Source organism: Pinus tabuliformis, chromosome 4_1, assembly GCF_031772625.1.
Source record: "Pinus tabuliformis cultivar Carrire ecotype Pingquan chromosome 4_1, CPIR1, whole genome shotgun sequence".
Taxonomy (NCBI): Eukaryota; Viridiplantae; Streptophyta; class Pinopsida; order Pinales; family Pinaceae; genus Pinus; species Pinus tabuliformis.
Genome location: NC_142303.1, coordinates 616,013,245 through 616,157,423, shown reverse-complemented (window position 1 = coordinate 616,157,423; position 144,179 = coordinate 616,013,245).

The window sequence follows — 144,179 nt, the reverse complement described above, 5'->3', positions numbered from 1 at the left end:
CTAGGTGTGTCTCTCATTGAAAAGGAAGAATTTCTCTATTGATAAAGGTTTCTAGGTTCCCTTAGTGGGTTTTCACAAGGTAAATCTCGTCTCTCTTTTGTGCATTGTCATCTCTACTGGTATACTGTTCTTTTTTGTTGAATTTAGAAAGTATAATTTCTAAATGATATATTGGAATAAGTTAAAATAAGATCTACATCGAAAGTAATTATCATAATTTCAGAAATATTGGGCTAACCCTAATTACACTATAAAATCAACACACGGGACACAAACCTTACTTCTTTGTACTTGCAGTCATTTTCTATTCTGAGAAAAAGAGCACAATAACCTCACCTTCTAGCCAGGTTATCTAACGAAAGGGTTTCCCAGGACATATATTGTTTCAATCATGGTTTGTGAGTTTTTACTTCACTATTCTCTATTTTATGCATAATTATAATTTATATGCATACACCTTAAACAATAATTTATAGATCCAAAAATATAAAGATAAATAAACCCTCATAGTGTAGATTTTTGACTTTTAAGTATAATTTATTAGATCTATTTTGACAAACTATTTAGTGGAATATATATGGTAGTTAATGGATCATATTGGTATCAAAGAAGGTTTATTTGTGTATATTATGGATATTTGTAGGGGATCTAGATCGGCTACGACAAAAGTCATAAAACCATAGTCATGGTTGACTAATCTCTGAATAACCCTTGTGATCCTGTAGAGGAGAGGCTTTTGCAGTTGGAAGCATAAGTTGCAAATATAAACTGTAACACTAATATTTGTTGCACATAGTGTTGTCATTGATGACAATAAGGTGTCATTGATGTTAAAGGGGATTCCTAAGGAAGCAATAGTGTCATTAATGAATAAAAGGAAGTAGTATGATGGATTGATCTCTTGCATGCCCTCATCAAGTAAAGTCAAATAGGTATTAAGGTTTTTTTTTTTTTTTAAATGAATTTATGATATCCTAGTGAATTTGTAGATGGTAGAGTTATATAGTCCTCTCTGAGACCTTTCCAATTGTATGTCACACTTTGGAAATCTCCTCCTAGATGAGAAGTTATGATCGTTTGAAGTTGACAATTGTAATAAGGACCAAAAACACCAAATTGGTTAAACATCAACAATCTTCCGGCAATATCTATGGTTTTGTGGTGAAACCTACTACAAATATCACATGAATCTGCACACTAATTAACACATTAAAGCTCAAGCATCTCTTACAGAATCAGACCATTGAATTTTGAATATATGATGGATGATATGTCAACATGCTTATAGGTTAATGAAGGGCTTACCCTTCCATATGGCCCACTCACGTCATGACATGTGGAAAGAATCAATTGTCCTCTCTATTGGGTTCCATGTGGATCCCTTTATCATTGGTGACATCACAATGAAAAATCATAGACATGAAATTGGTAGTAGTGACATGTGGCCTCTATTGGGATGAGATGATGACATGGAAAGTACTTGTTGATGTGGATGGTGAGGATGATGTGGCACATGACATGGCATCTTGTCATGAAGCTTCATGGCACGTCAATATGATTTTTTTGGTTGGGAAATAAACATGAATTTTTATGATGCATGGCACACTTAAAATGAGCCAAGTGGTGGTCATGATGTCGTAGTGATGTTAACATATGATTGACTAATTACCCTTAGCCCTGGGTCTTATGCTATGGTTGCATGAAAGAAGGGAAGGGACAAGACCTATTTGTTTTATATCTATGAAGGTCATGGGAGGTCATATGTCAACCCGATAAGTCGGCTTTCATACCCCAGGTCTGCATACAACATGTACATATATTCGACCGAGAGTTATGATTCATGGAAAGTCTTCAAGCATATATGATACGATAAAGAGAAAAGTGAGGGCACAACCTTCATGGTTAGTGTGAGGCAATATATTTTGGAAGGTAACAAGGTCAAAACCTTATGGATTGTTTTATGTTTGGCTCTAACATGGAAGCATTGATGCGCTCTGTGTTGGGTATGTGTTATATTATTTCCACAATTTGGTGCAGGTGTTGTTACATTGCACCGCGTGTAGCGGGGGTGTCGGAGGGGGGTTTGCAAGGGGGAGGTAGCCCCCTACATGGGGTTCGAGGAAACACACCAATACTATTTTTTTATTCAGACCCAAGGATGGTGGGTTAACATACCCATTATTTTTTGTGCATGATGGTTTTTTCCCATGGTATTTTGTAGATCGGGTCAAGGGAACTATGATTATGTTCTAATCCAGGGTTAACGAATTGTGGTTTATGAATGCTTCAATATGTATATAATGTATTGTCAAATTGAAAGGAATATAATGAAAAATCAATATGGGTTTCCCGGTTTGGGTTCCAAGAGAAAATTTCTGTGTATATTTTATGCACTCGCCATTGTATAATTTTTTGTTTTAAGAATTTGTTTGTAGGTAATTTTTGTATAGGGTTAAAACCTACAACACTCTGATTGGTTACATTTTGGCTGTGACATGGAAGCATTGATGCACTATGATTGGTTATATGTTGGCAACATATTGGCTCTGACATGGAAGCATTGATGCACTCTGATTGGTTGTATGTTAGTTACTTTTTGGCTCTGACATGGAAGCATTGATGTGCTCTATGTCAACATAGTTTTGACTCTAATGTGGAAGAATTTATACACTTTGATTGGTTGTATGTTGGTAATGTTTTGGATCTGACGTGGAAGCATTGATACACTTTGATTGGTAGTATGTTGGAAATGTTTTGACTCTGACATGGAAGCATTTATGCAATATGATTGGTTGTATGTTTGTAATGTTTTGGCTCTGACATGGAAGCATTGATGCACTCTGATTGGTTACATTTTGGATATGACATAGAAGCATTGATGTGATATGATTGGTTGTATGTTGGCGACATTTTGGCTTTGATGTGGAAGAATTGATGTGCTTTGATTGGTTGTATGTTGGAAATGTTTTGTCTATGATGTGGAAGCAATGCTGCACTCTGATTTGTTGTATCATGACAATGTTTGGGGTCTGATGTGGAAGCATTGAAGTGCTCTTATTGGCTAAGCACCCATGACATGGAGCAAGGGTTACTGTGGTGATGTAAAATAGTTACAACATCCCAATTCCTAACAAAGAACTTGGTAGCGTAGTTGGTTTTGGTGACAAAGATAGCTCCCTTGAGGTCGAGGGTCTGAGCTTGGTGGTAGGATTATGTTTTATTTATTTTTATTTGTGCTACAAGAAAGCCAAAATGTCGAATAGTTAATCAATTGGAAATGGTCATTTCGTAGAATGCATGACAAAATCTAGATAATTTGTAGAACACATGCCGATTTGTGCTATTCTGTCAAGCATTTAATTTAGTTTTTGATATTATATAGTTTTTATGGTCATTATGAAGTCAAATTTGATTCTAGAAGAAGCATGATGATTAGGATTCAATTATGAACATTTTTGAAGGAATGAAAATCCTTGATGGTATATTTTGATGTCCAAATTCAATGTTACATGTTTTGAGCGCTTATGAGCAAGTTGCAACATGTGTTGTGTATATGACTAGAATAGGTTTTAGGAATTGTATTATGTGACCAAATTGACAAATAGGTTGCAACAAGATATGAATAGGATATGACAGGTTGATGAAAGCATTATGACAACAAAAACTTGATCTATATTGTTTGAAGAGTAGGTGGATCTAGTTTGAAATATTGTGAAAAGTGATCCACATGAAATCTAAGAAGGAGGTGGGTGCCTCAATTAGGTTGAAGCCTATATCAAGTCGAAGGTTGCACATTTTTGAGGTTGGTGCCTCAATCAAGTTGTAGCATATTGCAAGTGGCTACTTGCACATTTTCAAGGTTGGTTCCTTAATTAGGTTGTAGCCTATTGAAAGTAGTGGCTTGCAAATTTTGGGGGTGGCTGCCTCTAGTAGGTTGATGCTTGCAAATATATGTAAATGAATTGAAGAAGAATAAGAAAATTATTTTTTGTTTTCTCCCACAAGGGTTTCCACTTAAAAACTTGTTTCCTCTTTTGTTTATGTGTTGATAGTTGTTTGATGCATGGTTTCATTTATTGTTACGATCTAAATTTTTATGGTACACGACTGCATGGTTATTTATTGATGAAATGTTTTGAAATGATAATATTGTTATTACACTAATTCACTCCCCCTTCTTAGTGTGATGTTTAGTCTGACAAGTGGACTTAGAGTAGGTTCCTTTAGGAATGTGTGATGGACCCAACCCAAGTTTCTTCATGAAAAGGAAATGTAAATGTTTTAAAAAATATATTAGAGCGGGCTAAGTCAAAGGGACATGGATTCCAATTTTGGGGAGGTTGCTTTCTTGGGATGTGTAAGGTTTCCTTATGCAGAAAATCTAGGTCTATTTTATAGATCCATTAAAGGCTGATTGGTGTATGTTTTTAAGGGATTGGTCCCTGAATTAAAATGGGCTACAAAGAGAAGCACATAGGCCCATGTTACTTAAAATCCACAACAAGGCAAAGGAAAATAAATTTATGAAGACTATACCTTGCAAGGTAGCAAGGAAAAAGATGTCAATTCCAGGGCACAAGAGAAAGAAGCAGAGGAAAAGAATGGGTTTGACCTCATGGGAGGAACAAATTCCCTCATTCACTCATTTAGACAAAGAATCCATTTGGGCAACATTTAGATGGGAGCACATAGAAGAGAAGAGAAGAGAAGCGAAGGGGATTGGTTCTCATGTCCCTTGGAGGTTGTGGGTTGATATGATACTCTCTAGAGCCCTGTAACATCTTGGGTTCCCTGGAGGTTGTGGGTTGAGATAAAATCCCTGGAGCCTTGTAGCAACTTGGGTTCCGTGGAGGCTGCGGGTTGAGATAGAAATATTTGGAGCCCTGTAACAACTTGGGTCTCCTGTAGTCTGTGGGTTGGGATAGAATCTCTTGAGCTCTGTAATAGCTTGGGTTCCTTGGAGACTGTGGGTTGAGATATAAATCTTTATACCCCTTTAACAACTTGGGTTCCCTAGTGTTGAAAAATGTGTAACTAGGTTCGGTCTTCATAAGTATGAAATGTATCTTTTGTAAATTATAAAATGGAAAGAAATTATTATTATTGGAGCATGGGTTTCATGCTCAAGTTCTTTTATTTTATAGGTCAAGCACCCATTGAGTGATTCTAGGGTTTGTCCTAGGTCTAGATGTCAAAAGAGTCATTGCCATATATTGAAGACCCTAATGGGCAAATTGTAACTTGTAAATAAAAAAATATTTTTGTCTTTAAAGTGTCGAATACCATCCAAGATCAAGTCGGCCTAGAAGATGTCAAGTCAACCTAATTGGAGAGCCACGTTTACCCCTTGAAGAAGCCTACATAAGGAGAGGAACTTGTCCTCCAAGGCACACTCACTCATCTCTCATTCTATGTGAAGAAGAGGAAGAAAAAGAGGACAAAGGGAAGGATGAAGAAGAGGTTGAAGAAGGACAAAGTGTTTTGGGATAATTCTCTCTCTCTCATGTGCTAGAGAAATCTAGGGTTTATGTGCAAGGGTCTCATCTAGTTTGATCTTGGTAAGAAGGAAGGAAAGAAGGAAAACTAAGGCTACTAAGGGTATGTATCAAGCCCTAAGTCACAAGGAAAGGTAAGTGAAGGACAAAATAAGGCTCTAGGAAGAAGATCAAAGTTCCCACGTGTGGCATTAGGAGTTGCAGGGAAGTCAAAATTTTAGATTTGCAGTAGGAGGTCAAAGTTCTTGTAACAGGAGGCTGAGTTGGTGAAATTGGAAGAGATTTATTTGGGTTTCACAAGTACAAGGTTTGAAAATTATCTCAAGAGGTTGATCTTGATCTTGGAGGGTATTGGTCTAAGTCATAAGGTCATGGTATTCATCAATTGAAATATCTATAAAAGGAGAAGAGATTTAAGGGTTTTCCCCTCAAGAGGAGGTGTTTTGGCCCTAGCTTGCAGCCTATATACTGTGCCACTGTTCTTATTGTTTGGTAGCTATTTGATGTTTCTCACATTATAATAATAAGGATAAAATCTAATAAGTAAACATATAACACAAACAATTATCAAGTTGAAGAGAATTAACATATTCATTTCCATATTGAATTGTCAACATGGTTTCAGAGCCAAGGTTAGCTAAGGGCATCATGAAGATCTACTATACATTGAATAAGTTCATTAATAAGTGTTCCAAGATAGCAAGCCATCTCAAGAAAGGCATCAAGAAAGCATGGAGTCTCTTATTTTCTTCAAAGAAGGTATCAATCAAGGAAAAGGATGAAGGTCTCTTCTCGGCTCTCTCTAGCACATTCCAAGATGAAAACATTTCTGTAATTGATAGCGGTGCATCAAGGCACATGACTGGACATCCTAAATAATTGAATATCTTATCAAAATGTAAATCCACTTATTCAATGGAATTTGGAGATAACAAGAGCTATCCCGTAAGAGGTATTGGATTGACCTGTATAAAGCTGGAGAATGGAAGCAACATCCAACTCAACAACATTCTATTTGTTCTAGGTTTGCATAAGAACTTACTTTCCATTTCAGGATTAGAAGATAAGGGTGATAGAGTAAATTTCATTGATGGAAAGGTTGTTGTATGGAGTAAAGACTCATGTATAGAGAAATCTAAATTCATTGGCATTCGAGAAGGAAGACTTTATAGACTGATATCTCCTTTATCCCAAGCCCTAGTTCACGTTGAAATTAGCCCATGTGAACTCTAGCATAGAAGATTTGGTCATCTACATTTCAAAATCCTTCCAGCTCTAAGTTCCATAGTAGATGGAATATCTGAATTGAAAGAAGATCATGAAGGAGTATGTCAGGGATGTGCATTGGGTAAGAATACCAAGAGACCATTTGGAAGTAGTGCTTCACGGTCAAAAGAAATCTTGGATCTCATTCACTCCGATGTATGTGGCCCTATGAATTGTAAATCACTTGGAGGTAATCTATATTATGTCACATTTATAGATGATCATTCAAGAAAGACATGGGTTTACTTAATGAAAACCAAGGAAGAAGTATTTACAAAATTTCAAGAATTTAAAGATGAAGTGGAGAACCTTATAAAAAGAAGAATCAAGATACTAAGATATGATAATGGAGGATAATATACATCCAAGGAGATTATAACATTCTGTAAGGAGTCTAGGATTAAGAGGGAGCTGATAGTCCAATATAATCTCGAACAAAATGGAGTTGCAGAATGGAAGAATAGATCCATTGAATAAAGTTTAAAAGCAATGTTACACGATTAGGATCTACTAAATTTTTTATGGGGAGAAGCCACGAAGACGGCTGTTTACATTCAAAATTGAAGTCCCCACAGGTCCCTAGACAAAAAAACTCCAGAGCAAGTGTTCACTAGAAATAATCCATCTGTAGATCATCTTCAGATCTTTGGGTATCCTGTATATATCCATATACCAAAAGAGAAAAGAAAGAAACTATACCATTAGGCGTGAAGGGAATGTTTGTTGGGTACAACAACTCATCGAAGGCCTATAAGATCTACATAAAAGAAGGACATCACATAGAAGTCAGTAGAGATGTCATATTTGATGAAAGTATAACATTCAATAAATCAAAGGAACTTCCCATAGGCTCTAATGATGAAGAACTTTCGGTATTTGAGGAAGAAGTTGACAAGGAAGAAGAAGTATCTCACCATGAAGAATAAGGTCCTAGTGAACATATTCAACCTGTGGTCATCCTAGAAACAAGGAAAAGACATGTGGTTTAAATCTACACTACTTGATGTAGAAGGTCATGAGGCTGCGAAAGGCTCATTTAGAGAAAGCAAGAAGCCCAAGAAATATTCTAGGTATGCTGCATACATGAAAAAACTAATAGAAGCAGAACCATCCACTTTTGAAGAGGCTGTCAATAATTAGGAATGGAAATATTACATGAATGAAGAGTATCAATCTATAATGAAGAATGGATTTTGGGATATCGTACCTAGGCTTGAAGACAAATACGTGGTAACTTCAAAGTGGATCTATAAGATCAAACATGTGGAAGATGGAAGTATAGATAAGTATAAGGCAATACTTGTGGCTAGGGGCTTCTCTCAACTAGAAGGAATCGAATACAAAGAGACATTTTATCCAACAAAAAGATATATGACGATTCGTGTATTAGTCTCTCTAGCAGCATCGATGGGATGGAACATCCATCAAATGGATGTCAAAACTAAATTTTTGAATGGCACAATAAATGAAGAAGTCTATATAGAGCAACCCGTGGGATTTGAATTTAAGGACAAGAAGGCATATGTTTTCAGATTGAAGAAAGCATTATATGGCCTCAAGCAAGCACCAAGGGCATGGTATGCTAGAATGTATGCATACCTACAGAGAACAGGTTTCATAAAGGTTCTACTGATCTGAACCTTTTTATCAAGGTTGTAGATGGAGAACCTGTAATCATTCTTATGTATGTAGATGATCTTCTCTTTATAGGTGTATAAGGTCGAATTTAAGACTTTAAGAAGCAACTAATAGCAAAATTTGACACGAAGGATCTAGGGCTAATGCATTACTATTTGGGACTAGAAGTCTGGCAAGGACTTGATGAAGTTTATTTGGGTCAAGGAAAGTACGTGATTAAGATGTTGAAGAGGTTTGACATGATGGACTACAATCCTATGACCACTCTGATGGTCACAAACTTGAAGAGACTAAGGAGTTCCAAATCAAGCCCTGTGGATCCTTCCAAGTATAGACAACTAATTGGCTCACTAATATACTTGGTGAATACTCGACTATACATATATTTTGCAGTAAATATTCTCAGTCAATTTGAATTGGAGCCAAGGCATGATCATTGGATAGAAACAAAGCATATTCTGAGATATCCACGGGGAATCATTCATTACTTCCTGAATTATGACATAAGAAATAATGTCCACTTGATAAGATATATAGATTCTGATTGGGGAGGTAGTGAACAAGATGGAAGGGCACTACTGGAGGATGTTTCAGTTTAGGATCCTCCATGATCTCATGGATGAGCAGGAAACAAGACACAGTTGCACTGAGTAGTGCTGAGGCTAAATATGTTGCAACCTATGAAGTAAGCAGAGAAGCGGTCTGGTTAAGGAAGTTGCTATCCGACCTGTTTGAAGGAACGATTGACCCTAAAGTGATACTTTGTGATAACACCAGTTGTATACATTTGTTTGAAGACCCAATATTTCATGGAAATACAAAGTATATAAACAACAAGTATCACTACATTCGAGAGCTAGTACAAAATGATATGTTGCAGCTACAATTTATCTCCACTGATTAGCAGGTAGCTGACATATTGACAAAATCTCTTTCGAACAAGAAGCTTGTGTACTTGAGAGACAAGCTTGGCTTGGTTGATGTATCCTCCCTAATTGAGAGGGAGATATAAACACTACACTCTTGTCTTCACTTGGGAAGAAAGAATGGAGGATTGGATAACCATATGGCATTCGATATTATTTGAGGATTTGGTAGGGAATCCAAGAAAAGAGTAGTCATGGACCAATATTATTGAGGACTGGCTATCCAAGAAAATAATAGTCCAAAGAAGGTCATACTTAGTGAAAAACTGAGTGGAGCATGTACCTTGAGAGACAATGATGATGGTGTCTATAAATCGTTATGATCTTGTGGAGAGATAGAGCTGTTAGTTAAGGCCTTGCTATGTGACAATGATGGTTAACATGATGCTAGACAACTGGGTTACCAATCCGACTCTTTTTATGAGATCTCTTGAGATTGAGAATCAACATGTACCTCTTATGAATACCTCCCCTAGTTAAGAGGGACTGTTGAAAAATGTGTAACTAGGTTCAGTCTTCATAAGTATGAAATGTATCTTTTGTAAATTATAAAATGAAAGAAAATTATTATTAATGGAGCATGGGTTTGATGCTCAAGTTCTTTTATTTTATAGGTCAAGCACCCATTGAGTTCTTCTAGGGTTTGTCCTAGGTATATAAGTCAAAAGAGTCATTGTCATATATTGAAGACCCCAATGGGAACATTGTAACTTGTAAAGAAAAAATATTTGTCTTTAAAGTGTCGGAATAGCCTCCAAGATTAAGTCGGCCTAGAAGCTGTCAAGTTGGCCTAACTGGAGAGCCATGCATACCCCTTGAAGAAGCATATATAAGGAGAGGAACTTCTCCTCCAAAGGCACACTCACTCATCTCTCATTCTATGCAAAGAAGAGAACGAAAAGAAGGATGAAGAAGAGGTCAAAGAAGGAAAAAGTGTTTTGGGTTAATTCTCTCTCTCTCTCTCACATGCTAGATAAATATAGGGTTTCTACGCACGGGTCTCATCTTGTTTGATCTTGGTAAGAAGGAAGGAAATAAGGGAAGCAAAGGCTACTAAGGGTATCTCTCAAGCCCTAAGTCATAAGGAAAGGAAAGTGAAGTACAAAAGAAGGTTCTAGGAAGAATATAGAAGTTCTCATGTGTGGAAAAAATAGTTGCAGGGAAGTCAAAATTTCAGCTCCGCAGTAGGAGGTCAAAGTTCTTGCAGTAGGAGGCCAAGTTAGTGCAATTGGAAGAGATTTACCTGGGTTTGGAAAGTACAAGGTTTGCACATTATCTCAAGATGTTGGTCTTGATATTTGAGGGTATTTTTTTGAGGCATAAGTTCATGGTATTCGTTAATTGAAAGATCTATAAGTAGAGAAAATATTTAAGGCTTTTCCCCTCAAGAGGAGGGATTTTGGCCCTGGCTTGCAACCTATATACCGTGTCACTATTCTTATTGTTTTGGTGGTTGTTTGATGTTTATCACATAATAATAATAAGGATAAAATCTAATAAGTAAAAAGATAACACAAACAATTATCAAGTTGAAGAGAATTAACATATTCATTGCCCTATTGAATTCTCAACACCTAGAAGTTGTGGATTTAAATAATAGTCTCTGGAGCCCTAGATAGTTTTTGAAGGGACCAATATTTGATTTAACAATCGTGAAATTTTTTCATAAATATTTTCTCATTGATATCTTTGGTTTTAGCAGTGGATTTTGGACTTCCTGGGAAGGAGGTGAATCCCTGACACTACTCTTGAGGGTGGAGGTAGTAAAACATTGGATTCCCTGTATATGATTGGACTATTGAGTGGCTGGTGGGTGGAGGAAGGAGGTCCTCTAGATTCCCTATTTTAGTTGGAAGTTGGTGTTTCAATCCTTTGAGAAAGACACTAAGTCTCTGGAATATGGATCGGGGGTGACAACTACAAGTGAGCTTAGATGAAACTATCAATGGTTGGGTGGAGATTTCTTGTTCCAAACTCAGTTTTCATACAAAACATAAGATAAGTACTCTCTTGCATTTTCCTAAATAATATTGCATATATGTGTTTCATTTTTGGACTGAAATGGTGCTTATAAATGCGATGAACAAAAGTATAATACATCTATGGTTTGATCTAATATATCTTATTAAATACATGAATGTGTTACTGATATACATAATGAGTAAATTGATGTGTAAAACATAAGGGAAATGTAAGGATCCATGAGGATATGAACTAAATCTTGACAACAATGGAAATAATAACTCCTTTCATTACATTTATAATGGTCACACAAGAGAATGCATGTTTCACAGGGTATGTGTATACACATTTGCATATATCTACACTGGTTACAAGCTTAAGAACCCATTCGGGTGGCGTTGTGCAAACACTAAGGGAACTATTTCCTATTTTAAGTATATTAATAACCCGTAACCTTTACATGGAGGCCTTGCCAACCTTACGTTTTCAACAATGAGTGTGTTGGACCTAAGGCATGGGTGCTAATGGAAACACATCCATGCCAATAAATAAACTCCCTCGATACCCTTGATAGGTGCCATAAAGATGCTTACATGCTTTCTTTGAAGCATGGAGCCCTTGGCATGTGGTAGGAGTGGTGACGAATCTTTAGGAGTTCACTACGGGTCTTTAGTAGAGGATGGCCAAAAGATCATCAACGCGAGCATACCTAAAATTCCTTGTCCCAATATGAGGAATGTTTAAAGGGTAGGAACCTATTGGAGTGGATTTAGCTTAAACTCAAGAGGGTTAGCGCCAGTGTGTTCTTTAGTGAGACACTATAATTGTTATCGAACGTTGGTGTGGATCCTAATGTCTGTAGAACCATCGTGGCCTAGCTATGGATAAGTAGACTAGTGGAGGGCTATAGGCACAAAAATGAGATGAAATCTAATGATTATCACTAGGACCAAGATCCAAGCGGGTCACTCACTGTCTGGTAAGTTCTCTTTGGTCGGGCCATGGAAGAGATCAAATGCAAGCAGTGTTGAAGTGAGAGAGGGAGAATACTTAGCCTTATAATGAGGTCGAATGATGTAGGAAATTTTTGTGAGTGATTTCAAACAAAAATCACCATCATTCAAGACCTTTTACTGACAATTACATTTTCTTGTGGAATCGTGAGTAATGTGAACACTTTAGAAAACCATCAACATGAAAAAAAGAACACATAAGAAGCAGTCATAGACACATAATATGATAACAAAGTTTGCGTGGACTACGTCTTTGGGCTCGGTGTCAAGAGTACAAGGGTAGCTTCATTAGTATTTGCAAGAAAATGAATACATAATGCAAGTGTCTCTGTCAACACAAGGATGAAACCCCTTTATCTAGAGTGGCATGTCTCTCCCAAGAGACATTCTTCTATCAAGAAATATCACTCACAAGAAGCTATCCTTTAGCATGAAAAAGGGATAATCTCTCACATAAAGTGGCATACAATAGCCCTCTCACACAAGGTGGCATAAATGGACCTCTCCCATAAAATTTCATAGAAATTGACCTCTTGAATCTGCTGATCAGATTCACATCACAATCTCAACAAAAATCAAATGATTACATGGGAAAAACACACCTTATACCTACAAGTATGGGGATGGTCTAAAAATAAACTACTTGGATGAAGAAATAGGCTACACCATCATGTTCCTTGTAAAAAATTGTGAAATATGAGTATAAACACGACCCCTTTCTACCACTGTCAAATCTGGGCTCCTCGAGAATCTTTTAGATTCCTCACAAGATTTTCTTCTGGATATGGGTGAAAAATCCGGTTCTCTGAAGAAGAAATGGACTGCACCATTAGACTCCCAGTGAACATCTAGTTCAAATGAGTATAAACTTGACATGTTTTTGACACCGTAAAAAATTCAGCCCCCAGGGAATCTTTTAGATTCCTCAAGATTATGCTACAAAAATATTCCTCTAGAATCTGGAATATTCTACAGAATTTTTTACCTCAAAAATTGTTCTTGGGTGGGACCTCCTCGACCTTTGTGCTCTCGGTTCCTCTCTCGATGTTTTGTCTCCTCCGTTGGCTTGGGCGACTGAAAATGTTGGGTTTATATAAGATTTCATTGGCGAATGTTTCAATGTAAGGCTCGTTGGGCCATTGGAAAATAGAGATATTATTGGAGGTGTGACCCCAGGTCAAACCCCGCGGGATCCATTTCTTTAGCACATTGGTTATTTTAAATTAGAGTTCGTTTCACTGGGGGATAAATTTTTGCATGTTCACATTTGGGCGCCGCCCGTTGGGCGGGCCGACCATTTTGGCAAGGCGGGTTCGATCCCTGTCGACCTCATTTAATTATGGTGTGGCCATTCACCATTATAAAATATATAATATATATATGGTGGTGGAGGGGTGGGTCTGCCGGGCTCGCCCATATATATATATATATATATATATATATATTTATATTTATATACACCGAGTTGTCCAGTCACCCGCTTGATTTTAAGGGTCATTGGAAAAAAAAAGGAGGCAACAATTTGGTCAGTTCTGGCCATTGTGCAGTGTCAAATTATCACTCCGTTAGTGGCTGTCAATTTTAGTGGATTTTTCCAAATTTATCTAGACCTCTGAATTTAGTTGTGCTTCCAAATTTAGATGGTGATGAAAGTACTGGTATTTTGACCTTAACTTTGATTGCGAATAACTTGCACATACAAAGTCACATTTGAGTGCCGTATGCATCATTGGAATCAGGATGATGAGCCCTACGTTCTAGTTCTGTTTCAACAAAATCCAAAAATATTTTTTTGAGCCTTTTCAAAGCCACCTGCATCATTCCTCCCCACTGTGGAGCTTTTGGTCCTCCAAAAGCATGAACACAATTTGCAATCTGTTGTACTCCCTCATCTACACAACAAGTTCCCTAACAGGCCACACTTCCTTTTCCTTCACCTTTGTACTTTGGAGCCATAAGTGATGAACCAACACTTGTATTTTATGCAAAACTGTAGTATAAATTGCAAAATACATGTTCTTTTATAAGACCAATCATGACCCAAGAAAACCCAATACTTTCTAAGGGTTTATAACACACTCATTCGTCAAGTTTACATTAAATCGTAATAGAAACCAATACCCCAACTATCAACTAAAAGGCCAAAAAGATCACTGTGTTGCATTCATAAGTGATGGAAAACACTTCATCATTTTTACATCATTTCACAACATGTGATTTACAAAATACGACCATAACAAGATACTATCTCTAATACCACCATCTCTCACTCAAAAAAGTGAATGGGTTATCTTCCTGTAGTTGATTCAATTGTTGAACAACTTCACGAACCAATTCCTTCACAGGTGCTTTCTGGTCATGGAGTACCTGACATGTGGCTTTTTGATGTCTATCCTCATTGCAATGACTGCAATGGTTCTTCCTCCTCCAAAATTTCCTAACCTTCTTCCTTTCTTGATGCGGAGAAGGGTATTCATGTCTTGTCCTCTTCTTTGCTTCCATTCTTTTCCAACATTGGGAAACAACATGGTTATACAAGCCATAAAAAGTACATGGTTTTCTATGCCACAATGTTTGCTCATCATTATCAATCTACTTGTAATCAAAAGGAACATTAGAATATCAAGATCTTTTATCCCTTACATGGTTGTATTTGGTGAAAATATGGAAAGAAGAACTTTCCTTGGCTCTTCTTCTGTAATGCTCACTATCACAGGGAGATGGTGATGTGCTTTCAACATCCTCTTTCCATGATTCCTTCGACAATGGATTTGAAGCTTCTACTGCCTTCGAACGTTCTCCTTCAATGTACCCCATCTTGGTGAGGAGTCTCATGCCAGTTCTTGAAAGAGGTATCTCCATGCTCCCAATAGAAATAGAATCGTGTGAAAATGAAACTGAAGAACTACCAACATTGTTTACCTCAACTATTGATTCTGAAGCAAGTGATGATGGCTTCACTAAGCCTTTGTTGCACTTCAACTTTTCCAAGGCCTCTTTCGTGGCTCATCATTGAAACTGTAATATGTGCTTCTCATATTCTACTTCTTGTAGAAGTCTCCTCAATGCAACATTCTCATTGATATCTTCATTTGAATGATGAGAAGAAGATGCAGAAGAAGAATATTCACCTGAAGATGGATATGGATCCTCGTCCTTTGCTCTGTCTTTCTCCTATTCCTCTTTTGCTACTTTCTCCTCACAATATGCAAATAATATATCTACCATGTTTTCCATCTTGTATAAGGCCTTGTAGAGATCTTGGTTCTTCTCCATTTCTCTTCTTATTTCGCACTCAATTCACAATCCCTGACAAAAAGGTCAAACCACTCTGATACCACTTGATCTGGGAAAGTTTCGTGAGTGCTTTCAAACAAAAATCCCGATCATATAGGAACTTTTACTGATACTTACATGTTCTTGTGAAATCATGAGCAATGTGAACACTTTAGCTAACCATCAACATGAAACAAGGAACACATGAGAAGTAATGATAAACACACAATATGATAGCGAAGTTCGTCTAGTGTGGACTATGTCTCTGGGCCTAGTGTCAAGAGTGGGGAGGTTGCTTCATTAATCCATGTAAGAACATAAGTATATAATGAAATCATCTCTGTCAACAAAAGGATGAAATCCATTTATCTAGAGTGGCATGTCTCTCCCAAGAGACATTCTTCTATCAAGAACTCTCACTCACAAGAAGCTATCCTTGAACATGACAAAGGAACAATCTCTCACATAAAGTGGCATACAATGACCCTCTCACACAAGGTGGCATAAATGGACCTCTCCCACACAATGGCATAAAAATGGACATCTTGAATCTACTGATCAGATTCACATCACAATCTCAACAAACATCAAATGATTACATGGAAAAACCACACCTTATACCTCCAAGTCTAGGGATGGTCTAAAAATTGGCTACTCGGATGAAGAAACAACCTGTTCCATCACGTTCCTTGTGAAAAATTGTGAAATGTGAATATAAACATGACCCCTTTCTACCATGGTCAAATCTGAGCTCCCCGGTAATATTTTAGATTCCTCAGAAGATTCTCTTCTAGACACGAGCGAAAAAATATGCTGCTTAGATGAAGAAATGGACTGTAGCATCAGAATCCTAGTGAAGAACTAGTACATATGAGTATAATCTTGATATGTTTCTCACACTGTCAAAAATTAAGTCCCTAAGGAATCTTTCATATTTCTCAATATTCTACTACAGGAAAATTCCTTTAGAATATGGAATATTCTCTTGAAGTATTATACAAAATATTTTGTGGAATATTTTGCCTCAAAAATTGTGCCTGGGCAAGATCTTCTTGACCTATGTTCTCTCATTTCCACTCCCGCTTTTTCGTCTTCTCTGTTGTCTTGTGCAACTGAAAAGGCCAGGTTTATATAAGGTTTCATTGGCGGATGTTTCAATGTAAGGCCTGTTGGGCCATTGGAAAAATTGAAATATTATTGGAGGGGTGACCCTAGGTCAAACCTCGCGAGATCCCTCTCTTCAACGCATTGGTTATTTTTAATTGGAGTTCTTTTTGCGGGCGAATAAATTTTTGCGTGTTCACATTTGGGGGCCACCTATTGAGCAGGCCAACCATTTTGGCTCGAGGGGTTTGATCTGAGCCGACCCCATTTGATTATGGTGTGGCCGTTGGAAATTATAACATATATAATATATATATGGTGGTGGAGGGAATGGGTCCACTAGGCGCGCCCTTATTATTTATATATATAATTTTTTAATACACCAAGTTTCCCAGTCACCGGCCAAATTTTAGGGGTAACTGGAAAAATTAAAGAGGTCTCAATTTGGTTAGTTTTGACCACCATGTAGTGTCAAATTTTCACTCCATTAATGGCCGCCAATCTTAGCGGATTCTGCCAAATTTAGGTAGACCTCCAGATTTAGCTGTGATTCCAAATTTAGCTGGAAATGAAAGTACTAGTCCTTTTACCTGAACTTTGAATAAGAATAGGCTTGCACATATGAAGCCAAATTTGACTGCCACTTGTGTCGTTAGAATCAAGATGGCGAGCTCTACGTTCTGGTTTTGGTTTCGAAGAAATCCAAAGATATATATATATATATTTTGAGCCTTTGCGGAGCCACTTGGATCACCAAATAACCTCATCCTTCACCCTGGATGAACCCTAGCCATGGACTCTTGGTATTGGCTTGCCCATGATTTCCCTAACATGATAGGATGAAGGAAAATGATGTGCCTCGAAGAATATATCCGAAAAGATTTATCTTGCATTGCAAAAAGGATTGGTGGGATGACGTCAGTCGGTATGCGTGACACTTGAGCTCGAAGACTATACTATTGGAAGAGAGGTGGTCCAATTAACACGCTAGCCTGAAGAATATACTATTTTTTGTTGATAGAACCACTTAACAGGTCATGTTGACATTATGACCCTAGAAGAGTAAAGAGGTGCAACAAGGGAGGGTGCAAGGATAAATGGAATCAGGGTGATGTGGCAGAGGCTGTGGTGGTAAACTAGGGTTGGAGTGGTGGACCAATTCGAGAAGAAGGTTGTGTAGCCCCAATATCCATGTAATCTTGGTAGTAAGACCCTGAAAGATAAAAAGGGTGCATGCTAAGGAGCTCCGAGATGGGGAAAACAGGATGATGTGTCTCGAAGGTACACAACCCAGAGGATTAAAGTAGGTAAATGATTGAAAGCAAGTGGAGGAAAACATCGGGATGATCTTGTAGGGCTATCACATGAACGAATGACAGAGACCCTTAGAGATCGGATGATGGATATTTTTTTGTGATACCCCCTCCCCGTGGTGTCAACATGGAGGATGGAGGGGTGGTGCAATTTCTGTGGGTCATCGGTTATGGCACGACTGCTGTGGGTTGTTTGATGAACGCCATGGAACCACGAGTTGGAACTCTTATTATGACAACCATTTGAAAACTTAACCGAAAAACTTGTTACCCTGGCACAAATCATGGATTGGGAGCGCTGTTGGATGAGGGTTGTTGGATTTATGGAGTGTTAGACATGACAATGGAAGGTAATGTTGTGGGGCCGTTGGATATATATATATATATATATATATGGTAATTAATGTGTATATATGCATATATATGATTGAACAAAGAAAATATAATGTTAATTATCCCACTCTTCTGATGACACAAGAAGGTTTGGATTAACATTAGTAGCCACCCCATGGGGTAAGATGGATGTGGGTTGTTATAGGTGGTATCTGAGAATCCATGTTCAACACTTGGACTGGATTGGCTCTATCATGAACAAGTGATGATTTTTAGAAAATTAATTGTATAACTATTTAGGTGTTAAAATCCAATCTAATTAATTAACTACATGCCTAATTGGCATAACCACTTTGCAATCTAACTAAAACAAAATTAAACTAAACAGTTAAGCATGGCTAAAAAAATTAGTAGCTATGAAAATATTTGAATTTTGTGGGTCTGTATGTTACAATTAATGATTTTCTATTTTGTTAATAACTATGTACTAATTTGTATTGTTGTTGCAGATGGCCCATTACAACAACTCTATAAAGAGAAGGAGCATGGCATGATTTTAATAATTCGATTATTATGCATCAACAATGGAATTGCTTGATATATGATTGATGCATATGATTTATTATATGATTGGCATGCTAACATGGCTATTTTGTTACAACAGAGATAGTCATGGCAATTCCATGAATGCAAGATCACGATCATAATTGTCCTTATTTGATTATCATATGAAATTTCTAACAATGTATGGGATTGACAACACATCAAAAGAAATCTAAGACAAAGATAACTCAGGAATGAGGACCGGTATAGTACAATACAACTATGATCAATCACAACATGGAATTGATGAGGTTAGGGTCAATGAAGAAGAAATATTAGTTGACCAAGGGGGAGGGAATCACTCTCCAGATTGGTTGGACACTCGGAGAAGCCTAAGGGTTGAAGTTAGAAGATTCATTAAGGAAGATAGTGAAAGAATGGTAAGAGCTCAAGAGAGACAATTTGAGATAAATGTAGTTATCTTGAGTCTCTCAAGTTTGCAGAGGCAAAAGAAATCTGATATGAGGACTAGTCATAAATATAGAAAAAGCTTTCACAAATCAGAGGAAAATACAAATGGGGCAGATGGTAGTAGGTACAGGAAGAGGCACAGGCCCGAAAGTGAGGAAATTATGAAGGGAGATGCACCATTGAGTACCCCAAGAGGAGGAGCCAACAAACATGTGCATCATTCTAGTAGGGCATTTAGTTCTTCTACCAAGAGGCACCACCATCACTCTTATCATAATCATTAAGAAAGAAAGGAAAATAATTACATTCCTGAGGAATTTAAGAAGGCTAAGCCACCCACATTTGACGAGGAAATGAAGAAATCAGAGGATGTAGAAGCATGGTTGTTGGGCATGACAATTTGTTTCTTCAGAATCCATGATTATTCTAAAAATATGAAAGCTAGAATTTTCACCTTCAGCCTAAAAGGAAAATCAAACATATGGTGGGATGATTTGAATAATGCTAGAAGCATTCTTGAGAAGGAATTTACTTGGGAAAAATTTGAAAATCTCTTTAGGGAGAAATATTTGTCTGAGCATTATTATGATGGTAAGGCAAAAGAGTTATATGAACTCAATATGGGGCAAATAATAAATGATGATATATCACCAAGTTCCTAGAACTATTGAGGTATGTTCCATATCTCAAGGACGAGAAATAAAAAATTCCAGAGATTTATTAGTGGACTACCCATGGAATTCAGAGATAAAATTGAGTTGTTGGAACCCTAGACTTTAAAAGATGACATCATGAAGATAAAGCATTACTATGAGCAAGAAAAATGTAGGCCAAAAATTAAAAGAAACTAGTAGGCAAAGAAAAGTGTTGGACATAAGAAAAACTTGCCTAAGAAAAGTTTAGAAAAGAAGGAAGGTAAACATCTAGCCCCTGCAAAGAAATTTCACCAGAAGGCTAGTATTGTTGTTAAAAGAAATGTGCAACAACCCACAAAGGGAAGTTTAAACTTGAAGGATGAGAGCCACTAAGGTGCTGGACATGTGGTGAAAACCACAGGAGAAGAGATTTCGCACATCAGCAAAAAACTTGACCAAAGATTTATAGTGCATGTGAAGCTTGCATAGTGGATGAGGTAGCTTGTAGTATGCCTAAAATTTATGCAATAGTGGATAACTGCCAGGAAAGCCACTAGGAATCCATCATTTAGAAGGAAGGTAAGCTGCATGACCAAATTGTTTCTATTTTAATTGATCTAGGCTCTAACTATAGCTATACCAACCCAGAGTTGGTTGAAAAAAATATTTTGGTCAAGGATATGCATGAGGAACCATGTTTGGTTCAACTAGAAACTAGGACCAAAAGAAGAGTTAATCACTGGGTGAAATCATGTGCGTTTGAGCTTAGTGGCATGCCTACAAAACCTCATATTAATATATTTCCATTGGGTGAAAATAGTATGTTGTTGGGAATGGGCTAGTTTTACTTGCACAAAACTAAAGTGGATTGTTACAAGAAGGAAATCAAATGCTTAGATGAGAAAAGAGAGAGTAGATTTCTGCAAGGCAGTAAAAATCCCACTTCAGTGAGGCTAATCATGACCATGCAATCCAAGCATAACGGAAAAAAGGGATGCACACTGGTTGCAGTGAAAATCCTAAGCAATGAGAAGGCTGGAAACAATGATGACAAAGAGGAAATAGAGCTATTAAAAAGATACTCAGTTTTGCAATAGTATGTAGATGTATTCCCAGAGGAGGTTCCTGGATGACCTCCTCACAGGGAGGTATGTTTCTCTATCTAGTTGATACCTGGTGTAGCACCAACATCTAAGGCACCATACAATATGAGTACCCCTGAGTTGGTGGAGATAAAATTGTAGCTAAAAGAGATGTTGGACAAAGGATACATAATGCTGAGCATGTCTCCATGGGGAGCACCTGTATTGTTTGAAAATAAGAAAGATGGAACCCTGAGACTATGCATTGATTACCAAAAATTAAACGAGGTTACCATAAAGAACATATACCCATTACCAAGGATCCGTGATCTCTTTGATCAACTGAGAGAAGAAGAAGTGTTCTCAAATATTGAATTGAGGTCAGGATATCATCAAGTAAGGATCAAGGAGGAGGACATTCACAAGTCTGCTTTCAGGACAATATGTGGGCACTATGAGTTTGAGTGGTACCCTTTGGGCTTACTAATGCCCCTGACACATTCATTTTCTTAATGAAAAATGTGTTGCATCCTTATTTAGACAAGTTTGTCACCATGTTTTTTGATGACATATTGGTGTACTAAAAAACAAAGGAAGAGCATGAAAAGCATTTGGCTGCAGCTAACATTTTTGTGGGAGCACAAAGTCTATGCAAAGATCAGCAAATGTGAATTTTTCCAGCCACAAATACATTATTTGGGGCATATTGTCTCCAACGAAGGGATATCAGTTGATCTTGACAAGATCAAGGCTATAATGGAATGTCCAACACCAATGAATGTTAATGAGGTCAAATCATTCATGAGATTGGTAGGTTATTACAAGAGATTTATTAAAAATTTCTCCAAGATAGGCCATCCTATCACATCCTAGTATAGAAAAGGAAATTTTTTTAAGTGGACAAGTCAATGTGCAATAAACTTTGAGCAGTTGAAATAATTTCTCAACAATGCACTAGTGCTAAGGATTGCAAATCCTGATAAGGATCTTGTGGTGTGCATAGATGCTTGCAAAGAAGGAATCGATGGAGTCTTGATGCAAGAAGGACATGTAATATGTTGTGAATCAAGGAATTTAAATGAGCATGAGGTAAATTATGTGACTCATGATCTAGAGCTAGTTTCCATCATTCATGCTTTGAAAATATAGAGACATTACCTCCTTGGAAAGAAATTTACACTTATGACAGATTATAGCAGGCTCAATTATTTGTTCGAGCAACCTAAGCTAAAAGAAAGAAAATATAGATGGTTGGCCATACTCAGTGAGTTTGACTTTAAAATCAAGTACATCAAATGAAAGGAAAACAAAGTTGATGATGCTCTTAGTAGGAGGATTCAAGTGAATCACCTAGCAGCTATAAACTGCTACAAAACAAACTTGGTAGAAAGGGTCAAGAATGCAGGACAACATGGTGAGAAATATTAGAAAATGAAAGAAAAGTTGTTACAAGGTGGTGAGGATGAGGAATATCACCTCATTGATGACAACCTAATTAGGTTCAAAAATAGAATTTATGTGCAAAACAATGATGAATTAAAGAATATCATAATGAAGGAGTTCATGTCAAGCCTTATTCAGGTCATCTAGGGTACCAAAATACCCTCATGACCATTAAAAGGTTCTACTATTGGCCAAAATTGAGGAAATAGGTGGCTGATTTCATGGCTAAATTCATAGAATGCCAACAAGTGAAGGAAAAATGTAAGCATCCAGCAGGGCTATTGCAACCCATTCACATTCTAGAATGGAAGTGGGAGGTAATTTCTATGGATTTCATTACATGTTTTCCTTGGATCTCTAGGAAGCGTGATGCAATAATGGTAGTTATTGGAAGATTGAGCAAGGTATCTCACTTTATGGTTGTCAAATCCACTAATTTTTCTAGTGATGTGGCAAAAATATTCATAAAAGAGATTGTAAGACTATATGGTATCCCCAAGAAAACTATCTTAGGTTGCGATGCTAAATTCACTTCAAGGTTTTGGATAAATTGTTTGTAGGCTTAGGAACCGAGTTGTCATTTAGTACAACATATCATCCACAAACAAATGAGAAGATAGAAAGGACAAATAGAATCGTCAAGGACATGTTGAGGATGTATGTAATGCATCAACCCAAGAAGTGGGAGGATTACCTGCCACTTGTAGAGTTTGCATATAATAATGGATACCAAGAATCCATAAAGATGAGTCCATTTGAGACAATATATTGGAGGAGTTGTAATACTCCTATCAGCTGGAGTGACCTAGTGAATAGGGTCCTTTTTGGGCTTGACATGCTCAAGGAAATGGAGTAGTAAATTTAGATCATCGAGTAGAATTTGAAAGTGGCACATGATAGGCAGAAAATCTATGCATACCAACATAGGGTGCATAAATAGTTCCAAGTTGGGGAACATGTTTATTTGAGAATCAAACCCAAGAAGAGTTCCTTAAATATTGGGTCATGTGCCAAGTTGGCACCATGGTATTGTGGGCCTTTTGAGATCCTAGAGAGGATTGGGCCAATGGATTATAGGCTAACTTTACCTCCATAAGTTAAAGTTCATGATGTTTTCCATGTTTATTTTCTTAAAAGATATGTGCAAGATTCTAATCATGTGATTGATTGGTATATTCTATAGGTGGAACCAGAGGGAGAGTTCCAACCTGAGCCATTGTGCATTATAGATTGTAGGAGTTTCATGCTCCGGAATCGAGCCATAGAGCAAGTCAAAGTGTAGTGAAGGCACTTTGGGCCAGAGGAATCCACTTGGAAAATGATTGACTCCATGAGAGAAACATATCCATTTTTGTTTGCTGGATGAAGCAAATGTGTGCATATATTTATAAAAACTATATAGAGTTGTACATATAAAGCTCCATAAATCATTATGTGTTTTTATTGTGTTCCTTGTGTTTCATATGAGTAGAAGAACACTGAGGGAAATGTTCCCTCAAGGGGGAGGGGTCTGTGACAACCCCAACCCAAGTTTCCTCATCAAAAGATAATATAAATGTTTTACAAAATATATTAAAATGTGCCTAGTCCAAGGGACACTAATTCAAGAGCCGAGGAAGTTGCTTGCTTGGGATGTGTAAGGTTTCCTTATGCAGGAAATCTAGATTATTTTGGACAACCACTAAAGGTTGGTCGGCGTTTGTTTTTAAGGGATTGGTTCTTGAATTAATGGGCTGCAAAGAGAAGTACACATTCCCATATTCTAGTTACCTGGGATACCAAAAGACTCTCATGGCCATTAAGAAGTTTTATTATTGGCCTAGTTTGAAAAAGGAAGTAGCTGATTTTGTTGCTAAATGCATAGAGTTCTAGTAGGTGAAGGCCGAATGAAAGTATCCAGCCAGTTTATTGCAACCCATTCCCATTCTAGAACGGATGTGGGAGGTGATCTCTATGAATTTTCATCATAGGTTTTCATAGAACCTCCAGGCAACATGATGAATTTATGGTGGTTATTGAAAAGTTGAGTAAGGTGGCTCATTTTGTAGTAGTCAAGTCCACTAACTCAGCCAATGAGGTGGCATGAAATGCTTCATAAAGGAGACTATGACGTTATATGGAGTTACCAAGAATATTATTTCTAATAAGCATGCCAAGTTCACTTCCAAGTTTTGGAAGGGACTATTTGCAAGATTGGGGACTGAATTGGCCTTTAGTACAATATATCATCCACAGACATATGAGAAAATTGAGATGGAAAATTGAATCCTCGAGGACATGTTGAGGATGTATGTAATGCACCAACAAAATAAGTGAGAAGAGTGTCATCCACTTATATATTTTGCATATAATAATGGGTACCAATAGTATTTTAATGTGAACCCATTTGAGGTATTGTATGGAACCAGTTGTAGCACTCCTATCAAATGGAGTGATCTAGTGAATAAGGTCCTCATTGGACCTGACATGTTAAAGGAAATGGAGTCACAAATTCAAGTCATTAGGAAAAATTTAAAGGTAGCACAAGACAAGAAAAAGAGTCATGTGGATCAACATAGGGTGCATAAAGAGTTCCAGGTTAGGGAACATGTTTACTTGAGATTTAAATTGAAGAAAGCTCCTTAAAGTTTGGGTCATGTGCCAAGTTGGCACCACAGTTTTATTGGATTTTCGAGATCCTTGAGAGGATTGGACCATTAGCCTATAGGTTGGACTTACCTCCTTCAATTAAAATCCATGATGTTTTCCATGCTTCTTTACTTAAAAGATATGTACAAGATTCTAATCATGTCATTGATTAGTTTGTGCTACAGGTGGAACTAGAAGAGAATTCTAGTCAGATCCTCTATTCATTCTATATTGGAAGAGTCTCACACTTAAAAATCAAGCCATAGAGCAATTCAAAGTGTAGTGGAGGCACTTTGGGCCCGAGGAATCCACTTGGGAGATGGCTAATGCCATGAAGACAACCTATCCATTTTTTTGCTAGTTGAGGTAAATGTACGTATGTATATGTAAATACTGTAAAGAGTTGTAAATATAAAGCTCCATGGATAGTACATTATTTTGTTTTCCTTTTAGCATGTTTTCTCTATTGTATATGGATAGAGAACAATGAGGATGGTGTTCCCCCAAGGGGGAGGGATCAGTAACATCCTAGTTTGTAGTTGGCTTGTGCATGGCATGTAAATATCTTTTGAATTTTCAATTAAAAAAAAAAAATATTAAAATGGGATCAGTAAGGGACACAAATACCAAGGGACTAAGGGAAGTCAATTACTTAGGAATTTTAGCTTACTTGATGAAGGAAGAAACTTGATTGTTGGGATAGTCAATAAAGGTTGGATGTTGAGTTTTAAATGGACTAGAATGGTGTTTTAAATGAGAATGGTGTTGTAAATTTATTGGCCGCAAGCAAAGGACATAGATCATGCTGGCATGGGAACTACACAAGACCATAAAAGGAAGAAATAATTTAATTCACAACAACTACGTGTGCAGTTGGAAAACAGGTAGGAAGAAAAAACCTGGAAGACATTGTGTAGAGAAGACGGTTGAAGAAGAATAGACAATGTGAGGAAAGAAGAGCACACACACAATGGTCGGCGAAGATTAATTTTGAACAAAAATCAAACTCGGAAGGAAGGAGTGTAGGCAAGGAGTAAAATGGTATTATTACAATCAGGAAAATTACTTATTAAGTTTTGTTCCTATCAGCTCATGAGTTGTATAATTTGGCGCACAAGAGGACACCAGGGAGGCTCACTAGTGAGAAAGTTATAGCCTTACAACTGTGCATCGGATTAATACTAGCTACAATAGTGAAGAGAAGTGACTGTCACTGCGAAAGGAAGATTAAAGGAGTGTGTCAGGGCTTAATAAGTAGACAATAGAATCTACATGCAGTGTGGAGGATATTGGTTTCCTTCACCACTCTTAGAAGACTATCATACCCTCGGTTGAGCAATAATCATTTCTGATGAATTTTCCTCCAAGTGAGGGTAAATATCAGGTCACCTAAGGGGGATGGAGGGTGGAGATTGTGCTATCTAGGGCCCCTTGACATACTATGGTAGAGGTTTAGCACTCATAATCGTGGTAAGGGAATTTTGTAGTCTCCTTTGCTTCTTTATCTAGTTTTGGAAGTGGGTTCTTGATTACCTTCATTGGGTGGAACCACTATGTTGCATGTTGTCAAGGTCGAGGTTAAGCCTCTTGATTCTGTGGAGCGTGTGTGTAACTATTGGATAAATGGAGGGTGGAGGCAACATGCCTATAAATTCCCTATGCATTGGCTGAATTTTGAGTGGATGGTGGGTGGAGGTAGGAGGACATCTAGATCCCTTGTTTTAGCTGGAAGTTGGTGATTATTCCCTTGAGAAAGACCATCTCAGTCCCTGAAATTTGGCTCAAGGTGACAACTGCAAGTAGCTTAGATGCAGTTGTCTATGGTTGGGTGGATAGTTGTAGTCCTGAACTCAGTTTCCCATCTTCAATCTTGTATGGATACCATGCTAAAGTGTGAATGAATGATATGCTAATTGTTTGCATGACAAGTGTTGGTGTCCAGGTATGAACAAATTATTCACTCCTTTTCCTACATTAATGTATCAATCTGGGTGCGTATTATTTTCAAGGAAACATGTAAGGTATATGTAGGGGCAAGGTTACTATCTACCCTCAACCAAGGGTTCGTGATTGGCAATCAAAAGATTGCTGAAACAGAAGTAAAACTCAACTGCAGAACGTAAAAAGGTATTCACAGTTATCTAAGAGATCTGTAACAGTGACAAGAAATAAACACAACAATATAAAATACACACAACACAAGGAAACACGCAGCACCTGATCAGAAGAGCAAGCTCAACTCTTTGCTCAGAGTTGCGTTACTCACAACAAGCGATAGATCAACAAAAGGGTTTATATCTTATTAATTTGAATAATGTTGTTACAATACCATACAAGGGTCTCCCATTGATACAGGAATGACCCATCTTTTATAAAATACAAAGGAGAATAATTCTCCACAAAACCTGGCAACTATATGTGATCCAAGGATACTTCCACTTATAGATGTATGAAAAGAATCACATGTAAAAATTGCAGCTTAACACAGAATTATAAGGTGCACACAAGAAAAGAAGAAGAAATGCATAAAAAGCATGAAGGAAGACGTAAAGACTTGATAATAGAGTTCGTCCAACTTGGACTACGTCTCTAGGCCCTGCTCTGTCAATGGGGAGGCCTTTATATTAAATGTCATAAAAAGAAGAGAATGCAATCATCTGATACATCAAGAGAGGTTTACACCTCCATTATGAAAGATGGCTGAGAACAGAAGAATTCAGATGGAAAAGTGGGCAACACCAATGTGTCTGTGGCATTGGGAGGGGCTGAAAAAAATCTAAAACTTGTCCAAAACAGACAAAATTCACTATCGGCCACCTGAAAGCTCTCCTGCCTTGAACAATGTGTTGAAGTTCCTCTCCCTTGCGCTTTTTTTTTCCAATCATCGGACTTTAAGTGCCTTTGTTAGGATAAATCCCTCTTAAATTAGGGTTGTTTGGCATAAAATATAGGCCATTTGAATGGCAGGGTCGGCAGGTGCAACGAAACCTTCAAAATAGTATTTTTATCATTAAAGCGATAATACACTAAAAACTCCATAAAACACTAAAATCGGAGCAAAAACTGTTTACCCGGATTTGAAAAAATATTAAATCGGGCATATATACTTATTGGGTCCAAGCCCGATATCGCAATCACAAGTCGCTGAGGTCCAAGGCTCTGTTTATCGGGGAACTTTGCCGACTGCCGATCGCCGATATCGGCGTCGCCGATCGCCGATATTGGCGTCGGTCGATCGCACCCTTGATCGCCGATGTTGATTACCTGATATCGCCGACATTGCTTCCACTAATCGGATTCCCCTTCGATCGCCGATCTGATCTAATCGAAGATCGCTGATCAGGGGGTTCCACTACGCTCCTTAAGTCCGCCCCTTTGGATGTGCCAATTGTGATTTTTCCTTTTAAAGTTTAAAAGTCCATTTTTAAAGGAAAATGCCTCATTTTCCTAAGGAACAAAGCAACATTCTTTTCGCGATAACTTCATCATCTGGACTCGGATTGAAGTGTAATTCATGCCATTGGAATTAGGACAACGAGATCTACGCTCTGGTCCTAGGTCAACTTCATTCTAAGCACTTTGATTTTGGTGCTTTTCCATGCCATTGTATCTAAAGATTCACCTAGATCAATCCTCCCCATTGAGGAGCTTTTGGACTGCCAAAAGCTTTCATTAGTCAATTGGAAAGTGAGGGAATTGTTCCCTTACCTTTCCTTCTCCAGCCATTTGGCCTTGCTGGGGTGCATTCCCTTAAAACCCACTCGAAGGTATTCTATGTCTCCTCGCTATGAAGTCCTGGTCCTTCTGTCAAGGATGATGTCCTTTGGTAACTCATCGAGATCTTTTGATGCAAAATCATCGACTATAGGAATTGTGCCCACCTCATTTGTGTCCATGATCAATGGTGGTTCATACAACTTTAGGTTCTCTACATTCACTACTGAGTACATTTGCATATATACCGGCAAATCAAGACGAAAGGCATTGTTTCCAATCTTCTCCAATATGGTGAATGGACCATACCAGATGGGTTGCAACTTCTTCCCTTCTCCCTTCATCCTGTCCTTGCTGATGTGGAACAACACTTTGTCGCCCACTTGGAATTAGTGGTTGACTCGATGCTTGTCATGTCAAGCCTTGTAACGGGCTCGACTTTTCTCCAACTGCTCTTGTACTACTTGGTGAATCAATTGGATTTGCTGAATGAATTGCAGAGCTTTGTCCCTATCATTACGTCCACTGGAGCCATCTTCCCTTCCAAAGACCATATAAAAAGGGTCCTTTGGCATGTAACCAAAGCATGTTTCAAATGGTGAACGCTGCGTATATGAATGCACTACTCAGTTGTAGGAATGTTGTACATAGGGGAGATGTTCATCCCACAATAGCCTCGTAACAAGTGTACCATGGTACAGTTTACAACCTTTGTCTTTTCGTTAGTTTGGGGATGAAATGCCGTGCTTATTTTCAATTTTGTGTCCATCCTCTTCCACAAACTGGTCCAAAACTCTCTGAGAAAGTGAGAGTCCCAATGTGACACAATATATGTGGGTAATCCAAAATGGACCCAAACATGCTGAAAGAAAAGAGAAGCAATCTGCTCTGCAGTAATCTGCTTTTTACAAGGCATAAGAATACACATCTTGCTAAAACGGTCAATGAGAACATACAAATAGTCGTGACTCTTTTTAGACAAAGGTAAACCTCCTACAAAGTCCATTGACACACTTTCCCATGGATGACTCGGAGTAGGGAGTGGTGTGTAGAGCCCGAGTTTTCCATTAGAGGGCTTTGAAACAGAACACATCAAACACCCCTTTACATAGTGAGTCACATTTTTTTTCATATGAGGCCAAAACCAAAATATTTGTACATGACATAAAGTATTTTTGACACCAAAGTGCCTAGACACAAGAGAGGTGTGGGCCTCTTGAATTACATGTACTTTTTTCCCTGTGGGAATACACAATTTACCAAGGTGATACAATAGTTTCCCCTACAAGTGATAGTTGTCCACCTGTGAACCATGGGTTAGTTTTGCATAAACCTCCTTAAAGTCATCATCGTTAGCATATTGTTCGGCATAACTTTCAAAAGATAATGAAGCATTACGCAAAATAATAGAAGCAGAAATAGGAGGGTGAGATAGCATATCAGCCACTTTATTGCTAGTGCCCTTCTTATATTTTATTACCAGATGAAACTGTTGAAGAAAACCCATCCACCTGAAATGACGATATTGCTATAACTTGGTTTGTGACTGAAGGTACTGGAAGGACTGAAGATCCGTATGGATGATGGTCTCCTCGCCGATCAGGTAGTGTTTCCACTTTTTCACATTCTGCACCAAGGCATAAAGCTCCTTGTCATAAGTGGGATAGTTTATGACAGCTTGAGAAAACTTCTTAGAATGGTAACAAATCGGCTTCTTTTGCTGCATCAGTACAACTCCCATGGCATAACCACTGGCATCAGTTTTGATCTCGAATGGCTGTTGGAGATCAAGTAAGGCTAAGACTGGTGCAGTGCTGATCTTTTCCTTCAATGTTTCGAATGACTTCTACTGTCTTCCTCCCCATTGGAAGACATGTTTCACACTTGTCAATGTGTGCAAAGGTGCTGCAAGAATAGAGAAATTAGCAATAAATCTCCTTCAATACTGGACTGCACCTAAAAAGCTACGGACCTCGGTTACACTAGTAGGCTTAGGCCAATTTACAATTGCTTCAACTTTAGAGGGATCAATTTTAACTGACCATTACCAACAATATGACCTAGATAACCCAAAGAGGTTTTCCCTAACTCACACTTTGACAATTTTACAAAGAGTTTTTTTTTTTTAGTACATCAAGCACTTTCTTTACATGACACACATGCTCAACCCAACTCTTATTAAAGACAAGTATATCATCTAAATATACAAGAACAAATTCATCAATGTAAGGCCGAAAGAGATCATTCATGACCCTCATAAAAGTGGCTGGAGCGTTGCAAAGTCTGAATGGCATCACCATCCATTCAAACAACCCCTGTTTGGTCTTGAAGGTGGTTTTCCATACGTCCTGCTTTGCGATTCGGACTTGGTGATAACCACTGTGCAAATCCAACTTGGTGAAATAAACAACATTCTTTAATTGATCTAATAAATCATCTATGCGTGGAAGGGGGTAGCGATTTTTCACCGTAATTTTATTTAACGCGCGGTAATCCACACACATCCTCCATGTGTCATCTTTCTTTGGCACTAATACAATCGGTGAGCCACATGGAGAGGTGCTTGACCTGATGACCCCTTGGTCCAGCAATTCCTGCACTTGTTTCTTGATTTCCTCCATCTCAATAGTCGACATCCTATACATTCCAATATTTGGCAAAGGAGCATCATGCTGCAAATGGATTTCATGTTGGATTTCCCTCTTCAGAGGTAATCCATTCGGTTCCTGAAATAGCTCAGCATAGTCAGAAATTAATTCAGATAATTCCTGTTTATGTTCTTGATCGCAACCCTGGAAAGCATCAACAAATTTTGCCTCTTTTTCCCTTACGACCATAAGCATGCAACCCTTCCTGGAATTCACCAGTCTTTTCATTTGTCTAGCACTTACAAGGCTTGCATTGATTTTAGATTGATGAGCCCTTACTATATATTCTACCCCATCTTTTGTGATATGGTATTTGTTTTCATGACAGAAAAAGACTGCCTTTCTATCATATAGATATGGGCTCCCTAACACCATGCCACATATATCCAATGGTATTACATCTAGTTCTACTTCGTCTACTAGCTTAGAAGGAATTACAAATTTGACCTTACACTGTTTGGCTACATTCAGTTTTGCTTTATCATGTATCCATCCAAGCGGGTAAGGTTTCGGGTGTGGTTTTGTTTCTAAGCCAAATTTCTTTACCAGGGATTTTGCAATTAAGTTTGATTGGGATCCAGTATCAAACAGAGTTTCAACTTTAGTATGATTTACAACAACTCTGATATGAAACAGTTCAATTCTCTTTCGGTCACTAGGAAGGGACTCATTTACAGAACTGGTGCCTTCATGCGATTTAGAATTGACATGAGGTGTAAGAGTACCTTTTGTTCCTGCTGCTGTGATCAATGCTTCATCTCCTGAATTTGATCCAAGGTCTTGCTGCGCTGTTGCCACTGTCTTCTGCTTCCCTTTTCCTCCATACTTCTTTGGATGCTTTTCTGGGTGCTGCTTCCAATAGTGATCGTCATCGTGGCCTTCCTTTTTGCAGTGATTGCAATACGACCATTCTCCTTCTTTGGCTACTACTGTTTTCTTCTCCTTTCCCTTCCATTTTGCTTTAGATTTGTCATTGGGAGGTTTGAACAGTGGTTTTCTGGAATGATCGTCTCTTTCATTTTTTCCCCTGTTCTCAATATGAATTGCCTTTACACTGGCTGAGTCAATAGTGGTTGGTTCAAACAACAACAATGAATGCCTAATATAACTGTGCAATGAGCCAATATACTTAGTTACAACTTCAGGTGTATCAAGTGCAATACCCAAATTCAGTGCTTGCTTTCTAAATTCTTCTGTAAAACTCTGAACATCCTGACCTTTGCCTTGCCTTAAATACTGCCAATTCATTAAAGCTTTTTTCTTGTATCCTAAGGGATACAACTATTCCTTTAACGCAGAAATAAAATTAGGCCATGAGGAAAAGAGGTCACCCACATTCTTACTACGTTGCAATTTGCTCTCCCACCAAAAGAGAGCGGTGTTGCTTAGCCGTAGAGAGGCCAACTGAATATTTGCCTTATCCTCCACGATTTGCTGAATCCTACAATTGACCTCAATCTGCCTAATCCAATTATTAAGATTTTCTACATTTCTTTCACCATTAAACATGGGAAGATCAAATTTAACATCTAATTTAAAGAAAGGCTTCTTAGATGCATCCTTTGAATTTCTACGATTATGATGGTGAGAGGAAGGAGAACCTTCACTCCCGGAAGGAGAAGGAGGGGGTTCTTCTCCACCATTCCCATGTGCTGAAGCTTGTCCTTCTAGGTTTCTTTCCTCTTCTTTCTCCAACCTTAAAACTAGTTGACTGATATTATCTTCCATTGAATAGAAAGTCTTGTGGAAATTGCACTCCTTTTCAAGATGAGCTTCATCTTTTGCCATGTTTCTCCTTCAATGTGCACGCCCCGCTCCGAGATCGAAAGGCTCTAATTCCCCTTCGCCTCTTCGGAGTCTGTCTCTTATTAGCATACAAACATGCAATTCACATCTAAAAATACTTGCTCTGATACCACTTGATCCAAGGATACTTCCACTTATAGATGTATGAAAAGAATCACATGTAAAAATTGCAGCTTAACACAAAATTATAAGGTGCACACAAGAAAAGAAGAAGAAATGCATAAAAAGCATGAAGGAAGACACAAAGACTTGATAATGGAGTTCGTCCAACTCGGACTACGTCTTCGGGCCCTGCTCTGTCAATGGGGAGGCCTTTATATTAAATGGCATAAAAAGAAGAGAATGCAATCATCTGATACATCAAAAGAGGTTTACACCTCCATTCTGAAAGATGGCTGAGAACAGAAGAATTCAGATGGAGAAGTGGGCAGCACCAATGTGTCCATGGCGTTGAGAGGGGCTGAAAACATCTAAAACTTGTCCAAAACAGGCAAAATGCACTATCATCCACTTGAAAGCTCTCCTGCCTCAAACAGCGTGCTGAAGTTCCTCTCCCTTGCTTTTTTTTTTTCTTCCAATCATCGGACTTTATAGTGCCTTTGTTAGGATAAAACCCTCTTAAATCGGGGTTATTTGGCATAAAATAGAGGCCGTTTGAATGGAAGGGTCGGCGGGTGCAACAAAACCTTCAAAATAGTCTTTTTATCGTTAAAGTGATAATATAGTAAAAACCTCGTAAAACACTAAAATCGGACCAAAAACTGTTTACCCGGATTTAAAAAAATATTAAATCAGGCATATATACTTATTGGGTCTGAGCCTAATATTGCAATTGCAAGTCGTTGAGGTCCAAGGCCCTGTTTATTGGGGAACTTTTCTGACTGCGGATCGCACCCCTGATCGCTGATGCTGATTACCCCGATATCGCCGACACTGCTTCCACTGATCCGATCGCCCTCCGATCACTGATCTGATCTAGTCAGAGATCGCTGATTAGGGGGTTCTGCTATGCTCCTTAAGTCCGCCCCTTTGGATGTGCCGATTGAGATTTTTCCTTTTAAAGCTTAAAGTCCATTTTTAAAGGAAAATGCCTTATTTTCCTAAGGAACAAAGCAACCTTCTTTTCGCGATAACTTCATCATCCGGACTCGGATTGACTTCATTCTAAGCACTTTGATTTTGGAGCTTGTCCATGCCATTGTATCTGAAGATCCACCTGGATCAATATGCCCAAAGATATACATCAGTTGTATTGCAGCACTAGCGCCGAAAGAGCAAGAATAGGAATGGTCAAAAATGGGTTGAGCAGCTGCAATCAGTTACACTGCTTTTTCGTGGTTGATCAACTGCTGTGAATCGCGGAACTGCTGCGATATGCTGCGCGGTCAACACCTGTGCTCCATAATCTGCGGTCATCACAAGTTTTAATGGTTTGTGTAGGTAGAAACCTTCATGACTCTATTTCATTAATTAAATATCCCAAGAGATGATAAAGGGGAATTACCTCATAATGTTACACAGTAAATATATGCGAATGAATGCAAAAAGGATGAAAAGAGGAGTGGAAATGTAGGGAAACGATAGGCCAATTTGGTGCCCAACATCTCCCCCAAACTATTCTTCTGCATGCCCTTGTGCAATGCGCCATCTCCACAGGTCTGGGTTGGATAGGTTGTGTGCTTCCTGAAGCTGGGTGAGATCATATTCCTTGGCCATTTCTGTTCCTGGAACCTTGAACCCTTCCGAGAGGAGAACTTCCTTCCACCACTCATTTGGTACATTATAGGCTGTGGTGTAGTGTTTTGTTGGCAACCATTGAATAGGGTACTGGAATCAAATTCCCATCCATTGGACCCCACATGTTTGGATGCACGCCACATATCTTGGCACCCTACTAAGTGCCCATGCAAAATTTAGTGCTCCAAATGGTTCTCTGTTCCGGACAGATTGGGTGACATCATCCACCTCTTCTCACAACTATTTAGGGCCTCAGCCTGAAACATGACCAATTGTTTGACGCAGAGATCGATGCACTACTTTTGTGTCCTCAGCATTCGTTCCTTGTTTCCCATATTTTCCAAAAATGTAGTGTGCTTATTATACATAGTCACTGATCTCGTGGGTTCTTCTCTTACCATAAAAGGGTTTGTGGCCTGATTTGACTTGAATGTGTCAGAAGCCTTCTGCCAACTTATCTGATTAAAAGTGTAAGAGGTGAAGGCCCTTAAATGAATGTCCCCCACAAATGGAACTGAATTAAATTCTCTCTCAACATGCAAGAGATACCCATGCATATAAAGCTCGCACATCAAGTGTTGAATTGGCACATCATGGGCTCCCAATATCCGGAGGAACTATACACCGTCCTCAATCTTGTGACTAATTTCTTCCTGGATGATTTTCAAACAAAAGAAAAGAAAGCAGTCATGCAAAAATAAAGAGTAACAGGAAGCAGGAGGGCGACATGCCATCACTTCCTGTGCTAAATGGAGCATATGCTCTTTATCAGTTTTTAACTCTGCTACTTGTCTTTCCAGCTGCTCCACCTTGAATTGCTGCTTTGCATGCCTTAGTCGCATTATATCAATGTGCTCTACATATTCAAAGATAGTCGTGGATGCTCGCTCTTAGGCTTTCTTAACTTCATTCCGATATCATGTCGCGGTGGATTTCCAGGCCTGTACCTCAGCCGACAAAGAAAACTCACTGCCTTCAAACAAATATTCTATCGAGTCTGTCTGAGTGGCAACAGAAGTCCCTGCTTCGGTCATCATGGTTTTGGGCTTCTTAGCCTGCTGCTTATATTTCTTCACTTAATTCTTCAACCGGTGCATCTGTTTCCTCAATCTCTTAACCTCTGTTTTGAGTTGCATCATTTCTTTAAACTGAAGCTGATTTTTCTGCTTCATAGGCAGCCTTCGTTGTTTGCACAACTCCACCCATTCCTTTTTAACCACCACCTCATTTGGTACTGTAGTTGGTTCGACAGGTGGTGATTTACCCGAGGGAGTATCCACAGGGTTACTCAACGGGGCTTCTTTGCTTGGTTTCTCTTCTTGGGGAGCAACCATTTCCTTACTATCTCCTACCTCGCCTTGTTGTGAAGCTATCTTGATAGGTGGCAGGCTCACTCAGTGAATGTCCATCGGTGGTTCAACCAAATTTTCCCTTCCAGGTTCCCTCGTTTCAAAAACATCTGCCTCTTCCTCTGTTCTGGGTTCTTGAGAGAGGTCTCTGTGGGGATCTGTGGCCAACAAGTCTGTGGCAGCTGGTCCCTTCTTCGACCCATCATATTTCAAAATCGGTGGACTAGAAACCTCCTCTTCTGTACATCGGGCAAAGCGAGACACCCTCGCCCCTTTAGGAATGGAGAAGTAAGAGGAAAATTGAAAGAATTCTCCTACTTGATCTATCTCGGCCCCAGTTGTGGTCTCAGGCTCTTTCCCTTTGTCTGCAGCATCTTTGCTCTAGGTTAAAACCCCTGCCTATGTTGGGTGTGGAGCCTGATTATCTTCTATATTCAAAGGTCTCAGCGGGATGTATACCCCAGGAAGACTGTACACCCCTCCACGCGGGGGGGGGGGGGTGGGGGGGGTAAATCCCCCCTGACTGGGGGGTCCGAGGGCCAGTGGTCGCTTGACGGGGGGTCGGGGGTAGCGCCCCCGAAGCTAAAAATAGATGTAAAATTGCCTTGTAAAAGTCTAGTAATTTCTAGTCAATCTGGGCCGTTCATTAGGCGGATGATCTGACGGTAGAAGTTATGCTTAATTTAGGGTTTTTTTTCCCTAGAAGGCAACCCCTCACTATATATGAGGGAATTGTATTGCGTCTATGTACATCTGTATTCTGAGTGAGGAAGAGAGAGGAGATTGAGAGTGAAGAGAGTGTTACAGTGGATCTGCTATAGGTTGTATCTCTTCAGTTTGTTGAATAATATAATAAAATAAGTACAGGCTGTTTCTCTGTGGACGTAGCCCAAACTGGGTGAACCATATATATCCGTGTCTCTCTTGTTTTATGCGTTTTCTGTGTTTATATTTCTGCAATATTTTATGTGTTCCATTGCTCCATAATATATAATTTTCTAACAACTGGTATCAGAGCTGAAGGTCTATTTGGCTGATAAACTCACAGGAGAGAAGGGTTCCCGGTTCAAGTGGGAGCAATGGTAGAAGATGGTAGGTTTAGGGTCGAAAAATTCAATGGCCAAAACTACCAGCTGTGGAAGATGTAGATGGAAGATTATCTGTATCAGAGAGATCTGTACCTACCATTGAGCGGAAATACAAAGAAGCCGATGAGTATGACAGACACAGAATGGAATTTTCTCGACAGAAAGGCACTTGGAACAATACAGCTGTGCCTAGTGGTGTTGGTAGCGTTTAATATTTCAAAGGAAACAACAACAGAGGGTTTAATGTCGGCATTGGCCAAACTATATGAAAAACCCTCCGCCTCAAATAAGGTATATCTTATGAAGCGTTTATTTAATATGAAGATGTCAGAAGGTGCATCTGTTGCAGACCATTTAAATGATTTTAATACAGTTACAAGTCAGTTAAGTTCTGTAAGGGTAAATTTTGATGATGAAGTTAGGGCTCTGTTATTTCTGTGCTCATTGCCAGAAAGTTGGAATGGCTTAGTTATGGCCATTAGTAACTTTGTCTCTGGATCTAGTACTTTAAAGTTTGATGATGTTGTTGGTGCAATCCTTAGCGAGGAAATGCAACGGAAAAGCTCCGGTGAGGCATTAGGTAATGCTTTGACTGCAGAGACTAGGGGAAGAAAAATGGAAAGAGGAAAGAGCCCATGATATCGCAGTAAGTCAAGAAAAGGCAGATCCAAGTCCAGATCGGGAATAGCGTGCTGGAAATACGGGAAGAAAGGACACTTGAAGAAATACTGCAAGTCTCGGAAGGGAAAAGAAGGAGACGCGCATCAAGAAAACAATCATGAAGCGAATGTAACAGGTGATGTGTTGCAAGATGCTTTGATTCTTTCATTAGAAAATATTATTGATGCCTGGGTGGTAGATTCAGGGGCCTCATTCCATGCCACACCTGATAAGAAACATTTTCATGATTATGTTCAAGGAGATTTTGGACAGGTTCGATTGGGTGATGATAAACCCTGTAAAATCGTTGGAATGGGTACAGTTTTCATAAAACAACAAAATGGAAATCAATGGCTATTAAAGGAGGTAAGGCATGTTCCAGATTTGAAGAAAAATCTGATTTCAATAGGGCAGTTGGGAGGTGAAGGTTGTGTAACTACTTTCACAGATAAAACCTGGAAGGTCACTAAAGGATCCCTGGTAATAGCGAAAGGAGAAAATGTTGGTACATTGTATTTATGTAATGGTATTTCTAATTTTGTTAATGCTTTAACCTCTACAGGAGAAGATACGGCATTGTGGCATCATAGGCTCAGGCACATGAGTGAGAAGGGGATGCAAATTCTTCACTCAAGAAATTTGTTGCCAGGTTTGAAGCATGTTGATTTTAAATTCTGTGAAAATTGTGTTTATGGAAAACAGAAGAGAGTCATATTCCTTAGAGTTGGGAAAGAAAATAAGAGCAAAAAATTAGAGCTTGTGCATACAGATGTATGGGGACCTGCTCAGATATCATCTCTTGGTGGCTCTCGTTATTATGTTACTTTTATTGATGATGCAACCATAAAAACCTGGATTAATTGTATTCGAAATAAATCTGTTGTATTTGATACTTTCAAGAAATGGAAAGCTTTGGTTGAAAATGAGACAGGGAAAAGGTTGAAGTGTCTCAGACCAGATAATGGAGGTGAATATTGCAGTAAAGAGTTTGATAGGTACTGTTCAGAGAATGGAATTCGCAGAGAGAAGACAGTTCTAGAAACACCACAAGAAAATGGTGTGTCAGAAAGGATGAACATGACAATCATGGAGTGTGCAAGGTGCATGAGATTGCATGCAGGATTGCCTTTACAATTTTGGGAAGATGCTGTAGATACTACTGTTTATCTAATAAACAGAGGGCCTTCGAGTTCCTTGGATGGTGGTATTCCAGAGGAGGCATGGACAGGTAAAAAGGTAAACTACTATTTTTTAAAGACTTTTGGTTGTGAGGCCTTTGTCCACATTAATAAAGAAAATAGAACAAAGCTTGAGGCAAAATCAAAGAAATGTACCTTTATTGGATATGGTGTTAATAATTTTGGTTATCGCTTATATGATTATGAAAATAAAAAAATCATTAGGAGCAGAGATGTAATATTCAATGAAAAGTTCTTGTATAAGAATCAGTTGCAGGAAAAGCAACATGAAAAAGAAAATAGAGAATACACAGTGCTTGACGATATCAAAGGAAAAGTGATGGTGCCTGAAAATCATAATGATCAACAGCTAGAACAACAACCACAAAAGCAACAAGCACCTCAAACACCTGAAAGTGGTGTTAGAAGATCTACCAGGATAAGTAGACCCCTTGAACGATACTCTCCTTCATTATATTATGTATTGTTGACTGATTCTGGTGAACGAGAATGTTATGGAGAAGCAGTGCAGGTAGAAACCAAGAAGAAGTGGGAGCAAGCCATGAAAGAAGAGATGGACTCCTTAGCACATAACCAAACTTGGGACTTAGTCAGGTTGCTTGCAGGTAAAATAGCATTGCAGAATAAATGGGTTTATAGGCTGAAGTAAGAAGATGGAGGTAGAAAAAGGTACAAAACTAGACTTGTGGTGAAGGGGTTTGCATAGAAGAAAGGTATTTATTTTGATGAAATATTTTCTCCTCTTGTTAAAATGACTTCAATCAGAACTATTCTAAGTCTAGTAGCGGCTGAAGATTTGCATCTTGAGCAGTTAGATGTAAAGACAACCTTTCTCCATGGGGATTTGGAGGAAGAGATATATATGCAGCAACCACAAGGATATGAGGTAAAAGGGAAGGAGAAACTAGTGTGCAGGTTGAAGAAGAGCTTGTATGGCTTAAAACAGGCTCCAAGGCAGTGGTATCTAAAATTTGACAGGTTTATGTCTGAACAAGGTTATACTAGGTGTCACTCTAATCATTGTGTTTATCTCAAAAGGCAAAATGATGGCAGTTATATTATATTGTTATTGTATGTAGATGGCATGCTTGTTACAAGTTCTAACATGCAGGATTTGGGTGCTGCAAAACAAATCCTTGGTATGAGAATAAATAGAGACAGGAAGAATCACAAATTAACATTGTATCAAAGTGAGTACATAGAAAAGGTGTTGAAAAGGTTTAATATGCAGAATGCAAAACCAGTTAGTATACCTTTCGCTAGCCATTTCAAATTAAGTAAGGAGGCGTGTCCCAAGACTCAAGAAGAAATGGCTCATATGTCTAAAGTTCCATGATATGCATCAGTAGTTGGAAGCTTAATGTATGCAATGGTCTACACAAGGCCTGATATTGCACATGCAGTGGGAGTTGTAAGCAGGTACATGAACAATCTAGGAAAAGAACATTGGATGGCAGTAAAGTGGATTCTCAGGTATTTGAGAGGTACCATAAATCAAGCATTATGCTTTGGTGGTTCAAACATTGCTCTACAGGGATATGCTGATGCAGATATGGCAGGTGACAGAGATAATAGGAGGAGCACTACAGGATATGTATTTACTGTAGGTGGAACAGCTGTCAGTTGGGTTTCAAAAATACAAAGTGTTGTTGCACTTTCAACAACAGAAGCAGAGTATGTTGCTACTACAGAGGCTAGTAAAGAAATGATTTGGTTACAAAGGTTTCTGGATGAATTGGGTAAGAAGCAGGAGTTGGGAAGGTTATACAGTGACAGCCAGAGTGCCATACATCTTGCAAAGAACTCTACATTTCATTCCAAGACTAAACATATACAGCTCAAGTACCGTTTCATACGGTTAACATTGGAAGATGGACAGTTGAAGCTGGAAAAGATACACACTAGCCAGAATCCTGCAGATATGCTAACAAAAGTTGTAACCAGGGGGAAACTGAGAATCTACTTAGTTTCAATTGGTATTCAATTATGATTAAGAAGATGAGAAACAACCAGGTCCAAAGTGGAGTCACTGTCTAGCAAATGAAGCAGCGGTGGAGTTGCTATAATCAGTCTCCAAGTGGGAGATTGTTGGGTGTGGAGCTTGATTATCTTCTGTATTCAAAGGTCTCAGCTGGATGTATACCCTAGGAAGACTATACACCCCTCCATGCAGGGGGGACTTGTCCACCCTTGCGGGGGTTCGGGGGCAGCGCCCCCGAAGCCAAAAATAGATGTAAAATTGCCTTGTAAAAGTCTAGTAATTTCTAGTCAATCTGGGCCGTTCATTAGGCGGATGATCTGACGGTAGAAGTTATGTTTAATTTAGGGTTTTCTGCCCTAGAAGGCAACCCCTCACTATATATGAGGGAATTGTATTGAGTCTATGTACATCTGTATTCTGAGTGAGGAAGAGAGAGGAGATTGAGAGCGAAGAGAGTGTTACAACGGATCTGCTGTAGGTTGTATCTCTTCAGTTTGTTGGATAATATAATAAAATAAGGACCGGCTGTTTCTCCGTGGACGTAACCCAAATTGGGTGAACCACGTATATCCGTGTCTCTCTTGTTTTATGCTTTTTTTGTGTTTATATTTCTGCAATATTTTATGTGTTCCATTGCTCTGTAATATATAATTTTCTAAAAGCCTGTACAGTCCCTTGTTCTGAGGTTGACACTGGTTCCTGTGGAACAACGTCAATCCCAACATTTAATTCCTCTATGGTCTCCAAAGCCGGACAGGTTGATGCTGGTTCTTGTGGGATACCACCTTCCATGTCCAACATTTGTTGAATAGATGATGCTGGCACTGTTTCTTCCAGCACGACATTGATCCAGATGGATTATTTCATAATCACATCGATTCCATCCATTTAACCCCTATCTTCTTCTTTTGTTGGCCCCACAGTTCTTTTAGCTTCAGGCCCTTCTCATTCTGGTTCTTCCTCCATTGGTTCTACGGTCAAGGGTGGTTCTTGTGGGACACCCCCGGCCACAATATTAATGAATTCCTCCACCTCAGCCTGATGTGGTCCCTCTTCGCTTATTATAGTGCTGCTGATTTTCTCTACTGGCTCTATAGTCGAGGTTGATTCTTGAAGGACAACCTAGGTCGTGGTGCTAGTGGCCCTTTCTATATTGGCCCCTTGCTGTAGCACTTCTTCTTCCATTGGTTCCAAGGTCGAGGCTGGTTCTTGTGGAGTAGCCTCGACTATCCTCCTTGGTTCACGCTCCTGATTCTGTTCCTGCTCTTCAAGTTCCATCTCCATTTCCTCTGGTTCCTCTTGATCTATGTATTCATCCTCTGCTTCGGTTCCTTCCTCTCTAGCAGCAGTTATTTCTTCCTCTGTAGAATCCCAGAATGTTTCCTATGGGACTTGAAATCAACCAATTGCATGCATGACTAGCACCTGGGCTAGGCCATGGTTGGTAATGACTGTTGCCACTTGTCGCAAACACTGAGCAGAGTGTGCCATCACCTGGAGACTTCTTAACAAGAAGAAAGGCATATTCAATGAGAAGGCTTCCACCTGTGGGAATCGGAGGTGAGCCAATATCCTGAAATGGTATTTAAACATGGTGGTATACCTCTCCTTGCAGGTTATGTATCTCATTACAAAACCTACTACCTCACCCCATGGGTGTGGTAATCAGTTTCGGTTGTACCCCCGGCCCTTCTGAATAACATTTTCTCCAACCTGTAAGAATGCTTCAGGGAACTCCGAAAGGGTGGTTCTTCGTGAAAACCATTTCTGCCCCTACTGGGGTAGCCTGCTAACCTTTGCAATGGTTTATTCTGTAACAAGGATTTCTATCCCTCGGACCCGAGAGCTCTCTTCTTTTAAATTGAGTGCGAATTCAATTGCAATTGCCTCGTTAAATCCTTGCAACCTGTCAAAATAAATGTTCCACCTTGCATTTTCGAAGACCTGCCATACCTCTGGATTTTTTCTGACCATTGTCATGCCCTCTGGCTCATGGCGCATAGCCAGCCCACCCATCACTGTAAGAACTGGATCAACACGATGGGTACAGTCGGCTGGTAGGGGGAGAGTAACAACAACCCAACTGATGATGACAATATTATTAGCATGGTGGCTGCAGGGTGAAAGGATGATAATAATGACTGGTACGCCTCGAAAAACACAACAATTAATGGCAGGGTGTGGCAGTACAGGTGAATGATTATGGAAATTGAATACAACGTACTGGGGAAATGACCGATAAAGTTCTTGGTGTATGATTTCAAATTCCAATGCGTGGGAATCATGATTACAAAATCACACAATTTTTGGTTTCCGTTTTCATTGGATTTGGTAATGATGTGATATGATTACAATTTTAGGTATGCCATTGTTTCTTTATGACGGGACCCCCCCAACTTAAATGCGGCTGTCCGCGGCACGTACTAGTCTCTTTTTGGAATATTTTAATTAAATCTGTAAGAGTCAATGAAGGTGTACCTGGTGACCTACCTAGTGGTGGAGTAGCAGCAAAGATAACCGACAGAGTAACGACAATAGTGGAGTAAGAACGTTGATGGAGTAACAACATGACGGAGTAACAACAACCACGGAGTAACAGCATCGACGGAGTAACAGCACTGATGGAGTAACAACAATAGTGGAGTAACAACACTGACGGAGTAACAACACCGACGGAGTAACAACAACAGTGGAGTAACAACACCGATGGAGTAACAACAACTAGTGGAGTAACAACAACAGTGGAGTAACAACACCAGCAGAGTAACAACAACCAGTGGAGTAACAACAATAGTGGAGTAACAGCACCAGCGGAGTAACAACAACAATGGAGTAACAACAACAGTGGAGTAACAACACCGGCGGAGTAACAACAACCAGTGGAGTAACAACAATGATTGTTACTTGAAAAATTTCTCTGTTTCTCCTTGTCATAATTCAGTTGTTATTCCTGCAAAAAGACAAACAAGTAAGTAGTAACAACATATTATTTATTTTATTTTATTTTTTTTAAAGGGCAGAGGGAGCATTCTCTGCACCAACAACCATCAAACCAGATGTATTAGAAAGATGTTTTATGAAGGCATCTTTAGACGTTGGATGGTTGTATAATGTTATGAAACCAGCTCAAGAAAAGATAGAAAAGATAGATCAACGCCTTAGAATTCAGCCTCTTCGAGGGGGCAACCTCCTTTACATTACATAAATGAACAATTCTTGGATGATACAAATGACAAAATCTCCTTTCTATATATAGGAGTCTAAGGAGTCACAATATAATCCAGCCGACCTAACAATAATAATATAAAGCCACAAAAATAACAATAGAGGGATTCTATGGGGCACAGAAATAACAATATGGGGGTAATAGGGGCACAACAACATAAATAAGGGGTATAACTACAATAGTAATGGGGTAATCACTAGTATTATAGGGACCCAACATGCCCCTCTCCTTCAAAAAAGTGTTGTCCTCAACGCTTGAGTAGTTCTGGATACTTCTGCATAAAATTCTCATCCTCCCATGTGGAATCTTCAGCGGATAAGTTCTTCCACTTGATAAGATACTCTGAAATTGATCGATTTCGTAGCTGTCGAGTTCTTGTTTCTGTGACTGCTTCCGGTTCCAATATAATTTTTCCTTCCTCGTCAAGTTCTGGCAATATTGTTTGAATTGGGAGCTTTTCACCTATAACCTTCTTTAAACATGAAACATGGAAAACTGGGTGCAATCGAGAAGCTGCAGGAAGCTCCAATTTGTATGCCATAGTACCAATCTTTTGCAACACCTTGTACGGACCATAATACTTTGGTGATAATTTATTATCCTTCTTAGCTTGCTTTAGGGACATTTGCTTATATGGTTGTAGCCGTAGGAATACCCAATCACCTACATCAAAACTTCTTTCACTGCGATGTTGATCTGCCTGTTGTTTCATTCTATTTTGTGCCAACACAAGGTTATCCTTTAAGAGTTGGAGGACTTGTTGTTGATGTTCGATGTGATGTTCCACTGCCTGAACCTTAGAATTTTCTCTTAAATATGATGTGATGGATGGTGGTTGATACCCATAAAGTGCCATAAATGGGGTCATTTTTGTTGCTGTATGGAAGGAAGTGTTATACCACCATTCAGCCAGAGGCAACCATTTGACCCATTGTGTCTGTTTATCAGATACAAAGCAACGAAGATATCCTTCCAAACATTTGTTTACTATCTCAGTTTGCCCATCAGATTGAGGATGATAAGATGAGCTATGAGCTAACTGAGTACCAAGACAAGAAAATAATTCTGTCCAAAAATTTCCAGTGAAAATGGGATCTCTGTCACTTACAATAATCTTTGGGTTTCCATGTAGCTTTTGAACTGTTTCCATAAATGCAGTAGAAACTGTACTGGCTTTAAATGGATGTGATAATGCACAAAAGTGTGCATACTTGGTAAGTCTGTCAACTACCACCATGATGACACTCTTTCCCTCAGACTTGGGTAAACCTGTGATAAAATCCATTGAAACCTCCTCCCAACGTTGGCTTGGAATGGATAAAGGTTGTAATAGACCCGGTGTCTTAATTGTTTCAACTTTATTTTGCTGGCAAACCAAACATTCCGCCACAAACTTTTGAATATCTGATTTAAGGCCATCCCAAAAAAATTCCTTCTTAACCCTGTGGTAAGTTTTTAAAAATCCTGAGTGCCCTCCTAAGGGAGAAGTGTGCAATTCCATAAGAATCTTTTGTTTTAGCTGGGAATTCTTACAGAGGTATAAGCGATCTTTGTACCATAACGAATCATTTTGCCAGCTAAATGTATCAGAAGTACTGGAATCTTGTTGTAGCTTTCGAATAAGTGCCCACACTTCTTCGTCATTCTTCCATTCCTCCCTTGCTTCGTTTATCCAATCTGGTTGGATAATAGAAATGGCACACAACAATGCTTCCACATCCTCATCCTTTCTTGAGAGTGCATCTGCCACCACATTTTGCTTCCCTTTTTTGTAGATGATTTCAAAGTCATAACCCAACATCTTTGTGACCCACTTTTGTTGCTCTTCAGAGGATAATCTTTGTTCTAAAAAGTATTTAAGGCTATCATGATCCGTTTTTACCTTGAAGTGTCTTCCCATTAGGTAGGGTCGCCATTTCTTAAGTGCATGGAGTATTGCCAACATTTCCTTCTCATAAATAGCTTTGCTTAAAAACTTTCCCTTGATTGGACGACTTTCAAAAGCAATGGGTCTTTCATCTTGCATTAGAACAGCACCAATTCCATTTCCTGAAGCATCACATTCCACAATAAAGGTTTTTGTGAAGTCCGGTGTAGCTAAGACCGGTGCTTGGCACATTGCCTCTTTAAGATGTTCAAAGGCCTTTGTTGCTTCCGGAGTCCATGAAAATGAATCTTTCTTCAATAATGTTGTTAGAGGTGCTGCTATTCTCCCATAATTCTTAACAAACTTGCGATAATACCCTGTCAACCCAAGAAATCCTCGCAGATGCTTTATGGATGTGGGGATTTTCCATTCCTTAATGGCTTTAATTTTGCTAGGGTCTACCTTAACTCCTTCATGAGATACAATATGACCCAAATATTCCACCTCCTGGACTCCAAAGAAACATTTGGATCTTTTTGCATATAATTGTTTCTCCTCCAATAGTTGTAGCACCCTGTCAACATGTTCAACATGATCCTTCCAAGACTTGCTGTAGATTAGTATATCATCAAAAAATACTAACACAAATTTTCTAAGGAATGGTTTGAAAATTGAATTCATCAAACCTTGAAATGTTGAAGGTGCATTGGTAAGGCCAAAAGGCATGACCAAAAATTCATAATGACCCTCATGAGTTCTAAATGCCGTTTTCGGAATGTCTTCAATCTTCATTCTGATTTGATGATATCCCGAACGAAGATCCAACTTGGTGAAGTAAATTGATCCATGCAATTCATCCAGTAATTCATCAATAACAGGAATGGGGAACTTATCTTTAATAGTGAGCTTGTTGAGCTCCCTATAATCCGGACACATGCGCCATGATCCATCCTTCTTGTGCACCAATACTACTGGAGCTGAGAAAGAACTTTGACTCGGTTGAATTATACCAGCCTCTAGCATTTCTGCAACCATACGTTCAATTTCACTTTTTTGGACATAGGGATATCTGTACGGCCTGATGTTTGGAGGAACACTTCCTGGAATCAGATGAATAGCATGATCATGATCACGCATAGGTGGGAGACCCTTGGGAGTCTCAAATACCTTGGAATGATTGTCCAGGACTTTTTGGAGATCTGGAGAAATAGATGATTCCAATGTGGAAACATCTAGCGAACATAATTGTGCAATTACACCTCTTTGCTCCTTTTTTAGAAGCTTTGTCATACCATTAGAGCTGATTATCTTTCCTGGTTTCCCTGCAATACCCCTTAATTCAACTTCCTTTCCTTCCGTAGAAAATTTGATGAAAAGTTCTTGAAAATTAAAAGCTATTGTACCCAAGGATTGTAGCCATTGGACTCCTAGTACAACATCAGCACCTCCCATTGGAATGGAAAGCATTGGGCTAGTCAATACATATTCTCCCATGGATAGCTTGATATTATGGCACTTTCCAGAGCAATTTATTGTTCCTCCATTTGCAATCATCACTTGACACTCTGGTGCTGGATATAAGAAGCAATTCAATTCTTTTGCTACCCTACAATGAATAAAATTGTGGGTGCTTCCTGAATCAATCAACACTATTACCTTTTTCTTCTTGATTTGTCCTTCTATCTTGATGGTTTGAGGAGTGGTAATTCCTGCCAATGCATTACAAGATATGGTCGGATTTATTTGTTCTTCATCTAGGCTTTGTTCCTGGATTATATCTTCTTCTTTTGACCTTTCTTGCTCCTTTTCTTCTTCCTCTTCACAATCTATGTAGAATAATTTCTTCTCAGCACACTTATGACCTTTAGTGTATTTGCTATCACAACTGTAACAAAGCCCTTTTGCTCTTTTTTCTTCCAATTGTTGTGGTGTCAACCTTATAGGTTGTGGAAGACTAGGGGCAACAACACTTCCGTCTTTATAGTTGTGAGTGGTATGCTTCCTGGTTGCCATAATTTTGCTTTCCATTTTTCTTGCTAACCTGAATGCCTTCTCTAATGAATCAGGTTCCCAAAGGCGAACATCATGTTGGATATTATCCTTTAAAGACCCTATGAACACATCAATCCTATGCTCCTCTGGAATATCTTTTACCCTTATGTTCAATTTTTGGAACTCCTCAATGTGCTCCATTACTGAACCCTTTTGTTTGAGACTTATCAATTGGCTAAAAAAAGTGTTGCTTTTTGTATCTTCATAATGTGCTATCAATTCTTCCGTAAAAATTGCCCAAGTAATAAATTGTTTACGAGAACAAAGCCATTGATACCATACAAACTGATTTGGTTCCAAATATACAGTTGCCATACGTACCTTTTGTGCGTTTTGCACATTATTGAGATCGAAGAATTGCTCCATTTGTAATATCCATGTGGCGGGATCCTTGCCATCAAACTTCCTCATATCGATTTTTGGAATATGGTGATTCTTCGATCCAACATTAGAATCTATGGAATCATGATTAACATTTCTTTTGTTCTCATCATGAGTTTCCTTTACTACCTTTTCACCATTAGTGACCCTTTCTTGTAGCAACTTCTTCAATTCTTCCATGTCTGTCTTCAAATCTATCTTCAAATCTGCCATGTCTCTCTTCAAATCTGTCTTCGAATCATCCATCTTAGCTTCCATGCCCTTTATCTTAGATTCCATGCCATTTACCTTAGATTCCACGCCACTTATCTTAGCTTCCACGCCATTTATCTTAGCATCTGTTAACTTTTGTGAGCGTGACATTTGTTGCACTTGTTCTTGTAATTTTGATATATCATGTAGCATTTCTTCCTCTTCTTCATGAGTCATGCTAGAGCTTTCAGGTTCCTTACTAGGTGTTTGCATTTTCTTTCCTCGGGGCATCAGTTACCGATAATAATGCTTTACTATGCCCTTTGAATTCCGTTAAACCAAGCTTACAAAAAAAAAAAAAACTACACACCTTTTTTCACTTTATAGAAGCCTGATATTGAATCTGATGTGTCTTTGTAATTTCGAATCATCTAGTTCTGAAATTGCTACCTGTAGTAGCCTTCTGCATCCTCTTTCCAATGCCACAAGTCTGAGCCAAATTGGATTCTCCAAGGAAGAGTTATGTGAAATCTCCCACAGTGACTTGCTTTTAGACTAGTTCAGTAGAGCGAACTTGTACGACGTGCCACGAGTCACTGTTTCAACCTTTGAATCTAAAACACACACACAAGAAATTACAGTCTGTCCTCTTTCTGTACCTTCTTACGAAATTTCAATCCGATCCCCAGAGAGAAAGTTATGACGATTTTCCCCAGGTCACCTGTTTTGAATGTAATTCAGGAGTCTGCAAAAAGACCAACTTCCTCAGATCATATCTCCGCAAATATTGCGCGAAAAGCTCTGAAATTCGGACCCAAGGTTCAGCGCGATTTCTTCTCAAATGGGTTTTTTTTGCGACTTCTGAAACGTCACAGAAAAAAATTTATAGCGAAAATGCCACGATGACCTGTTTGGAGCAGCGAAACCCTAGAATCCAAAGCTCTGATACCAAATGTTATGAAACCAGCTCAAGAAAAGATAGAAAAGATAGATCAACGCCTTAGAATTCAGCCTCTTCGAGGGGGCAACCTCCTTTACATTACATAAATGAACAATTCTTGGATGATACAAATGACAAAACCTCCTTTCTATATATAGGAGTCTAAGGAGTCACAATATAATCCAGCCGACCTAACAATAATAATATAAAGCCACAAAAATAACAATAGAGGGATTCTATGGGGCACAGAAATAACAATATGGGGGTAATAGGGGCACAACAATATAAATAAGGGGTATAACTACAATAGTAATGGGGTAATCACTAGTATTAAGACAAACAAGTAAGTAGTAACAGCATATTATTTATTTTATTTTATTTTTTTTAAAGGGCAGAGGGAGCATTCTCTGCACCAACAACCATCAAACCAGATGTATTAGAAAGATGTTTTATGAAGGCATCTTTAGACGTTGGATGGTGGTATAACTTCAGACGGTGTCCGTTCACTAGGAAGGAAGTACGATTTTCATCTACTGTAACCAATCTGACTGTGCCATTGGTGAATACAACGTCCACTTCATAGGGTCCCATCCAACGAGTGTGAAGCTTTCCTTTAAAATCTTTGAACCGGGAGTCATATAACAATGCCCAGTCCCCTGTATGAAACACCTTATTCTTGATAAATTTATCGTGCCATTTCGTTCTCTGCTGTTGGACAACAGTAGTTCTCTGGACAGCTTCTGAACGAATCTCGTCTAACTCATTGAGTTGTTCCAGCCAGTGTTTTTGGGCCTCTGATAAGTTCAATCCCACTTCCAAAGCTATTTTGAGCGTACTGATCTTGAATTCAACCAGAAACAAGGGAGATTTCTCGTAGACTAGCTCAAATGGTGAAAACCCGGTTGTATTTCACCATGTCGTCCTATACACCCAAAGAGCTTCTGGGAGTTTCTGTGACCAATCCCAGTGATGACTTGCTACAATTTTTGTCAAGATATTCTCCAACACCTTGTTTGTACTTTCTACTTGTCCATTCGCTTGGGGATGGTAAGGAGTTGTCACTCTGTGTTTGACCCCATATTTCTGCATAAGCCTCTCTATCATGTGGGATGTGAACTGTGCTCCTCCATCTGAAACAATTTCTCTCGGGGTACCATATCGGGAAAAAATATCTTCAAAAAGGAAGTCTGCCACCACCTGTTCTGTTGCTTTCGCAACCACTCTGGCTTCCACCCACTTAGTCACATAATCAATACAGACTAGGATGTGAACCTTCTGATGGGAAGGTGGGTTGATGGGTCCAACAAAATCGATGGCCCATTTCTCAAAAGGTTCTAGGACTATCTGGGGCTGTAATGGAATTTCATCTGATTTCCTAGGTTGTCCCATACGTTGACAACTGTCACATCTTTGAACATAATCTCTAACATCTCGAAAGATAGAAGGCCAGTAGTATCCCATTTGCAGCACCTTGTGGCCTATTCTTTTATCTGCAAAATGTCCTCCACAAGGCCCACTATGGGCGGCCTTCAATATCTCATAGATATCATCCTCTGATACATAGCACAGAATTTGTTGATCCACCCCCGTATGAAAGAGGTATACTGCCATCCATGAATATCGGGTACTATGATGAATAATTTTCTGTTGGTACTTGTATGACAAATGACGAGGTACCTTTCCTGTAGCAAGATAGTTAGCAATATTTGCATACATGGAGTGGTAGTGGAAATTGAAAAAAGATATTCATCTGGAAAGCAATCTTTGATAGGTGTACCTTTGGTATTGTTTTCTAATCTAGATAGAAAATCAGCAACCACGTTGTCTTTTCCTGGTTTATCTACTATGGTAATATCAAATTCTTGAAGTAGCAAAATCCATCTTGTAATATGACCAGGAGTAACGGGTTTATTCATCAAATACCGGATGGCTGCATGATCCGTGTGTACAAAGGTGGAGTAACTAGTGATATAGTGCTGGAACTTGTTGATGGCGTAGATGACAGCAAGGAATTCTTTTCCAGTCACTGTGTAGTTTAACTTGGTAGAGGCCAAGTTCTTGCTAACATAGTAAACTGTATATGGTACCTTATCCACCTGCTACCCCAAAATTGCCCCAACTGCTATTTGGAAAGCATCAACATGAATATGGAATGGTAATGCCCAGTCTGGTCCTCTAAGGATCGGAGCACTACAGACCAGTTCCTTGATCTTCACAAAGGCTGCATCACAGTCATTTGTCCACACAAAGTCTGCATATTTTGTTAGTAATTGAAAAAGCGGATGTGCTATCATAGCAAAATTTTCTATAAAGTGCCTATAATAACCAGCACAACCAATAAAGCTACGTACCTAAGTGGGTGTTCTGGGTATTGGAAAATGCTGTATTACCTTTATCTTGGCTAGATCCATTCAGATTCCTGCAGCCAAAAGCAAGTGTCCCAGGACTATTCCTTCATTCATCATCATATGGCATTTTTCCATACTTAAGGAGACATGCACCTGCTTGCATCTTTCAAGAACTTTTTCTAGCTTCCCCAATGCTTCTTCAAATGAATCTCCATATGCCGTGAAATCATCCATGTATATTTCAACACTATCATCCATCAGATCAGAGAAAATCCCCAAAATTTCCCTCTGAAATGTTGCAGGTGCATTACAGAGACCAAATGGGAGGACTCTGTATGCAAATGTTCCCTAGGGGCATGTAAATGTGGTCTTATCCTGATCTTCAGGAGCTATTTGGATCTGGTTGTACCCACTAAATCCATCTAGGAAGGAAAAAAACTTCTTCCCCACTAATGTATCCAAGACTTGGTCAATGAATGGTAACAGAAAATGGTCTTTCTGAGTTGCCTTGTTTAATTCTCTGTAGTCCACACATATTTGCCATTTACCATTTTTCTTAGGGACCATTACCAATGGGGAAACCCATTGGCTGTCTAAAATGGGGTAGATAAATCCCACGTCCAGCAGCTTTTGGAGTTCTTCCTTAACAATGTTTTTCAAGGTAGGGTTCATTCTTCTCTGGGGTTGCCTTACAGGACGACAGTCCTCCTTAATGTATATGTGATGAGTGCACAGATTAGCAGGAATTCCCTTCATATCTGAGTAGTCCTAGGCGAAGGCTTCTTTGTGTTTCTGAAGAACATGCAGGAGTTGTTTTTCTGGGAATCTGACAGCTCTGGATTGATATTCAGGGTTTTTCCTGGTTCTATTTCCATGGAAACACTATCATGGGGCATAGCTGTAGGTAGCTCCTCGAATCCATCCGCTGCTCCAATACTTTCCTGAGTCTCACAGTTTAAGATGGACTCCAGGATTTGTTGATTCAAATATGAGGAAAAACAAGGATCACTGATAAAGGTAGTAATTGCGTCATCTTCTGTTTCATCTTTCAATTGGAGGGCCTACCCAATAGTGAGAACTGGTCTTAACTCCTCATTTTTTGATTCAAACTCTTTCTTGTGTACATATTTCTTGTGGCCTGCTGATTTTGCTAATGGGTTAGGTTCTACGGGAGGATATAATACTAGATTCTTAGTGTTTTGTCCATTTGAGATGATCATATGCCCAGACCAACACCTAATACAAGCGTCTGCAGTTGCCAAATATGGTCTTCCCAGAATCAAGGGATGGCCTCCAGCTGGTGATTACGTTTGGAGTACTAGGAAGTCCATAGGGTAGTGCCATGAATCCACTGAAATCGTGATATCTTCTAATTTACCTACTGGTTTTATTGTAGATCGATCTGCCAATTCGAACACTGTAGGTGTATGTTTCAAGTTACAAAGTCATAATGCATGCATGGTTTCAGTAGTGATGACATTTATGGCAGCGCCCAAATCTACCAGTACATTTGGAATTTCTACCCCATTAAGGTGCACGGTCAAAATTGGGTTCCTAGGATCCCCATACTTTACAGGCATGGACCTTCCCATCACAAAATCTGATAGTTTCCCCATTACGTGAATGGTGAGCAGATCTCTTGATTTCTTTTTAGGCTTCTTAGCACAATATTCCCTAAGGGTATTCAAATATATGGGCATGTCCTTCATGGCTTGTAGCAGGGGAATCCTGAAAAATAAATTATGTAGCTCCCCTAACAAGTCAAACTTAGTTTGAGGGGTTGGTTTACTCATAGCCAACCTTTTCGGATAAGGCGGTTCAGCTTGGTGTTTCTGAGTAGCTAACAGTTGAGGAGGTGTATGATTTTTGTTAACTCGGTTTGGTTCCTCTCCAACCATTTTTGGTTCCTTCTCCTCACTGTCAATATGCTCAATGATAACTGGTGAGGGCTGAGCGCCTACGGGCTGCCCAGATTGTAAATGCATCTCATAGGATTTTGCAGTGGAGATGCTATATGAAGGCAGGTTGAGGGTGTCAGCTTGCTGAGCCCCTTTATTGTTAGGATTCAGATTGGGTTGGATAGGGAGTTGAGGACGAATAGGCTGATTACCAGGGGGCACATTAGAGGGCAACTGAAGTTGCTGTTGTGGCATTGACTGGGAAAATTGACCAGGAGGGGAAGGTCCCCGCCAGTTCGGAGCCCACGAGGAGCTTGAACTAGCTTGAGGAGCCCACTGCTGCCAAGGTGGAAACTGGTATTGGGGCCATACGGGCGGATAAGGCATAGTATGGGGACCCATATTGAAATTGCTAAAATATTGAGATGGATCTGGAAACATACCTTGATTTCCCATTGACGGTCGAGGTTGCCATGGCTTTTTAGGTCCCATAAAGTATAACTGCTCCATATCTTCTCCTGTCCCTTGAAAAACTGCTTTTAGCCCTGGCAAAGATGTGTGGGTTTTAACCCCGTACAGAAATTACCTGCATATGAATTCTAAAACACAGAAAATAAACAATGCGAGAGCATAACACATAAAACACATATACACAGAGATTTTCCCCTGGATCCCAAAACCGGGACTACTAGCTTGATTTTTCATTATGTTCCTTTCAATGTTATAATACATATTTATACATGCCGAAGCATCCAATACCATGGACCAAAAACCATCGCATCCAAAAAGCATGTGTGAAAATCATGAACAAAACCATTGGTGGGTTCGCCCAACCTAACATAGGGTCCAAAACCAAAATTTTCTGGGGTTTTGCCCCGAACCCCATAAAGTGGGGTTATGGGTATGCCTCAAACCCCCTGTGACTTCCCACCCACTACACAATCGACGCAACGAAGGGGGTCTTCCCCCCTCCCCCCCTCCCTCTAACCCCCATTTTAATTACGTGGGCTAGACATGGAAAGAATATAACACAACCCAACATTCTCCCACTTGTTGTTTTCTTTCCATAGGGGGCCACAAGAGAGCTTGGTCATTTTTCTAGCCCTGAAACACCCATTGTTTCTCTACACCAAGAGAACTTCTAAGAGCTCACAGATTTTTTCAATGCATCTGCAATATTCTTCAAAGTGTCCACCTTTACTAGCAACACCTTTTTGTCTTCTATCATATCCCTCACAAAGTGATACTGAACATCAATGTGCTTTGTCTTTGAATGATATGCGGGGTTCTTTGCCAAGAAAATTGCACTTTGGCTGTCAAAATCTATCCTTATAGCTCCTATACTAACCCCATACTTGAACACAATCTCTGCAACCAAACTGCTTCCTTGCTTGCATGAGTGGCTGCCATGTATTCTGCCTCTGTAGTTGATAGTGCCACTATAGATTGTTTCTTACTCATCCAACTGACTGCACCTCCAAATAGGTTAAACACATACCCACTTGTAGATCTTCTCTGATCCAGATCTCCAGCCCAGTCTGCATCAACAAAGCCACAAATATACAACATTCTGTCCAATCCTGATCTTCCTTGGTAGCACAAACCATAGTCACTAGTGCCACGCAAATACCTGAAAACCCGCTTCACTACTGTCTAGTGCTCCTTCCATGGTTTTGACATAAACCTGCTCAATACTCCCACTACATGTGCAATTTTTGGTCTAGTACAGACCATTGCATACATCAGGCTACCGACTGCACTTGCATATGGAACACGAGACATGTCCTCTTCCTCTTCTTGTGTCTTGGGACACTGTTCAATAGATAACCTCACACCTACAGGAATAGGAACCTTCATCGGTTTACTATCTTGCATAATAATTCTCTGCAGTATTGTCTCGACATACTTCCTCTAGTTTAACTAGAGATTCCTCTTTGCCTAATCTCTTTTAATTTCCATGCCCAAAATATAGTTTGCAGCACTAAGATCTTTCATGTCGAATTTGGAGGACAATTGGGTCTTCAAATCCTGGATAATTTCTTTGTCATTTCCAACCATCAACATATCATCCACATACAAGACCAGTTAAATAACACGGTCACCAATTAATTTAAAATACAAACAATGATCTACTTTGCTTCTGGTGAAGCTAAGTCCTCATATAAATGTATCAAATTTCTAATACCACATCCTTGGTGACTGTTTTAACCCATACAGAGACTTCTTAACTTGCATACCAGTTCTTTCTTACCCTTCACCACAAAGCCTTCAGGTTGCTTCATGTATATTTCCTCTTCCAGATCCCATGAAGAAATGCTATCTTCACATCCATCTGTTCTACCTCAAAATCAAAAGTAGCAGCAACAGATAAAAGTAATCTAATAGAAGTTACCTTGGCAACAAGAGAAAAAATATCACCAAAATCAATTCCCGACACCTGGGAATAACCTTTTGCTACCAACCGAGCTTTGTATTTCTCCACCTTTCCTTCTGCATTTGTCTTCTTCTTGAACACCCATTTGCTATCAATGGGTTTCCTTCCGGCCGACAACTCCACCAGATCCCAGGCTTCATTTTTGTGCAAAGATGCCATTTCATCAACCATGGCCTCATTCCAGAGTTTTCCATCCTCTGAATCTACTGCTTCCTTCACAGTTCTGGGATCATTGTGAGTAATAAATAAAGAAAAATTTGAACAGAAAGCAGATGGACTATACCTTTCTGGTTGCCTTCTTTCTCGAACTAATCTTCTCACACCCAGAGTTTGTGGCTCTTCATCTTCTGATTCCTCCTCTACTGTAGAGTCTGATTCTTCCTCCTTAAGCTCAAACTCTATCTTCTCAGGTTCCTTTGGTTGGACTTCATGTTTAATAACATCTTTTACTTGTCTGAACACCACATCTCGGCTCTACACAACCTTCTGTGTGACTGGATTCCAAAGCTTATAATCCTTTAAACCATCCTTATACCCAATAAAGATGCACTTTTCAAATTTACTATCCAATTTGGTTTGTTTCTCCTTTGGAGCATGTACATACGCATCACATCCAAATACCCTCAGATGTGAAAGAGAGGGTTTCTTACTAGTCCATACCTCTTGTGGAGTCTTATCCTCCAATGCTGATGAAGGTGACTTGTTGACCAGGTAACATGTAATATCCACCGCCTCTGCCCAGAATTCCTATCTTAACTCGGCACCACTGAGCATGCTTCTTGCCCTTTCCATCATCGTCTTATTCATTCTTTCTGCAACTCCATTTTGCTGAGGTGTATATGGAGTAGTCTTCTATCATGCTATACCACACTTCTTACAGAATTCTTCAAATTCCTTGCTACAAAACTCTCCACCATTATCTGTCCTCAACACCTTTATCTTCTTCTCTGTCTGATTTTCCACGAGAGCCTTAAATTCTTTAAACCTGTCAAAGGGTTTAGATTTATTCTTAAGGAAATATATCCATGTATTCCTTGAGAAGTCATCTATAAATGATACATAGTACACAGACTTACCCAGTGATGGAACCTTCACAAGTCCAAACACATCACTGTGCACAAGTTTTAATATCTGTTTCACCCTCTTACTACCAGAGGGGAAACTCACCCAATTATGCTTCCCATATACACAATTTTCATAGAAATCAAAATCCAAAGAGCTATTACTCATACCTTCTACCATACCTTTACCATGAAGTATTCGAAGGCCCTTCTCTCCAGTATGTCCAAGCCTTTGATGCCACAACATGGTCTTCTCTCCAAAGACCACTAGATTTTCTACTCCACTTTCAGGAACCACAGAACTGTTGCACCCATCAATAATAGTGCTACCTTGTAGCTTGTACAGAGTTCCAATTCGAACTCCCCGCATCAATACCAGTGCTCCCCAAACCATTTTGTAGGTATCCTTCTCGAACACTGTTTTTACACTTGCATCATCCAGCTTGCTTACAGAAATCAGATTTCTGGCCAATGCAGGAATATGCAGAACACCTGGAAGTGTTCTAACCCTTCCACCTTGCAACTTCAACTTTACTTTTCCACGACCAATGATTCTAGCCTTCCTATCATCCCCTAAGAAGACATCACCACCATCGTATTTCTCATACTCTCAAAACCACTCTCTATGGGGAGTGAAGTGAAAGGATGCACCTGAGTCAATCAAACATGCCTCATGATCTACATGTGTACTTGAAGAAGCCAAGTACACATCCCCACCTTCATCTGAGGTGGTTTTCGCCTCTGTAGAAGGAGCATCATCAGATCCCTTTCCTTTATCAGGAGCTTTAGATTTACAGTCCCTTTTGTAGTGCCTTTCCTTTCCGCATTTCCAGCACACCACCTTTACAGGTTTTCCTAGAGATTTAGATCTCCCACTCGATGACTTATTTTTGTTTCTGTTCTGGGACCGTCCTCGTATAGACAAGGCATCACCATTCTGGCTCTCCATATTTTTTTGTCTCATCTCCTCCGTCAGCAAGGATGAGACTATTTCATCAAACTACAAGGCAGTTGCATTGCTACCTATTGCAATAACCAGACTATCCCACGAATTTGGTAGAGAACACAACAAAATGATGCACTTATCTTCATCTGAAATTTTAATATCAACAGATGCTAACTGACTTACCACAGTATTAAATGCGTTCAGATGTTCTATCACCAAGTCTCCATCTTTCATCCTCATGTTATACAACTTTTTTTGCAGGAACAGTTTATTCACCAGAGACTTAGATTGGTACAAAGTCCCTAACTTGTCCCACAAAGCCTTCGCTATAGCCTCTCCTGATACATTCAACAATACTGAATCTGAGACACATAATCGTATTGTGCTCTTTGCCTTCTGATCCAACTTCTTCCTTTCTTCATCGGACACTCCCGTTGGTTTAGTACTCGGATCTACCACGATCCACTAATCCTTATCCACCAACATATCCTCCATCTTGAGTTTCCACAACTCAAAAATCTGACCATTAAATTTCTTGATCTCTATCTTTCCACTGCTCACCATCTTCTTTCACCACTAGAATCGATCTCGCAGATCTCCCATTGAATAGGGTCTACCACAGGCCCGAGAGAAACCCCTAAGCAACAAAGGCATCCCCTTGAAGCCAAAACTTCTCTGATACCAAATGTAGGTTTTAACCCCGTACAGAAATTACCTACATATGAATTCTAAAACATAGAAAATAAACAATGCAAGAGCATAACACATAAAACACATATACACAGAGATTTTCCCCTAGATCCCAAAACCGGGACTACCAGCTTGATTTTTCATTATGTTCCTTTCAATGTTATAATACATATTTATACATGCCGAAGCATCCAATACCATGGACCGAAAACCATTATGTCCAATACCATGGACCGAAAACCATTGCGTCCAATACCATGGACCGAAAAACGTCGCGTCCAAAAAACATGTGCAAAAATCATGCAAAAAACCATAGGTGGGTCTGCCCAACCTAACATAGGGTCCAAAACCAAAATTTTCCGGGGCGCTGCCCCGAACCCCATAAAGTGGGGTTACGGGTACACCTCAAACCCCCTATGACCCCCCCCCCCCCCTGCTACACAATCGATGCAATGAAGGGGGTCTCTCTCTCCCTTCCCCCCGCCCCCCTCCTCCTCTAACCCCTCGGTTAACTACATGGGCTAGATGTGGAAAGAATATAACACAACCCAACAAGATGGGCATGAACTTGTCGCATGCTTTAGTTCACAATTTGCACACTCCTCTATAGAGTTCAATGGACATTCCCTCTATGGGTGTTTCTTTTTGCATGTGGGGAAAAATACAGCCATAGTTCTTTCCAATTATAGCTGTTTCTGTTTTACCTGCAGTGTGTCTATCTGTTCAGACAAGGTACTCAGGATATTAGTCCTCAAGCTGTTTAGCAGGTTCCCAATTTCTACTTTTGTAACACCTCTGCCAGATACCTTTGTTGATCGAATCCCTTTTTTATTTCTTGCAACTCCTCTTGAGCACTGAATACACAACTCACAGATGGTATCAAAGTCCTCCTTTGATATATCCCCCTTTTCGACTATATTCAACAATTCCAAAGAGTCTTCTCAGAAGGCCCGGAGAAGGATAATTTTCAAAATATATTTATCCAAGTCAGAGTGACTTGACCTCTGCATTGTGTATTTAAAGCGTTCCACACAGTCTTCCATATTTTCGTCCTCTTTTTATATAAATTTAAAAAGCTCTTCTTTAATATCCCGTGATTTATAGTAGTCTTGGTATTTCTCCAAGAAAGCAGTTCTCATTGCTTCCCATGTGGTGATAGACCTTCCCCCAAGACCCATAAACCACCGCAGGGCTGTCCCTTTTAGCGTAGCAGGGAAGATTTTCAATTTCTGAGCATTCGTTATGTAATCATACCCTTGACACACAATGTCAAATTCAAACAAAAACTTGTTAGGGTCTTATGAAGTAAGCCCATGGAAACTGGGTAAAGCTATTAAAGGGATGGGCTTTGTTGGTGCACTAGTCCCCAAATCCACAATTGGGAAGTCAATAGTAGAGGTTGTAGGTGCCATGAATATCCTCCAATACTCACTAAGGATTTCAGCTGGCTCCGCAAGAAGGGCTTTTATCACAGGGGTTCGAGTTGCCTTAATAGCACTTCCTCTATCCTTTGGTGATAGAAATGTTTCTACAATCTCTTCCTCCCTGTTACCATGGCTGGACCCTTCGAATCTCCTCTTTGCAATTCCTTCTTCCCTAATGGGATGGACAGTTCCCTCGGATGCTTTACTTTTAACTTCTTCTTCTTCTATTACAAGCAACGAGATTCCTTTAGTAGGCGTACTGTTGCTTGTCTCTCCGGCTGTTGGAAGGGTTTGTTGTATTGAACCGATAGGGGGTGCTGTGAACAACACTGGTTCATCTATAGATTGTCCCTCCGATTTTGTTCGTGCACTTGGCCTCACGGCTGCATGGGAAGATGCCTCCGACTTAGCTTTTGCAATGATTTGCTAGATGTAGGTGTTCCTTCCCAAATCTTGTCTTCCCTTCTTTGGGCCTCTCCCTTTGCCCCTTTTATTTGGCTCTCTGTTCATACAAGTTGGTGTGGCGACAAAAATCAAACCACCATGCTCAAGGCCTGGAGTAGGGTGTCAAAAGACCATTCCCTCCCCAGGACAAGAGATCACGTTGAAGAGAGGGCAATTGATGAAAGAAAAAAAATAAAAGAAAAGAACACAGGAACCTAGGGTTCAGGACCTGGATCAGGGCATCAAAAGACTCCTCCCTCCTCGGAACAAGACTCCAATCAAGAAATAACACACACACAAGAAAACATTAATACTTCAAGACCTAAAGTAGGGTGACATAGGATCCTTCCCTCCCCAGGGCGAGAGATTGGGTTTCTTGAAATCAAAACAAAAATGCTAGGGAAAAATCTAAGCTCAAAGCCTGGAGAAGGGTGTCAAAAGTCTCCTCCCTCCCTAGGGAAAGAGATCGGCCCTACTAAAAAGAAAAAAAATAAAAGAAATACTTATGCTCAGGACCTGGAGTAGAGTGAGAAAGCTCGTTCTCTCCCCAGGACAAGAGATTGACCCTCTGGTTAACATAGATCGTGTCTTGCACCTCGTTAGTCTCCCCGGCAACGACGCCAAAATGTTGGTGTCTAGGTATGAACAAATTATCCACTCCTTTTCCTACATTAATGTATCAATCCAGGTGCGTATGCTTTTCAAGGAAACACACAAGGTATATACACAGGCAAGGTTACGATTTGCCCTCAACCAAGGGTTCGTGATTGGCAATCATAACATTGCTGAAACATAAGTAAAACTCAACTACAGAATGTAAAAAGGTATTCACAGTTATCTAAGAGATCTGTAACAACGACAAGAAATAAACACAACAATAGAAAATACACACAACACAAGGAAACATGCAGCACCTGATCAGAAGAGCGGGCCCAGCTCTCTGATTAGTGTTGTGTTACTCATAGCGAGAGCGATAGATCAACAAAAGTGTTTATATCTTATTAATATGAATAATACTGTTACAATACCATACAAGGGTCTCCCCTGATACAGGAATGACCCATCTTTTATACAATACAAAGGAGAATAATTTTCCCCAAAACCTGGCAACTATATGCCCAAAGATATACATCAGTTGTATCGCAGCACTAGTGCTGAGAGAGAAAGAACAGGAATGGTCAAAAACGGGTTGAGTAGCTGCAATCAGTTATGCTGCTTCGTTGTGGTTGATCAGCTACTGTGAATTGCGGAACTGTTGCGATATGCTGCGCGGTCAACACTTGTGCTCCATAATCTGCAGTCATCACAAGTTTTAGTGGTTTGTGTAGGTAGAAACCTTCATGAATCTACGTCATTAATTAAATATCCCAAGAGACAATAAAGGGGAATTACCTCATAATGTTACACATTAAATATATGCGAATGAATGCAAAATTATGAAAAGAGGAGTGGAAATGCGGGGAAAAGATAGGCCAATTTGGTGCCCAAAAACAAGTCTTGGTTCAATTGTCTACATGTGATGAATGAATCGTTCTAATACTTATGAGGATGTATTAATGAACATGAATTTTTTCATGGGATCAATGACCTTATACTAAAATATTGCTGTGGAGATTTGTTTATCTGTGGCAGTGTTGGGGCCGCACTAGTGAAATTATTGTATAATGAAGTCAATGGTCACTATGGAATGCTTGTCATCTTGTGATGAATGAATGTTGAATGGATGGCTAAGTCCTATCATGGGTTGCTGTAAACCTATTGTTTCCAACCCTTATGGTTGCACCTCTTTTCACTTGAATGTGAGTATGTGCAGGTGATGTTGAATCCTTGTTCATTTATTGTTCAACTGGTAGGGCCAATAAAGTCAAGGATAGTAAGTTTCCTATTATCTAATGAGTTGTTTCAATTCTCTATGTTCTTAGAAACAAATTACACATGGAAGTGATTTTGTTTTTGCATCATCCTTATGAGTGATTTTTCACCAAGTTGTTCATAATATTTTTCTTTGAAATTCATTGGCCATCGAAGTACCAGATTTAGATCTTGAAGAGCCTAAGAAATCATAGAAAATTTATTAGAGAATTTGAGTTTTGAAACTTTGTCAAGACACTGAAAAATGACTTAAATTTAATTTTATCGACCCCACAAGTCAGAGGTCTGGAGTACATCTAGGCAGGCCAGACCTCGGTGGGTCTCTCCCTTAACCTAAGGTGGGATTACTATGTAGATGGAGGAGGTCATGAGTTTGAATGGAGTTAAAAGGTTAGGATGTTTTGGGGTTGGGATGACACCGAACCAACATGTTATTGCGCTAAGAGGAGGGTTGACCCCGACTTAGGTCAGAGGTTGGGAGTCAGGCTCATAAATGAAAATAAAATGCACACCAGTGGAAATGAGACGACTTTAGACTGGTCATTCAGTCTGTCTACCACATGGATCTATCCATTGTGGAAACACTACTTAGAAAAATGCCATGTTTTCCATTGGATGGCTGCCATGTGGAGGCCAAGGTGACGTGGCACAATAAATTGGGCCTATGTTTGATAGGCCATAACTCTCAATCCACAGGTCATATTGAGGAAAATTTATATCATTGGAATCATCTCAATGATATGGAAACAATTATGTTGTCTATTTGAGGTTTTAAGAAGTTTTAAAAATTAAAAAATGTTAGGTCCCCTTCCCATAACTACACCTTGGGAGTTAGATCTACTAAGTGAGTATCTCCTTCTAATTCTTGTGGGGTTCTTAGGTTAGGAGAGGGTGTTACAAACATAAGTATAAATGATGTAATCTTCACTAAAATCTAGAGTAACTAAGATATGAGCTATATAGATAACATCCTTGATTTGTGGGAAGGCCTATTGAGAGAAGGATTTCAATTAAAGATATGATTAGTTTTTATAATATAGTAAATAGGCTTAACAATCATTGAAAAGTTGGAGATACATGTGTACAATTTTTTTTTTTCCCATAAATGATTGAATATCTTTCTTGGATGTAGGGGGAGAAAGTGCTTTGATGGCTAATACCTATTTAGGATTTATGTTGATCCTTGAAAAAGAGACAATATGTTCGAGAAACTTACCTGATTTGACACCAAAAATAGATTTAGTAGGGTTCAAAGAGATCCCACATTTTCTACAATGTATAAAAAGTGTTCTCAAGCGGTCAAAGTGATCACTTCACTACTTTAAATATATGGTCAAATCATCTAAATAAATCTGGATTATTACCCCAATCAGATCATCAAACACTATATCCATAGCTATTTGAAAAGTTGCACCAAGATTGATTAAACCAAAAGACATGCGGTCAAAAGCAAATGTTCCCCACTTGGTGGTAAAGGTTATTTTGTGCTGATCATTTTTATTTAAATAAATCTTATTATAACCGTAGAAATCTTTTAATAATGACATGATATGTGATCCTGCTACTTGTTTTCAGATTAATTCCATATAGGGCAGAGGAAAGTTATCCTTTATACTAGTTTTGTTCATGGAACAAAATTTTATGCATAGGTGGATTTGGCCATTCTTTTTCTAACTGAAACTAGCTTAGTCACCCACTCTAAAAAATTTAATTGGATAAATAATGTGAGTTGAAAGTAGCTTATCTAGCTTTTTTTTGATAGCCACTTCAAGGTTTGGGTTGATTGGCCTTTATTTTTGTCTTACAGGTAGGCAATCATTTTTAATGGTAATTACATGTCTGATTAATGAAGGATCAAAGCCCTTAATATCACTGTAATACCATGCAAAAATATCAAATAAATCATTAAAGAGGCTGAGAAATATTTCATTTCCCTCAAAAGAACAAGTCTTTGAAACATGCAAACAATTTGTTTCTTTATCAGTCCTAATATTTACTGGAAAGGTTTCATTAGTTATTTTGTTAGGATTTTTGTTGGATATTTTAGTTTTAGTAGTGTCACTTGGTGAAAAATGATCTTCCAAAGGGATGAGGACCTTGGGTGTTTATTTTGCCCCAAATTAATAACCTAGGAAAATTCCTTGGTTTCATTGACAAGAAAACTAAGAAAATCTTGGTTGTCCTCGAAGACTTGCCAAGACTCCTCATTATTAGGAAAATGTGGTATGTTCAAAGGCACCATAGGGGAATCGGGTTTATCATCATATAAATTTTCTTAGGACACAACATACATTGCCAAACCATCAACACTAACATTAATACTTCAGTTCACATGTGTAATATTAAGACTACTAAATTCATTGATAACATCTAAAGTAATCCTAGTATAATGCCTCATGAGCTTATTATAGGGGGTACATACCTTTCTGATCACATTTATAATTAATTCAGAATCTTGAAAAGTAGGTAGATTACGAATTCCATGCTTAAGGGAATTATCAAATTTGATAAGTAGAGCTTTAATTTCTACGATTTGTTGGTACAAGAAAAATTTAATCGATAAGAAAATGAGCCCATCTTCCCAAAATGATTTTGCAAGATTATTTCAACACCATTTCCTTCTTAAGATGATTCTCCATCAAAAAACATATACTGAACTTGATCAAATTCAGGAGGAACATCATTAGTGTTTTTACCTTCACTTTCTTCTTCATTAAAGATGTAATATATTCCTAGGTCCCATTCTACATATTTGATCAAGGGCTAAGCGAGATTCTTGATGTAAGGCACAATTATCTCTTCTTAGTAAGCTATGATATTATTGGGACTTTTAGGAATGATGATGTGAGTGCCATCCATAGAGTACCACCCTTTGGTTAAAATGTGCCAGTCCCTACCTAGGATAATCGAGTAATTAATAATGGCCATATCGATGAGCTAAATTTTATAGGTGGTATGAATCTCAAGGTGTGAGCACATGACCAATGTTACATCTTTAATCTGCCATATAGTAGGATGATTTTGTTTAATGAATGCAAGCATATTTTTGGACACTTAGTTTGTGCAAGAGAGTACAAGCTCCTCCATTATTGTCTTAGACGTCACATTAGGAGCAGAGCCTCCATTAATCAGACAACAATGGGCTATTTTATCAAAAAAAATTCATAAATACATAAAAAGGGGGATTTTTGGGTTGCTTAAAATTGGTCACAATCTCAACAACTTGATTTGAGGTAGGATCAGGGTTAATTTCATTTTCCATCTTGGTGATGGTCATAGAAGAAGTTGAAGTTTTGGATTGTTTCTTGAGATTTCTTTTAAGGTTAACAAACTTCTTAGCGGTTTGTGTTATATCAAGTAGTGTAGCATTTTATTTGATCTTAGCTAGATCACCAATGATGTTAGATTTCTTAGCAAAATTTGAAGAATTAGGAGCTAGGTTAGGATTAGGGCTACTATTATCTTTATCATTAGGCGTAGATTGCTTAGAAGTGTAATTACTATGATTGAAAGAATTATTTTGGATTTTTTTTTGTTATAATTATGAGCATGTGTATTTGCAATGTGGATATCATATTCAAACCGATCAAGACTATTATAATGACATTACTTGTTGGAGGTGCAAGTTTCTTAAAAAAAAATCTTTCTTTGCTGGCCTTCATGACCTCCCCTGTCTTCGCATCATGATAGTCTTCACAAAAGTTGCACCAAGGACGATTTACAAGAAATGTCATTGTAGGAGAAACAAATATAGTTTTAGGAGTTGGAGGAGGAGGAAGTGAAGAATTAATTGGAGTGGGAGAGGCTTTCTATTGGCTTAGGTTGGGCTTGACCCAGGTTCATATTTTACTGCGCACCAACAAAACCCTTAATCATTGGCCCTCTTGCCAACAATCTGCAAGAAGATCGCAATCTCACTCGAAGTGACTATGGGAGGATGCAGAACTAGGTTTTTGTAGCCTTGAGGTATGATGTGATGTGTTATTTTTATGTTCTTTTATCCTTAATATACATAGATTACTTTGCAGGGTTGGATTATCTACTTAACCATGCCATTAACAACCATAAACAATACTGCGCGGAAGTAAAATATAACCAAAATACTAAACATAAAGAAAAAGATACACAATAATCATACACAAGTTATGTCCATCAAAACTATACTTCTTATATTAATTATTTGAAACAATGTACAAATCCTTGACCTGTGCACCCAGCTGCAGGTGTCTGCGCACTCAACTACAAACTTTAGGTCTCTGCACACTCAGCTGCGAAGCCTTTCCTTCAAGACCCCAAACAGACTATAAAGTTATTTTCTTATGCTTGTATCATATCATTATTACTATCTTCAACTTACATATTTTCTCCTATATATACTTATTATAGCAATGGGTACATCAAAATACCATGGTCCTCCTAAAAAAAATCAACTATTGCCCGAACCCATTATAAAAAGAAGGGACTTCAACCCATCCCGAAGCCCCTAAAACATATTGCGGTACATAACTCCACGGTACCGCGCACTCCACTCCCTAAAATGTCGAGTTTTGACCACAACTTGGGCCAAGTTGTGTTGCGCCCAACATGCCCCCAACATTCACATGTGACTCGTCTCAAGTTACTCAGCTTCTTTGCCTCAAATATTTGTTGCGATGTTGTTGTAGGTGACGTTGTACTGCTGTAGTATCTCTGTTTCCTACTTCTCTTCTCTGTGCACTTATTCCAATAGCGTCTCTGTCATTGTCCTGCAGTCTTCTACAACACTTCTCCTTCCTTTTGCTGAAGCTCCTGGAGCTTCTCATCCACTTCCTGTGATAGCTGGAGAGCCTCATCCTGCCATGGTTGAGTTCTCTCCATCAAAATTTTCTCTTCCCTTTTGAGTTATTATATATGTTTCTGAATTGCCTTGCCTTCACTGATTTTGGTGAGATTTTGTGAGACTAGAAAGGTATTTGCAGTTACCCAAATCTCCTTTAGCTACTTCTGCTTTTGCTGGATGTCGTATACTATCTTTTGTACGTTCGGATCTTCCTGCAGCAAAGTCCAAATCTTCAAGGTCTCTTCCAATAATTTTCCACACTCTGCCACTGTCCTAGAGATGCCTGTCACTTCACTCTTTAGGTCGATCTCCCTTTGTTCACGCACTTATGGTGGCATGGCTGGCTGAGCTCACTGATATTTATTTCATATTCAAACTGCACATCCACGTTCTTCTTCTTTGATTCCTTGACTGTAAGGCAAAGCATCATGACCTTATCTTCTATTGATTCCTTCTTGAAGACATCCATGTTCGAAACTTCCCTGTAAGTGGTTTCGACCACCTCTTTCAATCTTTGTTGCTATAGCTATGCCTAATCTTTATCCTTGATGGCCTGGTTGAACTGTTTCCTGAGTGCAACACACTCTTTTTCTACGTGAATATTTAACTGTGAGGTGTGTTATTCATGCTCCTTTAGCTCATTCATGATTCCTTTGTGTAGGTTATGTAATACTAGAATGAGTAGCGGTGCCATGTTCATATTGACATGATCCCAACCTTTTTCCTATTGCTTGACTTCGGCAGAGTCAGCAAAGCTCCGACAAGTATCTACATTATCCTCATCTAAAATGTCGTCTCTATTATCTTTCTGGATGGGGTATTTGGCCTATCTACGCTAGTTTTCTGGATGTTTGCGCCAATATTTTCAATTCTGCAATACTCTGCTCAACACTTGTCAGGAGTGCATCGTAGCGATCCTCTATTTTTTTCCATGACTCTGCTATGACATCTTGAAATTTCTCTCCAATTTCATCTAGGTCCCTATCAGTAAGGACTAGTGACATTGTGCCCTTGGACTTATTTGCTTTCTAATTCTTTCTTCTCCTTGGTGAAGTTGCGCTCTGCATATTCCTCTTTCCTTTTTATGTCTCTGTCTGCTCCCTAGTCTGCTCTTTGTCGTGCTCATGCTCCTGTTCATCCTTGTCTTTATGCTTTCCACTTGGTTCCCCATGCTGCGAAGTTTCCTCCTCTGTTTCACTATCTTCTGCATCTTTCTCCATCATAGTCATCCATTCTATGGGCCACTACCATTTTAATGTCACAATATCATCTTTGGTGACTAAGTGTTACATAGCATTTTGTTACTATCCCTGTACTCCCCGTTCCTTAATCCTGGAGGACCTCTATAGTGAACCCTACATGCTCCCTTCCTTCTACGTCTCTCCCCGTTGGTGCAGATGAGTAGCTCCCGGATGAGACTCTTTTCCTGATAAGAACCCTTGACCCATGGTACGGTGATATCATAGTGTATCTCCATGTTAGGGTCCCACCCTAACCCCCTTATTTATGTCATGGGATCACGTCATAGTCAAGAGTCAATAAAGCCCATATTAATATTTGTAAGTGGTTAACCCACAATTAATGACGGGACCACAGTTAGTTGTAAATGGGCCGTAGTATTAGATAGATGGTATTAATAAAACCCACGGTATTGGCCCGTGGTATTGCATGTATGAGTCATATATAAAGGATAGAGACTCCCTGCGAGGAGCATTGTGTCTTAATTTTGTAATCGAGCTCTGCTCTATTGGAGGTTGCCCCCTCGAAGAGGCATGTGAACATTGCTCTCTGAATAATAAAATCATTGCTATTCTGTGTTCTGGGTATCTCTTTCTTCGCATATTCTGTATTTGGGTATTATTTTGCAGGTTAAGAGCATAACAAGTGGTATCAGAGCGCTTTCCAGGGCTCGGTGGGATCTCCAATTTTTAGCAATTTTTTTTTTTTGGCTAGAGACGTGTTCCGGCGTCTTTAAACCACGGGATCTGTCATTGAGCGCATAAACCTGCGGATTTGGGGAGGCATGCACGCAGGAAATACAAGAGGTGGTCACGTCTGTTGGACTCCCTTGTAACCCCTGTGGGTACCCCTTCGAGTAGTAGCGCATTAGACAGAACCGCGCACGGACTGTCTTCCACGTACCCTCTGGGTATATAGGAAGCCCCCTAGGCTCCCTTGAAACCTCGCCATAGATAAACCTTCGGCCGTCTTGTGGCTACAGTACACCGAGAACAGCACTCGGAGAGATTACTCGCCCGTACGATAGGGTAGTTAGGTTGTACGGCTAAGGGTACGGTCGATCCTCCTTAGTTAGAGCCCTGAAACATTGGGCCGAGTACTATTGTCAGACCCTTATGTATATTGCGATCTGTAGCACCTGACACTCCTCTAGACCATAGTTCCCTTTTCTATCGGGGGATCACACATCATCTATTCCAGATCTGCGGGTGCAAAGAAGTGTCGTAGTAGCAGACATCAGTCCCGCAGCTCCATCAGATCCGTAGCAGCAGTTGTTCGACCATTCAGATCTCTCAGATCCACCAGATCGGAGTTGTTGTGAAGGGTTCCTATACCGAGGTATACTTTTCGCAGGACTTTTGGCAGCTTTGACATTTTGAGGATTTGGCGACTGCAGTATTGATCAAGGAGTAAAACTCCGTTGGGAGTTTTCCAAAAAAAAAAAAAAAAAAAAGTGCTTATTGGTGATCTAGCCCATCAGAATCAGGACGGCGAGCTGAGCAAGGTGGTACCATTCAATTTATTAGTAAAAAAAATAAAATTTTTAGGCGGTCCCAATTTTTCATCCGGTTGGTGTATGGTAGAAACTAGAGCTCAATCGATGGCCAATGAAAGGATGGACAAACTTGAAGACACTGTGAACACCATCCAAACGGCGATGAACTCCCTCCAACGTGAGATGAGCGGACTAAGTCTCCAGATATAGCAAGCACTCTCGAAGGGCAAGGAGCCAGCCCACGAGGAGGCGTATAATGGCCATGAATACCATGAGGGTGAGTCTAGCCACTCTCCTCACGTCTAGCACACCCATCCACCACCCAGTCAGCAACCTCCCAAGTTGGATATGCATAAATTTGACGGTTCTCACACGTCCACATGGCTAGCACAAATGGAGCAGTATTTCAAATTGAATCATATCCTAGATGATTGGACTAAGATTATGGTGGGGACCATGTATTTGGACAATGAACGATGGCAATGGGGGGAGTGGCATCAGCGTTGCAATGGACCTTTTCAAAATTGGGCCCAATTTACCAAAGCTCTTCGAAATCGCTTTGAACAGGAAGACTCTTTTTTGGGGCGTCTCACTAAGCTCCGACAGACGGGTACAGTGGATGAATATATTACCGCTTTTGAAGCCTTAGCCTTCCGCACTAAGGGTCTCACAGATGAGTTCTACACGGAATGTTTTATCAGCGGTCTTAAAGAAGCCATCAAAGCTCAAGTTCTACTCCACCACCCTCCCACGTGGACAGAGGCTTGCCAGGTAGCTCGTAAGGTGGAACGTGCATTAACAGCCCAATATAGCCGCCCCAATTTCCCCGCTAAAGGTCGTCCCCCACAGGCTCCCAACACGACTCAGACACTTAAGATTCAAAAGGTGTCACCTGCGGAAATGGCCTAAAGAAGGAAGCAAGGACTATGTTACTACTGTGATGAAAAATATTCCCCGGGTCATAAATGCAAGGATCCCAAGTTTTTTCAAATAGATGCCACTGACTACAGCTCCACCGAGGAAGATCCACCACTTGAGGAACCAGAGGCGATCGAAGAAGACAACCAAAAGGAGATTGTATCTGACGAACCAGTTATTTCGCTAAATGCATTGGCAGGAATTTCTTCCCCTCAAACTCTCAAAATCAGGGGTTTTCTTAAACATCGCCCAGTAGTAGTCTTGATTGATAGTGGAAGTACCCATAATTTCATCCATCAAAAAATCGTAGAAGCAGCGCATTGTTTTGTACGGGCAGTTTCTAACTTCCAAGTCCAAATTGCAGATGGGGGCACAATGAAATGTGAAGGCCGCTGTGAAAATGTCAAACTTCAAATGGGGGATTATCAGTTGAAAACCCACATGTTTGCCATACACATGGGGGGTTGCGACATTGTCCTAGGCGCTGAATGGCTTTGCACTCTTAGGCCAATCACAATGGATTTCCAGGAGTTATATATGAGTTTTAAGCAGAACAACTCCACACATACCCTCCGTGGACTCCAGGCGGGAGCCCCCTCTATCATCAGCTCGCATATGATGGAAAAATTGTTAAAAAAGGGCCATCATGGAGTGGTCGCTCAATTTAATGACATCCAGGTAGTCGAAACCATGTCTCTACCAATTCATCCTGAGATGCAACAGATTTTAAATAACCATCGGACGATCTTTGACAAGCCTCATGAGCTTCCACCCTCGCGAGGGGAACATGATCATAGCATCACCTTGGTTCCAGGGGCCCAACCCCCAAATGTGCGGCCATACAGATATCCGTTCACCCAAAAGAATGAAATAGAAAAAATCATCAAGGAATTGTTGGAAGCAGGTGTCATTCGTCCCAACATTAGTCCTTATTCATCCCCAGTGGTCATGGTCCTCAAGAAAGATGGGGAGTGGCGGATGTGTCCCGACTTCAGGGCCCTCAATAAGTTGACAGTCAAAGATAAATTTCCCATCCCGGTGGTTGACGATTTGCTGGACGAACTCAATGGGGCTCAATTCTTCACTAAGTTGGATCTTCGCTCAGGCTACCACCAAATTCGCATGAAGGAAGTCGACATTCCCAAGACGGCTTTCAGAACTCATGAAGGCCATTATGAGTTCCTGGTCATGCCATTTGGTCTCTGTAATGCCCCCTCTACTTTTCAGAGCCTTATGAATCACATTCTCAAACCATATCTCAGAAAAATTTTCCTTGTCTTCTTCGATGACATCCTCATCTATAGTGGCACTTGGGCGGCACATCTTCAGCATGTAGATCTACTCTTGCAACTGCTCTGCAAGCATAAATTATTTGTCAAGATGTCTAAGTGTTCGTTTGGCATGGAAGAAGTTGAGTATTTGGGCCACATTGTGGGGCGTGAAGGTGTCAAGGTGGACCCCAAAAAGATCCAGGCAATGCAAGAATGGCCTCAACCTAAGACCTTGAAGAGCTTGAGAGGATTTTTGGGTCTCACAGGCTATTATCGTAAATTTGTCCGCAACTATGGCCGCATAGCAAAGCCCCTCACTCAACTCCAAAGAAAAATTCCTTCTTCTGGAACGAGGAAGCACAACAGGCATTTTCCGCTCTAAAAAACGCCATGTGTTCCACTCCAGTCTTAGCACTACCTGACTTCACCAAATCCTTTGTCATTGAATGTGATGCTTCGGGTACAGGTATTGGGGCGGTCTTAATGCAGGAAGGGCGACCATTGGCCTTCACAAGACAACAACTCAGTGGGAGGAATCTGGGCCAATCTACCTACGAGAAGGAAATGATGGCCATCTTACATGCAGTCGAGACCTGGCGACCTTACTTATTGGGGCGACGTTTCCAAATCCGCACAGATCATCACAGTCTTAAATATTTTTTGGAGCAATGCCTATCCTCCCCACAACAAAATAAATGGTTAGCCAAAATGCTGGGATATGATTATGAGATCATTTACAAGAAAGGGAAAGACAACAGTGTAGCAGATGCATTATCTCACCAATTTGAGGAGGAAAGTACTCTGCTCGCAATTTCCCTCCCCATTCTAGACTGGATTGAAGAGGCTCACAGGGAATGGTTTTCACACCCCGGGCTCTCCCAACTCATTTCTCAATTGCAGGTAGATCCTAATTCCAGCAAGGGCTACTCGTGGCAGAATGATATTCTTCGCTACAAGGACAGAGTCGTAATATCACCAACATCCACCCTCAAAAGTCGCATTTTGGCAGAATTGCACTCATCTCCCATTGCAGGACATTCGGGCTTTCAGAAGACGTATGCTCGCACCAGAAGATCATTTTTTTGGACAGGCATGAAAAAGGACATCCTTACTTTCATAGCAGAATGTGATGTCTGTCAACGCCACAAAGGGGAAACCGTCAACACACCAGGCTCATTACAACCATTGCCCATTCCGGCATCAATTTGGACGGAGGTTTCTATGGATTTCATTACAGGTCTTCCAAAGTCAGGGAACAAGTCAGTCATCATGGTGGTTGTGGACCAACTGTCGAAGTATGCTCATTTCTGCGCCCTACCCCACCCGTTTACACCAACTTTGGTTGCTCAATCTTTCATGGATCAGATCTTCAAATTGCATGGCATGCCCACTTCTATTGTGTCCGACCGCGACCCAATCTTCACCAGTAATTTTTGGCAGGAACTCTTCAGAATACAAGGCACTCAACTCAAACTCAGTACTTCATATCATCCGCAAACAGATGGTCAAACCGAAGCCGTCAACAAATGTCTAGAAACCTACCTTAGGTGTTTCACTTCAGAAAAGCAACACCTTTGGGTACAGTGGTTACCTCTGGCTGAATGGTGGTATAACACCAACTATCATGCCACCACCAAAATGACTCCCTATGAAGCAGTCTATGGTCAACTTCCACCTTCCCCTACTTCTTATCTCAAGGGGTGCTCCAAAGTGCAAGCAGTGGATCAACTCCTACAACACCGCGCAACCATGCTCGCCCATCTTAGAGAGAATCTTCATCAAGCTCAGAACCGCATGAAGCAACAGGCCGACCAACATCACTCAGAGCGCCAATTTCAAGAAGGGGATCAGGTATTTTTGAGGCTGCAACCATATAAGCAAACATCACTCAAAGACAAGGGTTGTCAAAAGCTCTCTCCAAAATTCTACGGACCATACCAAGTACTTCAGCGCATTGGAGAAGTGGCTTACAAGTTGGCTTTGCCACCTACGGCAAAAATCCATCCAGTTTTCCATGTATCGTGCCTCAAGAAAGTGATTGGGAACAATTACCGAGTTCAAACCAATCTACCTGAATTGGACGAAGAAGGGTCAATCTGGCTTCAACCCAAATAGGTTCTAGATACACGAGACAAGCACCTGCGCGGCCGCATGATTAAGGAAGTCCTCGTCAAATGGAAAGACACCTCTCCGGAAGATGCAACTTGGGAACCAGCCACTATTCTTCAGCAGTTTCCGCAGCTTCAGCCTTGAGGACAAGGCTAGTCTTAAGGGGGAGGGCATGTTAGGGTCCCACCCTAACCCCCTTATTTATGTCATGGGATCACGTCATAGTCAAGAGTCAATAAAGCCCATATTAATATTTGTAAGTGGTTAACCCGCAATTAATGACGGGACCACAGTTAGTTGCAAATGGGCCGTAGTATTAGATAGATGGTATTAATAAAACCCATGGTATTGGCCCGTGGTATTGCATGTATGAGTCATATATAAAGGATAGAGACTCCCTGCGAGGAGCATTGTGTCTTAATTTTGTAATCGAGCTCTGCTCTATTGGAGGTTGCCCCCTCGAAGAGGCATGTGAACATTGCTCTCTGAATAATAAAATCATTGCTATTCTGTGTTCTGGGTATCTCTTTCTTCGCATATTCTGTATTTGGGTATTATTTTGCAGGTTAAGAGCATAACACTCCAAATGTCTATGTTCTAGTCTACATTGACTAAGGATGATCATTGATGGATTTGGCATCACTCCCAACCTTATAGTATTATTGGAGATACTTTATACTATGTCGATGTCGATTCCGTTCTTCTTCGATGTCTTACTCTAGAGGAGGATGAGAGTTCTCAATGACTGGCATTCTAAGGCATGTGGCAATCATATGTCTAGCTATGCTATTGCTCAAAAAATCCTTCACGCTGGTTATTTCTGGCTATCCATTTTTAAGGATTGCATCCTTGCTGTTCGCAAGTGTCATGAATGCCAAATTTACCAGCGCAAGATGTGCGCCTTGCCTGCTCACCTACACCCTGTCATTATCGTTGGTCCTTTTTCCAAATGGGGCATTGACTATATGGCATGTAACCCTCGTTTGGCTAGGGGGCATGGTTATATTATCGTTGCTATGGATTATTTCACCAAATGGGCTGAAGCGATGCCTACATATTCTGCAGATGGTAAAATAACGACTCAATTTCTTTTCAATCATGTTATTTCCAGGTTTGGCGTACCTCAAGCCATTGTCATCGACCATGGCTCCCATTTCCGAGATTACATGATGGCTGAGTTGACCTCTACATTGGGTTTGTGCCACAATGGCTCAACCCCGCATTACCCTCAGGCCAATGGTCAAGCTAAAGTTGTGAACAAAGTTTTGGTTACAATGCTTTAGCCTACTATTGGGATGCATAAGTCCAATTGGAATCTCATGCTCTTTTCAGCTCTGTGGGCTTACTGAACCTCGACCAAGGAAGGAACTGGTTTCACACCATTCCAGCTCATCTATGGTTTGGAAGCAATGTTACCAATTGAATGCGAAATTCCTTCACTCAAGCTATTTGTCGAACTTCTCCCCAAAACCTTACGTAAAGAAGAGTGCCTCTTATATTTAGAATGGCTGGATTTGTTGTTTCGCTACTTTGGTCACTGAAGCACAAAATAAGCGGGTCAATTCCCATTTTGATCGGTTGGTCTCCCCTACACATTCTCTAAGGGTGATTTGGTTTTACTATACGATCAAGCTAATGATACGCTGGGGCAGGAAAGTTTGAACCCATGTGGCATGGGCCCTACATTGTTAAATGAGTGTTGCAAAAAGGGTCCTATGAGCTAATTAATTATGAAGGCAATCCTTTTGACAATCCCCGAAATGGACTTTATCTCAAAAAGTACTATGCTTAGGTCATCTTGGATGGTTACTTGTGTACATTAGTGTGTCATTCACTTTTGTGCAGTGTGGTTTGCTGTGTTAGTTTTCAAACAACTTTCCTGTTTACTATGTCTTTCCCTGCTTTTCAGATGTCTGTGACTCCTCACATCGGTTTTGTTGATGGTGCTTGCCATAGTACCCAAAATATATCCTTCGTGACATGGGCCATTTATGACCCTCATGGTGAGTTGATTGATCTTCAAGGTATTTGTTTAGGTCACACAACTAAGTCATCGAATTGTTGTCAGAAGCCATCGCTCTTGACATTCAAGAATTGGTTGTCAACCTGGATTCACAACTTGTTGTCCTTCAACTCAACAAGCAATATTCCATTAGAAACCCTCAGATATTGAGAATGTATCTATGTATTCGTCTACTGGAAAGAAATTTTGATTACATTACATATCATCATATTCTTAGACACATGAATACATTGACAAATGCATTAGCTAATTATGTGTTGGATAGACATTTACGAAACATGTGAAAATCCAAAACAAATCATTTCTATCATAGTAAGCAAGAAAATACAACATATATATATATATATGTGTGTGTGTGTGTATATATATATATATATATATATATATATATATGTATATATATATATATATATATATATATATGTATGTATATATATATATATATATATGTATGTATATATATACACACACACATATATATACATATATATATATATATACATACATATATATATATATATATATACATACATACATACATACATACATATATATATATATATATATATATATATATATATATATATGGCAATAATGTTTGATACATCAAAACCCCAAAAAATAATATATGTGTTCAAATAACATCTGCGGCTTGCAGGCCTGTTGAGGGCCCCGAAATCGGGTCGACAACAAGGGGGATACCCACCCGGTCTGGAACCTGGTTGGCGGCTCCTTGCCCGTTTGGAGTAGCGGGTCCGACTGGGGGTAATGGGACCAGTTTCCCAATGTGAGGGATGTGTGTGTGTGTAGAGTTTGATGGTATTGATCTAAGGGTATTTTTGAGCTAATTTAATTCTAACTTCTAATCTAACTCTATGCTATTATAATCTAATGGAAAAACAATACATCTAGTCTACGCTAACCTGGGGTATTTTCTCTTATTATGCGATCTAAAAAGATTTCGAACAATAGCTGGTAATAAAGATCATTCAGCTATTATAAGAATATAAATCAATGAAGATAAACCATTCTGCATAAGAAGTTAGGCAAAACAGTTGTGAACAGCATATCGCATAATTAGTTATTCATATGTCAAGCATAAACAAATGAATCCACCGTACAGAAGTGCCAAATGGTAATACACACATTCATACATTAACATATAAAGAACTCAGCTGCATATCACTTTAGGAATATAAGCAGAAATTAGCCAAGAGATAAAAGTACCATTTATGACTGATTTCACTAATAAACTTCAAGCAATAACGATTTATTTCTACTTGTTCTAATATCTGCTAAGAGTACAGAAGTGCAACATCAGTAACAGACATTAAAATGCAAACATAAATAAATCTCGATCCATCCATTCATCAAAAACCTCCTCCGAGGGTGCAGAAGTGCATGTTCTGAGGATAAGTTTTTTGACAGATTTCCGGACCCTTCTCCAAATGCCATGAGAAGGGTTAAATACTACTAACTAATTAATCTTAATTACACAAATTTAGGGAACGGCTTCAAATGACCGCCCTCTTACTAAAAGCAAATTTATTTCTAAAAATCAAATCTAATTTCTAACCGTTTCTGTATCTGTTCTTTAGTGCTGTAAGCAATGCACTGTTCGCCCTGAAAGAGTCGGCTGGTTGTCCTTTCCTTTTGTTCGAGCTTGATAATTAGAAATGACAAGAGCTGGCACCTCTTTCTGACAGACTAGAAGATATTTTCGAAGACCTTTCTCTGGCTGGGTGTATTCGCTGTGCGCACACTTAGTACAACCCAATTTCTTTTCGAACTGATTTTTCTGTTGCTATTTTGGTTTCCAGTCGTGCGAATGACTCAATGAGTTAGGAGTCACGCTATATGGACAATCCCCTATTTCGAGAATTGTTTCCGTTCTTTGTTCCAGGCTTTTCTGGAGCATCTTCCTTCTCTTCCGCTTCTTCCTCTGCCTTACCAAGTCTGAGCTTCAGGATCTTTTGTCAACACGCTGCTTTTGTGCGCCCTTGACTCTGAGTCTTGGATAGTCTATTTTCATCAGTGCCTGTTGGGTGATACTCTGGAATCCGCGATTCTGCTGCATGCAGCATCCATTTGCGGAGGCATCTTCTCTCTGTTGTCTTATTGGCGCTCTTCCCTTTTCCTTAGATATTTCCTGCATATAGATTTATATCAGTCGCATGTCTTGCAGTTTATGCAAAGAAGAAGGGAAATGATGAAAAGATTGACATGAAAGCATTAAATTCTAATGAATGCGTAATTCTGACATTCATCATGCCTTGACTCTTCGATAAATGTGATGCAATCATCTCTGGATACTCAAGCATGCGGTCATTAATTTCCCTTAAGGCGTGCGTTCAATTTTGGGTTTACCGTGTATGTCGGAGAATTCTTGCGATGAGTCTTTTCTGCGATTGGCATCGTAGTATCGAGGGCTGCGACGTCATTAAGTGTTATCGCAGGTCGCCGATATCGCAGATCGCAGATATCGCAGATCGCAGATATCGCAGATCGCAGATCGCGGATATCGCAGATCGCAGATCGCGGATATCGCATATTTCATTCAATTGCTTATGCTGCTTCATGCGACGCTTGCGATGTGCGATGTCGCATATCGGTGGTCGGTGGTTCCTTAAGGTTTTCTCTTTAAGAGCGTTTTGAATGCATGCGACGCGATGAACTTCGCGTCGCTTCTTCGCAGCTTTGCTTTTCGCGTTTAGGAAGCGCTTCACTCTCTCTTCGCGATGCGATCAAGCTTTTAGGGAGAAAAATACAAAAACTTTAACAAAAATATTTTTTGGATTTTATGTTCAGGGTCCCCCCTTTGCTTGGTGTTATTGCTAATATCAAACAAAGAAGGGGGGGTTGTTGGTGACCACAACAATGGCGATTCACTGTGAAGAACCAGTTATCTCTGCTTTTCTATTGACCGTTCACTTCCGAAACAGCAAAATTCTTATATGTCTAAATTTTGTTATGAACATATAGAGTAGATTACCCCTCACCTCGTCAACGATACTTTGTCTCAACCTTTTTCATCCCAATTGCTTGCTTCCTCAGGCTTTTTCTTGCATTCGCACCAGACATTACTTGGCCTTGATTAAAGATAAAATAAGGTCTTCTCTGCGTATCGGCTTAAAAGTATGCTCATTTGTCGTAGGTAGAGCCTCTGCTGCCCGCAAGCGTCCATAGCCTCGACAGGGTTACCATTTTATCCAGCAATGATCCTTTTTCCTGCTTGAGGTTACTCGCAACAGTCCAGAGAAAAATCCTTTTTGACACACTTTTCCTTTTTTAATTCTCTAAAGAACAATGTCTTGGTTTGGTGGCCAAATTATGACACAGTCACTCACTTGATTTACACTTTTGCTGAACAAGCCGGCTCGTGATGAGACCTCTTGTCTTTTGATTGCAACAATCTTAAGTCGTTGCCCTGTTTTGATAGACAGTATTGGCAAAGTCAGCAAGTTATAATATCTGTGATTGTGATAAGCCGGCTCGTGATGAGACCTCTTATTCTTTGAGATATAGTGTTTTGCTTGGATTATTTCTCTGAATGCTGCAATTCCCTTTTAGCAGGGAGGAAGTCAATGTTTTTCCTTAAGAAAGCTCTGGACGACAATAATAGAGTTTTTTGAAAACAACAGTTTTGCAGAGAATACCCATTTTATTATTGATGATACCTTTCATTGTGCTGATACAAAACAATTCTTTACCAAAGGTTGCTTTCGTCAAAGTTTTCTGAGGTTGAAACTGATATCGTAATCAAGGTAAAGTTAACTCTATTTGTTAATAATAAAATTCAGATTTTTCAAAAATTTTGCTATTTGTACAAGCGAAATCAAGATCTAATAGAGAATTGGCGTGCTCTTTTCATGAATCCTTTTTAAATGATCATTTACAACCGGTTTTATTCATAAAAAGAGAAAAACAAAATCAAAATAAAACTAAAAAATAAATCTATCCTACAAAAATTAGAAGAATTCTCTTCTAAGGAAAATACATTTTGAGAATTTGTCCATTCACAGGCAGAGAATCTCTTCTGCCTGTTAAGTCCTGTAACACAAAAGTCGACGGGCCTATGACTTCTACAATCTGAAAAGGACCAAGCCACAGCTTCTGGAATTTCGTATGTTTGCCCTTTTCTTCATGTGCCTTATCCCATTTTAAAACTAAATCTCCCGTTTGAAAGTTTTTTTGGTCATGATGTTTGAGTCGAAAGAGGATTTTATTAGCGCCTGGTGGTGAGCATGGGTTTTCTTAGCCTGTTCTCGTCGTTCTTCCAGTTTGATTATTTCCATTTGTCTTAATTGTAAGGAGGAAGTAGGTACTTCATCAATGTATTGTACTAAGGACAAAGAGGGAATGACTAAGTGAGTAGGAAGAACTGCTTCTCTCCCGTAAACTAAATTAAAAGGAGAAGTTCCGATAGAAGCTTTCTTTGTAATTCTATCTGCCCATAAGGCGTTTACCAGTGCTTTGTGCCAATTCTTTTGGTTTTGGTCGACTGTCTTTTTAATAATCCTGATTAGGTTCTTGTTTGTCGATTCAGCCAACCCATTACCTTGCGGATAGTAGTTGGCAAAATACTTCAGTTTGAACCCTCTTTTAAGCGCAAACGCAGTCATGGTATTTCCAGAAAAATATGATGCATTATCAAAAATTAAGGCCGTTGACAATCCAAACCTAGTGATGATAAACTGATCTATGAATTCAATAATGTTTTCAGAATTAGCTGTCTTGAGAGGAACTGCCTCTACCCATTTGGTAAAATAGTCAGTTGCTGTGAGGATATACCTATGCTGTTTAGAAGAGTGAGGAACGATCTCACCTATTATGTCCAGACCCCATTGACTGAACGGCTGCTCGATGTTGACTGGCTGCAGTGGCATGGATGACTTCTTTTGTTTCCCTGCAGCAGTCTGGCAGACTTGGCATTTCCTTACATGATTGTATGAGTCTTTGAACAGCGTGGGCCAGTAATATCCTGCACGTAAGATTTTATGTGCGGTGGCTTCTCCAGCATAGTGTCCACCTGCTAGTCCATCATGGAGTTCCTGCAAAACCTTTTCGGCTTCAGTTTTCTCAAGACATCTAAGAAGCACAAAATCATAATTTCTTTTAAACAGGACATCATTTATGAGCTGGTGTTGTTTAGCTTTCAATCTCAGGGCTCTCTTCTTGGTGTGATCCAGGTGAAACGGAGCATACCCGTTCTTAAGAAAATAAATGGTGTCAGCATATAATGATTCTACGTCGTTTAGGCTTACCTCATACGTGTGTACCTCTTCAGACGAGTTCTCAGGAATTTGCGATGCTCCAGCTAACATCTTGCAGAAGCCTTGACCTCTTACGATGTGTGCCGGCTTGATCTCAAGGTCGTATTCTTGTAAGGCGGTGATCCAATTCGCTCTCTTCTCGCCCACATCCTTCTGTATCAGGAGGTTTCTTACCGCTGGAAACGGTACTATGACTTTGGTATGGGCCTTTAGCAAGAAAGGTCTGAAATATTTGATTGCTTTGAAAACGGCATATGCCTGTTTCTCTACGTCAGAATAATTGAGTTCAGCACCTTGTAAGTTCGAGCTAAAGAATGCGATTGGAGCTTCTACCTTTTCTTGATTCGCTTGAGTTAAAATCGCAGCATAGGATTTTTCTGAGGCAAACGTGTATAAGATAAAAGGTTCTGAAAATTTTGGGGTTGCCAAAGATGGAGCATTGATGATGGCTTGTTTAATTAAGTTGAATGCTTCATGCTCGTCTAGACCCCATTTAAAGTTTGAATTCTTTTTTATCATTTTCTGTAAAGGAGAAATAATACGTGAAAAATCCGGGACAAACCTTTTCACAAAATTGATCTGTCCCAGGAAAGATTGCATGGTCTTTTTGTTATGGGGCATGGATATCTTGGAAATTTCTTTGATTCTGTCGGGTTCAATGTGAATACCGGACTTTGACACTATGAATCCTAGCAATTTCCCTTCACTTAATGCGAAAAAAGATTTTTTCGGGTTAAGCGAGATCCCATACCTTAAACATCTTTGAAAGATTTGTTTCAAATCTTTGAGATGGTCGTTTCGGTTCTTGGAGTACACCGTTATATCGTCCAGGTAAATCACTACCGATTTGTTGACTAAACCTTTAAATGCAATGTCCATGGCTCTCTGAAAGGTAGCGCCGGCATTGATCAGACCGAATGGCATCTTCCGATACGCGTAGGTACCCCATTTAGTTCGGAAGGTGGTTTTCAACTGATCATCAGGGTGTACCAGCACTTCATTATATCCTGAAAATCCATCCAGAAAAGACATTAACTCTGAGCCTGCTACTGCCTGTAATATCTGCTCCATAGGTGGGAGGGGAAAATTGTCTTTCTGGCAGGCTTTGTTGAGATTCCAGAAGTCGATACAGATTCTAATATCTCCGTTTTTCTTCCTAACAGGTACCATATTGGATACCCATTTGGAATGTCTGACCGGGAAGATTATTCTGGCTCTCAACAACCTATTCAGCTCAGTCTTTATCTGATTTTCCAAGTTGGGGTGGATTTTTCTGAGCTTCTGCTGGACAGGTTTCTCGTTGTCAATCATAGGGATAGTGTGCTGAATGATAGAAGTGTTGTAAGTCTTTAGCTCATCGTAATTCCAGGCAAAAACGTTTTTGTACTGTCTCAGAAGGCGGATATATGTTGATTTTTCTTCAGGGACTAGGCCCTGGCCTAGATTAACGTTTTGCGGCTTCTCGTCGGTTCCTAGGTTGACTGATTCGTAGTTCAGAGTTGAACTGTAAAGCTTGGCATTAGCCAACCTTTTGAACCGACTTTTCAGATCATATAAGTCTTCTAATTTGACCACCAATTTGGGTATAGCATTATCAGTGCTACTTTGTTGTATTTGGTGATCATGACAGTCTTCGTCAATTATCTGGTTTGAGTAGGATCCTTCAGAGGTGAGGAAACTTACGATGTCTGGATCGTCGTTGAACACTCTCCAGTTGGTGATGTTGTTAGGGATGGACGGTTTAAAAATTAACTCTATCGAGAATCTATCTGGGCTAAAATCTTCGGAGGGAATCAGTCTAGAGGCTACGTTAGCTAACAGGTCTGCGCTCGCGTTTTGAATCCTTGGAATTGACGAGATGTTGAATGCTATGAAATGTGCAGTGAGATCTTGAACTAACGATTGATAGTGCTTTAAATGACTAGACAGGCAATGTATGGTGTTACGTACCTGTTTTACGATGATCTCAGAATCTCCAAAGACCTGAAGATACTTAACGTTCAATCCGATTGCTTTGTATAGGCCTTGAACCAAGGCTTCGTACTCCGCTATGTTGTTCGTGCAATCGAACTCAAGTCTGCATGTGAGCATAATCTTGTTCCCGTCCGAGCTAATCAGAACACATCCTGCTCCTGCCCCCTCATTGGATTTAGAGCCATCAAAATATAATTTCCAAAATAAAGATGTATTTACAGAATTATCTAAAAAACTAAAACATTTTGAGTCATCAGTTTGGGAAAAGTTTTCTACTTGGGACAAAACTGAATTCTCCAAGTAAGGTGATATGTGAGCATTGAAGTTTCCGAGGAAAGAATCTACCGAGTAGTTGCCTATGATGCTGCTGTTGTATGCTATTGCTTCATTCTCTCCTTCCAAATCCGTCACTATGTATTTTTGGTGCAACTCTCGCTCAACCTTTATCTGATTTGGTTTACCATTGTATGGTAACCACATGTGCGACCAGTCGGTTGAGAAATATCCGTGGAGCTTCTCCGACCAATCTCTGCTAAGAATCAAACCATAGAACTCAGGGATATCAGCTACTAGAATGTCGATAACCTGACACACCTTTGGGTTAGACGACAATCTTATGGTCACCTGATTAAGCTCACCAATCACTTCGACTTGGGATCGATCAAGTTGAACTATACGTACTGCGGATTTTTGGGGTTGCACATTCAATTTGGCACATATTGACCTGGGTAAAATATTCGTTGATGCACCAGAGTCGATCAAGCAATTGTGCACGTTTTTATTGAAGATTTCATATGTGAGAAGGAAAGGAGGAGTATGAGATCTTGATCTTCCTCCAATCAAGGCGATGTCATTTGGATCAATCTTATTGATCACGTTGGTTGGAGGCCTTCCTAGATTGTGGGAAGCTACAGCTGTCGGTAAAGGTGTAGTAGGCACGGCATGCAATTCTTTCATCATTATTTTCTGTTGATGTTTCAATTTGCTCAACTCGTACAGAGTGATATTAGCCCTAGTCTTTTTCATGTCATCGATGATGTTGTACTCCATTTCATCCGATGAGGCACAATACTTGCTAAGGTTATGGGGTAGCAAGCTAAGTGGGCTTGATTGTGGGAAAAACTCCACAGTTAAGCGTGCTTGAGCCAGAGGAGTTCTGGGATGGGTGACCTCCTGGGAAGTCCTGGTTACCGGGTGCAAGCCCCGGAAGTGATGATTGATGCTATGTGATTCGTTCTCCACATTTCACTAGTTTCAATCCCACTTCTTCACCCCTGTGAGCATCACCCGATGCAATGAGTGCTAAGTGAACTATTCAAAAATCATGAGAAATTAGTCAGTTACAACTACCTCTCATGGAAATGGTCATACGTTTGAATGACTTACTTAACGCAGTTGAATCCCAAAAATGATATCTAATATAATGCACTGCGTAAATCCCCCATACTTAAATTCAAAAAGAGTCAAGGGATCTCTACTTGAATGGTTCATGAGGCACAATACTTGCTAAGGTTTTGCAAATGGGGTAGCAAGCTAAGTGGGCTTGATTGTGGGAAAAACTCCACAGTTAAGCGCGCTTGAGCCAGAGGAGTTCTGGGATGGGTGACCTCCTGGGAAGTCCTGGTTACCGGGTGCAAGCCCCGGAAGTGATGATTGATGCTATGTGATTCGTTCTCCACATTTCACTAGTTTCAATCCCACTTCTTCACCCCTGTGAGCATCACCCGATGCAATGAGTGCTAAGTGAACTATTCAAAAATCATGAGAAATTAGTCAGTTACAACTACCTCTCATGGAAATGGTCATACGTTTGAATGACTTACTTAACGCAGTTGAATCCCAAAAATGATATCTAATATAATGCACTGCATAAATCCCCCATACTTAAATTCAAAAAGAGTCAAGGGATCTCTACTTGAATGGTTCATGAGGCACAATACTTGCTAAGGTTTTGCAAATGGGGTAGCAAGCTAAGTGGGCTTGATTGTGGGAAAAACTCCACAGTTAAGCGCGCTTGAGCCAGAGGAGTTCTGGGATGGGTGACCTCCTGGGAAGTCCTGGTTACCGGGTGCAAGCCCCGGAAGTGATGATTGATGCTATGTGATTTGTTCTCCACATTTCACTAGTTTCAATCCCACTTCTTCACCCCTGTGAGCATCACCCGATGCAATGAGTGCTAAGTGAACTATTCAAAAATCATGAGAAATTAGTCAGTTACAACTACCTCTCATGGAAATGGTCATACGTTTGAATGACTTACTTAACGCAGTTGAATCCCAAAAATGATATCTAATATAATGCACTGCGTAAATCCCCCATACTATCAGTGTTTTTGATGGAGGCGATTGGTCCGATTGGACTGGGCTAAATTGGGTCGCTTTAGCAGTTGTTTTCTTTTTTGCGACCTTATCTTTTGTTGCAGGGCTTGCGCCCTTTGTTTTTGGGGTAGTTTGGGGAGGATCAAGTTGATTTTTGCTTCGTGTGCTAACCGGAAACGCTTCTTGATCCTCTTCTTGCGGGAGGATGAAATCCCACATTCCTTGTAGTTCCACCACTTCTTCATCGTCGGTCTGTGTCTCGACGGCATTCTCTTCTTCTTCTTCTTCTGATTCAACGTTTGAGACAACGTTGGGTGGCTTCGTCTCCATGGGAGGGCTTCTTTTAAAAGTCCTGAAAGGCTTTCTTGAAGACGTTTCTGCTACTTGTTTTCTTATGTCAATCATCTCATTTGACATGGCCTTTAATACCTTCTGTAATCCTTCCATATCGAAAGGATCTTTCGTTTGCTTCTTCTTGGTGTCTTCTTTGAAAGAGATCTTCTTAGATTTACGTTCTTCAATTGCGGATCTCTTTTCAAGGGCTACTACGCGTTTTTCCACTGCTAACGCCTCAGTTAAGTTTTCAACTAAGGTTGTCTTGCTTGCCCTATCTAAGAAGATAGCCAAGTTAGATGGTAGGGCCGTGATATACCATTCACATCTTACTTCCTCACTGGGTTGTGAAGCAGCGGGGATTTTATTGAGGATCTTATTGAACCATAAGTTAAAGTATTTAATGGGTTCTCTAGCCTCAGCTTTCAGATTAGATCGGTCATTGATCAATGTCGCCGTGGACCTGTCGTCACCAAACTTGGTGAGGAACTGACTTTGAAAAATGTCCCAGCTTGTGATGGATCCGGAAGGTAACGAAAAGTACCATGACCCGGCTGTTCCTTGCATTGTATAAGGGAAAAGCCGGACAACAGCGTCTTCATTAGTAACTCCGTTAAGATTAACAGAAAGCATGAAGTTATTGATATGTTCTTCGGCTAACATGCCTGCTTCTGGATTGAACTTAGGCAACCATTTCTCAGGATGGGCCGGTATAGGGCTCAGGGGTGGAGGCATTAAGACCGCCCCCGGATTGTTCCATGGAGACTGGGCCATCGTTGAGTTGCGAGTTGATACAAGTGCAGAAGATGATCTCTGATGCTGAGAAGATGGAGATCTTACGATCTTCGATGATTGCGGAGGAAGGGTTGTGGAAGATGGATGAGTGATTTGAGGTGAGGATGTGGGTGGTTGACTTCGCGGTGAGGGAGTTGAAATGGATGAGGTAGATGAGAGAGTCTCTCTGTCAGACTCTAGGAGTGCTTTCCTTGCTCCTTTCCTAGTGGGGAGAGGAATTTCAGTTGGCTGGACGCCAAACTTTTCACTCTTCAATCTAGTCAGGGGGTAAGCAGGATTGTACTGCAAAGTTGCGCTGCCTTTAGATTTATCAGACTTCTGAGTAAAAATAGAGAATCCCTGGAGTTTATGAATCAAAGTTTGAATCTCAGGGGGATCAATGATAAGATGGTCTGATGTATTAGGGTGTATAGCAGCGGTGGATACCCGAGCGACTTCTGGTTCCGGATTTAACCGTGCCGGGGAAGTCGGGGGAGTTGGTGAGGGTGATTTGCTCTTAGAATGGTGTTTAGATTTTGATTTATGTGCCATTCATAGCTCGTGCCCTCCTTCTAGCGCCAGAAATGTTGAGGGCCCCGAAATCGGGTCGACAACAAGGGGGATACCCACCCGGTCCGGAACCTGGTTGGCGGCTCCTTGCCCGTTTGGAGTAGCGGGTCCGACTGGGGGTAATGGGACCAGTTTCCCAATGTGAGGGATGTGTGTGTGTGTAGAGTTTGATGGTATTGATCTAAGGGTATTTTTGAGCTAATTTAATTCTAACTTCTAATCTAACTCTATGCTATTATAATCTAATGGAAAAATAATTCATCTAGTCTACGCTAACCCGCGGTATTTTCTCTTATTATGCGATCTAAAAAGATTTCGAACAATAGCTGGTAATAAAGATCATTCAGCTATTATAAGAATATAAATCAATGAAGATAAACCATTCTGCATAAGAAGTTAGGCAAAACAGTTGTGAACAGCATATCGCATAATTAGTTATTCATATGTCAAGCATAAACAAATGAATCCACCGTACAGAAGTGCCAAATGGTAATACACACATTCATACATTAACATATAAAGAACTCAGCTGCATATCACTTTAGGAATATAAGCAGAAATTAGCCAAGAGATAAAAGTACCATTTATGACTGATTTCACTAATAAACTTCAAGCAATAACGATTTATTTCTACTTGTTCTAATATCTGCTAAGAGTACAGAAGTGCAACATCAGTAACAGACATTAAAATGCAAACATAAATAAATCTCGATCCATCCATTCATCAAAAACCTCCTCCGAGGGTGCAGAAGTGCATGTTCTGAGGATAAGTTTTTTGACAGATTTCCGGACCCTTCTCCAAATGCCATGAGAAGGGTTAAATACTACTAACTAATTAATCTTAATTACACAAATTTAGGGAACGGCTTCAAATGACCGCCCTCTTACTAAAAGCAAATTTATTTCTAAAAATCAAATCTAATTTCTAACCGTTTCTGTATCTGTTCTTTAGTGTTGTAAGCAATGCGCTGTTCGCCCTGAAAGAGTCGGCTGGTTGTCCTTTCCTTTTGTTCGAGCTTGATAATTAGAAATGACAAGAGCTGGCACCTCTTTCTGACAGACTAGAAGATATTTTCGAAGACCTTTCTCTGGCTGGGTGTATTCGCTGTGCGCACACTTAGTACAACCCAATTTCTTTTCGAACTAATTTTGCTGTTGCTATTTTGGTTTCCAGTCGTGCGAATGACTCAATGAGTTAGGAGTCGCGCTGTATGGACAATCCCCTGTTTCGAGAATTGTTTCCGTTCTTTGTTCCAGGCTTTTCTGGAGCGTCTTCCTTCTCTTGCGCTTCTTTCTCTGCCTTACCAAGTCTGAGCTTCAGGATCTTTTGTAAACACGCTGCTTTTGTGCGCCCTTGACTCTGAGTCTTGGATAGTCTATTTTCATCAGTGCCTGTTGGGTGATACTCTGGAATCCACGGTTCTGCTGCATGCGGCATCCATTTGCGGAGGCATCTTCTCTCTGTTGTCTTATTGGCGCTCTTCCCTTTTCCTTAGATATTTCCTGCATATAGATTTATATCAGTCGCATGTCTTGCAGTTTACGCAAAGAAGAAGGGAAATGATGAAAAGATTGACATGAAAGCATTAAATTCTAATGAATGCATAATTCTGACATTCATCATGCCTTGACTCTTCGATAAATGCGATGCAATCATCTCTGGATACTCAAGCATGTGGTCATTAATTTCCCTTAAGGCGTGCGTTCAATTTTGGGTTTACCATGTATGTCGGAGAATTCTTGCGATGAGTCTTTTCTGCGATTGGCATCGTAGTATCGAGGGCTGCGACGTCATTAAGTGTTATCGCAGGTCGCCGATATCGCAGATCGCAGATATCGCAGATCGCAGATATCGTAGATTGCGGATATCGCATATTTCATTCAATTGCTTATGCTGCTTCATGCGACGCTTGCGATGTGCGATGTCACATATCGGCGGTCGGTGGTTCCTTAAGGTTTTCTCTTTAAGAGCGTTTTGAATGCATGCGATGTGATGAACTTCGCGTCGCTTCTTCGCAGCTTTTCTTTTCGCGTTTAGGAAGCGCTTCACTCTCTCTTCGCGATGCGATCAAGCTTTTAGGGAGAAAAATACAAAAACTTTAACAAAAATATTTTTTGGATTTTATGTTCAGGGTCCCCCCTTTGCTTGGTGTTATTGCTAATATCAAACAAAGAAGGGGGGGGTTGTTGGTGACCACAACAAGGCCTCATATATCCGTGGTGCACAAGCCTCAAAAATGTAAATGCTGGACCTAGGAACTAATCAGCATGGTGATCATGGTAACATGAAATTGCTCGTGCCTCATGAGTCAGCAATTGGCGGATCTGATCCGGTACCCCCACCGTATGCCTCTAGTACTGTCGTGGGATGTCTCCCACTCAGTCATACTCTGGGATACCATGAGTCAACCCCTCAAGGTTCCTCGCGATCTCCTCCTCGTTGTCACTCCCCTCCTAATAAGGAGCAACATCAAACTGACGAGCGACATGCCTAGCTATCGGGGACATCCTGGCAGGATGCTCTGGTCCAACATCTACATTGATAAAACAAAATGTTATAAACACATATATATAAAAAACACTTGAAAAATCCAAAAATTAAAAATTTGTTTTTTACCTTCATCGTCAAAATCGTCCTCATCTGGCAGTGGCATGTTTGGATCTCCGTGGAAGCTAGTACTGCTATATGGCCAATCCTCCACTATGATCAGCTGTCGTCGTAGCCATGAAAAGAAGGTGGGCCTGTAAGACATATGCTAGCCCCCAATGATCCTAGGCATCAAATGACTCAAACGGACCATCCATGGGTCTCGTAGCATCGATTGATCTACCTCAGTCAGCTGGTACGGGAAAAACAGAACCCATTCCAAGAAGAAGGTCACTAGTACAGATCTGAAGCAAAATTACTTCAGATTCCTCACCTTAGCTTTTTTCAGCTGGCATTTCATGTTGATATTCATGGCTTCTACCAAACTGAAGATCATCGGTGCTATACAGTTGATAGCATAAAGAAATTTTGACTTGTTAGTCTCGTGCTTTGCTTGGGACCCAGCCAATCTGTTGATAGTCAACACTAGCACTCTCAGTGTCAGATCTCGCACAGTGGCAATCTCAATCTTGCCACTATTGGATTTGAGTGCTTCTGGGCAATGTTCGGAAAGTAACATGGATATGCTTGCCCCAATCGGCTATGGCCCATACAAGTTGACTGGTTCCCCTCTTCTGGACAGTCCTGTGATGAAGTAGATGTCTGAAGTTTCCAACTCCAACTCTTGGTCACCAATGATAAATATTTCCCAATTTATTGTTGGAAATAATAATGAGAGGGGGGGTGAATTAGTATTAGCAAGTCAATAATTTTTCATTTCCATAATCAGATTTATATACGCTACTTCAGTTAATGGAACTCACGTGTACACACAATTGTGTTTAAGGCAACTAGCGTATATCCAGTAAACTAGTTAATTCATCATATGTTGATCTTTAGTCAGTGCATCAGAACTTCATTAACCATATAAACAGTAACCAGGTGCAGTAAAACAAAACAGACCATCACACATAAGAAATACACATGAACACCAAGATATAAGGTGGAAACCCAATGTGGGTGAAAACCACCTGCTGCAATCATCTCTGTCTTTTTTTAATAATAAGAGAATTCTGTTTACAATTTTTGTACTGGTGCAATCTTATACCAATATGCAGGCTTCTACCTGCAAAAGGCTACAACCTTCTCTCATTCTTCAGCTTCTACTGGAAGGGAGCTACAACCCCCTAGCTCTTGTACTAGCTTATATGTTTACTAGTACGTAGAAGGCTACAACCTTCTCTTTTCATCCAGGGACCACATTTCATAAATTTTCAAACTGGGTCCATCAACAACATCAATCTTCAAATATATCTGCATCAACCAATCTCCTTTTTGAACCAACCACAACCGAATCAATCAATCACTCCATCAATCTGATCATTCAGATTGCTGTTACCAGAATACAGTAACCAGAACCTGAACCAGAACCCAGAACACTGCAACAGTAAACAGAAGCAACTAAAACATATTTTATAAGGTATACACTACTTGCATGTGTCGAACCTGCGTGCATATGCACTTTCCTCAAGGCGAACCAGTGTACAGATTTGCAAATCAAATTTATGATGTATACATTGATTTGATATATAGAACCAGCGTGTATACACTCTTTCTCTAAAGTGAACCTGCATACAGATCTATAAATGATGATTTAAACATTACAACTATTCCAGACTTCAGATCATCATATTTATAGACTACAACATGCACCAATTATTCAGATAAATGATCAAACCACATAAAGATAATTCACTTCAAGCCTTGAGATCCTGATACATCATTAGATCTTATCCTTCATCAAACGCTAAGGTTCATCCTTGGTTCAGATCAAGCACATCACCATAAGCCAATAACTTGCATATTAGATCTCACACTTCATTAGATATTCGATACTTGCATGTCTTGGCCTAATGATCTTCTCCTCTTTTTATAGTCTTAGGCCTTTCTCAATACCATGGACCAAAACCACTTAGGACCAATACCTTGGACCAAATACCTGGGGTCAATACCTCGAACCAGATACCTTGGACCAACACCATGGATCAAAATACCATGGACCAAATACTTCAGACCAAAAATTTAGTTTTCCAAGGTATATGCGATTTTCCTCTTGTGAAAGTGTGTGTGTATGTATACGCGGCTTGTATATAGTGAACTTGCATATATACGCAACTTGGTCAATGGTGAACCTGCGTATACCTCTTTTTCTTCATTCTGTGAAGATTGATATGTAATTCTTTGCTGTTTACCTACTATACTTTCATCTGAGTGAGTTTCCTTCTGAACTGATTCCTTAAAGCTGCCCTGCATTTCATCACATCTGTAAACACTACTGTTATGCATTTTGTCACATCTGATATCTCTTCTGTAGATTCATCTAGTTACCATATACAGCTGAGTTGTTCTGCTACAAGTGGGTTGCCATCAAGTACAACACATACATCAAAATGCCAACAATCTCCCCCTTTGGACTTGATGGCAACAACTACACCAAGTCACTCTCCCCCTTTGACATCAAGGGCAAAGGGGTCATGCTCCCCCTGAGTGCATGTTGAATTCTTTGATATGCTGAAGTGTGTTGATTGAGCTGCCATGATCGAATCCATGCTCCCCCTGAGCATAACCAAGGTCTGCAAAAAGATGTTCTAAAAGAAGAACATGACGCTATACATACATCAAAAATGACTTTCCTATCACCAATGACTCACATCCATCTCCCAACCAAGTGGGCATATACCAAATTTGACTCATCCACCCAACCAAGTGGGGATATATCAATTGTTTATACACGTCAAAAACAAGAAACGTTACATCATCCATCCCATGCATAGTGAGGTTACAAATTAGGTCTTTCCATGACCGTTACATTAAGAGATATACATGACATATATAACAGAGACCAAATATCTTAAACAAGACCATGATAGTCATCAACAACTATCATATGATCTGCACCATTAGTAGCATCTGTCAATAGCATTAAGACCAGCAACCTGTATATGTCCATCATTAGTTCCAGAATATCATCAACCATGTTCTCCCCCTGAACCTGTTCCACCTGTTCACTTTCAGATCTGATCATTGCATATCTTAGTAAGAGATATCAAAGCATCATCAGATATACATCAAGTTATCAAAAACTTTATGAGGACCAATATATTTCCACATGTTATCAGCAGATTGAAAACATCATCAAACGAAGTAGATAATTGACAGAACCATAGCAGACCCCTTTTTCTTGAGTCTGGCCTACTACTTTTCTTTAAACCAACATATACGCCACTGTGACCACAGAAACTCGCGTATGTACGCGACTACACTTCATGAAACTCGCGTATAACCACCTTTCTCTGAAAAACAAGATTTGAACAGTAGGATGATGCAGAAACTACTCCCAGCTTTTGTATGAGATATTCAAATGTCTCTCTGGGCAATGGTTTAGTGAATATATCAACAACCTATTCTTTGGAGGGAACATACTCCAATTTGACCTTTTGTTCAAGCACTTGTTCACGTAGGAAATGATATTTGATGGGTATGTGCTTGGTCTTTGATCCAGGTGGATATTGGTGGCCACCTGCCAAGTCCACCTGGACCCCCACCATTGTCTTTCTCAGCATTTTTAGTTTCCTTAATTGTAGCACAACTTACTATTTTTAGCAGTTTTTCGGGTCCTGAACTTCCGGAGCCGTTTTGAGGCCCTAAACGACGTTTTTTGGGGAATCCGGGGGCAACATGAGTCCATGGAATGGACTGATGTGGATTGGTGTTGCCCGTTCCAACAATGATAGTGCTCGGATAGATCTTTCTAATGAGCTATTGTACGCGTCAAACGGAGATCATATGTCAAAGTTACGACCCCGGGAAGTTGATGTACCAACTTACCCCCAAACGGGGCCCACAGTTTGGCGTTTCATCTCCTAGGGTTAGGTTTTGGAATGTTAAGGGTTTTTCCATTGTTTCTCAACAATAAATAGGCCTTCGAGCCTCATTATAACACAGTTCAGAGGCATGTAGCCATCACATCTCTTCTCAGAGATAAGCTACCATCGCCCTAGCTAGTTTATTTCCATTTCTGTTTGTAAGCATATTTCAGTATTTTCCATTAATGAAATGAAGTATTATTTCCGCTGCATCTTTGTGTATATGGTTATCTCTGTAATTTGTTGCGTTCCTGTTTAAATCCGGATCAATGGTATCAGAGCGGTCTGCTTTTTCTCTGTTTTTCTTTGCATGTCCCCAACAAGGTCGGTATATAAGGAGTTAGGGCTTGAACTGGTTGAACCTTTGCAAGACCAGCCTTGCAAATCCTGACGGCCTCCCATGGCGGATGAGAAGAAAGACGAGGGGGCAGGAGATCCCATCAAAATCTTGCTCGAAGAAGCGCTCGAGCGACAACGGAATGAGATGATGGACAGCTTTGCGCAGATCCTTCAGCGGCTACCTAGAAGCGGCGCATCGGCTTCCAGCAGCTCCTCTGGAAACGCCACACCCTTTAAGGTACAAGTTAATTTTGAAATCCCCATATTCGAGGGTTAGATAGACGCCGATGCCGTAGATAAATGGTTAAATCTGCTAGAGGGTTATTTTTCTGTTCATGAATTTTCGAGTCGGGAAAAGATTGTTTTTGCTCTTCTCAAAGCAGCCCCCCACGTCAAGGACTGGTGGGAAACCTACTGCGAGCAGAAGGATGAAATTACTGGCTCACTATTTTCAGCCGCACCCACCTGGGATTCGTTCCGGGATGCCATCAAGGAGCAGTACTACCCTGTCGGAAGCTATGAGGATGAATACATAAAGTGGACCACGCTGCGGCAGGGAAGGGACCAAGATGTGCCGGAGTTCACCAATCTTTTCCATACCCTTCGCACAAAGTTGGGTATCAAGGATTCGGAGCAACATTTGATACTCAAATACCGTGGCTGCCTGCACAAGTACATCCAGGAAGAAATACAGTTCCTAAACATCCCCTCGCTCGGCGCAGCATACCGGTATGCCGTCAAGGTCGAGCAGAAGTTTAAACAAAAGAAGCGAGACTTTGGATCTGCGAATCCAAAGCAGGGGAAAGGTGCCCCTAAACCACAGAACAAAGGACAAAGCCAAGGCGGGACAGCCCAAGACAACCAGCCGAAGCTGCAAGCAAAGAGCAACGCCGCGAAGCCGAGAAAGGACACTGGAAAATGGTGCGAGTTCCATAAGAGCTCCACTCACAACACAAGTGAGTGTCGGGCCAAGCAGTCACTGGTGGCTGAGCTAAAGGTTTCAGAATCAGATGCATGTTCCGACTCTGAGTTAGAACCCGATAAGGGGTATGAAAAAGGAAAGCAGATCATTGATGCGGATCCCAGCGCCACTGTTGCTACCGCAAAGATCCAGAAAAATGAACCCGAAGATCCAGAGGAGGAGGAGCATCTCTTCCACTCCCAGATGTGGGTAAAGGGCTCCCCGATACAGTTCATTGTTGATAGCGGGAGTCAAAAGAACCTCATTTCGGCAGAGGTCGTGAAGCGGTTGGGCTTACCGACCACAGCACATCCACAACCATACACCATTGGGTGGCTTCACCAAGGGCGAGATCTTCGCGTGAGCCAGCAGTGTCGCCTTCCATACAACATCAAGCCCTTCACGGATGAGGTATTGTGTGACATTGCTCCCCTTGAAGTTTGTGATGTATTACTAGGACAACCATACTTGTGGAAGTGACATGCTGTGTATGAATCAAGGCCCCGTGCTGTTATTATTACATTGGGAAATAAGTTGTTCAGGATACCAGAGGTAGCACCACCTGCAGCCATCTCTTTGATTACTGCAAAACAATGCAGTAAGATCATTTCCAAAACCAGGAAATTTGTTTTCCTGATGATACGCCCTCAAGGGAAGAAGAAAACAGTGGCAGTACTGCAAAACTATTTCTATTGGCCGAATCTTCGACAGGATGTTGGGAAGTACATCTGATCATGTACTGCCTATGCCATTGCCAAACCGACCATTAAGAAGCAAGGCCTCTATACCCCGTTGCCTACCCCTAGTCGACCTTGGAATCCATCTCCATGGATTACATGTCAGGCCTTCCTTCCACTAAGCATGGAAATGACTGTGTTTTTGTGGTCGTCGACAGGTTCTCAAAGATGGCCATTATGATGGCCTGCAAGAAGAATATCACAGCAGAAGCCACTGCTAAACTCTTCTTTGAACGAGTGTGGGTGCACTTTGGGATCCCACAGTCTATCATCTCAGATCGGGACAGTCGGTTTCTCAGCACCTTTTGGTCCAGTCTCTGGTCAATGCTGGACACCAAACTCACGAAGTCCACAGCCTTCCATCCTCAAACTGATGGCCAGACAGAGGTTGTCAATAGGATGATTGTGCACATTCTGTGCATGTATAACTCAAAGAATCCACGCACATGGGACGAGAGCCTCCCCGACGTTCAGCACAGCTACAACCGAGCTCTTCACAGCTCCACTGGCCATAGCCCTTTTCAGGTGGGTTTGGGATTCCAGCCACTATGCCCCATTGATGTGGCCATGCCACTTGCAGCTACTCACATGAATTCAGCTCATGTCCAGTCTGAAACAGATAAGGCCACCAGCTTCATTGAGCGCATCCAACATATTCACCAGCAGGTCCATGACATTCTTGAGAAATCAAATGCCAAGTACAAGCAGCAACATGATCAACATCGGGTGCCACACAAGTTTCAGGTGTGCGACAAAGTCTGGTTGAATTTGCAAAAGGAACGCCTGACTGGAGCCTATCGGAAATTAAGACCACTCCGATATGGTCCTTACACCATTACTAAGGCTATGGGAGACAATGCATTTGAGCTCAGCATTCCCCCATTCCTTGGCCTGCACCCAGTATTCAATGTGGACTGCCTTCGGCCATACTTTCCACCATTGCTAGACACATCCGACATTGCAGAACAACTCAAACCCACAGAATTAAATCCATATTGCATGGAACAAGCTGCAACTGATCGGATCATGGACACACAGATCAAGAACACTCACCAACAGAATATCCAACTGTATCGAGTTGTCAAAGCGGGCCAACTCCTTCAGCAGGGCAAGTGGCTCACCAGGGAACAAGTTCAGCAGAAGTTTCCTCATCTCATGGAGGAGCTCAACGCAATGGGGACCATTGCTTCCTAAGGGGGGAGGAATGATCCAGGTGGATATTGGTGGCCACCTACCAAGTCCACCTGGACCCCCACCATTGTCTTTCTCAGCATTTTCAGTTTCCTTAATTGTAGCACAACTTACTATTTTTAGCAGTTTTTCGGGTCCTGAACTTCCGGAGCCGTTTTGAGGCCCTAAACGACGTTTTTTTGGGGAATCCGGGGGCAACATGGACTGGTGTTGCCCGTTCCAACAATGATAGTGCTCGGATAGATCTTTCTAATGAGCTATTGTACGCGTCAAACGGAGATCATATGCCAAAGTTACGACCCCGGGAAGTTGATGTACCAACTTACCCCCAAACGGGGCCCACAGTTTGGCGTTTCATCTCCTAGGGTTAGGTTTTGGAATGTTAAGGGTTTTTCCATTGTTTCTCAACAATAAATAGGCCTTCGAGCCTCATTGTAACACAGTTCAGAGGCATGTAGCCATCACATCTCTTCTCAGAGATAAGCTACCATCGCCCTAGCTAGTTTATTTCCATTTCTGTTTGTAAGCATATTTCAGTATTTTCCATTAATGAAATGAAGTATTATTTCCGCTGCATCTTTGTGTATATGGTTATCTCTGTAATTTGTTGCGTTCTTGTTTAAATCCGGATCAGTCTTGGAGTGCATGATTGGATTCTTTGAAATACTGATGGCACTTGTATTATCACATAGAATGGAGATGGGTGGAGTACATGTGATCTGAATATCTTGCAAGGTTTGCATCATCCAAAGTAGCTGTGTGCAGCAAGATGCAGCAGCCACGTATTCTACTTCAGCTGTAGATAATGCAATTGAGCTTTGTTTCTTGCTGAACCAAGACACTAACCTAGAACCCATATAGAATGCACCACCACTAGTGCTTTTCCTGTCATCAACACTTCCTGCCCAATTTGCATTTGTATATGCATGAAGTGTAAGATCTGTATCTCTTGGATACCATAAGCCAAAGTTCTGTGTTCCCTAAAGATATTTGAAAATTCTTTTGACTGCTTGAAGGTGTGATTCCATTGGATTTGCTTGGAATCTTCCAACTATTCCCACTACATGCACGATGTCCGGTCAGGTACCTGTTAGATAAAGCAGATTGTTAATCATGGATCTCTGTAAGTTGGTTGATGTACTGTTGCTGATTCATTATTTGAGCTAAGACTGCATCCTGTTACCATTGGAGTACATACTAGTTTAGAATCTTCCATGCCGTATTTTTTCAGGATCTGCTTGAGATATTTGGTTTGTGAGAGAAAAATACCATCTTTATTTTGTTGAACTTGTAGACCAAGAAAATAGGTAAGCTCACCAAGCAAGGACATTTCAAATTCTTGCTGCATTACTGAAGCAAAATTCTGACTCATGGATTCTTCGTTGCTACCAAAAATGATATCATCAACATACACAACAATTATTAGCAATTTACCAGTGTCCATCTTTGTATATAGATTTCTATCTGCTGACCCCTTTGAAAAACCCTATTGGTGGAGATATTTGTCAAGATGGTAATACCATGCCCTTGGAGCCTGTTTTAGACCATAGAGAGCTTTTCTGAGTTTGCATACAAGTTTTGCATCATTTCCAAGAATGAATCCTTCTGGTTGTTCAATATAGACTTCTTCTTCTAAGTCTCCATTAAGGAAGGCAGATTTTACATCCATTTGGTATACTTTGAATTTCTGAAAACTAGAAAGAGAAAAAAACATTCTTATGGCTTCAAGTCTAGCAACAGGTGCAAAAGTTTCTTCAAAATATATACCTTCTTGTTGAGCATATCCTTTACAAACAAGTCTGGCCTTGTTTCTAATAACTTCTCCATTTTCGTTCAGCTTGTTTTTGAATATCCATTTAGTTCCTATGATATTCTTATCATGAGGTCTAGGAACTAATTCCCAAGTATTATTCTTTTCGATTTGCTCAAGTTCTTCATTCATGGCCTTGACCCAACATTCAGCTTTGCGTGATTCATTTACATTTTGAGATTTAGTGGAAGATAGTAATGCTAGATAGCTTGAAGCTTCGGCAATGGTTCTTCTAGTGTGCACACCTACCCCTTTTTCCCCTAAAATTTGAGTTTCTGGATGATTTTTCTGAACATACCTAGATGGAGTATTTTTTTCTGTCGTTATCTCTTCTTCTGGTGCTTCATTGGTTTCTTCTTCAGAATCAGTGTGATTTGATGTGGGAAAATGATCCTCATCTTCTTCATTGTCATAATCTTTGGTTTTTATCTGTTTTGGATTTTTACATGCTTCATCAACCACGACATCAATACTTTCAATAATTTTCCCAAATCTTTTATTGTGACATTTACATCCTTTACTTTGGGAAGAGTAGCCAAGAAGAATACCTTCATCTGCTCTGGGTTCAAACTTACCAAGTTTTTCATCAATCCTTTTTATGTAACATTTGCTTCCAAAGACTTTGAAGTATTTTACAGTAGGAGTCTTACCATACCAAAGTTCATGTGGAGTTTGAGTGCTGTTTACCCGAACATTTGCTTGGTTGAGAATAGTGACGACGACAAATGCAGCTTCACCCCAAAAGGTTGCAGGAGTTCTAGATTCATCTAGCATAGCATGAGCAATTTGTTGAACAGTTCTGTTCATCCTTTCTACCACTCCATTTTGTTGAGGAGTCCTTGCGGTGGAGAACTGCCTTTTTATTCCACGTTGTTCACAAAAGTCAAAGAATTCATCCGAGGTAAATTCCCCTCCTTGATAAGATCTGAGGCATTTGATTTTGCGATCTGATTCATTTTCAACCAAAGCTTTGAAGGCTTTGAACTTTTCAAATGCTTCATCTTTATGATTTAGAAGACCTATCCAACACATTCTGGAAAAATCATCAATGAATAATATAAAGTATTCTTCTCCACAAGGTGAATTTTTCCTTGATGGTCCACATAAATCAGTATGAACAAGTTCAAGAGGCTTACTAGTTGACCCTTCCTTTTCGATGAAGTGAGATCTGGTTTGCTTACCGAATTGACATGATTTGCATATAGTATTTTCAGGAATGTTGATATCTGGAAGATCACGAACATCTTGGAATTTGCATCCTTTTCTTATTTGAGAAAAGCTTAGATGTCCCAATCTTCTGTGCCATAGCCAGTTTTCATCATTTTTGCTTAGATAGCACTGTCGTTGTCCTCCCTTGAGTATGTATAGGTTGTTTGGAGTTCTTGTCCCTTTGATAATGGTTTCTTCTGTATCAATCTCATGAACAACACATCCATTTGATCGAAACACTACATTTCCTTGATCACACATTTGACTCACTCAATAGGTTATGCTTTAAGCCATAAACATACATAACATTCCTAGCTTTAAATTTTTCTTTCAAGAAAACAGAGCCTTTACCTCTTATGACAGCAGGAGTGTCGTTTCCAAATGAGACACTCTTTTCCTTTTCTAAGGCATTATATGAGTGTAGTTTTTCTTTGTCACCTGTCATGTGTTTTGAGCATCCACTGTCGATGTACCACTGGTTTTCTTGTCCTTTTGCATACAAGGCTATACCGCATCTTTCTGTTTGTGGTTCTTTCTTTCTCCATATTTTGGGATTTAATGGAGTTTTCTCCTTTTGAGCTATTTGCCGAAATTTACTCTTGCATTCATATTCTCCATGGCCAAAGCTATTACAGATTGAGCATTCTATTTCATTTTCAAGAAGAGAAAAGTTATTATAGGAACTTTTCTTGATCCTTGTCACATTCCTTTGATTTCATGTTTCTCTACTCATGATAGTTTTGTAAGCAACACATTGAGCAACTTTGTGTTTGAAATTATGACATGAGAAACATTGACCATTAAAGAAGTTCCTGCGATTATTGAATCTACTGACCTTTTGATTGTAGTTTCTATTGATATTTATCTTTGAAGCAAATTGAGTACGATTTACTTGAGGTTGATTTTGGCTTCTGTTCATCCTTGAAGTAAATTGAGCCTAATTCACCTGGTGATCTGTTTTATGCCTTTGCTGACAATTTCCAAACTTTTCACTGCTCTTTGCTGCATCAAGATAGATTTTAGTGGAGTTTGATGGCTTCTGTGATTGAGATGTTTCTTTAGCATATCCAAGACCTGTCTTTATCAGAGGAGAGTGCTGCACTTTGATAATTTCATTTAAGGTTTCTAATCCTTTAGCAAATCTAAGATTGGAAGCTTTTGTTTTCTCAAGATCCTTTCTTAGACCCACAATTTCACATTCTAGCTTTTCATTGTGTTTTTCTCTTTCAACAAGTTGGTATGTCAAGGTATCTATAATCATATTCTTTTCTTCTAAACAGATTTTGAGTTTAGAGATTTCTTCATAAATATCATCTTCATCTAAAGCATCCAAAAAATCATCATCTTCATAAGCCATCAGAAATCTATAGTCATTACTATTTTCATCTTCATCACTGTTTGATAAACCATCGCTATCTTCATGAGTATAGTAGCTCTTTTTACTTACACTTTGTTTTCTATTCCATTTTTCAGAGTCCTTCCCTTTATCATATTTATCTTTATGAGGACATTTAGCAGCATAATGACCAACTCTACCACAGGCAAAACATTTGAAAGGTAGTTTACCTCTGAATCTTTCGGAGCCCTGTTGAAGCTTTTTGACAAATTTTGCTTCCTCTTCTTCTTCTAAAATATGTCTTGATTCATTGAGTTCTTCTTTTCCTTTTGCTGAAGCTTTAAACGTGGCTTCTCTCATATCTGATGGACCTCCTTTTCTCATTTCAAAGGCAGTTAAGATTCCGTGAAGCTTTGTCATAGTAATAGTATGAAAATCCTACTTTTCTTCTATGGCAGATACTTTTGATTCAAATTTAGCAGATAAGGATCTTAAAACTTTTTCTACTAAGGTAACTTCCTTTATTTCTTCACCCAAATTCTTCATGCAATTAACAATCTCATCTATACGTAAGAAGTAACTAGCTATACTTTCATCATTATGCATCTTGAGAGTTTCATATTGAATTTTGAGAGTTTGCAGTTTAGCACGTTTTACCTAAGAGTCTCCTTTGTAGCTTAGAACGATTTTGTCCCATATTTCTTTGGCTGATTTGAGCTGCATAACTTTGAAAAACTCTGATTGTGACAGACTTCCCAATAATGTATTGACAGCCTTGGCATTGGTTTCATATTGTTTTTTACCTGCTGTATCTATAGGAATTGCTGATGGAAATGTATATCCTCCTTCCATGATTTCCCAGACATCTGTTCCAAGAGATTGAAGATAGGCTGTGGTTCTTACCTTCCAGTAAACAAAGTTGCTCCCATCAAAGATTGGCGGTCTGATGGATCCCCCGCTTTCTTGATTACTCATGATGATGGATCTTCCTTCAAGCGATCAAGCTTCTTCTGAAGGACCTGCTCTGATACCAATTGTTGGAAATAATATTGAGAGGGGGGGTGAATCGGTATTAGCAAGTCAATAATTTTTCACTTCCATAATCAGATTTATATACGCTACTTCAGTTAATGGAACTCGCGTGTACACGTAACTGTGTTTAAGGCAACTAGCGTATATCCAGTAAACTAGTTAATTCATCATATGTTGATCTTTAATCAGTGCATCAGAACTTCATTAACCATATAAACAGTAACCAGGTGCAGTAAAATAGAACAGACCATCACACATAAGAAACACACATTAACACCAAGATATAAGGTGGAAACCCAATGTGGGTGAAAACCACCTGCTGCAATCGTCTCTATCTTTTTCAATAATAAGAGAATTTTGTTTACAATTTTTGTACTGGTGCAGTCTTGTACCATTATGCAGGCTTCTACCTTCTCTCGTTCTCCAGCTTCTACTGGAAGGGAGCTACAACCCCCTAGCTCTTGTACTAGATTATATGTTGTAGAAGGCTACAACCTTCTCTTTTCTTCCAAGGACCACATTTCATAAATTTTTAGATTGGATCCATCAACAACATCAATCTTCAAATATATATGCATCAACCAATCTCCTTTTTGAACCAACCACAATTGAATCAATCAACCAATCCATCAATCTGATCATTCAGATTGCTGTTACCAGAATACAGTAACCAGAACCCGAACCAGAACCCAAAACACTACAATAGCAAACAAAATCAACTAAAACATATTTTATAAGGTATACGCTACTTGCATGTGTCAAACCTACGTGCATATGCACTTTCCTCAAGGCAAACCGATGTATAGATTTGCAAATCAAATTTATGATGTATACGTTGATTTGATATACAGAACCAGTGTGTATACGCTCTTTCTCTAAAGTGAACTTGCGTATAGATCTATAAATGATGATTTAAACATTACAACTATTCCAAACTTCAGATCATCATACTTATAGACTACAACATGCGCCAGTTATTCAAATAAATGATTAAACCACATAAAGATAATTCACTTCAAGCCTTGAGATCCTGATACATCATTAGATCTTATCCTTCATCAAATGCTAAGGTTCATCCTTGGTTCAGATCAAGCACAACACCATAAGCCAATAACTTGCATATTAGTTCTCACACTTCATCAGATATTTGATACTTGCACATCTTGGCGTAATGATTTTCTCCTCCTTTTATAGTCTTAGGCCTTTCTCAATACCATGGACCAAAACCACTTAGGACCAATACCTGGGGTCAATACCTCAGACCAGATACCTTGGACCAATACCATGGATCAAAATACCATGGACCAAATACTTCAGACCAAAAATTTAGTTCTCCAAGGTATATGTGCTTTTCCTTCTGTGAAAGTGCGTGTGTATGTATACGCGGCTTGTATACAGTGAACCTGCATGTATACGCAGCTTGGTCAATGGTGGACCTACTTATACCTCTTTTTCTTCATTTTGTGAAGACTGATATGTAATTATTTGCTATTTACCTACTATACTTTCATCTGAGTGAGTTGCCTTCTGAACTGATTCCTTGAAGCTACCTTGCATTTCATCACATCTGTAAACACTACTGTCATGCATTTTGTCACATCTGATATCTCTTCTATAGATTCATCTAGTTACCATATATAGGTGAGTTGTTCTGCTACAAGTGGTTTGCCATCAAGTACAACACATACATCAAAATGCCAACATTTATGTCCATAGACTAATCAAGTATTGAAGTAGCTTAGGTTGAGCCCACATCCCTGGTGTGAGAAAGAACTTGAGGAGCCCACAGTTCCTCAAGGAATCCAAGCAATTTGGATCATTCATTGCTTGAGTGTCCACATCTTTGTGCTCGCGTTCTTTCTAGTCTACCATTTTTGACGATTCTTTCTTGCAAAAACTGTGTATTCAAGTCAATAAACATTTTTAGCAAGTAAAATTTGAATTCAAACGGTGTATTTAAGAGGAAAATGGATTTTTCTTTATTCATGGCATTGGCACACCTGTTTTAAAATCACTTGTGTCGACAGCACGATTGGGTGTTTTAATAACCCTTGGTTGGCGCGATTCTATGCTCGAGTATTGTGCTGACCGAGGGTGATTTTCTTTTGCCAAAACCTCCCTTAGAAATCCCAAAAATGGATAAAAATAGGAATAAATAGTATGGAAATGGAGCTTAGGGACTTGGCTCTTACCTGCAACTAACGACTTGGCGAATGACCTCCTAGATCTCCCGCAATCTGCTCCAGAAAAATTAGGGAAAAAGTGGGTAAAAAGTTTTTCACAACAAGGTAAAATGGTAAATGGTAAAAAATATTTACTTTTCCCTCCTTTTATTCAGTTTTTCATAAAATGTTAGGGTATTTGAGTATTTTTTTACGTATTTTGCCTCAAGAATTGGATAATGCACTTTACATTTTTTGTGCAGCGGTAGGTGATGGATGTTCGACGATGGTGCTGAGTCACGTTTCAGCTCTTTTCTCGACTCGTAAAACTCAAACGAAAAGATTGCTGAGTATTTTTTCCCTTTTGACTCGTAAAAGAGAATAAAATGGGGGGTTTGCTTTCAAACTCTTTTCCGACCCTTCAAACACGAAAAGATAGCTAAGCCCTTGTCGTTTCGAACTCGTTAACATATGCGAAACGTCATGCGCCCAATATACATTTACCCCTTTTTCGGGCTGGGATGCACTATTTACGAAAAAGGTACTCCTTGACTGAAATGGTTAAGCGGTTCTCTCAAGTATCGTTTTCTACCTTTTCAAGCTTGAGAGACATAAATGTACAAAAAGGGACCATGTGGAGTTTTCTTTTCTGTGTCTTTTTCAAATTCTCTAAACATGAAAAAGATACTGAGTTACACCTTTGTCGGACTCGTTAAAATATAAAACAACATCGGATTCATCACCATGACGAACATGAGCTTCTCCTTTGTAGGGCTCATTAAACTTACTAGGTTGGATTTGTCCGAAGGATGAACTTACAGTGCAAGCATATGCTATCCCCTTCAAGCTTATGATTAAAAAATAATTGGGGTACTTGCCAGAAATGGTGGGGGAAAATTTGGAAATTTGATCGGTCGTGTCGGTAGCTCACTCTTGAACATGACACTTTTGGCTTCTTTTCGGGTTGGGATTTCCTCCTTTTTATCATTGACCTTCCTGGTTTGGGCTGTTTATTTTTGTTCTCCATTTGATCTCTGCCATGTCATCATGACCACTGATCCTATGGATCCAAAAGCTGCCAAACTTCTAGTCGTGTTGCCGATATGTTCAAGAGTTGTCCTTCCGCAGTTACACTTACCCCTAACTCTTTGTATCATCCAAAATCATTTTGCATCCCTTCGTTTCGTGTCGATGATGTGGGATACATTATGGCCCTCCTTCGACATAGTCACTTCCTATTAACTTCAGCTCATTATCTAGGAAGTTGTCCGAGAGACTCCCTTCCAGTGCCTTAGAGCTTGCATGCCCTAATGGCAAGTTATTCGCACTCGATGACAAGTTCACATCATTGGCTTTTGATTGGGTGATTTCATAGGTGTTCAACTACAGTTCCTTTATTCACATTCTGTGAATTGTGCTGATAGTACCTTGAGGACCATTGTCATTATTGGTGGTTTCTCTCGTGCTTGTTAACAATTTACATCATCGGTTGGTAGTCTTGTGTTGGAGCACAAGACTCTGGGCTCAGATTACAAAAGTCTAGGTTGCAAGGTGATGTGACATGATCATGTTGATATACATGTCTCTTTCATATGGGTGGCTACGACCATACCATGAATTGTCATATGTGATCCTTCTCATTATTGGATAGCTGTGACCATACCTTGGTTTCGATATGATCCTCTTTATCAGATGGCTGTGCTCATGCTCGGATCCATTTGCATGATCTTCCTCTGGATGGCTGCATCCATACCATGATTCATGTATCATTTGATAGAGTTTTCAGTTATGTATATGTATCTGTACTCTCTTGCAAGCTTTTCGATGACAGACTCTAGTTCCCTGCACTGATTCATAAAGCATTTAACCCCTCACTCTCGTTTGGCCTTCACGATTTAGGGGGCATCTATTACACAACATTTTGTCACTATCCTTGTACTCCCTGTTCCTTGATCCTGGTGGAACTCTATAGTGAAATCTACATGCTTTCCCTTCATGAAGAAACTTCCATTATGTTCCTCTTGATGAGCAGAACAATTCCCTTTTGCATCATTTTCCACAAATATTCTGTTTTTCCCAGTTTACAAGACTGGTGCTAATGACCCTTGTTCTCCTCGTGCCGATATGCAGGGATTATAACTTTCCCTAGCGCCTACCGGAGCAACTAAGCCTTGTTCCAGTCACGTCGATCCTCTTTTGGAAATTTTTTTAAATAAGGAGCCAAAGCTTCGAGCTCCAGAAGCTTCGTAACAAAAGTTTGGTAAATGGTTGGGCCGGATGGAGTTGAGGATGTCAGTTTGGGCTCTTTTCCCCTATTAGGATGGAACTACCTCAAGATATAAGAACTTATACCATTAGAAGAGGAACCATCTCCCATTCATTCATGCTATATAATCCTCCCTTTTTCCCAAGCACAAGCTAGTGTTAATGTTGGTGTGCTAGTGCTAATTAAGTTTGGAGTAATCAACAAGATATTCATAGTTGTAGCTCTCTAGTTGTGTGTGAGCAAGAAGTTTGAATTTGGTTTAGTGTGAATACTAAAGGGAAGGGCCGTAAAACTATCATTCTTGAGGCCATCATGGAATGCTAACAAAAGTGTGTGGGAACCCGGATTTATTAGAGGAGAATAGCAACGTCAAGACAACGATTGTAATCTCTTCTTGATTTGATATATATGCTATTAGTTTCAGTCTTTCCAGCCTTCCTCTAGTGATCAAATATGCTCTTACAAAGTGGTCTCAGAGTGTCAAGGTCAAATTTTGTCATTTCAGTGAGTCTTCAAGCAAAATTTGGTCACTAGGCATTAGGTCTAGGGTTTGATTTCACTCCTTTCAAAGTTGCCCAAATGTCAGTCTATGTCACTATTCAGCTAATTCTATCATCATTCAGAGGGTTGTCATCATCCTGTCAGGTTCCATTGGGTCATTTTACACCTTGTTCATGCTTCAGTTGTGCCTAGGCAAGGTTCATTTCCCTCTCCTAGGGTTTTGAAGGCAATTTCTCTTGAATGGTCAAATCATTAGCAAAAATTGTATCCAGATGTTAATACACCTTCCCCTATCCTTCATGTACCTTCTTAAACACTTCCCATCACTGAGATCCCCCAAATTCCTCATTTTCGCACAAACCCTAGTTTCTTGCTACAACCTAGCAATTTTCCAGGTTGGGCCTGTGTTTTGCCCTTTTGGACCCCTTCCCCTCACTCAATCTCTGAGATTCCACTTTCCCCTGCTTCCTAACATCCCTCCCTACTTCCCAAAATTTCCTCAAGAATTTAGAAGCTCCCCATCCCCTTCATTTCGCTTCATTTCGACAAATCTCTTGTTCCACACATCGGGGTAGGTTTTACTCAAATGATGTTTCTGAGCAATAAAAGATGAATTTGGGAAAATGGAGAGAGGTTTTTGTCCACAACAAGCCAAGGAAGAAAAAGTCCTTCACTTTTTACACAGGTGTCATGGTTTTAGAGAAATGTCAAAAATACAATCGCCTCGGGAGAATTGATGAACCTCTGAAGTGACCTTGGGAAAATCAAGTTTTCTCCTAGCTTGGTTGGCCAAATAGCTTCCTTGATGCGTAAAAGGATAACCAGACAAAAATATATTTCCAATGAGCTATCATGAGCTCAATTTGGAGTTGAGGAAGGCATTTAAAAGTTGACTGCAACAGCACTCTGCCTTGAGGCAGCCTCATTTGGCACATTTTGACCAATCTTTGGAGATTTGATTTTTGACAGGGCAAATGAACTCCAAATTGAAAAATTCTAGTTGGGTTAGAAATTAGACTCAAATACCTTTCCAACGATCTATCCTGCACCCAATTTGGACACCAGGAAAGAGAACTAATCCATTGGATGAGCTAAGTTCCAGTGTGCTTGAATTTCAAGATCCTTATGCAGTGTTTTTGGAGGCGGATAGAGAATCCATATCATTCAATGGACATGTTTCCAAGTTGTCATGGGAGTTGCCTTTCAGTAGTTCTCTCTTGTTGTTCATAAGTGAGCACTTGCTAAAAATTCGAACAGTAGATGGAATACTTACTTGGTTGCATTGGTTGTTTCATTTCACTTGATCAAGGGATGAATGAAACTGTTAGAGTAGGTTTTGATGAATAAGCTCCACTTTGAGCATCATTTTCAGTTTGTCGGTTGTGTTTAAGTGTCACGTCAGTTTTTAGTTGAGTCATGAGTCATTTGTGAGTCAATTTTCAGTCTTTTCGTTAAGTTAGTTTGTCTCGGTTTTCAGTCATGCATTTTAGCTTGAGTTTTTGACTCCATTGCCCAATGGACGAAGGCATCGTTTGCTCTCCCAAGGATCTGCCGTTCTTGGCACCTCCAAGGAGCTACCATCCCCATTGGAGCTAATGTTAGTGTCAGTCTTTCCAGCCTTCCTCCAGTGATCAAATATGCTCTTACAAAGTGGTCTAAGAGTGTCAAGGCCAAATTTTGTCATTTCAGTGAGTCTTCAAGCAAAATTTGGTCACTAGGCATTAGGTCTAGGGTTTGATTTCACTCCTTTCAAAGTTTCCCAAATGTCAGTCTATGTCACTATTCAGCTGAGTCTATCATCATTCAGACGGTTTTCATCATCATGTCAGGTTCCATTGGGTCATTTTACACCTTGTTCATGCTTCAGTTGCGCCTAGGCAAGGTTCATTTCCCTCTCCTAGGGTTTTGAAGGCAATTTCTCTTGAATGGTCAAATCATTAGCAAAAATTGTATCTAGATGTTCATACACCTTCCCCTATCCTTCATGTACCTTCTTAAACACTTCCCATCACTGAGATCCCCCAAATTCCTCATTTTCGCACAAACCCTAGTTTCTTGCTACAACCTGGCAATTTTCCAGGTTGGGCCTGTGTTTTGCCCTTTTGGACCCCTTCCCCTCACTCAATCTCTGAGATTCCACTTTACCCTGCTTCCTAACAACCCTCCCTACTTCCCAAAATTTCCTCAAGAATTTAGAAGCTCCCCATCCCCTTCATTTCGCTTCATTTCGACAAATCTCTTGTTCCACACATCGTGGTAGGTTTTACTCAAATAATGTTTCTGAGCAATCAAAGATGAATTTGGGAAAATGGAGAGAGGTTTCTATCCAAAACAGGCCAAGGAAGAAACAACACCTTCACTTTTTACACAGGTGTCATGGTTTTAGAGAAATGTCAAAAATACAATCGCCTCGGGAGAATTGATGCACCTCTGAAGTGACCTTGTGAAAATCAAGTTTTCTCCTAGCGTGGTTGGCCAAATAACTTTCTTGATAAGTCAAAGGATAACTAGACAAAAATATCTTTCCAATGAGCTATCATGAGCTCAATTTGGAGTTGAGGAAGTCATTCAAAATTTGACTGCACCAGCACTCTGCCTTGAGGCAGCCTCATTTGGCACATTTTGACCAGTCTTTGGAGATTTGATCTTTGACAGGGCAAATGAACTCCAAATTGAAAAATTCTAGTTGGGTTGGAAATTAGACTCAAATACCTTTCCAAGAGCTATCCTGCACCCAATTTGGACATCAGGAAAGCCTCCAAAAGTCGCCTGGAAAAAGGAGCGGCACATATAAAGAGCGCGGCGCACTGGGAGAAAATTTCCAGTGTAAATTTACACTGGCGCGGCGCATATAGCCTCAAGCCCTGAAACTTGCTTGGAATTTCACCAATTCACTCATACCTTGCATGAATTCGCCAGGTAGGCCCTCATTCTTGTTGTTGCTTTGAATTTGGTGATAAGTGTGAGTTGTTTATGGGTGATAGCCGTTGAAACAAGAATCTAAACCCTCCCTTTAAAATAAATTCAAAGGAAATTTGCTGTGGGGCCTTGAATTATTGCTTGGTTGCCAAGGACTCTCCCCTTCCCCATTTCCCTTTTGTTTCCTCATTTCCTACCCCCCCTCCATCAAGCTCATTAATCCTACATTGCATTCAAATCCTAAAACCCCAAAACCCTAGCCCTTATAACAATCTCCCAACCCTATACAACAATCCCAAACCCTAAACCCTATTCCTATACATAAATCCCAAAACCTCACACTCCTAAAACACAATCAAGTGACTGTCCTCACATTGCAGGCTTCAATTGATTGAACCATAACCTTACCCTCACTCCATTATACTTACTGTTTCATATTCCTCACAGCTCCTCATTTCCCTTGGCATATTTGGTACTTGGAGACAAAGACATCAAGCCTTCATTTCTCATTTTCAACAAATCAAACATACGATTTGCATAGACTTTCAACATCATGGAGGCGGGCACCGATACATCATATGACAAAGGCAATGACTCTACAACTGAAACTGCATACACCAGGAGGGTACTGAAGAGGCACAAAACACATGATCGGCTCCAAGTCTTGACCAAAGCTTCTTTGGTTGGGCATGATACATGATGGAGGGTCTTCGCTCTGAATTTGAGCAAATTCGGAGAAATTTTTGTCATTTTGGAAATTATTGGCTTGCAAAACAGATTTTTCAGCCCAACGCGTAGCGCGTCGACGCGCGCGCTTATGATTGGGACACTTTCTGGAGGAAAACTTTATAATTTTGGATTTGGCATGGTCTATATTATGTAGATTTTCAGTCAGTAGCAAAGGTTGGACTCTTGGGAAAAGCTTGACACACTATTGTACATATCTTCTGCGTTTTGGCTAAGGAAAGATCAGAGGTTTTGCAGCACTTGTTGGGATTCATGTGGTTTTCAGTTTTGATGGTGTGTTCTCTCAGTTATTTGTAAGTTCTTTAATGTTTTAATGTATGCCATTCCCTTCTTTTGCTTCTGAAACTAAATGAATGAGTAAGTGAGGTAGAATCCATTGATTTCAGTGCTCTGCGTTTAAATTTGTTTAGTTTTATATGTTTTCACTAGTCTGGAGAGGATCCCTGTTTCCCCTTGCCCTTTTCAGCTCCTTGTCATTCTGATCCATCCATACATATGATCAAAAAGCATCAAAGCTACTACCTACCTTGCACCAACTTGAATTCTGCAAAGATCTGGTCTCATCCCCGAGCCCAAAATTTGTTTTTTCCCTTTTCTCCAACAAAACCCCATTTTTTTTTAAAATCAAACCTACCTATCCATTTACTAGCCTAAAATCAATATCCATTATAAGTCATCTCAGCTCCTTTGAAGACCTTTTGCCGAGATAGACCCGGAGAGAGCCCTCTCCTGTCCTCGTAGGGCTAGCTATGAGGCTGAGCTTGGTTTGATGTGGACCTAGAACCTTGTCTATTCAGCCTGAGACAAATCTAGGCTCTAACATAGTGGCGACCATACTGGGGAAGAAAATGGTTTGTTTGTTAATGTCATTTGTTTTATAAGCTACAGACGGAGCCTAAAGTTATGCTAGGTAGCCTTCGAAATGCTTTTGCTTTGCATTAGCGAAAGTAGATAAACGCTGCTTCAGTCAATCTCCGGTCTAGCTTGTAAACGTGACATCTAACTTGTTAATTTCCCAAGTACATGTATCAAGTTGAGATCTGATGGTTGATGGTGGACAATGATCAGACATTGGAAAGGCTGAAATCATTCACCCGACAATTCCAAATCATTTTCGAGATCAGATCCAAAGACTCCACTGGAGGATGATCCCGACCAGTAGAAACATGAAAGGTCAACATGGACAGATCAGGTATTCAAGTTGGAATTTCATCCAAGACATTTTGTTCTTTGTCATAAATTATTTCTTCTCTTTTACCAAGAATGTCAAGAAGGCTTTGCAAAGTATACTGTATTTGAGAAGAGATCCTCGTCCTGCAGTTGATTCTTTCCCTTTGAAGATTGTGAATACCAAAGATTTGCATGCCTTTGAGCTTGATCAGGATCCTTTTTCTGAATTTTGTGATGACCATCTTCAAATTGATGAACCTCAAGAGACCAAGACTGATTCTATACCTGCTGTACATACCCCTACACCTTGTAAAATTCCAGATCGGTATAAACCTCTTGTTTTACCTTCTGTTCTTCATGCTTTCCCCAAAAACTATGATCTATACTTGCCGAGGTTTGACGGTGAATGTAAGAATGTCAACGCTGAGAAACATGTGCAGAATGTTGAGAATTTTCTAGACCTTTTTGAAGTTGATGCAGAAGATGTCAGTATAAGGCTTTTTGCTCTTTCTTTGCAAGCTAAAGTGAAGAGTTGGTTCAAAGCCCTGCCTGATGCGAGCATCTCAGATTTCCGGCAGTTCGTCAAAGTTTTTCTTGACAGGTGGATGATTGGACATAACCTTTTCCTTATGATAGAAGAGTATAACCAGCTGAAAAGATTGCTAGGGGAGACAGTACAATAGTTTTCTACCAGATTTAACCAAGTTTATTATTCGATGCCAGTTGATATAAGGCCTCTTCCTAGATCTGCTCTCTTGCACTAGCCGGGTGCCTTTGATCTGGAAATGGAGTTTCAGCTGAGAGAAAGGAATATTGCAACACTTCACGAGATGAAAAAGAATGCAGTAAATGTAGAGGCTCATCTGCTGATCCGACGGGCAAGGTTGAAAGAAGAAGAGATGAAAAACATAGATCCAGATGAATCAACATCTCTACAGGTAAAGCTTGATGTTTTGGTAAGTACAGTGGAAAAGATGATGGACAAGAACAATGCAAGGAATGATTATGATGTTCAAGCCCATGGCTTGTTGATTGAAGAAGAACAAATGGCCGCTCCAAAACATCTTATTTCTTATCCCAATTGTTATAGATTTGATAATGATTGTCTTATTAATCATCTGGGAGAAGAGAGATCTGTTGATATGACATGTATGCTTGATGACGTCTTTTATACCGATGATTTGCCTCAGTTTGATTAGTATGATGATGATTATGTTCTCCAAACAGAAGCTAATCTTGCAAACAAATCAGCAGCTAGTTTGTGGGAGGAGGAAGTTCACTTACAGCAGCTCGAATACAGTGATCAACCGATGCATATCAGCTATGAAAATGAGGAGGAAAGTGAAACAAATTTTGAAGTAAGTGAAGGATGTTTGCCTTTTTGTTTTGCTTCATGTCAGTTCATCAGAGACAACTTCCATGCAATCAGAAATCAACTGTCAACAAGTCTTGATTTGGACCATCTTGAGGGCAATGAAAACCTTGTTCCAGACTTCTCATATTAAGATGTGCAGTTTCCAAATGCCATTGATTGTCAAGTTGCAGATGAAGACATGGAAGCTGGCACATATGATCAAATGATACGAGATGATTCCATACCATTTTGTTTTGAATCATTTCAGCTTTTGAATGGAAAATTGCATAGTACATCTTCAGTAAAGAATGAGCAGCATGTAGGCAATCATGTAATCACATTGGAACCAATAGAAAATGGTTTGCAGCAGTATTTTCAAGTTTTTCATGATCCAATAGCTGATGTTTTGGATGAGGTTTGTAGTCAAAGTCTTTCTCCATTGACTATATGTGAGCTTGAAACATGTATTGATAGAAACTTGATCCGGCAACCGGTTTCTTTGTCATTTTCAGCAGGGGTCTCGTCACAAGGCTCAGATCAAAGTTTGCATTCATGGTATGAGGAAAAGAGAAGTAATCCATTGGATGAGCTAAGTTCCAGTGTGCTTGAATTTCAAGATCCTTATGCAGCGTTTTTGGAGGCGGATAGAGAATCCATATCATTCAACGGATCTGTTTCCAAGTTGTCATGGGAGTTGCCTTTCAGTAGTTCTCTCTTGTTGTTCATAAGTGAGCACTTGCGGAAAATTCGAACAGCAGATGGAATACTTACTTGGTTGCATTGGTTGTTTCATTTCACTTGATCAGGTGATGAATGAAACTGTTAGAGTAGGTTTTGATGAATAAGCTCCACTTTGAGCATCATTTTCAGTTTGTCGGTTGTGTTTAATTGTCGCGTCAGTTTTTAGTTGAGTCATGAGTCATTTGTGAGTCAATTTTCAGTCTTGTTGTTAAGTTAGTTTGTCTCGGTTTTCAGTCATGCATTTTAGCTTGAGTTTTTGATTCCATTGCCCAATGGACGAAGGCACCGTCTGCTCTCCCAAATATCTGTCGTTCTTGGCACCTCCAAGGAGCTACCATCCCCATTGGAGCCAATGTTAGTGTCAGTCTTTCCAGCCTTCCTCCAGTGATCAAATATGCTCTTACAAAGTGGTCTCAGAGTGTCAAGGTCAAATTTTGTCATTTCAGTGAGTCTTCAAGCAAAATTTGGTCACTAGGCATTAGGTCTAGGGTTTGATTTCACTTCTTTCAAAGTTTCCCAAATGTCAGTGTATGTCACTATTCAGCTGAGTCTATCATCATTCAGAGGGTTTTCATCATCATGTCAGGTTCCATTGGGTCATTTTACACCTTGTTCATGCTTCAGTTGCGCCTAGGCAAGGTTCATTTCCCTCTCCTAGGGTTTTGAAGGCAATTTCTCTTGAATGGTCAAATCATTAGCAAAACTTGTATCCAGATGTTCATACACCTTCCCCTATCCTTCATGTACCTTCTTAAACACTTCCCATCACTGAGATCCCCCAAATTCCTCATTTTCGCACAAACCCTAGTTTCTTGCTACAACCTGGCAATTTTCCAGGTTGGGCCTGTGTTTTGCCCTTTTGGACCTCTTCCCCTCACTCAATCTCTGAGATTCCACTTTCCCCTGCTTCCTAACATCCCTCCCTACTTCCCAAAATTTCCCCAAGAATTTAGAAGCTCCCTATCCCCTTCATTTCGCTTCATTTCGACAAATCTCTTGTTCCACACATCGGGGTAGGTTTTACTCAAATAATGTTTCTGAGCAATCAAAGATGAATTTGGGAAAATGGAGAGAGGTTTCTGTCCAAAACCGGCCAAGGAAGAAAAGACTCCTTCACTTTTTACACAGGTGTCATGGGTTTTGAGAAATGTCAAAAATACAATCGCCTCGGGAGAATTGATGCACCTCTGAAGTGACCTTGGGAAAATCAAGTTTTCTCCTAGCTTGGTTGGCCAAATAACTTTCTTGATGAGTCAAAAGATAACAAGACAAAAATATGTTTCCAATGAGCTATCATGAGCTCAATTTGGAGTTGAGGAAGGCATTCAAAAGTTGACTGCAACAGCACTTTTCCTTGAGGCAGCCTCATTTGGCACATTTTGACCAGTCTTTGGAGATTTGATTTTTGACAGGGCAAATGAACTCCAAATTGAAAAATTCCAGCTGGGTTGGAAATTAGACTCAAATACATTTCCAAGAGCTATCCTGAACCAAATTTGGACACCGGGAAAGCCTCCAAAAGTCGCCTGGAAAAAGCCGCGGCGCATATAAAGAGCACGGCGCATTGGGAGAAAATTTCCAGTGTAAATTTACACTGGCGCGGCGCATATAGCCTCAAGCCCTGAAACTTGCTTGGAATTTCGCCAATTCACCCATACCTTGCATGAATTCGCCAGATAGGCCCTCATTCTTGTTGTTGCTTTGAATTTGGTGATAAGTGTGAGTTGTTTATGGGTGATAGAAGTTGAAACAAGAATCTAAACCCTCCCTTTAAAATACATTCAAAGGAAATTTGCTGTGGGGTCTTGAATTATTGCTTGGTCACCAAGGACTCTCCCCTTCCCCATTTCCCTTTTGTTTTCTCATTTCCTACCCCCCCTCCATCAAGCTCATTAATCCTACATTTCATTCAAATCCTAAAACCCCAAAATCCTAGCCCTTATAACAATCTCCCAACCCTATACAACAATCCCAAACCCTAAACCCTATTCCTATACATAAATCCCAAAACCTCACACTCCTAAAACACAATCAAGTGACTGTCCTCACATTGCAGGCTTCAATTGATTGAACCATATCCTTACCCTCACTCCATTATACTCACTGTTTCATATTCCTCACAGCTCCTCGTTTCCCTTGGCATATTTGGCACTTGGAGACAAAGACATCAAGCCTTCATTTCTCATTTTCAACAAATCAAACATACACTTTGCATAGACTTTCAACATCATGGAGGCGGGCACCAATACATCATATGACCAAGGCAATGACTCTAGAACTGAAACTGCATACACCAGGAGGGTACTGAAGAGGCACAAAACACATGATCGGCTCCAAGTCTTGACCAAAGCTTATTTGGTTGGGCATGATACATGATGGAGGGTCTTCACTCTGAATTTGAGCAAATTCGGAGAAATTTTTGTCATTTTGGAAATTATTGGCTTGCAAAACAGATTTTTCAGCCCAACGGGTAGCGCGTCGACGCGCGCGCTTATGATTGGGGCACTTTCTGGGGGAAAACTTTATAATTTTGGATTTGGCATGGTCTATATTATGTAGATTTTCAGTCAGTAGCAAAGGTTGGACTCTTGGGAAAAGCTTGACACACTATTGTACATATCTTCTGCGTTTTGGCTAAGGAAAGATCAGAGGTTTTGCAGCACCTGTTGGGATTCATGTGGTTTTCAGTTTTGATGGTGTGTTCTCTCAGTTATTTGTAAGTTCTTTAATGTTTTAATGTATGCCATTCCCTTCTTTTGCTTCTGAAACTAAATGAATGAGTAAGTGAGGTAGAATCCATTGATTTCAGTGCTCTGCGTTTAAATTTGTTTAGTTTTATATGTTTTCACTAGTCTGGAGAGGATCCCTGTTTCCCCTTGCCCTTTTCAGCTCCTTGTCATTCTGATCCATCCATACATATGATCAAAAAGCATCAAAGCTACTACCTACCTTGCCCCAACTTGAATTCTTCAAAGACCTGGTCTCATCCCCGAGCCCAAAATTTGTTTTTTCCCTTTTCTCCAACAAAACCCCAATTTTTTTTAAATCAAACCTACCTATCCATTTACTAGCCTAAAATCAATATCCATTATAAGTCATCTCAGCTCCTTTGAAGACCTTTTGCCGAGATAGACCCGGAGAGAGCCCTCTGCTGTCCTCGTAGGGCTAGCTACGAGGCTGAGCTTGGTTTGATGTGGACCTAGAACCTTGTCTTTTCAGCCTGAGACAAATCTAGGCTCTAACATAGTGGCGACCATACTGGGGAAGAAAACGGTTTGTTTGTTAATGTCATTTGTTTTATAAGCTACAGACGGAGCCTGAAGTTATGCCAGGTAGCCTTCGAAACGCTTTTGCTTTGCATTAGCGAAAGTAGATAAATGCTGCTTCAGTCAATCTCCGGTCTAGCTTGTAAACGTGACATCTAACTTGTTAATTGCCCCAGTACATGTATCAAGTTCAGATCTGATGGTTGATGGTGGACAACGATCAGACACTCGAAAGGCTGAAATCATTCACCCGACGATTCCAAATCATTTTCGAGATCAGATCCAAAGACTCCACTGGAGGATGATCCCGACAAGTAGAAACATGAAAGGTCAACATGGACAGATCAGGTATTCAAGTTGGAATTTCATCCAAGACATTTTGTTCTTTGTCATAAATTATTTCTTCTCTTTTCCCAAGAATGTCAAGAAGGCTTTGCAAAGTATACTGTATTTGAGAAGAGATCCTTGTCTTGCAGTTGATTCTTTCCCTTTGAAGATTGTGAATACCAAAGATTTGCATGCCTTTGAGCTTGATCAGGATCCTTTTTCTGAATTTTGTGATGACCATCTTCAAATTGATGAACCTCAAGAGACCAAGACTGATTCTATACCTGCTGTACATACCCCTACACCTTATAAAATTCCAGATCGGTATAAACCTCTTGTTTTACCTTCTGTTCTTCATGCTTTCCCCAAAAACTATGATCTATACTTGCCGAGGTTTGACGGTGAATGTAAGAATGTCAACGCTGAGAAACATGTGCAGAATGTTGAGAATTTTCTAGACCTTTTTGAAGTTGATGCAGAAGATGTCAGTATAAGGTTTTTTGCTCTTTCTTTGCAAGCTAAAGTGAAGAGTTGGTTCAAAGCCCTGCCTGATGCAAGCATCTCAGATTTCCGGCAGTTCGTCAAAGTTTTTCTTGACAGGTGGATGATCGGACAGAACCTTTTCCTTATGATAGAAGAGTATAACCAGCTGAAAAGATTGCTAGGGGAGACAGTACAACAGTTTTCTGCCAGATTTAACCAAGTTTATTATTCGATGCCAGTTGATATAAGGCCTCCTCCTAGATCTACTCTCTTGCACTAGCCGGGTGCCTTTGATCTGGAAATGGAGTTTCAGCTGAGAGAAAGGAATATTGCAACACTTCACGAGATGCAAAATAGTGTAGTAAATGTAGAGGCTCATCTGCTGATCCGACGGGCAAGGTTGAAAGAAGAAGAGATGAAAAACATAGATCCAGACAAATCAACATCTCTATAGGTAAAGCTTGACATTTTGGTAAGTACAGTGGAAAAGATGATGGACAAGATCAATGCAAGGAATGATTATGATGTTCAAGCCCATGGCTTGTTGATTGAAGAAGAACAAATGGCCGCTCCAAAACATCTTATTTCTTATCCCAATTGTTATAGATTTGATAATGATTGTCTTATTAATCATCTGGGATAAGAGAGATCTATTGATATGACATGTATGCTTGATGATGTCTTTTATACCGATGATTTGCCTCAGTTTGATCAGTATGATGATGATTATGTTCTCCAAACAGAAGCTAATCTTGCAAACAAATCAACAGCTAGTTTGTGGGAGGAGGAAGTTCACTTACAGCAGCTCGAATATAGTGATCAACAGATGCATATCAGCTATGAAAATGAGGAGGAAAGTGCAACAAATTTTGAAGTAAGTGAAGGATGTTTGCCTTTTTGTTTTGCTTCATATCAGTTCATCAGAGACAACTTCCATGCAATCAGAAATCAGCTGTCAACAAGTCTTGATCTGGACCATCTTGAGGGCAATGAAAACCTTGTTCCAGACTTCTCATATTAAGATGTGCAGTTCCCAAATGCCATTGATTGTCAAGTTGCAGATGAAGACATGGAAGCCGGCACATATGATCAAATGATACGAGATGATTCCATACCATTTTGTTTTGAATGATTTCAGCTTTTGAATGGAAAATTGCATAGTACATCTTCAGTAAAGAATGAGCAGCATGTAGGCAATCATGTAATCACATTGGAACCAATAGAAAATGGTTTGCAACAATATTTTCAAGTTTTTCATGATCCAATAGCTGATGTTTTGGATGAGGTTTGCAGTCAAAGTCTTTCTCCATTGACTATATGTGAGATTGAAATGTGTATTGATACAAACTTGATCCAGCAGCCGGTTTCTTTGTCATTTTCAGTAGGGGTCTCATCACAAGGCTCAGATCAAAGTTTGCATTCATGGTATGAGGAAAAGAGAAGTAATCCATTGGCTGAGCTAAGTTCTAGTGTGCTTGAATTTCAAGATCCTTATGCAGTGTTTTTGGAGGCGGATAGAGAATCCATATCATTCAATGGATCTGTTTCCAAGTTGTCATGGGAGTTGCCTTTCAGTAGTTCTCTCTTGTTGTTCATAAGTGAGCACTTGCGGAAAATTCGAACAGCAGATGGAATACTTACTTGATTGCATTGGTTGTTTCATTTCACTTGATCAGGTGATGAATGAAACTGTTAGAGTAGGTTTTGATGAATAAGCTCCACTTTGAGCATCATTTTCAGTTTGTTGGTTGTGTTTAAGTGTCGCGTCAGTTTTTAGTTGAGTCATGAGTCATTTGTGAGTCAATTTTCAGTCTTGTTGTTAAGTTAGTTTGTCTCGGTTTTCAGTCATGCATTTTAGCTTGAGTTTTTGACTCCATTGCCCAATGGACGAAGGCATCGTCTGCTCTCCCAAAGATCTGCCGTTCTTGGCACCTCCAAGGAGCTACCATCCCCATTGGAGCCAATGTTAGTGTCATTCTTTCCAGCCTTCCTCCAGTGATCAAATATGCTCTTACAAAGTGGTCTCAGAGTGTCAAGGTCAAATTTTGTCATTTCAGTGAGTCTTCAAGCAAAATTTGGTCACTAGGCATTAGGTCTAGGGTTTGATTTCACTCCTTTCAAAGTTGCCCAAATGTCAGTCTATGTCACTATTCAGCTGAGTCTATCATCATTCAGAGGGTTTTTATCATCATGTCAGGTTCCATTGGGTCATTTTACACCTTGTTCATGCTTTAGTTGCGCCTAGGCAAGGTTCATTTCCCTCTCCTAGGGTTTTGAAGGCAATTTCTCTTGAATGGTCAAATCATTAGCAAAACTTGTATCTAGATGTTCATATACCTTCCCCTATCCTTCATGTACCTTCTTAAACACTTCCCATCACTAAGATCCCCCAAATTCCTCATTTTCGCACAAACCCTAGTTTCTTGCTACAACTTGGCAATTTTCCAGGTTGGGCCTGTGTTTTGCCCTTTTAGACCCCTTCCCCTCACTCAATCTCTGAGATTCCACTTTCGCCTGCTTCCTAACATCCCTCCCTACTTCCCAAAATTTCCTCAATAATTTAGAAGCTCCCCATCCCCTTCATTTCGCTTCATTTCGACAAATCTCTTGTTCCACACATCGTGGTAGGTTTTACTCAAATGATGTTTCTGAGCAATCAAAGATGAATTTGGGAAACTGGAGAGAGGTTTCTGTCCAAAACACGCCAAGGAAGAAAAACCTCCTTAACGTTTTACACAGGTGTCATGGTTTTAGAGAAATGTCAAAAATACAATCACCTCGGGAGAATTGATGCACCTCTGAAGTGACCTTGGTAAAATCAAGTTTTCTCCTAGCTTGCTTGGCCAAATAACTTTCTTGATAAGTCAAAGGATAACTAGACAAAAATATCTTTCCAATGAGCTATCATGAGCTCAATTTGGAGTTGAGGAAGGCATCCACAAGTTGACTGCAACAGCACTCTGCCTTGAGGCAGCCTCATTTGGCACATTTTGACCAGTCTTTGGAGATTTGATCTTTGACAGGGCAAATGAACTCCAAATTGAAAAATTCTAGTTGGGTTGGAAATTAGACTTAAATACCTTTCCAAGAGCTATCCTGCACCCAACTTGGACATCGGGAAAGCCTCCAAAAGTCGCCTGGAAAAAGGCGTGGTGCATATAAAGAGCGCGGTGCACTGGGAGAAAATTTCTAGTGTAAATTTACACTGGCGCGGCGCATATAGAGTACACGGCGCATATAGCCTCAAGCCCTGAAACTTGCTTGGAATTTCACCAATTCACTCATACCTTGCATGAATTCGCCAGGTAGGCCCTCATTCTTGTTGTTTCTTTGAATTTGGTGATAAGTGTGAGTTGTTTATGGGTGATAGCCGTTGAAACAAGAATCTAAATGCTCCCTTTAAAATAAATTCAAAGGAAATTTGCTATGGGGCCTTGAATTATTGCTTGGTTGCCAAGGACTCTCCCCTTCCCCATTTCCCTTTTGTTTCCTCATTTCCTACCCCCCCTCCATCAAACTCATTAATCCTACATTGCATTCAAATCCTAAAACCCCAAAACCCTAGCCCTTATAACAATCTCCCAACCCTATACAACAATCCCAAACCCTAAACCCTATTCCTATACATAAATCCCAAAACCTCACACTCCTAAAACACTATCAAGTGACTGTCCTCACATTGCAGGCTTCAATTGATTGAACCATATCCTTACCCTCACTCCATTATACTTACTGTTTCATATTCCTCACAGCTCCTCATTTCCCTTGGCATATTTGGTACTTGGAGACAAAGACATCAAGCCTTCATTTCTCATTTTCAACAAATCAAACATACACTTTACATAGACTTTCAACATCATGGAGGCGGGCACCGATACATCATATGACCAAGGCAAGGACTCTAGAACTGAAACTGCATACACCAGGAGGGTACTGAAGAGGCACAAAACACATGATCGGCTCCAAGACTTGACCAAAGCTTCTTTGGTTGGGCATGATACATGATGGAGGGTCTTCGCTCTAAATTTGAGCAAATTTGGAGAAATTTTTGTCATTTTGGAAATTATTGGCTTGCAAAACAGATTTTTCAGCCCAATGCGTAGCGCGTCGACGCGCGCGCTTATGATTGGGACACTTTCTGGAGGAAAACTTTATAATTTTGGATTTGGCATGGTCTATATTATGTAGATTTTCAGTCAGTAGCAAAGGTTGGACTCTTGGGAAAAGCTTGACACACTATTGTACATATCTTCTGCGTTTTGGCTAAGGAAAGATCAGAGGTTTTGCAACACTTGTTGGGATTCATGTGGTTTTCAGTTTTGATGGTGTTTTCTCTCAGTTATTTGTAAGTTCTTTAATGTCTTAATGTATGCCATTCCCTTCTTTTGCTTCTGAAACTAAATGAATGAGTAAGTGAGGTAGAATCCATTGATTTCAGTGCTCTGCGTTTAAATTTGTTTAGTTTTATATGTTTTCACTAGTCTGGAGAGGATCCCTGTTTCCCCTTGCCCTTTTCAGCTCCTTGTCATTCTGATCCATCCATACATATGATCAAAAAGCATCAAAGCTACTACCTACCTTGCACCAACTTGAATTCTGCAAAGATCTGGTCTCATCCCCGAGCCCAAAATTTGCTTTTTCCCTTTTCTCCAACAAAACCCCAAATTTTTTTTAAATCCATTTACTAGCCTAAAATCAATATCCATTATAAGTCATCTTATCTCCTTTGAAGACCTTTTGCCGAGATAGACCCGGAGAGAGCCCTCTGCTGTCCTCGTAGGGCTAGCTACGAGGCTGAGCTTGGTTTGATGTGGACCTAGAACCTTGTCTTTTCAGCCTGAGACAAATCTAGGCTCTAACATAGTGGCGACCATACTGGGGAAGAAAATGGTTTGTTTGTTAATGTCATTTGTTTTATAAGCTACAGATGGAGCCTGAAGTTATGCCAGGTAGCCTTCGAAACGCTTTTGATTTGCATTAGCGAAAGTAGATAAATGCTGCTTCAGTCAATCTCCGGTCTAGCTTGTAAACGTGACATCTAACTTGTTAATTGCCCCAGTACATGTATCAAGTTCAGATCTGATGGTTGATGGTGGACAACGATTAGACACTAGAAAGGCTGAAATCATTCACCCGACGATTCCAAATCATTTTCGAGATCAGATCCAGAGACTCCACTGGAGGATGATCCCGACTAGTAGAAACATGAAAGGTCAACATGGACAGATCAGGTATTCAAGTTGGAATTTCATCCAAGACATTTTGTTCTTTGTCATAAATTATTTCTTCTCTTTTCCCAAGAATGTCAAGAAGGCTTTGCAAAGTATACTGTATTTGAGAAGAGATCCTCGGCCTGCAGTTGATTCTTTCCCTTTGAAGATTGTGAATACCAGAGATTTGCATGCCTTTGAGCTTGATCAGGATCCTTTTTCTGAATTTTGTGATGACCATCTTCAAATTGATGAACCTCAAGAGACCAAGACTGATTCTATACCTGCTGTACATACCCCTACACCTTGTAAAATTCCAGATCGGTATAAACCTCTTGTTTTACCTTCTGTTCTTCATGCTTTCCCCAAAAACTATGATCTATACTTGCCGAGGTTTGACGGTGAATGTAAGAATGTCAACGCTGAGAAACATGTGCAGAATGTTGAGAATTTTCTAGACCTTTTTGAAGTTGATGCAGAAGATGTCAGTATAAGGCTTTTTGCTCTTTCTTTGCAAGCTAAAGTGAAGAGTTGGTTCAAAGCCCTGCCTGATGCGAGCATCTCAGATTTCCGGCAGTTCGTCAAAGTTTTTCTTGACAGGTGGATGATCGGACAAAACCTTTTCCTTATGATAGAAGAGTATAACTAGCTAAAAAGATTGCTAGGGGAGACAGTACAACAGTTTTCTACCAGATTTAACCAAGTTTATTATTCGATGCCAGTTGATATAAGGCCTCTTCCTAGATCTGCTCTCTTGCACTAGCCGGGTGCCTTTGATCCAGAAATGGAGTTTCAGCTGAGAGGAAGGAATATTGCAACACTTCACGAGATGAAAAACAGTGCAGTAAATGTAGAGGCTCATCTGCTGATCCGACGGGCAAGGTTGAAAGAAGAAGAGATGAAAAACATAGATCCAGACGAATCAACATCTCTAGAGGTAAAGCTTGACGTTTTGGTAAGTACAGTAGAAAAGATGATGGACAAGATCAATGCAAGGAATGATTATGATGTTCAAGCCCATGGCTTGTTGATTGAAGAAGAACAAATGGCCGCTCCAAAACATCTTATTTCTTATCCCAATTGTTATAGATTTGATAATGATTGTCTTATTAATCATCTGGGAGAAGAGAGATCTGTTGATATGACATGTATGCTTGATGACGTCTTTTATACTGATGATTTGCCTCAGTTTGATTAGTATGATGATGATTATGTTCTCCAAACAGAAGCTAATCTTGCAAACAAATCAACAGCTAGTTTGTGGGAGGAGGAAGTTCAATTACAACAGCTCGAATACAGTGATCAACCGATGCATATCAGCTATGAAAATGAGGAGGAAAGTGCAACAAATTTTGAAGTAAGTGAAGGATGTTTGCCTTTTTGTTTTGCTTCAAGTCAGTTCATCAGAGACAACTTCCATGCAATCAGAAATCAGCTGTCAACAAGTCTTGATTTGGACCATCTTGAGGGCAATGAAAACCTTGTTCCAGACTTCTCATATTCAGATGTGCAGTTCCCAAATGCCATTGATTGTCAAGTTGCAGATGAAGACATGGAAGCCGGCACATATGATCAAATGATACGAGATGATTCCATACCATTTTGTTTTGAATCATTTCAGCTTTTGAATGGAAAATTGCATAGTACATCTTCAGTAAAGAATGGGCAGCATGTAGGCAATCATGTAATCATATTGGAACCAATAGAAAATGGTTTGCAACAGTATTTTCAAGTTTTTCATGATCCAATAGTTGATGTTTTGGATGAGGTTGTCAGTCAAAGTCTTTCTCCATTGACTATATGTGAGCTTGAAACATGTATTGATACAAACTTGATCCGGCAGCCGGTTTCTTTGTCATTTTCAGTAGGGGTCTCATCACAAGGCTTAGATCAAAGTTTGCATTCATGGTATGAGGAAAAGAGAAGTAATACATTGGATGAGCTAAGTTCCAGTGTGCTTGAATTTCAAGATCCTTGTGCAGTGTTTTTGGAGGCGGATAGAGAATCCATATCATTCAACGGATCTGTTTCCAAGTTGTCATGGGAGTTGCCTTTCAATAGTTCTCTCTGGTTGTTCATAATTGAGCACTTGCGGAAAATTCAAACAGCAGATGGAATATTTACTTGGTTGCATTGGTTGTTTCATTTCACTTGATCAGGTGATGAATGAAACTGTTAGAGTAGGTTTTGATGAATAAGCTCCACTTTGAGCATCATTTTCAGTTTGTCGGTTGTGTTTAAGTGTCGCGTCAGTTTTTAGTTGAGTCATGAGTCATTTGTGAGTCAATTTTCAGTCTTGTTGTTAAGTTAGTTTGTCTCGGTTTTCAGTCATGCATTTTAGCATGAGTTTTTGACTCCATTGCCCAATGGACGAAGGCACCGTCTGCTCTCCCAAAGATCTGTCGTTCTTGGCACCTCCAAGGAGCTACCATCCCCATTGGAGCCAATGTTAGTGTCAGTATTTCCAGCCTTCCTTCAGTGATCAAATATGCTCTTACAAAGTGGTCTCAGAGTGTCAAGTTCAAATTTTGTCATTTCAGTGAGTCTTCAAGCAAAATTTGGTCACTAGGCATCAGGTCTAGGGTTTGATTTCACTCCTTTCAAAGTTGCCCAAATGTCAGTCTATGTCACTATTCAGCTGAGTCTATCATCATTCAAATGGTTTTCATCATCATGTCAGGTTCCATTGGGTCATTTTACACCTTGTTCATGCTTTAGTTGTGCCTAGGCAAGGTTCATTTCCCTCTCCTAGGGTTTTGAAGGCAATTTCTCTTGAATGGTCAAATCATTAGCAAAACCTTTATCCAGATGTTCATACACCTTCCCCTATCCTTAGTGTACCTTCTTAAACACTTCCCATCAATGAGATCCCCCAAATTCCTCATTTTCGCACAAACCCTAGTTTCTTGCTACAACCTGGCAATTTTCCAGGTTGGGCCTGTGTTTTGCCCTTTTGGACCTCTTCCCGTCACTCAATCTCTGAGATTCCACTTTCCCCTGCTTCCTAACATCCCTCCCTACTTCCCAAAATTTCCTCAAGAATTTAGAAGCTCCCTATCCCCTTCATTTCGCTTCATTTCGACAAATCTCTTGTTCCACACATCGGGGTAGGTTTTACTCAAATAATGTTTTTGAGCAATCAAAGATGAATTTGGGAACATGGAGAGAGGATTCTGTCCAAAACAGGCCAAGGAAGAAAAACCTCCTTCACTTTTTACACAGGTGTCATGGGTTTAGAGAAATTTCAAAAATACAATCGCCTCGGGAGAATTGATGCACCTCTGAAGTGACCTTGGGAAAATCAAGTTTTCTCCTAGCTTGGTTGGCCAAATAACTTTCTTGATGAGTCAAAGGATAACTAGAAAAAACTATCTTTCCAATGAGCTATCATGAGCTCAATTTGGAGTTGAGGAAGGCATTCAAAAGTTGACTGCAACAGCACTCTGCCTTGAGGCAGCCTCATTTGGCACATTTTGACCAGTCTTTGGAGATTTGATTTTTGACAGGGCAAATGAACTCCAAATTGAAAAATTCCAGTTGGGTTGGAAATTAGACTCAAATAACTTTCCAAGAGCTATCCTGAACCAAATTTAGACACCAGGAAAGCCTCCAAAAGTCGCCTGGAAAAAGGTGCGGCACATATAAAGAGCACGGCGCATTCGGAGAAAATTTCCAGTGTAAATTTACACTGGCGCGGCGCATATAGCCTCAAGCCCTGAAACTTGCTTGGAATTTCGCCAATTCACCCATACCTTGCATGAATTCGCCAGGTAGGCCCTCATTCTTGTTGTTGCTTTGAATTTGGTGATAAGTGTGAGTTGTTTATGGGTGATAGCCATTGAAACAAGAATCTAAACGCTCCCTTTAAAATACATTCAAAGGAAATTTGCTGTGGGGCCTTGAATTATTGCTTGGTCACCAAGGACTCTCCCCTTCCCCATTTCCCTTTTTTTTCTCATTTCCTACCCCCCTTCCATCAAGCTCATTAATCCTACATTGCATTCAAATCCTAAAACCCCAAAACCCTAGCCCTTATAACAATCTCCCAACCCTATACAACAATCCCAAACCCTAAACCCTATTCCTATACATAAATCCCAAAACCTCATACTCCTAAAACACAATCAAGTGACTGTCCTCACATTGCAGGCTTCAATTGATTGAACCATATCCTTACCCTCACTCCATTATACTTACTGTTTCATATTCCTCACAGCTCCTCATTTCCCTTGGCATATTTGGCACTTGGAGACAAAGACATCAAGCCTTCATTTCTCATTTTCAACAAATCAAACATACACTTTGCATAGACTTTCAACATCATGGAGGCGGGCACCGATACATCATATGACCAAGGCAATGACTCTACAACTGAAACTGCATACACTAGGAGGGTACTGAAGAGGCACAAAACACATGATCGGCTCCACGTCTTGACCAAAGCTTCTTTGGTTGGGCATGATACATGATGGAGGGTCTTCGCTCCGAATTTGAGCAAATTCGGAGAAATTTTTGTCATTTTGGAAATTATTGGCTTGCAAAACAGATTTTTCAGCCCAACGGGTAGCGCGTCGACGCGCGCGCTTATGATTGGGACACTTTCTGGAGGAAAACTTTATAATTTTGGATTTGGCATGGTCTATATTATGTAGATTTTCAGTCAGTAGCAAAGGTTGGACTCTTGGGAAAAGCTTGACACACTATTGTACATATCTTCTGCGTTTTGGCTAACGAAAGATCAGAGGTTTTGCAGCACCTGTTGGGATTCATGTGGTTTTCAGTTTTGATGGTGTGTTCTCTCAGTTATTTGTAAGTTCTTTAATGTTTTAATGTATGCCATTCCCTTCTTTTGCTTCTGAAACTAAATGAATGAGTAAGTGAGGTAGAATCCATTGATTTCAGTGCTCTGCGTTTAAATTTGTTTAGTTTTATATGTTTTCACTAGTCTGGAGAGGATCCCTATTTCCCCTTGCCCTTTTCAGCTCCTTGTCATTCTGATCCATCCATACATATTATCAAAAAGCATCAAAGCTACTACCTTCCTTGCCCCAACTTGAATTCTGCAAAGATCTGGTCTCATCCCTGAGCCCAAAATTTGTTTTTTCCCTTTTCTCCAACAAAACCCCAATTTTTTTTAAATCAAACCTACCTATCCATTTACTAGCCTAAAATCAATATCCATTATAAGTCATCTCAGCTCCTTTGAAGACCTTTTGCCGAGATAGACCCGGAGAGAGCCCTCTGCTGTCCTCGTAGGGCTAGCTACGAGGCTGAGCTTGGTTTGATGTGGACCTAGAACCTTGTCTTTTCAGCCTGAGACAAATCTAGGCTCTAACATAGTGGCGACCATACTGGGGAAGAAAATGGTTTGTTTGTTAATGTCATTTGTTTTATAAGCTACAGACGGAGCCTGAAGTTATGCCTGGTAGCCTTCGAAACTTTTTTGCTTTGCATTAGTGAAAGTAGATAAACGCTGCTTTAGTCAATCTCCGGTCTAGCTTGTAAACGTGACATCTAACTTGTTAATTTCCCCAGTACATGTATCAAGTTCAGATCTGATGGTTGATGGTGGACAACGATCAGACACTGGAAAGGCTGAAATCATTCACCCGACGATTCCAAATCATTTTCGAGATCAGATCCAAAGACTCCACTGGAGGATGATCCCGACCAGTAGAAACATGAAAGGTCAACATGGACAGATCAGGTATTCAAATTGGAATTTCATCCAAGACATTTTGTTCTTTGTCATAAATTATTTCTTCTCTTTTCCCAAGAATGTCAAGAAGGCTTTGCAAAGTATACTGTATTTGAGAAGAGATCCTCGTCCTGCAGTTGATTCTTTCCCTTTGAAGATTGTGAATACCAAAGATTTGCATGCCTTTGAGCTTGATCAGGATCCTTTTTCTGAATTTTGTGATGACCATCTTCAAATTGATGAACCTCAAGAGACCAAGACTGATTCTATACCTGCTGTACATACCCCTACACCTTATAAAATTCCAGATCGGTATAAAACTCTTGTTTTACCTTTTGTTCTTCATGATTTCCTCAAAAACTATGATCTATACTTGCCGAGGTTTGACGGTGAATGTAAGAATGTCAACGCTGAGAAACATGTGCAGAATGTTGAGAATTTTCTAGACCTTTTTGAAGTTGATGCAGAAGATGTCAGTATAAGGCTTTTTGCTCTTTCTTTGCAAGCTAAAGTGAAGAGTTGGTTCAAAGCCCTGCCTGATGCAAGCATCTCAGAGTTCCCGCAGTTCGTCAAAGTTTTTCTTGACAGGTGGGTGATCGGACAGAACCTTTTCCTTATGATAGAAGAGTATAACCAGCTGAAAAGATTGCTAGGGGAGACAGTACAACAGATTTCTGCCAGATTTAACCAAGTTTATTATTCGATGCCAGTTGATATAAGGCCTCTTCCTAGATCTGCTCTCTTGCACTAGCCGGGTGCCTTTGATCCGGAAATGGAGTTTCAGCTGAGAGAAAGGAATATTGCAACACTTCACGAGATGCAAAATAGTGCAGTAAATGTAGAGGCTCATCTTCTGATCCGACGGGCAAGGTTGAAAGAAGAAGAGATGAAAAACATAGATCCAGACGAATCAACATCTCTAGAGGTAAAGCTTGACGTTTTGGTAAGTAAAGTGGAAAAGATGATGGACAAGATCAATGCAAGGAATGATTATGATGTTCAAGCCCATGGCTTGTTGATTGAAGAAGAACAAATGGCCGCTCCAAAACATCTTATTTCTTATCTCAATTGTTATAGATTTGATAATGATTGTCTTATTAATCATCTGGGAGAAGAGAGATCTGTTGATATGACATGTATGCTTGATGATGTCTTTTATACCGATGATTTGCCTCAGTTTGATCAGTGTGATGATGATTATGTTCTCCAAACAGAAGCTAATCTTGCAAACAAATCAACAGCTAGTTTGTGGGAGGAGGAAGTTCACTTACAGCAGCTTGAATACAGTGATCAACCGATGCATATCAGCTATGAAAATGAGGAGGAAAGTGCAACAAATTTTGAAGTAAGTGAAGGATGTTTGCCTTTTTGTTTTGCTTCATGTCAGTTCATCAGAGACAACTTCCATGCAATTAGAAATCAGCTGTGAACAAGTCTTGATTTGGACCATCTTGAGGGCAATGAAAACCTTGTTCCAGACTTCTCATATTTAGATGTGCAGTTCCCAAATGCCATTGATTGTCAAGTTGCAGATGAAGACATGGAAGCCGGCACATATGATCAAATGATACGAGATGATTCCATAACATTTTGTTTTGAATCATTTCAGCTTTTGAATGGAAAATTGCATAGTACATCTTCAGTAAAGAATGAGCAGCATGTAGGCAATCATGTAATCACATTGGAACCAATAGAAAATGGTTTGCAGCAGTATTTTCAAGTTTTTCATGATCCAATAGCTGATGTTTTGGATGAGGTTTGTAGTCAAAGTCTTTCTCCATTGACTATATGTGAGATTGAAACGTGTATTGATACAAACTTGATCCGGCAGCCAGTTTCTTTGTCATTTTCAGCAGGGGTCTCGTCACAAGGCTCAGATCAAAGTTTGCATTCATGGTATGAGGAAAATAGAAGTAATACATTGGATGAGCTAAGTTCCAGTGTGCTTGAATTTCAAGATCCTTATGCAGTGTTTTTGGAGGCGGATAGAGAATCCATATCATTCAACGGATCTGTTTCCAAGTTGTCATGGGAGTTGCCTTTCAGTAGTTCTCTCTTGTTGTTCATAAGTGAGCACTTGCGGAAAATTCGAACAGCAGATGGAATACTTACTTGGTTGCATTGGTTGTTTCATTTCACTTGATCAGGTGATGAATGAAACTGTTAGAGTAGGTTTTGATGAATAAGCTCCACTTTGAGCATCATTTTCAGTTTGTCGGTTGTGTTTAAGTGTCGCGTCAGTTTTTAGTTGAGTCATGAGTCATTTGTGAGTCAATTTTCAGTCTTGTTGTTAAGTTAGTTTGTCTCTGTTTTCAGTCATGCATTTTAGCTTGAGTTTTTGACTCCATTGCCCAATGGACGAAGGCACCGTCTGCTCTCCCAAAGATCTGCCGTTCTTGGCACCTCCAAGGAGCTACCATCCCCATTGGAGCCAATGTTAGTGTCAGTCATTCCAGCCTTCCTTCAGTGATCAAATATGCTCTTACAAAGTGGTCTCAGAGTGTCAAGGTCAAATTTTGTCATTTCAGTGAGTCTTCAAGCAAAATTTGGTCACTAGGCATTAGGTCTAGGGTTTGATTTCACTCCTTTCAAAGTTGCCCAAATGTCAGTCTATGTCACTATTCAGCTGAGTCTATCATCATTCAGAGGGTTTTCATCATCATGTCAGGTTCCATTGGGTCATTTTACACCTTGTTCATGCTTTAGTTGCGCCTAGGCAAGGTTCATTTCCCTCTCCTAGGGTTTTGAAGGCAATTTCTCTTGAATGGTCAAATCATTAGCAAAACTTATATCCAGATGTTCATACACCTTCCCCTATCCTTCATGTACCTTCTTAAACACTTCCCATCACTGAGATCCCCCAAATTCCTCATTTTCGCACAAACCCTAGTTTCTTGCTACAACCTGGAAATTTTCCAGGTTGGGCCTGTGTTTTGCCCTTTTGGACCCCTTCCCCTCACTCAATCTCTGAGATTCCACTTTCCCCTACTTCCTAACATCCCTACCTACTTCCCAAAATTTCCTCAAGAATTTAGAAGCTCCCTATCCACTTCATTTCGCTTCATTTCGACAAATCTCTTGTTCCACACATCGGGGAAGGTTTTACTCAAATGATGTTTCTGAGCAATCAAAGATGAATTTGGGAAAATGGAGAGAGGTTTTTGTCCATAATAGGCCAAGGAAGGCAAGCCTCCTTCACTTTTTACACAGGTGGCATGGTTTTAGGGAAATGTCAAAAATACAATCGCCTCGGGAGAATTGATGCACCTCTAAAGTGACCTTGGGAAAATCAAGTTTTCTCCTATCTTGGTTGGCCAAATAACTTTCTTGATGAGTCAAAGGATAACTATACAAAAATATCTTTCCAATGAGCTATCATGAGCTCAATTTGGAGTTGAGGAAGGCATTCAAAAGTTGACTGCAACAGCACTCTGCCTTGAGGAAACCTCATTTGGCACATTTTGACCAGTCTTTGGATATTTGATTTTTGACAGGGCAAATGAACTCCAAATTGAAAAATTCCAGTTGGGTTGGAAGATAGACTTAAATACCTTTCGAAAGAGCTATTCTACACCCAATTTGGACACCGTGAAAGCCTCCAAAAGTCGCCTGGAAAAAGGCACGGCGCATATAAAGAGCGCGGTGCACTGGGAGAAAATTTCCAGTGTAAATTTACACTGGCGCAACGCATATAGAGTGCGCGGCGCATATAGCCTCAAGCCCTGAAACTTGCTTGGAATTTCACCAATTCACCCATACCTTGCATGAATTCGCCAGGTAGGCCCTCATTCTTGTTGTTGCTTTGAATTTGGTGATAAGTGTGAGTTGTTTATGGGTGATAGCCGTTGAAACAAGAATCTAAACCCTCCCTTTAAAATACATTCAAAGGAAATTTGCTGTGGGGCCTTGAATTATTGCTTGGTCACCAAGGACTCTCCCCTTCCCCATTTCCCTTTTGTTTCCTCATTTCCTACCCCTCCTCCATCAAGCTCATTAATCCTACATTGCATTCAAATCCTAAAACCCCAAAACCCTAGCCCTTATAACAATCTCCCAACCCTATACAACAATCCCAAACCCTAAACCCTATTCCTATACATAAATCCCCAAACCTCACACTCCTAAAACACAATCAAGTGACTGTCCTCACATTGCAGGCTTCAATTGATTGAACCATATCCTTACCCTCACTCCATTATACTCACTGTTTCATATTCCTCACAGCTCCTCATTTCCCTTGGCATATTTGGCACTTGGAGACAAAGACATCAAGCCTTCATTTCTCATTTTCAACAAATCAAACATACACTTTGCATAGACTTTCAACATCATGGAGGCGGGCACCAATACATCATATGACCAAGGCAATGACTCTAGAACTGAAACTGCATACACTAGGAGGGTACTGAAGAGGCACAAAACACATGATCGGCTCCAAGTCTTGACCAAAGCTTCTTTGGTTGGGCATGATACATGATGGAGGGTCTTCGCTCCGAATTTGAGCAAATTCGGAGAATTTTTTTCATTTTGGAAATTATTGGCTTGCAAAACAGATTTTTCAGCCCAACGCGTAGCACGTCGACGCGCGCGCTTATGATTGGGACACTTTCTGGAGGAAAACTTTATAATTTTGGATTTGGAATGGTCTATATTATGTAGATTTTCAGTCAGTAGCAAAGGTTGGACTCTTGGGAAAAGCTTGACACACTATTGTACATATCTTCTGCGTTTTGGCTAAGGAAAGATCAGAGGTTTTGCAGCACCTGTTGGGATTCATGTGGTTTTCAGTTTTGATGGTGTGTTCTCTCAGTTATTTGTAAGTTCTTTAATGTTTTAATGTATGCAATTCCCTTCTTTTTCTTTTGAAACTAAATGAATGAGTAAGTGAGGTAGAATCCATTGATTTCAGTGCTCTGCCTTTAAATTTGTTTAGTTTTATAGGTTTTCACTAGTCTGGAGAGGATCCCTGTTTCCCCTTGCCCTTTTCAGCTCCTTGTCATTCTGATCCATCCATACATATGATCAAAAAGCATCAAAGCTAATACCTACCTTGCCGCAACTTGAATTCTGCAAAGACCTGGTCTCATCCCCGAGCCCAAAATTTGTTTTTTCCCTTTTCTCCAACAAAACCCCAATTTTTTTTAAATCAAACCTACCTATCCATTTACTAGCCTAAAATCAATATCCATTATAAGTCATCTCAGCTCCTTTGAAGACCTTTTGCCGAGATAGACCCGGAGAGAGCCCTCTCCTGTCCTCGTAGGGCTAGCTACGAGGCTGAGCTTGGTTTGATGTGGACCTAGAACCTTGTCTTCTCAGCTTGAGACAAATCTAGGCTCTAACATATGCAACTATCGATTGATTTCCTACATAGTGTGTCATCTCACATGTTTATGGCTTAATGCTTCTTGACTTGTTAAGTAGGTTGAATTACGATTTGTCTATTATCACAGTTGTTGTTTGTTGTTGTTTACTTGTTTTAGGTGTTCGAAGAAGGAAACGGGAGATAGATGGAGCAAGCAAGCAAGGTCATCACCAAATGGGATAAGCGTACTAAGAGGTAGGCCCTGTTAATTGGTTCTAACCTAAGGAAATATTCCATAGAATGTCTTGTTTATGGCTAGACCCACTATCGAGCTAGAGGAATTGTTTGTGTCCGCACTTAGAATTTTACTTCACCACACTAAGTATGGCAGAGGATGACATGTCTTCATTGTATCCCTTCGAGCTTGTATATAGATCATATGAAAGTGTGGTTTGAACTTCGTAAAAAACTTATATTGCTGGTAAAAGCTTGGTGATGGTCTAGGGTGCTGATTTAGCACCATATGTAAATCCATGTGATACAAGACTAAGAATATTTTGTTCTCTTGTGCTCACAATGGCTCCTCGGTATACCAGAGCAAGGCATACCATGCAAATTCACACACGTCTTCTTCTACTGGAGGAAACTGCGAATCCTCTGGTTCAATCCATGCCAACGATGCTATGATTAAAATCAGCCATGCGTAATGAAAAGCCTTACCTTCCTCTTGAGCTTCCTGTAAATCTTCTAGGAATTCTCTACATAGATATCTAGCCCAATTGTATTGGATCCCATTGTTGCACTACGCAACTAAGGAAACAAATGTTGCAGGGACTTCATTGGCTCAACATTTTCGCAAAATATTCCCAACTAAGATATGCATGACAAAGCGTACTCCTTGATCACTAATTGAATTTATGTCGTAGCCTCTCGTTTTCTTGACCAAGCTAAAATTCTCCTTCATGTTCTGTGCTATCACTTTGTTTAGATTCTTACCCATGGTGGGGTCCCTTCCTTGGTATCAAAACCTAGTAAGCCATGATATTAGCATCTCTTCAATGGGGATCCTCTTTCCCATCTAGAGGCATCTGTCATGCACTAGCACGAGAAATTGTCTTACGCATACTATGTTAGGTGTACTTTTGCCGAAGTGCGGCATGTTCAACATGTTTAGTAAGCCTAATCGCTCCAACCTTTGCACCCACTGATGTGGTTCCAATATTTTTACTCCAATCTCTGGGTAATGGACCTGCTTTAGTTATCTGCTTGGTGCGAACTGTGGGTATTTGTTATGGTCATTGAAGTCATTATCCTCAAACTTCAACTGTGGGATTGTTCTGAGCAATTCTTCTTCAAATGGTATTTTCTCTAGTAGTAATGGTGTAAATGTGCCATACTTCACATCCTTGGAGTCTTTGACTAGTTTGGTGTTGGGTTTCCTCGGTGGTAAATATGGTGCCAATGGGGATGAAATTACTATGCTCTTTGTCTCCATCTGGAGTTGTTTTTCTTCTTCTTCATTGTCTTTTATGGAGTGGGGTTCTAGCAATGGTTTAACAGGATTCTTAAGCTTCTTATGTTGCTTTTTAGTTGTTCTTTGCTCTTGAGTTGGTTTCTTCCTTGGTGATCTTCATTGCGTGAGGGGCGATTATACGGGTGTACCAGATGGTGCTATAAATTCCATAATTCCCTCTATACCTCTCTCTTCAAATATGTGGATAAGCTCTTCAGTGTTCATGCAGTAGCGTGACTTCTGCAATTTCTCAATACTTAGCAATTTTTGAGCTCTCAGACAGAAAGTGCCAAAATCTTGGTGGGACGCAGCCTTTTATAGTGCTCCCAATCTTCTAACCCCATCATTATCCTATATCTTGCTTGGATTTTGTTTATTAATTACATATTTATCCATAGAGCCTTTCAAACCTATCTCCATGAATGCAATTTTCCGCTCCTCCAACGACTAGTTTCCTTTTTAAGGATCATATTTCCGGTGAACTTCGACGCACCTTTCATTGTAGCGAACAATTTTGCTTATGTCGTGCTTCTTACAAAATTCGACATACTCATGACTGTCGCGAAGTAACCTTCCTATGTCTAAGTTCTTTTCTGCAGTGTAGTTTATAGTCTAGTGCCCACTTTCAACTGTAGGTGGCACTAAGTCTTTTCTCCTTTCCTTTTAGAGTGAAGCTACCATGGTAGGTTTATCTCTATATAGTTTCAACTTTCTTCCATTCACCCTCCCTAGTATCAATTTTCCATTCAAATTTGCAACCTAAATTGTGCCTCCATCCGTGATATGCTTGATGATATAGGGACCCAACCAATGCATCTTAAAATTTTGTGGGAACTTCAAGAATTTACTGTCATACAGATGGACATGATCTCCTTCCTGGAACATCTTCTTCTTGATATGTCGATCATGCCAATATTTTTCTCTTGATTTATGCACCTACTGATGAAAGGATTCTACAAATATGTCTTCCTCTAATGTGAGAAATTGTGCCATTCTTTCCTCCATTATGTCAGGGTCAACCATGTCTATAAAGGCTGCAATCCTTCATATCGACATAATATACTCCATGGGCATCACAAATTATTTCCCATAAACCAACCTAGAAGGTGTCTGGCCTGTCAGCTTCTTGTATGTGGTTCTATAAGCCCATAACATCGCTTGAATTCTCAGATTGTAGTCATCTTTGTTCACATTGTACATTTTTTCCAGTGCATCTTCCAAAATCTTGTGAAAATCTTTGACTGTACCATTTTCTTGAGGGTGATATGGGGTGCTCTTCTGATGATACACCTGAAATTCTTTAGTAAATGCCTCAATGGTATTATTCAGTAAATGTAATCCTTGATCACTCATCAAGACCTTTGGACACCCAAATCTGGACAAAATATACTCAAAGATGAACTTCGTAGTATTTTCTACGCTACAATACCTTAATGCTTGTGCCTTAGCCAACCTTGTCAAATAATTAGTTGGTGTGATTATATACCTCACACCAGTTTTCTTCCCAGGTGGGTTGATAGTTCCAACGAAATCAATGGCCCATTTTTCAAAGGCTTGTAATGCCACCTATGGCACTAATGGCATTTCATATCTTCTTGATGATTTCCCTGTTCTCTGACATACATCAAATTCTTGATAATACTCCTTTGCATCCTTGTGTAGTGTGGTCCACCATAATCTTGCTCTTAAGACCTTCTATGTTGTAGCCTTCCCTACATAATGTCCACTAACTACGCCTCCATGAGCTTCTACCAAAATAGTCTGTCTTTCATGTTCGGGGACATACCTGCGCAATATTTCATCTGGTCCCATCTTATACAAATGTCCCACTATCAATGAAAAATCAACTTCTTTTACCACCAACTCCTTTTGCTGTGTAGTGTATTCCACAGGGGCCATTTCTGTAGCTAAAAATTGAATAATGTCTGCGAAGTGATCATCTACAATTAACTATGTGTGGGGAATATTATGTTCAACGTTTGTTGGTTCTTCCCTTGTTTCCAACCTTGATAGATGATCATTCTCGACATTCAACCTTCCTAGTTTAACAACAACTTCAAAATCATACTCCTAAAATAACAACAACCATCTACAAATTTTCCCTCCTAGGACATGCTTATTCAGCAGATATTTCAATGCAGAATGATCTGTGAACATATTAAAATGTGATCCCAACAAATAATCTCTGAATTTCTGCAATGCATATACCATAGCCAAGCCTTCTCTTTCTATGGTAGTGTAGTTCTTCTCTGATTTATACAACTTCCTTCTTGCAAAAGCTATAAGGTGATCGATTTATCCTGCACCAGGTTGTGACAATACTACTCCCAAAACTATGCAAGATGCATCTACATGAACATGAAAATCCTTATTCCAGTTCGAGAAAACTAAGATAGGCACACTTACCATCTTTTCTTTCAATACATTGAGATTTTTATGGCATTTTTCATTCCATTGAAAAGTAACATCTTTCTTCAATAGTTTCTCCATTGGTGCAGTTATTTACGCATACCCCTTAATGAATTTTCTGTAATATCTAGTGTGTCCCAATGTAGTGCACAATTGTGTCACTGTTTTTTGTGGAGGTAAGTTCACAATGACAACTATCTTCATGGGATCCACCATCAAACCCTTCTTGCACACAACATGCCCCAATAGTATACCAAAAGGCACACAAAATATACATTTCTTTAAGTTCAATGAGATCTAGTACTGCCTACATGTGTCCAACATAAGCCTTAAGCTCACAATGTGCCTTTTCAACAGTCAAAAGACTATCCAATCATCAAAGTATACCTCTAGGAATTTGTGTATGTACTCCTTGAATGCTGTGACCACAACTCTTGAAAATATAGTAGGGGCATTCTTCAACCCAAAAGGCATCACTGTATACTGATATGAACCCCACTCTGTTGCAAATGTGGTCTTATGCCTATCCTCTGGTACAATCCTGATTTGATAGTAGCCAAAAAATTTATCTGTGAATGACTAGGCCTCCTGTCCTCCTACATTATCCAACACTTCATCTATAAATGGTGTAGGGAAGGGATCATGCATGCATGCATCTTTTAATTTCCTTAGATTCACACAAATCTTGGTTTCTCCTTTAGTCTTCTTTTCCTGGACCACCATAGGACTTACCCACTCTGATTCCTCCATAGGTTCAATGATCCCTGCTGTTATCATTTTATCTAAATGTTCTTTCACCCTTTCCTTATATTTTGGGTTCAATCTGTAGGGTCTTTGATTGATAGGTTTCACATCAGGTTTAAGGGGAATCCTCATGACTCCCAGATCCCTTAATATGCCCTTCATTTTTGAAATTTTTGTAGGGAATAGCTCCTATTATTCATGTCGCAGCTCTGTAACTTTACTAATTGTATCCTCGTCCCAATAGTATCCAATTGTTGTGAACTTCATTTACTCCTCTAATCCTATATTCACCTTATTAGTCTTTAATGGCTTCACTATATCTGGTATTTCTAGCTCAGGTCCAGCGACTTCGCAGTGTCCTTCTAATTCTTTTATGTCGATATTGCGTGGATCTTCATCTTCTTTTGCAATAATGTTATAACATTCCAGTGCATGTTCTAACTGCGCAGTCCAATCCAGTTGCTGCCATGTTAGGGAGGTCTCATTACCAAATATATTTTCTCCAACTATCTGAAGAGATGAGTCTATGCATGGTAAATCATCTTCAAAACTGAATGTTAATATAAACCCATCATCCATATCTTCCCAACTCACAGTACCATGTCAAAGCTCTGTTTCCAGGTACCAGTTATGAGGAATTGTTTCCAATGTATGAATAAACCCATGTACCCATTCATGTTGTGGGATCTCCTTCCATGCTGTAGTACATAATAGAATATGCTCCCCGGGGTTATATTTACCATCATATTTCACCTATATTTTTGTATCTACTGGCCCAAACCCGATCCACATTAATCTTCAACACTCTTGCCAATCTGCTATATTTCTTTTATGTGCACCCCACCATCTAATAGGGGTAGATCTGAGGGCCACATCCAAGGCAAACAACCTTTTCTCTTATGGTATTTGTATTTTATAATCATCAAGGAAAGTGATTACATTATCTAAACCATCATAGTAAGGCAAGTTACATACCTCAAAAGTTATACATCGAAGCGATTTAGTGATTCTTGCACATCGCCTTGTAGACACTTTGTGTAGCCTATTCATTCCAATTTTCCAATTCTTCTTCTGAATTTGAGGTACAAGAACTGTCATGCTCCCAGATCAATTTTCCATACGCAGTGGGGCTAATCCATTCCTCTTCTTTGGTTTTCATCTAATAAATGTTGTCCATATATGTTGTGCGATATTCATCTTTGAGTGGCTCTGTATATCTCACCCCTTCTAATTGGTCTAATGGAACAATTATTCTCATGTTGTCCTTTTCAAATACCATTTGCCTATTATTTAAGTTCATTATAGCCAAATTATCAAATTCCCAATCCAGTCCAAGCAATGCTGGATAGGGGTTGCTGTCATCCACAATTTCTATCACTTCAAAATCTACAATAGTGTGTACTCCTTCAATGTCTACTGTAACACCTAGTAACCTCCCCATAGGGAAGATTTTCTATTGGTTGGCCATTCTCAACTGAATTGGTGACCATTGTAACTTCGACTTACCCATCAATTCCCAGGTCTACTTTGGTAAAACATTGGCATCAGATCCTAAATCCAGAATAACCTAATCCATGTCGTATTCTCTGATCTACGTAGTGTGCCTTAGTTATTTTCTAGTCCTCCTCTTATGTCGATGTAAATTGTTAACCATGCACTTGTCGCTTCGTGATACTTCTTTAGAAGCATACGAATCTATCAATTCCTGCAGCCCTTCTACAACTTTATGCAAGTTTGTAGGAAAGACTTTAAAAATATCTGAATCCACATCTTGTGTTGCAATTATTCTTCTACATTGGTTTTGGCTGCGTGCTAGAAGTTGAAGCCCCAGTATCCATAAAGCTTCACCTTGCTTCCATAAACACTTATTTTTCCTTCTGAACCTTGAAATCAAGAGATTTCTCTGTAGTCTTTCTTACCCATGTAGTTTCAACTTCCTTCTTTCCATATGCTTTATCATCTCCAGTCACAACTCCACTCCTTGTTATAATACTAATGCCTGGTTCATCGGTCCTCGATTCCGTAGACATCATTTGCAGGTTCTATGTTGGTTGGTGATTCCTTTTCTCTTGCATATTTTTCATAAGAACAAGAAATTCCTAAATAACATGATCAAAGGATTTGTAATAATTACATGTGATGGTGGGATTCTAACAATCTCTTGCAAAATGTCCTGCCTGGCTGCAGTTATAACAAATAATTTGCCATGTCCTCGACCAACTCCTCCTCCTCCTCCTCGACCTCTTCCTTGGAAGCCTCCTCGACCACCATGCTACCTCTGGTCTTCGTGTCCCTATTCTTCTACCTTCATTCTATATGCATCAACACCTCGCTCCATCATCAGTTCATAAGCTTGACAATTGTTTTCATCATGTCCAACTAATTTGCAGAACTTGCATTATAGGTTCATTGGAGTTTGCACATATTTTTGTAACAAATAAAATTTTTATGATCAATGTTCACCTCTAGTTTTACATATTTTGCACCATAAGATGGATCCGACATTCAAAGGAATCAGTGCTCCACTAGCCATGTAGTTTCTGAAGAGAGGGCATTGTTATTTAGAATGACCTTTTGATTTACACTTTGTACACCACAATTCTTCTCTGACTTCCTTACTTTTCTTCATATCTTGTATCTACAAAGTCAAATTTGCCAGCTGCTACATACCTGCATTGGTATCCCCTATAGTCGAAGCTTTTAATTTCATTGCAATTTCTAAAGCTTTGGCTTGAGTTTCTATCTTCTGTTGCATCAAAGGAAATCTGATATGTGGCAGCAGCGCAACTATGAACCATTCCTTATGCTGTTGTGGAGCTATGTCGAAGCTCACCTGATCCAATAATACCTTGAATCTCTAATCAAATTCCCAAACAAACTTAGTCAACCTTTGTTTGATCTCCTTTAACTCCGTGACACACTACAACTTGGATTTCAGCTTCTTAAATTCTTTTACCAACATTGTTTTAATGTTTGCGAATGATTTGATCTGATTGCTTGAATACTTCATATACCATGTCGTCACTCTATCTTGAAATTTCGTGACAAGTTGTTCTTTCTTTATATTTTCATCATGGACTTGCTTCACTATTCATACTGCTTCACATAAAAACCAAAACTGCTATGGATCCTCTGATCCAGTTCCTTTAAAAATAGGTAGCTTAATATCATCGACCATAATTCTTTTCAGAGGGGGAATGGGTGGGGGATTTGTAAGGGGAGGGAGGTGGGGGGTAGGGGGGTAGGAGGATGGGGAAAACCAAAAGCACCCTGATTACTACTTGATTTTGGCTTCAATGAAATTTTAGGTTGGAAGGGTGAATACTGCAGAGTTACTTTAGGGTTCTTAGGGAGGTTTTCTTCACTTTCAAACTTACTTAAAATATGGATATAGTCAGTTTCTATAAAGTATTTGGGTCTTGGCCATGAGATATATTTCTAGTGTCTATTCTATATCTTTTTCCCCTTCACATTGTTCTAGTTTCTCCTTCTGATCTTCTCCCAAACATAAGTAACTAATAATATGACTGCATTCATAAAATTCCCTCTTCGCACAAAAGCATCTTAATCCAAAGTTTTAGAGATCTCAAGTAATTACCTCGCGTTCCTTGAAAAATTTCCATTTCGCTTCACTATGGGACACAGTCGAGTCTACTGCAAACTCAGTAATGAATCCTCCCAATATGCTATCAATCTAGAAATCAACAACCCTTGAGATCCTATTGTCGTTGCTCTTGAGTCACTCTATCAATTCATGAGTCCACTCCTTAGGTTTGTCTCCTTTAAAACAATATTTTCTCTTAGTCAACCTCGATATCCGTCCATATAGCTCAAAATGAAACGAAACAAAGAAGATTTCGTATTGATCTTCAAAAATATACTTCTCCAACCACCTTTCAGCCGATAGATGAGGGCTTCTAATCTCTTGGTTTTCAAATTCTTGTTCCTTTTTTTTTCACATAGGAAAATATGGGCATATCAACCCCAAAGGGAATCAAATCATGCTGAACAGATTATCAGGGCCTAAACCCAAGG